The sequence below is a fragment of the Salmo salar genome, chromosome ssa02 (assembly GCF_905237065.1).
Source record: "Salmo salar chromosome ssa02, Ssal_v3.1, whole genome shotgun sequence".
Taxonomy (NCBI): domain Eukaryota; kingdom Metazoa; phylum Chordata; class Actinopteri; order Salmoniformes; family Salmonidae; genus Salmo; species Salmo salar.
In genome coordinates this window covers 71,975,763-72,117,895 of record NC_059443.1, presented here as the reverse complement: position 1 = coordinate 72,117,895, position 142,133 = coordinate 71,975,763, and the positions used below count along the sequence as shown (strand labels likewise).

Below are 142,133 nucleotides of genomic sequence, written 5' to 3'. Positions count from 1 at the left end.
CTGTTTCTCTCTCTCTCTCTCTCTCTGTTTCTCTCTCGCTCTCTCTGTTTCTCTCTCTCTCTCTCTCTGTTTCTCTCTCGCGCTCTCTGTTTCTCTCTCTCGCTCTCTCTGTTTCTCGCTCTCGCGCTCTCTGTTTCTCTCTCTCGCTCTCTCTGTTTCTCTCTCTCGCTCTCTCTGTTTCTCTCTCGCTCTCTCTGTTTCTCTCTCTCGCTCTCTCTGTTTCTCTCTCTCGCTCTCTCTGTTTCTCGCTCTCGCGCTCTCTGTTTCTCGCGCTCTCTGTTTCTCGCTCTCTGTTTCTCGCTCTCTGTTTCTCGCGCTCTCTGTTTCTCGCGCTCTCTGTTTCTCGCTCTCGCGCTCTCTGTTTCTCTCTCTCGTTCTCTCTGTTTCTCGCGCTCTCTGTTTCTCTCTCTCGTTCTCTCTGTTTCTCGCGCTCTCTGTTTCTCTCTCTCGTTCTCTCTGTTTCTCGCGCTCTCTGTTTCTCTCTCTCGTTCTCTCTGTTTCTCGCGCTCTCTGTTTCTCTCTCTCGTTCTCTCTGTTTCTCGCGCTCTCTGTTTCTCTCTCTCGTTCTCTCTGTTTCTCGCGCTCTCTGTTTCTCTCTCTCGCTCTCTGTTTCTCGCGCTCTCTGTTTCTCGCTCTCGCGCTCTCTGTTTCTCTCTCTCGTTCTCTCTGTTTCTCGCGCTCTCTGTTTCTCTCTCTCGCGCTCTCTGTTTCTCTCTCTCGCTCTCTCTGTTTCTCTCTCTCGCTCTCTCTGTTTCTCTCTCTCGCTCTCTCTGTTTCTCTCTCTCGCTCTCTCTGTTTCTCGCTCTCGCGCTCTCTGTTTCTCGCGCTCTCTGTTTCTCGCGCTCTCTGTTTCTCGCGCTCTCTGTTTCTCGCGCTCTCTGTTTCTCGCGCTCTCTGTTTCTCGCGCTCTCTGTTTCTCGCGCTCTCTGTTTCTCGCTCTCGCGCTCTCTGTTTCTCTCTCTCGTTCTCTCTGTTTCTCGCGCTCTCTGTTTCTCTCTCTCGTTCTCTCTGTTTCTCGCGCTCTCTGTTTCTCTCTCTCGTTCTCTCTGTTTCTCGCGCTCTCTGTTTCTCTCTCTCGCTCTCTGTTTCTCGCGCTCTCTGTTTCTCACTCTCGTTCTCTCTGTTTCTCGCGCTCTCTGTTTCTCTCTCTCGTTCTCTGTTTCTCGCGCTCTCTGTTTCTCTCTCTCGTTCTCTGTTTCTCGCGCTCTCTGTTTCTCTCTCTCGTTCTCTGTTTCTCGCGCTCTCTGTTTCTCTCTCTCGTTCTCTCTGTTTCTCGCGCTCTGTTTCTCTCTCTCGTTCTCTCTGTTTCTCGCGCGCTCTGTTTCTCTCTCTCTCGCTCTCTGTTTCTCGCGCTCTCTGTTTCTCGCTCTCGCGCTCTCTGTTTCTCTCTCTCGTTCTCTGTTTCTCGCGCTCTCTGTTTCTCTCTCTCGTTCTCTCTGTTTCTCGCGCTCTCTGTTTCTCTCTCTCGTTCTCTGTTTCTCGCGCTCTCTGTTTCTCTCTCTCTCTGTTTCTCTCTCTCGCGCTCTCTGTTTCTCTCTCTGTTTCTCTCTCTCTCTCTGTTTCTCTCTCTCTCTCTGTTTCTCTCTCTCGCGCTCTCTGTTTCTCTCTCTGTTTCTCTCTCTCTCTGTTTCTCTCTCTCGCGCTCTCTGTTTCTCTCTCTGTTTCTCTCTCTCTCTGTTTCTCTCTCTCGCGCTCTCTGTTTCTCTCTCTGTTTCTCTCTCTAACAGGGAAGTGTTCGGCGGCAGCATTAGACGTGTTAGCTAACGTGTTTCGTGATGAGCTGCTCCCCCACCTGCTGCCCCTGCTGAAGGGCCTGTTGTTCCACCCAGACTGGGTCGTCAAGGAGTCGGGAATACTGGTGCTGGGGGCTATCGCCGAGGGTAACTCCTGACCTCCGACCCCTGACCTCCAACCCCTGACCTCCAACCTGTTTTATTTTCTTAATGTAACTAAAAGCATGTGACCCCCCCTCCTCTCTCCTCAGGTTGTATGCAGGGCATGGTTCCCTACCTACCAGAGTTGATGCCTCACCTCATCCAGTGTCTCTGTGATAAGAAGGCCCTGGTGCGCTCCATCGCCTGCTGGACTCTGTCCCGCTACGCCCACTGGGTGGTCAGCCAGCCCCCTGACTCCCACCTCAAACCCCTCATGACCGAACTCCTCAAGAGGATCCTGGACGGGAACAAGAGGGTTCAGGAGGCCGCCTGCAGGTGAGGGGAGAGAGCGGTGTGTGTGGGGAGAGAGTGGTGGGGTTTTTCAGAGAATAAAGATGTTGAACTGGAATTCAAGGTCTTGATGAGATACGGCAAGGAATGAATGTTTCCTGCCCCCCCCTCACCCTCTGCCCACCTCCCCTTCTCCCTCCCTCCCTCTCCACCCTCCCTCTCAGTGCGTTTGCTACCCTAGAGGAGGAGGCCTGTACAGAGCTGGTTCCCTATCTGAGCTTCATCCTGGATACTCTGGTCTTCGCCTTTGGAAAATACCAACACAAGAACCTGCTTATACTGTACGACGCTATAGGAACACTGGCTGACTCAGTAGGACACCACCTCAACCAACCGGTTAGTAGGTAGTTAGGCTAGATAAACACCCCTTCTGCTTTCCCTCAGTTTCCCTTTCGGAGGACGGTCGTTTTCGGCTTATTTGTTTATTTTTTCTATGACTCTGTGCCTGTTTTTGTTATTTTTACAAGTTTTTACCATCTCTCTCTCTCTCTCTCTCTCTCTCTCTTCTTTTCCTCCCCATCTCTCTCTCTCTCTCTCTCTCTCTCTCTCTCTTCTTTTCCTCCCCTCTCTCTCTCTCTCTCTCTCTCTCTCTCTCTCTTCTTTTCCTCCCCATCTCTCTCTCTCTCTCTCTCTCTCTCTCTCTCTCCTCTTTTCCTCCACATCTCTCTCTCCTCTTTTCCTCCACATCTCTCTCTCCTCTTTTCCTCCCCATCTCTCTCACCTCTTTTCCTCCCCATCTCTCTCTCCTCTTTTCCTCCCCATCTCTCTCTCCTCTTTTCCTCCCCATCTCTCTCTCCTCTTTTCCTCCCCATCTCTCTCTCCTCTTTTCCTCCCCATCTCTCTCTCCTCTTTTCCTCCCCATCTCTCTCTCTCTCCTCTTTTCCTCCCCATCTCTCTCTCTCTCCTCTTTTCCTCCCCATCTCTCTCTCTCTCCTCTTTTCCTCCCCATCTCTCTCTCTCTCCTCTTTTCCTCCCCATCTCTCTCTCTCTCTCTCTCTCTCTCTCTCTCTTCTTTTCCTCCCCATCTCTCTCTCTCTCTCTCTCTCTCTCTCTCCTCTTTTCCTCCACATCTCTCTCTCCTCTTTTCCTCCACATCTCTCTCTCCTCTTTTCCTCCCCATCTCTCTCTCCTCTTTTCCTCCCCATCTCTCTCTCCTCTTTTCCTCCCCATCTCTCTCTCCTCTTTTCCTCCCCATCTCTCTCTCCTCTTTTCCTCCCCATCTCTCTCTCCTCTTTTCCTCCCCATCTCTCTCTCCTCTTTTCCTCCCCATCTCTCTCTCCTCTTTTCCTCCCCATCTCTCTCTCTCTCCTCTTTTCCTCCCCATCTCTCTCTCTCTCTCCTCTTTTCCTCCCCATCTCTCTCTCTCTCTCCTCTTTTCCTCCCCATCTCTCTCTCTCTCTCTCCTCTTTTCCTCCCCATCTCTCTCTCTCTCTCTCCTCTTTTCCTCCCCATCTCTCTCTCTCTCTCTCCTCTTTTCCTCCCCATCTCTCTCTCTCTCTCTCCTCTTTTCCTCCCCATCTCTCTCTCTCTCTCTCCTCTTTTCCTCCCCATCTCTCTCTCTCTCTCTCCTCTTTTCCTCCCCATCTCTCTCTCTCTCCTCTTTTCCTCCCCATCTCTCTCTCTCTCCTCTTTTCCTCCCCATCTCTCTCTCTCTCTCTCCTCTTTTCCTCCCCATCTCTCTCTCTCCTCTCAAGGAGTACATAGAGAAGCTGATGCCTCCTCTCATAGCCAAGTGGAATGAGCTGAAGGATGAAGATAAGGACCTGTTTCCTCTGTTAGAGTGTCTGTCCTCTGTCGCTACAGCCCTCCAGAGTGGCTTCCTGCCCTACTGTGAACCAGTCTACCAGCGCTGTGTTACACTGGTGCAGAAAACACTGGCTCAGGCTATGGTGAGACGCATGCTCACACAACACACACACACACACACACACACACACACACACACACACACACACGATCTGAAGTATGTGGACACCTACTCGTTGAACATCTCATTCCACAATCACGGGCATTAATATGGAGTTGGTCCCCCTTTGCTGCTATAACAGCCTCCACTCTTCTGGGAAGACTTTCCACTAGATGTTGGAACATTGCTGCAGGGACTTGCTTCCATTCAGCCATGAGCATTAGTGAGGTCGGACACTGATGTTGGGCGATTTAGGCCTGGCTCGCAGTCGGCGTTCTAATTCATCCCAAAGGCGTTCAATGGGGTTGAGGTCAGGGCTCTGTGCAGACCAGTCAAGTTCTTCTACGCTGATCTTGACAAACCATTTCTGTATGGACCTTGCTTTGTGCGCCGTTGCCACAGAATCGTCTAGAATGTCATTGTATGCTGTAGCGTTAAGATTTCCCTTCACTTGAACTAAGGGACCTAGCCTGATCCATGAAAAACAGCCCCAGACCATTATTCTTCCTCCACCAATCTTTACAGTTATCACTATACGGCATCCTATGATGGTGCCGTTTTGAAAATCTCTGAGCTCTTCAGTAAGGCCTGCACCTGTCAGCAATGGGTGTGGCTGAAATGTCCAAATCCACTCATTTGAAGGGGTGTCCACATACTTTTATATCTGTAGTGTCAAAGACACACACAGTTATCATCAGTGGTTTAAAGATTGAGTGGTTTTTGATCTTAACCCACCCCCCCCCCCCAAATGTATTAACTCAACTCTCTCTCTCTCCCCCTCTCCTCCTCCCAGATGTATTAACTCAACTCTCTCTCTCTCCCCCTCTCCTCCTCCCAGATGTATTAACTCAACTCTCGCTCTCTCCCCCTCTCCTCCTCCCAGATGTATTAACTCAACTCTCTCTCTCCCCCTCTCCTCCTCCCAGATGTATTAACTCAACTCTCTCTCTCCCCCTCTCCTCCTCCCAGATGTATTAACTCAACTCTCTCTCTCCCTCTCCTCCCCCCAAATGTATTAACTCGACTCTCTCTCTCCCCCTCTCCTCCCCCCCAAAAGATGTATTAACTCGTCTCTCTCTCTGCCCCTCTCCTCCCCCCCAAAAAATATTAACTCAACTCTCTCTCTCCTCCTCCCAGATGTACAGCCAACAGCCGGACCAGTACGAGGCTCCTGATAAGGACTTTATGATCGTGGCCCTGGACCTCCTCAGTGGTCTGGCTGAGGGCCTGGGGGGCCACGTTGATCAGCTGGTGTCCAGGAGCAACATCATGACACTACTGTTTCAGTGCATGCAGGTACGGAGTGTGTGTGTGTTTTCAGTGGTAACTCTACATATGTGTGAATGTCTAGGTCAGTGGTCACCAAGCGGCCAGTCTCCAAGGCATTCCTAGTCGATCTCTAAACATTTCTATAAAAACTCAAAGATAAAGCCTTTTATTCTGTCTCACGCTGTTGGCAGGAGGTGCACTTGTTTCAGCTGCCCTGCGCACCGGGTAGGCCAAGTGTTCCCATTTTCAACCATTTCATGTGTCTGAAGGCCTACTCAGCGTGGCCGAAGAGCAAATCAAGTGCACCTATACGCCTACTGCTGGCCAATCAGATGGCTCAGATCACCATGTCTCAGGAGTAACATGAATTTGTGCATGTGGCAGAAATAATGCAATGTGACTGGAGTTTCTCCATCAGCTGGAAGACGCTCTCCCTTTGGGGGCGGAGCCGTCTCCCTTTGGGGCCAGTCTTAGTGGGGGGGGCGGAGCCGTCTCCCTTTGGGGCCAGTCTTAGTGGGGGGGGCGGAGCCGTCTCCCTTTGGGGCCAGTCTTAGTGGGGGGGGCGGAGCCGTCTCCCTTTGGGGCCAGTCTTAGTGGGGGCGGAGCCGTCTCCCTTTGGGGCCAGTCTTAGTGGGGGGGCGGAGCCGTCTCCCTTTGGGGCCAGTCTTAGTGGGGGGGCGGAGCCGTCTCCCTTTGGGGCCAGTCTTAGTGGAGGGGGCGGAGCCGTCTCCCTTTGGGGCCAGTCTTAATGGAGGGGCGGAGCCGTCTCCCTTTGGGGCCAGTCTTAGGGGGGCGGAGCCGTCTCCCTTTGGGGCCAGTCTTAGTGGGGGGGGGCGGAGCCGTCTCCCTTTGGGGCCAGTCTTAGTGGGGGGGCGGAGCCGTCTCCCTTTGGGGCCAGTCTTAGTGGGGGGCGGAGCCGTCTCCCTTTGGGGCCAGTCTTAGTGGGGGGCGGAGCCGTCTCCCTTTGGGGCCAGTCTTAGTGGGGGGCGGAGCCGTCTCCCTTTGGGGCCAGTCTTAGTGGGGGGCGGAGCCGTCTCCCTTTGGGGCCAGTCTTAGTGGGGGGGCGGAGCCGTCTCCCTTTGGGGCCAGTCTTAGTGGGGGGCGGAGCCGTCTCCCTTTGGGGCCAGTCTTAGTGGAGGGGCGGAGCCGTCTCCCTTTGGGGCCAGTCTTAATGGAGGGGCGGAGCCGTCTCCCTTTGGGGCCAGTCTTAGTGGAGGGGGCGGAGCCGTCTCCCTTTGGGGCCAGTGTTAGTGGGGGGCGGAGCCGTCTCCCTTTGGGGCCAGTCTTAGTGGGGGGCGGAGCCGTCTCCCTTTGGGGCCAGTGTTAGTGGGGGGGCGGAGCCGTCTCCCTTTGGGGCCAGTCTTAGTGGGGGCGGAGCCGTCTCCCTTTGGGGCCAGTCTTAGTGGGGGGCGGAGCCGTCTCCCTTTGGGGCCAGTCTTAGTGGGGGGGCGGAGCCGTCTCCCTTTGGGGCCAGTGTTAGTGGGGGGGCGGAGCCGTCTCCCTTTGGGGCCAGTGTTAGTGGAGGGGGCGGAGCCGTCTCCCTTTGGGGCCAGTCTTAGTGGAGGGGGCGGGGCCGTCTCCCTTTTGGGGCCAGTCTTAGTGGAGGGGGCGGGGCCGTCTCCCTTTTGGGGCCAGTCTTAGTGGAGGGGGCGGGGCCGTCTCCCTTTTGGGGCCAGTCTTAGTGGAGGGGGCGGGGCCGTCTCCCTTTTGGGGCCAGTCTTAGTGGAGGGGCGGGGCCGTCTCCCTTTTGGGGCCAGTCTTAGTGGAGGGGCGGGGCCGTCTCCCTTTTGGGGCCAGTCTTAGTGGAGGGGCGGGGCCGTCTCCCTTTCGGGGCCAGTCTTAGTGGAGGGGCGGGGCCGTCTCCCTTCGGGGCCAGTCTTAGTGGAGGGGGCGGGGCCGTCTCCCTTTCGGGGCCAGTCTTAGTGGAGGGGCGGGGCCGTCTCCCTTTCGGGGCCAGTCTTAGTGGAGGGGCGGGGCCGTCTCCCTTTCGGGGCCAGTCTTAGTGGAGGGGGCGGGGCCGTCTCCCTTTCGGGGCCAGTCTTAGTGGAGGGGCGGGGCCGTCTCCCTTTCGGGGCCAGTCTTAGTGGAGGGGCGGGGCCGTCTCCTTTCGGGGCCAGTCTTAGTGGAGGGGGCGGGCGTCTCCCGTTTCGGGCCAGTCTTAGTGGAGGGGCGGGGCCGTCTCCCTTTCGGGGCCAGTCTTAGTGGAGGGGGCGGGGCCGTCTCCCTTTGGGGGCCAGTCTTAGTGGAGGGGCGGGGCCGTCTCCTTTCGGGGCCAGTCTTAGTGGAGGGGCGGGGCCGTCTCCTGGGGCCAGTCTTAGTGGAGGGGCGGGGCCGTCTCCCTTTGGGGCCAGTCTTAGTGGGGGGGGCGGAGCCGTCTCCCTTTGGGGCCAGTCTTAGTGGAGGGGGCGGAGCCGTCTCCCTTTGGGGCCAGTCTTAGTGGAGGGGGCGGAGCCGTCTCCCTTTGGGGCCAGTCTTAGTGGGGGGGGCGGAGCCGTCTCCCTTTGGGGCCAGTCTTAGTGGGGGGCGGAGCCGTCTCCCTTTGGGGCCAGTCTTAGTGGGGGGCGGAGCCGTCTCCCTTTGGGGCCAGTCTTAGTGGGGGCGGAGCCGTCTCCCTTTGGGGCCAGTCTTAGTGGGGGGGGCGGAGCCGTCTCCCTTTGGGGCCAGTCTTAGTGGGGGGCGGAGCCGTCTCCCTTTGGGGCCAGTCTTAGTGGGGGGCGGAGCCGTCTCCCTTTGGGGCCAGTCTTAGTGGGGGGCGGAGCCGTCTCCCTTTGGGGCCAGTCTTAGTGGGGGGCGGAGCCGTCTCCCTTTGGGGCCAGTGTTAGTGGGGGGCGGAGCCGTCTCCCTTTGGGGCCAGTCTTAGTGGGGGGCGGAGCCGTCTCCCTTTGGGGCCAGTCTTAGTGGGGGGCGGAGCCGTCTCCCTTTGGGGCCAGTCTTAGTGGGGGGCGGAGCCGTCTCCCTTTGGGGCCAGTCTTAGTGGGGGGCGGAGCCGTCTCCCTTTGGGGCCAGTCTTAGTGGGGGGCGGAGCCGTCTCCCTTTGGGGCCAGTCTTAGTGGGGGGCGGAGCCGTCTCCCTTTGGGGCCAGTCTTAGTGGGGGGCGGAGCCGTCTCCCTTTGGGGCCAGTGTTAGTGGGGGGCGGAGCCGTCTCCCTTTGGGGCCAGTGTTAGTGGGGGGCGGGGCCGTCTCCCTTTGGGGCCAGTCTTAGTGGAGGGGGCGGGGCCGTCTCCCTTTCGGGGCCAGTCTTAGTGGAGGGGGCGGCGCCGTCTCCCTTTCGGGGCCAGTCTTAGTGGAGGGGGCGGGCCGTCTCCCTTTCGGGGCCAGTCTTAGTGGAGGGGGCGGGGCCGTCTCCCTTTCGGGGCCAGTCATAGTGGAGGGGGCGGGGCCGTCTCCCTTTCGGGGCCAGTCTTAGTGGAGGGCGGGGCCGTCTCCCTTTCGGGGCCAGTCTTAGTGGAGGGGCGGGGCCGTCTCCCTTTCGGGGCCAGTCTTAGTGGAGGGGCGGGGCCGTCTCCCTTTCGGGGCCAGTCTTAGTGGAGGGGCGGGGGCCGTCTCCCTTTCGGGGCCAGTCTTAGTGGAGGGGCGGGGCCGTCTCCCTTTCGGGGCCAGTCTTAGTGGAGGGGGCGGGGCCGTCTCCCTTTCGGGGCCAGTCTTAGTGGAGGGGCGGGGCCGTCTCCCTTTCGGGGCCAGTCTTAGTGGAGGGGGCGGGGCCGTCTCCCTTTCGGGGCCAGTCTTAGTGGAGGGGCGGGGCCGTCTCCCTTTCGGGGCCAGTCTTAGTGGAGGGGGCGGGGCCGTCTCCCTTTCGGGGCCAGTCTTAGTGGAGGGGGCGGGGCCGTCTCCCTTTCGGGGCCAGTCTTAGTGGAGGGGGCGGGGCCGTCTCCCTTTCGGGGCCAGTCTTAGTGGAGGGGGCGGGGCCGTCAGTCTTAGTGGAGGGGGCGGGGCCGTCTCCCTTTCGGGGCCAGTCTTAGTGGAGGGGGCGGGGCCGTCAGTCTTAGTGGAGGGGGCGGAGCCGTCTCCCTTTGGGGCCAGTCTTAGTGGGGGGGGCGGAGCCGTCAGTCTTAGTGGAGGCCAGTCAGTCCAGTAGAATAAAGAACATCATTTCAGTGATGGTTCATTACCACAACTGATGGTTCATTACCAGTGGATCATATACTTCTGAAATGGTCTGAGTAGAACAACATTGGCAGGGTGACTCAACCACAGCCAATATGCAGTGATAATGTACTGGGCCTGTAGCCTACTGTACAACCCTCATTACTACACAACTGCTTTTAATTGGTTCATGTTGCATAGGCTTATGTTTAAGTCCTCTTTATAATGAGTAAAATAATCTGACTGGTAGATCTCATCTTGACTCAGTTTGGGATCCACTGGTCCGTCTAGTGTGGCGCTGTGTGTGTGTGGTAACAGACGCTGGCTGTATTTGATTGTATATAACCATCTTGTGTGATATATATAGACCGTGTGTGTTAACTACATGATCTATCTCCAGGACACTATGCCAGAGGTGAGACAGAGCTCCTTTGCCCTGCTGGGTGACCTGACCAAGGCCTGCTTCCCTCATGTTAAACCCTGCATCGGTAACGATCTATATGATCTCTCTTCATCTCTCTCTTCCTCCTCCTACTAACTGTGTAACTACCAGTCTATCATACTCCTTATGTTATGTACTGTCCTTCCTTTCTCTTCCCCTTGGCTTTCTCTCAACGTGTGTGTGTGTGTGTGTGTGTGTGTGTGTGTGTGTGTGTGTGTGTGTGTGTGTGTGTGTGTGAGTCCAGCTGAGTTCATGCCTATCCTAGGGACCAACCTGAACCCAGAGTTCATCTCTGTGTGTAACAACGCTACCTGGGCCATAGGAGAGATATGCATGCAGATGGGTGAGTCTTTCTGCCTGTAGGTTTGTACACCTAGCTAATATGTACATGTGAGAGATGATTTATAATTACTTAGAATAATCATCTCGTTTTTTTTAAACATTTTTGTTCTTTAATAAACAAAGCAATTGTCAGTTTTGATGCTGCTTGCATGAGTTACCTTAATGATATATTTCTCTGCTTTGTTTCTCTCTGTCTCCCCCATCTGTCTCCCCCCCATCTCTGTCTCCCCCCATCTCTGTCTCCCCCATCTCTGTCTCCCCCCATCTCTGTCTCCCCCCATCTCTGTCTCCCCCCCATCTCTGTCTCCCCCCCATCTCTGTCTCCCCCCCATCTCTGTCTCCCCCCATCTGTCTCCCCCCCATCTCTGTCCCCCCCCATCTCTGTCTCCCCCCATCTCTGTCTCCCCCCATCTCTGTCTCCCCCCATCTCTGTCTCCCCCCATCTCTGTCTCCCCCTCCCATCTCTGTCTCCCCTCCCATCTCTGTCTCCCCCTCCCATCTCTGTCTCCCCCTCCCATCTCTGTCTCCCCCTCCCATCTCTGTCTCCCCCTCCCATCTCTGTCTCCCCCTCCCATCTCTGTCTCCCCTCCCATCTGTGTCTCCCCCTCCCATCTGTGTCTCCCCCTCCCATCTGTGTCTCCCCCTCCCATCTGTGTCTCCCCCATCTCCATCTGTGTGTCTCCCCCATCTCCATCTGTCTGTCTCCCCCATCTCCATCTGTCTGTCTCCCCCATCTCCATCTGTCTATCTACCCCCATCTCCATCTGTCTGTCTCCCCCATCTCCATCTGTCTGTCTCCCCCCATCTCCATCTGTCTGTCTCCCCCCATCTCCATCTGTCTGTCTCCCCCCCCATCTCCATCTGTCTGTCTCCATCTGTCTGTCTCCATCTGTCTGTCTCCATCTGTCTGTCTCCATCTGTCTGTCTCCATCTGTCTGTCTCCATCTGTCTGTCTCCATCTGTCTGTCTCCATCTGTCTGTCTGTCTCCATCTGTCTGTAGGTGTAGAGATGCAGCCCTATGTGTCTCTGGTCCTAAACCAGCTGGTAGAGATCATCAACAGACCCAACACACCCAAGACCCTGCTGGAGAACACCGGTACACACAGATACTGAACACACACGCGCAGAGATACTGAACACACACACACACACGCACAGATACTGAACGCGCACAGATACTGAACACGCACGCAATCATTGGGTTTGTTTAACATTGTAGCTGATGCATTTTGGGTAAAGTGTGACTGACTCATCTACAAATAATAATGAGCAGTTATTTATGATACAGTGATTTGTACATCAGCGACGTCAAACCAGCGCTTGATTTTTAGTTGGGTGTTTGTACGCTCCTCCCATGTTCTTCTAGCCATTACGATTGGTCGCCTGGGCTACGTGTGTCCTCAGGAGGTGGCTCCGATGCTCCAGCAGTTCATCAGACCGTGGTGAGTCTGTCACACATCAGACATCTAGTCCTTCACGTCACTGATCATTATCAAGGTGTTAGATTGACTGGTATGTGACGTGGTGGTGTGTGTGACGCGGTGTGTGTGTGTGTGTGTGTGTGTGTGTGTGTGTGTGTGTGTGTGTGTGTGTGTGTGTGTGTGTGTGTGTGTGTGTGTGTGTGTGTGTGTGTGTGTGTGTGTGTGTGTGTGTGTGACAGGTGTACGTCCCTACGGAACATCCGTGACAACGAGGAGAAAGACTCCGCCTTCAGAGGGATCTGCATGATGATTGGTGTAAACCCTGGAGGAGTGGTCCAGGTAAGAGGGAGGGATCTACATGATGATTGGTGTAAACCCTGGGGGAGTGGTCCAGGTAAGCGGGAGGGAGATGGTGGACTTGCGGGTCCCGACAGAGATCATTACTGAGGGGTCAGCGGGTTTTTCATGCTGTGGGCGGTCAGACAGACGACTTTGGGATGAAAATATTTTTTTTGTGACAGATTATTATATACACTGCTCCAAAAAATAAAGGGAACACTAAAATAACACATCCTAGATCTGAATGAATGAAATAATCTTATTAAACACTTTTATCTTTACATAGTTGAATGTGCTGACAACAAAATCACACAAAAATAATCAATGGAAATCCAATTTATCAACCCATGGAGGTCTGGATTTGGAGTCACACTCAAAATTAAAGTGGAAAACCACACTACAGGCTGATCCAACTTTGATGTAATGTCCTTAAAACAAGTCAAAATGAGGCTCAGTAGTGTGTGTGGCCTCCACGTGCCTGTATGACCTCCCTACAACGCCTGGGCATGCTCCTGATGAGGTGGCAGATGGTCTCCTGAGGGATCTCCTCCCAGACCTGGACTAAAGCATCCGCCAACTCCTGGACAGTCTGTGGTGCAACGTGGCGTTGGTGGATGGAGCGAGACATGATGTCCCAGATGTGCTCAATTGGATTCAGATCTGGGGAACAGGCGGGCCAGTCCATAGCATCAATGCCTTCCTCTTGCAGGAACTGCTGACACACTCCAGCCACATGAGGTCTAGCATTGTCTTGCATTAGGAGGAACCCAGGGCCAACCGCACCAGCATATGGTCTCACAAGGGATCTGAGGATATCATCTCGGTACCTAATGGCAGTCAGGCTACCTCTGGCGAGCACATGGAGGGTCTGTCACACATGGAGGGTCTGTCACATGTGCTCAGTGTGAACCTGCTTTCATCTGTGAAGAGCACAGGGCGCCAGTGGCGAATTTGCCAATCTTGGTGTTCTCTGGCAAATGCTAAACGTCCTGCACGGTGTTGGGCTGTAACCACAACCCCCACCTGTGGACGTCGGGCCCTCATACCACCCTCATGGAGTCTGTTTCTGACCGTTTGAGCAGACACATGCACATTTGTGGCCTGCTGGAGGTCATTTTGCAGGGCTCTGGCAGTGCTCCTCCTTGCACAAAGGCGGAGGTAGCGGTCCTGCTGCTGGGTTGTTGCCCTCCTACGGCCTCCTCCACGTCTCCTGATGTACTGGACTGTCTCCTGGTAGCACCTCCATGCTCTGGACACTACGCTGACAGACACAGCAAACCTTCCTGCCACAGCTCGCATTGATGTGCCATCCTGGATTAGCTGCACTACCTGAGCCACTTGTGTGGGTTGTAGACTCCGGCTCATGCTACCACTAGAGTGAAAGCACCGCCAGCATTCAAAAGTGACCAAAACATCAGCCAGGAAGCATAGGAACTGAGAAGTGGTCTGTGGTTACCACCTGCAGAACCACTCCTTTATTGGGGGTGTCTTGCTAATTGCCTATAATTTCCACCTGTTGTCTATTCCATTTGCACAACAGCATGTGAAATTTATTGTCAATCAGTGTTGCTTCCTAAGTGGACAGTTTGATTTCACAGAAGTGTGATTGACCTGGAGTTACATTGTGTTGTTTAAGTGTTCCCTTTATTTTTTTGAGCAGTATATTTAGATTATTTGCTTCAACTTAAGTATCCTACCTGTCCCTCTCCTAGTTGGGCCTGTACCTGTCCCTCTCCTAGTTGGGCCTGTACCTGTCCCTCTCCTAGTTGGGCCTGTACCTGTCCCTCTCCTAGTTGGGCCTGTACCTGTCCCTCTCCTAGTTGGGCCTGTACCTGTCCCTCTCCTAGTTGGGCCTGTTCCTGTCCTTCTCCTAGTTGGACCTGGACCTCTCCTAGTTGGGCCTGGACCTCTCCTAGTTGGGCCTGGACCTCTCCTAGTTGGGCCTGGACCTCTCCTAGTTGGGCCTGGACCTCTCCTAGTTGGGCCTGGACCTCTCCTAGTTGGGCCTGGACCTCTCCTAGTTGGGCCTGGACCTCTCCTAGTTGGGCCTGGACCTCTCCTAGTTGGGCCTGTCCCTCTCCTAGTCGGGCCTGGACCTGTCCCTCTCCTAGTCGGGCCTGTACCTGTCCCACAACCGACGTTAGGTTACTATGGTGACTGTAGGTTAGGTTACTATGGTGAGCGAGCGTTGTTCCTTCACATTTCCAATAAGTACTGATGACCCATTTATTTGTCTCTGCCTGCAAATCGTCCTCCTAAATGCTAGGCTATATCCTATAGGACTATGCAGAACCAGGCTATATCCTACAGGACTATGCAGAACCAGGCTATATCCTACAGGACTATGCAGAACCAGGCTATATCCTATTGGACTATGCAGAACCAGGCTATATCCTATTGGACTATGCAGAACCAGGCTATATCCTACAGGACTATGCAGAACCAGGCTATATCCTACAGGACTATGCAGAACCAGGCTATATCCTACAGGACTATGCAGAACCAGGCTATATCCTACAGGACTATGCAGAACCAGGCTATATCCTACAGGACTATGCAGAACCAGGCTATATCCTACAGGACTATGCAGAACCAGGCTATATCCTACAGGACTATGCAGAACCAGGCTATATCCTACAGGACTATGCAGAACCAGGCTATATCCTACAGGACTATGCAGAACCAGGCTATATCCTACAGGACTATGCAGAACCAGGCTATATCCTACAGGACTATGCAGAACCAGGCTATATCCTACAGGACTATGCAGAACCAGGCTATATCCTACAGGACTATGCAGAACCAGGCTATATCCTACAGGACTATGCAGAACCAGGCTATATCCTACAGGACTATGCAGAACGTACCACGTGTTGCTGTCATCATTCTGTTTTGATTGAACCTTTATTTAACTCAGCAAGTCAGTTCAGAACAAATTGTCATTGACTATGACGGCCTCCCTGTTGTTGCTGCTTCCAGTCCAGTACCTGTGAGATCAGATGTGTGTGTGCTGTCAATGAGAGGAGGCCTGTGCATGGGAGGAGAAGCACGGGGCAGTTCTCTCTCTTAGGAAATGTACTTCCTACATATGATTTAGGCTGTAGTTTACTACATAGGTGATCAATATGTATTTCAAGGCTATGTATGTCCGTCTGAAAATCGTCCCACTCCTTAAAGGTAGGCTGTAAAAATAGATGAAGAGAAAGTATTTTCTCTTCAAACTGCATGTAACACATTGATATAGGCCAGTAATACAGGTAGGCTGATAGAATGGACCAGGGGACAGTCTCTGGTCATTTAACCTGTTCAAGTTATTTTGGTGCGTTTTGATATCGCCTGTCGGGTGCTAAATCGCTGCGACCATGTCTGGCAAGTGAGCTGCGTCACACACCTAAAATCACATTGTAGCACTGCGGTTGGGTTTGGGACCAGGTGTTGGGAGTCAGACAGAGGGAGTCAGACAGGAAGTCAGCAGCAGGGTTGTGGTATGAAGAGAGCAGACCTGTACATGGAGAGACAGTCCTTCTGTAGGGTGAAATAACATCACAGAATGTCTCTCTGCAGGACTTTATCTTCTTCTGTGATGCCGTGGCGTCCTGGGTCAGCCCTAAAGACGACCTGAGAGACATGTTCTACAAGGTGTGTGGAGGACCCAACTCTCTCTGTCCCAAATGGCACCTTGTTCCCTTGATCTGCACTACTGTAGTGTACTATGGAAGGGAGAGGCTGCCATTTAGGACGTATCCTGGGAAAAGCTTTGCTTGGCCCAGATCCGTGTGTGTGTGTGTGTGTGTGTGGACTGTATGATGTTAACCATAATAGCAGAGAATTATTTCAGACATATTGTTTCTGTCATTTCTTTGTTGAGGAATAAAGGTATTTTCTCCTCTGTCTTCCCCTTTCTCCCTCTCCTCTTTCTCCCCCCCTCCCCTCCAGATCCTCCATGGTTTTAAGGACCAGGTAGGAGAGGAGAACTGGCAGCAGTTCTCAGAACAGTTTCCTCCCCAGCTGAAGGAGAGACTGTCTGCCTGCTACGGCGTGTAGAAACCCCCCCCCTAACCTAACGTCAGGTACACGCTTACTTTAAATATGCCACTTCTTTTAGATGGCACTCCCTGGTTGTGATCCTGACCCAGAAATCTTCATCCATCCCCCTCTCTCCCCCTCTCTCTCCCCCTCTCTCTCTCCCTCCCTCTCCAGGTGAGCCAGTAGAAGAGGAGGAAGGTGAAAAGGAATCTCATCCATCTGTGTTAATGCCCTGAACTGATCTGGGGGGAGGGGGACCCATCACGCCATTGGCCGCTCCCCCTGACGGACGGCCCCCACGCCCTATGTATTTCTCCATAGTGGGAGGGTGGGCGGGACTTGGGGAGGGACAGGGGGACACCTCTAGATTAAAGATTAAGGGGACCCAACCAACACAGAGAAACCAACTAAGGTAGGGACAGATAGAGGGGTTACCTACATTCAGAAGGAAAAGGTTCCAACACAGAAACAGGTAGGGACAGATAGAGAGTGAGGGAAAGAGAAGGGTAGGTAGGGGCCAGCTAGACTGCAGTAGAGATGGGTAGGTAGGGGCCAGCTAGACTGCAGTAGAGATGGGTAGGTAGGGGCCAGCTAGACTGCAGTAGAGATGGGTAGGTAGGGGCCAGCTAGACTGCAGTAGAGATGGGTAGGTAGGGGCCAGCTAGACTGCAGTAGAGATGGGTAGGTAGGGGGCCAGCTAGACTGCAGTAGAGATGGGTAGGTAGGGGCCAGCTAGACTGCAGTAGAGATGGGTAGGTAGGGGCCAGCTAGACTGCAGTAGAGATGGGTAGGTAGGGGCCAGCTAGACTGCAGTAGAGATGGGTAGGTGGGGCCAGCTAGACTGCAGTAGAGATGGGTAGGTAGGGGCCAGCTAGACTGCAGTAGAGATGGGTAGGTAGGGGCCAGCTAGACTGCAGTAGAGATGGGTAGGTAGGGGCCAGCTAGACTGCAGTAGAGATGGGTAGGTAGGGGCCAGCTAGACTGCAGTAGAGATGGGTAGGTAGGGGCCAGCTAGACTGCAGTAGAGATGGGTAGGTAGGGGCCAGCTAGACTGCAGTAGAGGTAGGTAGGGGTCAGCTAGACTGCAGTAGAGGTAGGTTGGGGTCAGCTAGACTGCAGTAGAGGTAGGTAGGGGTCAGCTAGACTGCAGTAGAGGTAGGTAGGTAGGGGCCAGCTAGACTGCAGTAGAGGTAGGTAGGGGTCAGCTAGACTGCAGTAGAGGTAGGTAGGGGTCAGCTAGACTGCAGTAGAGGTAGGTAGGGGTCAGCTAGACTGCAGTAGAGGTAGGTAGGGGTCAGCTAGACTGCAGTAGAGGTAGGTAGGGGTCAGCTAGACTGCAGTAGAGGTAGGTAGGGGTCAGCTAGACTGCAGTAGAGGTAGGTAGGGGTCAGCTAGACTGCAGTAGAGGTAGGTAGGGGTCAGCTAGACTGCAGTAGAGGTAGGTAGGGGTCAGCTAGACTGCAGTAGAGGTAGGTAGGGGTCAGCTAGACTGCAGTAGAGGTAGGTAGGGGCCAGCTAGACTGCAGTAGAGGTAGGTAGGGGCCAGCTAGACTGCAGTAGAGGTAGGTAGGGGCCAGCTAGACTGCAGTAGAGAGAGATGGGTAGGTAGGGGCCAGCTAGACTGCAGTAGAGAGAGATGGGTAGGTAGGGGCCAGCTAGACTGCAGTAGAGAGAGATGGGTAGGTAGGGGCCAGCTAGACTGCAGTAGAGAGAGATGGGTAGGTAGGGGCCAGCTAGACTGCAGTAGAGAGAGATGGGTAGGTAGGGGCCAGCTAGACTGCAGTAGAGAGAGATGGGTAGGTAGGGGCCAGCTAGACTGCAGTAGGTAGGGGCCAGCTAGACTGCAGTAGGTAGGGGCCAGCTAGACTGCAGTAGGTAGGGGCCAGCTAGACTGCAGTAGGTAGGGGCCAGCTAGACTGCAGTAGGTAGGGGCCAGCTAGACTGCAGTAGGTAGGGGCCAGCTGGACTGCAGTAGAGAGGGGTAGGTAGGGGCCAGCTAGACTGCAGTAGAGAGGGGTAGGTAGAGAGGCCAGCTAGACTGCAGTGGAGGGAAAGAGCGACTTAACAGATTTTTAAATCAGACTGTATGAAAAAATCCACCACACTGAGAGAGCCATAGACGGAGAGACTGTCAGGCACTCCCACAGTAAGACACACACACTTGCAATACCTAGAGCTTTGTGTAGATGGCGCTGTTAAACTAGTCAGACTCCGACACTACCAGTAAGGGATTAACAGTCAGTGAGGGACAGACAGCGTGTTGGGGACAGACAGGTAGGTGTCTAGCCTGTTTATTTCTGGGAGATATCTCTTTTTATCCGGGGTAAAGGATATTCTATATAAATTAATATTCATCCTGTCATTACTAGATCACTGGTTCACTGCTGATCTATGCTCCACCAAGCATGTTTTGTTTCTGTGCTTTTTCCCTAAGGAATGCTTTCTTCATATAACTTTTATGAGATAATTCTCATGTTCTCTTCTAGATAGACAGGGGATAACTAACCTCTTGGTTCATACGAGTCATCATTATAAGAGGGAGAGAAATAGGGCTTAAATAATACCTGTTATTCTTACATAAGGTTAGGAAACTACAGATTACAGCCTCAAGATCACGTCTCTAGTTGTACCTGTGTGTGTGTCGTGTCTGAGTTTGTTTACCTATTGTTTACCGTACATGACATTGTTGATTGTTTTAATAAGGTAACGATTTAACACTTGACTCCTCCCACCCCATGTCCTCCACCTGTAAACTGTGACCAACTGTGTGTGTGTTGCCATAGTGATATCTTGAGTGAAGAGATTCAACCCAGAATTGTTTATCCTGATAACGTGTTACAAGAGGTCCATCTTTTGTTGCTTTTTGTTTATTTTTATTTGCTGCTACTATTTTTGAGTTTCCATGGTGAGCTTAAATGAACACAAACAAGACATTGTTTCTTTTTAGTTTTGTGGTTTTGCACTTTTTATTTTTTATTTTTGTATTAAGGATTTTTTGAAGCTTCCCTCATAAAGGACATCTGAATTGTAACATCCGTGTTCTATTGTTTTTCACTGTCTCTTACTTACTGGCAAAACAAAAGTAGGAAAACTAAAATGGCAAATAAACAGTTAGTGAAACTGCGAGTAATCCGCACTTTTACAATGACTGACTGTGTACGTGTGTGGGCGCATGTTTGTATTTTCTAGGGAAAGGAGGTTGTAGCTGGAACTAGCGTTGTGTGTGTGTGTGTGAGAGAGAGAATAGTGTTATCCTTTTACTTTTCATCACTTTGTTCCAAGATAAGAGCACAATATCCCTCCAATAGGAAAGCAGAGCTAGGACTCATACAAACAGATGGCAAAAACAGAATGCCAACAGCCTACGTCCCAAATGCCACTCTATTCCCTATATATATTCCTCATAGGGCTCTGGTCAAAAGTAATGCATTTTAAAGGGAATAGTGCCATTTTGGACACAGGCATAGAGTTGGATAGAGGGTGCACTTGAACAGAAACTGTTGTTGAAAATGTGCCTGCTAGCCAACTTTATGTACAGTGTAGACAGCTGTGAGGTTATCAGCAGTTTGAGGCCATGATTCAATCCGATCGCCCCTTTTCGGCTAAGCACCTTTTTAAAGGCAATGTTCCCACGTTCTCGGAGACCGCGTTCACGGTAAACGCTGTTTATGTCAGCTCAATTGGAAATTACCTTTAAATGTCATGAGGCAGATCTAATGAGGATTTGGATGAATCCCAGCCTTAGTGTCATTAAAGGGGACGTTCAGTATTTTGGCCTTTGACTTTTAAAGTTAGCTGACGTTTTTAGTGGCTATTTTAAAGAAAATCGAACCAGGGATTTCAGTTTCTCCTGAACCATTGAATACTTTCTGGGTGAGGGACAATCTAACATTAAGTTGTAAAATCCTGAACTTCCCCTTTAATATCCATATCTCAGCTTTAGTGAATTTGGACACATTTTGCACAGATAGATGTATAGATGACTGACTGACCAGGACTGTGATCATAGAAGCGATAAACTAATCAATGTATCATTCAACAAAGACAATCTACATCTCCCCCATTCTGCTATCTCTATTTCTATCAATATATCAGTTTAGGTTTTAGATTTTCATATTTTTGTATCCATTTTAATTTATTTAAAGTTTTTTTTTGTCAGGTTTCAATGTTCTGTAGTAGATCGTTTGGACTCGTTATGATATTGATGACTTAATTGGTTAATAAATGCAATCAAGTGTCTTTAGTAAATGAGGGCTCTAACTTAGGAACTTCTAGAACTTAAGGCTTATTGAGGAACGGAGGGAAGAAAGAGGGGGAGGAAGGGAAGGCTGTAGAAACAAGCATGATCTTACTTGTTCAAGTTTTGCAGAATGACTTTGATGTGCTCCAGTATTTCAATGGACTGCTGCCTATGTCAATCTCTACAAACATTCAACTCATTTCTTTGTGGAAATAAATACATCAAGTTTCTTCTTCCAATCTTTCCAACTGTCGCCTCCTTGTTAATGTAGTAACCTTTGAACTGTGGCTGCATAAAACCTGTAGTGCGTCCCAATCTGCACCCTATTCCCTATATAGCGCCCTACTGTTGACCAGGGTCCATAGGGCTCTGAAAGTAGTGCAGTAAAAAGGGAATAGGGTTTAATTTAGGCCGCCACCCTGTGTATTTTTCCACGCCGGGTGAATGTGGGCCATGACAGATCTGTCTGTTGTGTGTTGCTGTTTTACAGGAAAGGAGAGAGAAAAATTTGTGTCAGAGACAGAAAGACACTTGTCATGTTCCAGACCTCATTTGGTAATGATGTTCAATTTCAATTTAAGGGCTTTATCGGCATAGGAAACATATGTTTACATTGCCAAAGCAAGTGAAGTAGATAATAAACAGAAGTGAAAAACAATAAAAATGAAAGGTAAACATTACACTCACAAACGTTCCAAAATAATAGATACATAGTCATAGTATGTCTATGCACAGTGTTGTTATGATGTGCAAATAGTTAAAGTACAAAAGGGAAAATAAATAAACATAAATATAGGTTGCCCTTTTCTTGTGGCAACATGTCACAAATCTTGCTGCTGTGATGGCACACTGGTATTTCACCCAGTAGATATGGGAGTTTATTAAAATAAAATAAAATCCTATTTTCACAGTCCAAGCTCGGTTTTTTTCAGAGTTCCCAGTTGTCTTGAACGCACTAAAGTCTGAGATTTCCCAGTTCCAAGTTTCCAGTTGTTTTGAATGCAGCAGAAGTCAAGCTGGATTGACAGCATGGCCAATATATTCAACCTTCTCTGGCCCATGGTGTTGGGTGTGAATGTTTATCCTTTTAAGCTCGGAAAAGAGACCATTTCAGACAGATGTTTAAACCCTTAAACCCAGACTTGGACCACACAGCCTCTCCACCGAACAGCAGGCAGGGGAAACAAAATAGTGATTGCTTTGCAATGCTTGCAGTTAGCCATTGATTCCTTCCAAACCGCTCATTGTTGAATTTGCGATTTCAGACTTGTTGTATAATTTTTATGTCCAATGACCGATGAGCACCGATACATTTTATCTATAATTTCTCTTCATATGACAAGGATTGAAAAGGATTTGTCGGTAGATTGTCAACGTGATTCATGATGATGACTGCTTCTTTAGCTTGCTAGTTAAGACTGTGACAGTATGATGTTGTCAGGATCAGTCCAATCAAAGTTACAGTAGATATAATGTGAGTTGACATCATTTTATCTGTGACCAATGACCTTGAGCCTTCTTGGAAGGGCACTTCTAATGTAAATCTATGGCAGCACCCAAGGGGGCTTGAATTGCCTAGCTCTCCCTGTAGATTTGACAGTGACTTAGTGTCCCTGTGAGTGACAGAACACTGAGCCAATCACCGTGCAACTATAGAAAAGATAACTAACCCCTAGGCTCTGTATCTCCGCTGGCTGCCCCTCCACCACAGAAAGCACTGAGCTAGGCTGGAACACCTGCATGTTGGAGCTGCCCCTCCACCACAGAAAGCACTGAGCTAGGCTGGAACACCTGCATGTTGGAGCTGCCCCTCCACCACAGAAAGCACTGAGCTAGGCTGGAACACCTGCATGTTGGAGCTGCCCCTCCACCACAGAAAGCACTGAGCTAGGCTGGAACACCTGCATGTTGGAGCTGCCCCTCCACCACAGAAAGCACTGAGCTAGGCTGGAACACCTGCATGTTGGAGCTGCCCCTCCACCACAGAAAGCACTGAGCTAGGCTGGAACACCTGCATGTTGGAGCTGCCCCTCCACCACAGAAAGCACTGAGCTAGGCTGGAACACCTGCATGTTGGAGCTGCCCCTCCACCACAGAAAGCACTGAGCTAGGCTGGAACACCTGCATGTTGGAGCTGCCCCTCCACCACAGAAAGCCCTGAGCTAGGCTGGAACACCTGCATGTTGGAGCTGCCCCTCCACCACAGAAAGCCCTGAGCTAGGCTGGAACACCTGCATGTTGGAGCTGCCCCTCCACCACAGAAAGCACTGAGCTAGGCTGGAACACCTGCATGTTGGAGCTGCCCCTCCACCACAGAAAGCCCTGAGCTAGGCTGGAACACCTGCATGTTGGAGCTGCCCCTCCACCACAGAAAGCACTGAGCTAGGCTGGAACACCTGCATGTTGGAGCTGCCCCTCCACCACAGAAAGCCCTGAGCTAGGCTGGAACACCTGCATGTTGGAGCTGCCCCTCCACCACAGAAAGCCCTGAGCTAGGCTGGAACACCTGCATGTTGGAGCTGCCCCTCCACCACAGAAAGCACTGAGCTAGGCTGGAACACCTGCATGTTGGAGCTGCCCCTCCACCACAGAAAGCACTGAGCTAGGCTGGAACACCTGCATGTTGGAGCTGCCCCTCCACCACAGAAAGCACTGAGCTAGGCTGGAACACCTGCATGTTGGAGCTGCCCCTCCACCACAGAAAGCCCTGAGCTAGGCTGGAACACCTGCATGTTGGAGCTGCCCCTCCACCACAGAAAGCCCTGAGCTAGGCTGGAACACCTGCATGTTGGAGCTGCCCCTCCACCACAGAAAGCACTGAGCTAGGCTGGAACACCTGCATGTTGGAGCTGCCCCTCCACCACAGAAAGCACTGAGCTAGGCTGGAACACCTGCATGTTGGAGCTGCCTTACTCAGGAAAGAGACCGTGTTTGTACGTGGCTTTATTAACTCAAGGATTTTTTGTTTTGTTTTTACATTGTTTGCAAACTGATATGTGACACCAATTAATGCCAAAATAACATGCAAAACAGGCAAAACAAATACAATTATAATATGTATATTTGGCTAAACAGGTGGGGCTCAAAACAGGTGACCCACCTGCCATGAAAGATGGGTCGCCACTGTGTGTGTGTGTGTGTGTGTGTGTGTGTGTGTGTGTGTGTCCGTCCTCCGTCTCCTCGTCCGCTCCTTACTACCACTGCTGCTTCTAAAATAATAAAATAATTAGAGATGAAAGGGTGTGTGATATGTGAGAACTAGAGAGGGTGGTGTATTGTTTTATGGTGTGTGTGTGTCAGGGATTGTACTTTATTACAGCCCCAGAATAGGACAGAGACAGACTGAGACCATGAAGGAAAGAGGTAGAGAGAGAGACAGGTGGTCTCCATGTGTTCCTGTCTGACTTGTACAGTTTACATTACTGCTCATAAACACTCACTGATGAAAGAGAACACACACTATACTGTTGAAAGACTGGCTGCCAGTCTATATACATTGCCAGGCGTTAACATGATCCCTCTAGTCTAGAGGCTACAGATATATGGTAAATACGTGATGGTGTTTAGAGTGGAGTGTGTGTGGTGGTGGGGGGGGGGGCTGTGTGAAGAGCTGCTCTGAATAAACCAGCGCAAATGAAAGTCATGGGGGGAAATGAGGCTGAACGCCACACACACACACACACACACACACACGCTTAAACACACACACCCGCGTAAACACACCAGTGCACACACACACACACACACTCCCGCGTAAACGCACACCAGTGCACACACCTACAGGGAGAGAGAGGGAAAGAGTGTCTGTGTGTTTACACTTGTTTTCTGTGTGTGCCTTTTCATGTGTGTACATGTGTTAGACTTCCTGTTTGTCTGTACAGTGTTTGTCCTCGTTCAGTGCTGTTGTTTCCCCTTCTAGCAGATAGTGTGTGTCATTAAGCAGCTGTTGTTCAGGCTGCTCTGTCACTTCCTGCAGCACGGCCCCCCTGAGACACAGGTCTAGGATCAGGTACCACCACTCACAAACGATGAGCTCCGCAGGGACTGCTGCCGCGCAGAGAAGCACGAGATTGAACCTCCCTCAACTTTCTAGTTTCCCCCGTTAGTTAACACTATCAACGTTTCCCTCTACTGTGGGAATTGTGTTAGAATCAACGCAATATTAGCTACTTTCAATGTAACATACAGAAACAAAACCGACGATTCAAGAGACTTTGTTGTAGACAGAATGCATCAGAGTAGGATTCAATTGCATTGACATTTACACTTTAGTCATCTAGCAGACGCTCTTATCCAGAACAATTTACAGTATTGAATGCATACATTTCATACATTTTCTTTTCCGTACTGGTCCCCCGTGGGAATCGAACCCACAACTCTGGCGTTGCAAACACCACGCTCTACCAACTGAGCCACACGGAACCCGTGTTGCATTGAAGGTCATAACTCAGGCCTGTGCGCCATAACCAATCAGAGCTGCAGTAGGCCTATATGCAAATAAACCACTGCCATATATGTGCCATTCACTTTGAACGTGACTGTCTTTACAGAATCAGCGGTCGTGAGTAGATGAGCTTGTTTTGAGATCAAAGCGAGAGCTGCATGTAGCCACGTTTGTTCATATCCTTTGCTAGTTGGTGAGTTATTAGCCCAGTTATAGATATGTTTTAGTCAGCAATGAGGGAGTGGTTGCTTCCTACAAGACACAACACGTGCATTTCTAGACATCTTTAAAAAGGGAGTCAGGTTAAGAGCTTGTTTGTCTTAAAGGGGCAGTGTTGTATTTTGAGACAGGCTTGAATAAGCTAAGTAGCCAATAGGCAGAGGGTAGCATCATTTGTCTGATTCTCTGTAATAATGGTATGGGAATAATAAGGCATTTTATTTTGTAAAGTGGTTTCTTGCATCAAATGACTCAACAACATTTTCAGTCACATCCTTGTCTGAAGGACAAGTGGATAAACAGGTTCATGTCAAGCCCTGAATGTTTTTTTTCAAAGTCTCATGGAATATCGGCCTACATTGAACACCACACATTGGCTGCTACTGTAGGCTGAATGATAGAACAGCTATTTCCATGTTAAAATGTTATGGGATGCATTTTCTCCATTGTTTTTGATAGTAGGCTCCTCTGGTAGGTCTACAAATAGACACACTGGGCTACTTGGCCACTGTTCACAGTAAACGCGCACTGGAATTTGCTCAGCGCCAGAAAGAATATTAGAGGGAACATTGCTCACAACTCTGTTGTTAAGGCTCCTCTATCACTTCCTGCAGTACAGCCCCCCTTAGACACAGGTCTAGGATCAGGTTACACCACTCACAACTCAATCATTAATCATTAGGGGAGTCTAATACACAGCTGGTCTTAAATCAGTGTCTATGGGCAACTTCATCCTACTTCTGGGGTGTATTCAGGGACGTGAAACACTTTGAACGTTGCAGATAGAAATAGAATGAATAGAGTTCACACCATTCTCTGTTCTATCGGAAAGGCAATCATTTCTGTTCTGCATGATACATTTCTATCTGAATGTTCTGTCGGTTACATCCTCCTGAGAAGACCCCTGTTTAGCATGTCTCTGTTTAATCAATGAATCAAACGTTATTTATACAGCACATTATTTACAACACATGCTGTTCAATGTGCTTAACATAATGATAAAGGGTGCTCCTGTAATTCATTTGCTGGGGAGTTGTCTCCATCTGGTGACCACAGCATGTAACTGCACATCTCTGAGCTAGTGAGACCATACACTTGGTCCTGCTTTCACTTTTCACATGTCTACTGTTTGGGGTCACTGCCTTTGACAAGTGGGATCTATCTACCATATATCACTATAAAATATGTGAGAAAATGTCCCCTCAAAACACATTTAAGAATTATTCTTGATCATATTGATTGCGAAGAGATGGCGCAACAAAAGAGAAACCATACCATTGCTCATCTACAACAATACATTAAAACAATACATAACGACAATGTTATACATTTATTTTTTCATTTTATTTCATAATAATGTCCAGTCCGCTTTGTGTTCATATAATAGCCTTAGTTACAGTAGATTCATATTTACAACTGGAGAGATGATCAAATTAAAAGCCTTCCCTGTAGCTCAGTTGGTAGAGCATGGTGTTAGCAACGCCAGGGTTGTGGGTTCGATTCCCACGGGGGGCCAGCACAGGAAAAAAACAAATGTATGAAATGTATGCATTCACTACTGTAAGTCGCTCTGGATAAGAGCGTCTGCTAAATGACTAAAATGTAAAAAAAATAAATAAATGTAAATGTAAAAGTAACTTAGTTACATTAGATACAAATTTAAAACGGGAGAGATGATCAAATTAAAAGTAAGGCCGGGATTCAATCCGATCACTCTTTGTCAGCTATTCACCTTTTAAAGGCAATGTTCCCGCGATCACAGAAGACCGCATTCACGGCAAATTCTGCATATGTCGGCTCAATTGTTAATTACCTTTAAATGTCAAGCGTGCTACAACGCAGATCTAGCGCTGATCAGATTGAATCCTGGGACAAAGGTCTGCACTGAAACTAGCTTAGCTTCGTATCCAACTAGTCATTCAAACTAAAATGGATCCAGTTATTAATTCCTCTAAAAAGAGATGAATGTTTGAGGACAATGAAAGTGGTATACAACCACAAACAATAATAGGATTAAACAAATATAAACAAATCTAGAGCTTAACCTGGCTCCTCACATTTCTTCCTTCAACTCTGTTCTGGACAGCAGAGACAGACAAAGATAACTGAGTGTGTCTTACTTTCTAACAGAATAAAAACCAAATATTTTAATACTAGAACACAGTTTGTAAACAAATTGCTAGAAATATCATAGAATAATATAACTCAGTCATAATCACATAAATAGTGTTTTTATCATAATGGCCAACCGTTCTGGCATTTGTTGGCCTACACATTGACACAAGTCTCTCTCTGCATTTTAGGCAACATTTATGCAGTAAAGTTCAATCAACCCAATGCAATGCAACCCAATTCCCTATGTTCCTCCTCTTCACTCATTTACAAATTACTTTAGTAACTCGTATATCTTCATCTGGAAATCCATTGAGATTCTGGACTCTTTCTCTATCTCTCTCTATCTCTATGTAACAGAGTTATATTTGTAACCTCCCTGCCAGCCTCTCTACACGCGTGACGCCCATCACACTCCTCTGAGTGTTTGTCTGTGTTTCTCAGCGTCAGACTCTCTTCATCTCACGGTCAGATGACTGATTCATCCCCTCAGCCTGTCCATCATTCAGACGTCTGTGTATATGACGTGATGTGGTTCCTATGTACCTAATCTATACATCTGAGAAGCTCGCTTCCATACTCTCAAAAGTGCTACAGTGAGGGAAAAAAGTATTTGATCCCCTGCTGATTTTGTACTTTTGCCCACTGACAAAGAAAGGATCAGTCTATAATTTTAATGGTAGGTTTATTTGAACAGTGAGAGACAGAATAACAACAAAAATATCTAGAAAAACGCATGTCAAAAATGTTATAAATTGATTTGCATTTTAATGAGGGAAATAAGTATTTGACCCCCTCTCAATGAGAAAGATTTCTGGCTCCCAGGTGTCTTTTATACAGGTAACGAGCTGAAATTAGGAGCACACTGTTAAAGGGAGTGCTCCTAATCTCAGCTTGTTACCTGTAAAAAAGACACCTGTCCACAGAAGCAATCAATCAGATTCCAAACTCTCCACCATGGCCAAGACCAAAGAGCTCTCCAAGGATGTCAGGGACAAGATTGTAGACCTACACAAGGCTGGAATGGGCTACAAGACCATCGCCAAGCAGCTTGGTGAGAAGGTGACAACATTTGGTGCGATTATTTGCAAATGGAAGAAACACAAAAGAACTGTCAATTTCCCTCGGCCTGGGGCTCCATGCAAGATTTCACCTCGTGGAGTTGCAATGATCATGAGAACGGTGAGGAATCAGCCCAGAACTACACGGGAGGATCTTGTCAATGATCTCAAGGCAGCTGGGACCATAGTCACCAAGAAAACAATTGGTAACACACTACATCGTGAAGGACTGAAATCCTGCAGCGCCCGCAAGGTCCCGCTGCTCAAGAATACATATACATGCCCGTCTGAAGTTTGCCAATGAACATCTGAATGATTCAGAGGACAACTGGAGGAGGAATGCTGCCTATGACTCCAAGAACACCATCCCCACCGTCAAACATGGAGGTGGAAACATTATGCTTTGGGGTGTTTTTCTGCTAAGGGGACAGGACAACTTCACCGCATCAAAGGGACGATGGACGGGGCCATGTACCGTCAAATCTTGGGTGAGAACCTCCTTCCCTCAGCCAGGGCATTGAAAGTGGGTCGTGGATGGGTATTCCAGCATGACAATGATCCAAAACACACGGCCAAGGCAACAAAGGAGTGGCTCAAGAAGAAGCACATTAAGGTCCTGGAGTGGCCTAGCCAGTCTCCAGACCTTAATCCCATAGAAAATCTGTGGAGGGAGCTGAAGGTCCGAGTTGCCAAACGTCAGCCTCAAAACCTTAATGACTTGGAGAAGATCTGCAAAGAGGAGTGGGACAAAATCCCTCCTGAGATGTGTGCAAACCTGGTGGCCAACTACAAGAAACGTCTGACCTCTGTGATTGCCAACAAGGGTTTTGCCACCAAGTACTAAGTCATGTTTTGCAGAGGGGTCAAATACTTATTTCCCTCATTAGAATGCAAATCAATTTATAACATTTTTGACATGCGTTTTTATGGATTTTTTTGTTGTTATTCTGTCTCTCACTGTTCAAATAAACCTACTATTAAAATTATAGACTGATCATTTCTTTGTAAGTGGGCAAACGTACAAAATCAGCAGGGGATCAAATACTTTTTCACCCCACTGTATGTAGAACAATTTGTCCCTGTAGAACCCTCTGGAAAAGGTTCCAGATAGAACCAAGTCAGGTCAGACGAAACCCCTTTAGGTTCCAAATAGCAGCCTTTGAAGAGTTCTATTTGGAACAAGAGGTTCTATGTGGAACCAAAAAAGGGTTCAATATGATCTGAAAAGAGTTCAGTCTTGAACTCTGGACAATAGTGGTCGGCATCGCAGTCTCGTGAGACCGTAGATTTATTGTGTCTTCGAGTTAGGGCTTAGCGCAGCATCTGCTGTGACCGTGAAGTCCAATCTGTGAGAGGAAGACTCGTGAAGTCCAATCTGTGAGAGGAAGACTTGGCCACAGGGGTCACACATGTTGTGGTGCCCTGACGTTCTTACCTCAGTCAGTGATATCTAATAAAACTAGGATCAGATCCTTCCCTATACATTTCATTGTATTCATTATGACATAAAAAAGTCAAACTGATCCTAGATCAGAACTCCTACTTTGAGACACTTTGTGGATACGGGCCCATATCTCAGTCTTTTGGGAAACATTCAACCCTGTTTTCTGTGGAGGGTAAAGAGGTGGGGTTTGTGGTGGTTGGGCCAGTGAACGTTTCTTACAAGTTGCTGTAGGAGGAAAAAAAAACTTTCAGGAAAGTCACTGCTCCGAGAAATATTTAGGAGCCATGGAAACAAGTGCCAATTGTAACTGAGTCAATTATCCTGGCTAAATGAATCAACATGATTTATCCTCATCCTAAGGTACTGTGATAATCCATAGTAGGGGCATGTGGAGGTGTAGCAGACATGAGACGGTCATGGTTGCTCATGGTCACGTGATGCGGTAGCCCCGCTTGTGACTTCACAATAAGTGTTGGCCCTCAGCCCATAGGGAATTTCCTCTTTGTCTAATAGTTAAGATGTTGGTTTGTCCTGTGGGAGACCAGGGTTCAAATCCTGCTGGGGACAGAGGCTTTCTGTGTTTTTCTCAGAATTGTTTAGGAGCCACTGCAGCCTTTTATCTTGATTGGCTGGTGAAGCTCTGTCACATGACACACCATAACGAATGTCAGCCGTGCGCAGCGGGCGGTAGTCCTATCGCCTCTCACCACAGAACATTGGCAGCCATTTTCTATTCATTTCCCATGATGAAATAGTTTCCGGGCTGATGATCTACTGCGCACAGCCAACACTGGTTATGGTGTGTCCTTGTGACAGACCTTTACCAACCTTGAAGGACTTAAGAACATTGTTGTGAAGGTTCTGTGTGGTTCTCAGAAGTTGCTGAAGATCTCCTGTTTCTTGCTCCAGTCCATAGGGGGCGCTCTCTTCTTGCCGTGTTGGGCCCTCTCTTTGGCCTCGGCTGCCGTGGGGCTCAGATGCAGTCCGCTGTCCAGGAACGGGTCCGAAACACGGCGCTCATAATCCTCAGGGACCTAGAGAGATACACGTATGCAGGCACACACAGGTATTCAGACACACGTATTATTTGAGTATCTGAACTTTCAACTTTTTTCCCTGTATTTCACTATTTTGAAAATACACAGCCCAAAACAAGTAATTTTATTTGAGTATTCTAATGGTTATTTGTAAAAACCAAATAGTCTACCAAATTGTATTTGAGAGTATTTTCAAATACTTCTATCAAATACTATTTTCAAATACCTGAGTTAAATGTATGGGAGTGTATTTGAGTCAGTGTATTTTCAAAATACATAAAAAATATTCAACTACTTGTCTTTTCAAATAAAATATATCTGAATACTTACTTTGAATGTATGTAAAAGTAACTGAGATATTTGAACCCAGTTCTGCACATATTACATACGTTACATATTACATACAACAAACCATAAACTAGCTACAGGATATACACGCACACACACACACACACACACACACACACACACACACACACACACACACACACACCTGAATGCTCATATCTGAGCTGCTGAATTCTGATTGGGTAGTCGAGCCACGTGAGTACTGGGATGCTGAGCTCCCATTGGTCTGTGAATTGGGCGAGCCGTTTGTGATTGGCGAGCCCATCAGGGTGACGTTGATGATTGGTGGATCCATTGGAGGGAGGTCAGTGGTTGAAGAGGGGGTGGGTGGGGCGCTGTCTGTCATTGGCTCGTCCACATAGACCTCTGGAACGCAGGAACAAACCACATGAGCAACTTGACAAAATCCTTCGAGATGAAGAGATTAATCCTTCAAACTGAAATATGTTTGTGGTCATTAATGGTTTAGATGCAAATATGGATTTCTGTCGAGAGAGAGAGAGAGAAAAGACAGTCGTCCTTTGACCTTTGACATGTGTGCTGGTGGGCGTGACCCCGAGCCTCTTGAACAGCTCGTCTGTTTCCGCGTCGACCACCAGGAGGCATGTCTCGTCCCCCCCGCCACGTATAAACGACACCACCTCTGAGTGTCTCAACGCCTCGATGTTCACTCCATTCACCTGGTGGAGGAGAGGAGGATGAATGAATGGGTGAATGTTATTAGCCATATTTAATATGCTTATAGAGTTTATAGAGCTGATTCAACCATTTGCCTCCATTCACCTGAGGAGGAGTAGTTTTACAGACTGACATTGGAAATGGAAATTTGTTCTTAACTGACCTGCATGAATCTCTGTCAGGTATCCCTAATCTCTGATTTATACATCTAGGACTGATTTTAAACTGGATTTGAAAATACTTGCTTTATTGCACAATGTATATATTTTTTTTGTGTGTGTGTCAATTGTGACAAAAAATGTATGTATATGATTACTACCAAGTTGGTTTTTAGCAAATGACACAGAGCTGCAGTTACACAACCTGTCCAGCAGGTGGTACATGACACCAGCCCCTGTGACTGGGATGGAAGCGAGAGAGAAGGCAGTGATCTGTAATTTCATTCGTTAGGCTCCGTGGCAACTTTAATTTTGCATATCTCTCTCGCTCTCTCTCATCCTACACATTCCTACTGTGTCCTGAATCACACACACACAAATGCACCCCCACTCTCCCTCCCTCCCTCCCTCCCTCCCTCCCTCCATCCATCCATCCCTGCCTCCATCCCTCCCTCCATCCGTCCCTCCATCTCTCCCTCCCACACTAACCCTAAAGGGTAACCTAACCTGCCAAAGTCCATGTAATCAGCTCTTATCTAAGCTAATCTCATCTCTCTCTGTGTGTGTGTGTGTGTGTGTGTGTGTGTGTGTGTGTGTGTGTCTGAGGTAAACACACACACACACACACACACACACACACACACAGACAGTCTCTCTCGCTCTCTATCTGGCCCTACCTCCACCAGCCTGTCCTGGGGTCTGAGGTCTGCGTGTTGGGCGGGGGACCCGGGGTCCACGCTGCGTATGAACTGTCCTCGCCGTGTTCTGTCACTGTGCAGGTTGAACCCGTATCCCAGCTCCCCCTTCACCATGTGACACAGCCGGGGGAGGAGCTCCACCGTCGCCATGGGAAACTCTGTATCTAACGACTCTGTCTCCGATGGCAACTACAGAGAGAGAGACAGAGACAGAAAGAGAGAGAGAGGAAACACAATGAAAGAAAAAGTTTGACATTGTAATTTAAAATCTAAGTTCTAATTTGGGTCAGTAGAGGTGGAACGTAACTCAAGAGTATTCTGATGACAGCTTTGAGAGTGAAGACCATAACAGACAGACAGTGAGTGAAGACCATAACAGACAGACAGTGAGTGAAGACCATAACAGACAGACAGTGAGTGAAGACCATAACAGACAGACAGTGAGTGAAGACCATAACAGACAGACAGTGAGTGAAGACCATAAGACAGACAGTGAGTGAAGACCATAACAAACAGACAGTGAGTGAAGACCATAACAAACAGACAGTGAGTGAAGACCATAACAAACAGACAGTGAGTGAAGACCATAACAAACAGACAGTGAGTGAAGACCATAACAAACAGACAGTGAGTGAAGACCATAACAAACAGACAGTGAGTGAAGACCATAACAGACAGACAGTGAGTGAAGACCATAACAGACAGACAGCGAGTGAAGACCATAAGACAGACAGTGAGTGAAGACCATAAGACAGACAGTGAGTGAAGACCATAACAAACAGACAGTGAGTGAAGACCATAACAGACAGACAGTGAGTGAAGACCATAACAAACAGACAGTGAGTGAAGACCATAACAGACAGACAGTGAGTGAAGACCATAACAGACAGACAGTGAGTGAAGACCATAACAAACAGACAGTGAGTGAAGACCATAACAGACAGACAGTGAGTGAAGACCATAACAGACAGATAGTGAGTGAAGACCATAACAGGCAGACAGTGAGTGAAGACCATAACAGGCAGACAGTGAGTGAAGACCATAACAGGCAGACAGTGAGTGAAGACCATAACAGGCAGACAGTGAGTGAAGACCATAACAGACAGATAGTGAGTGAAGACCATAACAGACAGATAGTGAGTGAAGACCATAACAGACAGACAGTGAGTGAAGACCATAACAGACAGACAGTGAGTGAAGTTGTCAAAAGTTAAATCAGTAGCTATATAGATGTATATCTAAGTTATTAGTTCATCTGTTCAGATCTATTTCACTGAGACCCTACGTACCTACCTACCTACCTACCTACCTACCTCAGGCCCAGGGAAAGGGATGGATGGATCTGCCAGTGGTCTTTACAATGTGTTCCAAATGGCAACCTATTCCCTATATAGTACATTACTTTTGACCAGGGCCCTATTCCCTATATAGTGCACTACTTTAGACCAGTGCACTCTTCCCTATATAGTGCACTACTTTAGACCGGGGCCTATAGGGTGCCTTTTGGGACAGGTCTTCAGAGTAGGCAGGCTAAGTGGATATAGCTAAACCTCTCAGTCAGACCCAATGACTGGACCATAGTAAATATAGTACACATAGCACAGCTCTCTCCCACACACACACACACACACACACACACACACACACACACACACACACACACACACACACACACATAGAAGCAAACACACAGACGTACGCACGCACGGACAAACACACACCAAACGCACACACACACCCCACACACACCCTTCTCTGTCCCCATCCTCACGCTTTCTCTCTCGCTGCTCCAGAGTTGAAACAGGGATAATGTCATGGAAATGTGATCAGTCTTCTATAAGCGTGACCCAGTACTCTCTGTGTGACTCCACCAGAATACCTGGAAACACACACACACACCTACACACATACACAATGTGTATGTGTGTGTCGCTGTCTGTAACAGTTTCTGCCATGGTAACAAACCAGAACACCTTGACGACTGGTTGCCATGGCTGACAGGGTGTTTAAGGTAAGTTGGAGTGTTAATGCTTCAGGACATGGGGGGGAAGAGAGACTTCTGATGTCTTGGTTGGCCTCTTCATGTCCTCCCTACACCAGCTAAATACAGAACCATATATACACTCTATATCTGTCTCTGTCCTAATCAACCAACCAACACACACCAGTCGCAAAACATCTATCTGGTTCCAACATCAAACTGACCTCAAAAGCTCAAAGCCTGTCTATCTCCCTGGAGGGTATTTATTTGGGGGTCAACTGGGGAATATCTCTGAAGTCACAGTTTTCCATGGCAAGGAAGAGGAGGCTGAAGAGGAGGCTGAAGAGGAGGCTGAGTCAGGATTAGATGTGTGATGAGGGTCAGGGTTAAATTAGTTTCCTGCAGCAACGGAATTAGAAGTCTAGATAATGGCTGTTGGAGTTGGAGGTGAGAGATCAGCCCGTAATAGATACCAGTAACCAGACAGTCAGATTGATCAGCCCGTAATAGATACCAGTAACCAGACAGTCAGATTGATCAGCCCGTTATAGATACCAGTAACCAGACAGTCAGATTGATCAGCCCGTTATAGATACCAGTAACCAGACAGTCAGATTGATCAGCCGGTAATAGATACCAGTAACCAGACAGTCAGATTGATCAGCCCGTTATAGATACCAGTAACCAGACAGTCAGATTGATCAGCCCGTAATAGATACCAGTAACCAGACAGTCAGATTGATCAGCCCGTTATAGATACCAGTAACCAGACAGTCAGATTGATCAGCCCGTAATAGATACCAGTAACCAGACAGTCAGATTGATCAGCCCGTAATAGATACCAGTAACCAGACAGTCAGATTGATCAGCCCGTAATAGATACCAGTAACCAGACAGTCAGATTGATCAGCCCGTAATAGATACCAGTAACCAGACAGTCAGATTGATCAGCCCGTAATAGATACCAGTAACCAGACAGTCAGATTGATCAGCCCGTAATAGATACCAGTAACCAGACAGTCAGATTGATCAGCCCGTAATAGATACCAGTAACCAGACAGTCAGATTGATCAGCCCGTTATAGATACCAGTAACCAGACAGTCAGATTGATCAGCCCGTAATAGATACCAGTAACCAGACAGTCAGATTGATCAGCCCGTTATAGATACCAGTAACCAGACAGTCAGATTGATCAGCCCGTTATAGATACCAGTAACCAGACAGTCAGATTGATCAGCCCGTTATAGATACCAGTAACCAGACAGTCAGATTGATCAGCCCGTTATAGATACCAGTAACCAGACAGTCAGATTGATCAGCCCGTTATAGATACCAGTAACCAGACAGTCAGATTGATCAGCCCGTTATAGATACCAGTAACCAGACAGTCAGATTGATCAGCCCGTTATAGATACCAGTAACCAGACAGTCAGATTGATCAGCCCGTTATAGATACCAGTAACCAGACAGTCCGATTGATCAGCCCGTTATAGATACCAGTAACCAGACAGTCAGATTGATCAGCCAGTACTGGAGCAGAGTGTTCCTATGAAGATAACAGTCTGGTTATGTAATGCAATAAGGGCGTCTGCCAGGATAACACAATATGCTACGGAACAATGCACGCTGTGTGTGGGTGTGTGTTTGTGCCACAGAACAATGCACTTTGACTAGAGTATATCAGTCATCTGTGATAGACATTACATACGTAACATCACACAATGGAGTTTTATGGGACAACGTGTGTGTGTGTGTGTGTGTGTGTGTGTGTGTGTGTGTGTGTGTGTGTGTGTGTGTGTGTGTGTGTGTGTGTGTGTGTGTGCAGACAAATGAAAAGCATTAGGCATAGAGGTGTTGACCATCACATGGTGAACTATTTATAGTTCTACAAATTAATAGCAACAAATACACTCTCTGTAATCCCTCTAACTAAACCATACTGTCTCTGTAATCCCTCGAACTAAACCATACTGTCTCTGTAATCCCTCTAACTAAACCATACTGTCTCTGTAATCCCTCTAACTAAACCATACTGTCTCTGTAATCCCTCTAACTAAACCATACTGTCTCTGTAATCCCTCTAACTAAACCATACTGTCTCTGTAATCCCTCTAACTAAACCATACTGTCTCTGTAATCCCTGTAACTAAACCATACTGTATCTGTAATCCCTCTAACTAAACCATACTGTCTCTGTAATCCCTCTAACTGTCTCTGTAATCCCTGTAACTAAACCATACTGTCTCTGTAATCCCTGTAACTAAACCATACTGTCTCTGTAATCCCTCTAACTAAACCATACTGTCTCTGTAATCCCTGTAACTAAACCATACTGTCTCTGTAATCCCTCTAACTAAACCATACTGTCTCTGTAATCCCTCTAACTAAACCATACTGTCTCTGTAATCCCTCTAACTAAGCCATAATGTTGCTGTAATCCCCCTAACTAAACCATACTGTCTCTGTAATCCCTCTAACTAAACCATACTGTCTCTGTAATCCCTCTAACTAAGCCATACTGTCTCTGTAATCCCTCTAACTAAGCCATACTGTCTCTGTAATCCCTCTAACTAAAGCATACTGTCTCTGTAATCCCTCTAACTAAACCATACTGTCTCTGTAATCCCTCTAACTAAACCATACTGTCTCTGTAATCCCTCTAACTAAACCATACTGTCTCTGTAATCCCTCTAACTAAACCATACTGTCTCTGTAATCCCTCTAACTAAACCATACTGTCTCTGTAATCCCTCTAACTAAACCATACTGTCTCTGTAATCCCTGTAACTAAACCATACTGTCTCTGTAATCCCTCTAACTAAACCATACTGTCTCTGTAATCCCTCTAACTAAACCATACTGTCTCTGTAATCCCTCTAACTAAGCCATAATGTTGCTGTAATCCCCCTAATTAAACCATACTGTCTCTGTAATCCCTCTAACTAAACCATACTGTCTCTGTAATCCCTCTAACTAAACCATACTGTCTCTGTAATCCCTCTAACTAAGCCATACTGTCTCTGTAATCCCTCTAACTAAGCCATACTGTCTCTGTAATCCCTCTAACTAAACCATACTGTCTCTGTAATCCCTCTAACTAAACCATACGGTCTCTGTAATCCCTCTAACTAAACCATACTGTCTCTGTAATCCCTGTAACTAAACCATACTGTCTCTGTAATCCCTCTAACTAAACCATACTGTCTCTGTAATCCCTCTAACTAAACCATACTGTCTCTGTAATCCCTCTAACTAAGCCATAATGTTGCTGTAATCCCCCTAATTAAACCATACTGTCTCTGTAATCCCTCTAACTAAACCATACTGTCTCTGTAATCCCTCTAACTAAACCATACTGTCTCTGTAATCCCTCTAACTAAGCCATACTGTCTCTGTAATCCCTCTAACTAAGCCATACTGTCTCTGTAATCCCTCTAACTAAACCATACTGTCTCTGTAATCCCTCTAACTAAACCATACGGTCTCTGTAATCCCTCTAACTAAACCATACTGTCTCTGTAATCCCTGTAACTAAACCATACTGTCTCTGTAATCCCTCTAACTAAACCATACTGTCTCTGTAATCCCTCTAACTAAACCATACTGTCTCTGTAATCCCTCTAACTAAGCCATAATGTTGCTGTAATCCCCCTAATTAAACCATACTGTCTCTGTAATCCCTCTAACTAAACCATACTGTAACCCACCACTATATTCCCTATTTAGTGCAATACTTTTGACCAGGGTCCATAGGTTAAAAGTAGTGCACTATATAAGGATAAGTGATGTGTAGTTCGTGAACGATTCCTTCTTTTTGAACGACTCTTTTTACTGACTCGAGAGTCATGATTCGTTTTTCTGAGTGACTTGTTCATTTTAGTCGGTCGTTTGACCTGCTTGTGCTGGCTGCAATGAGTCCTACAGGCGCATGAAAAGCCCGTTTCTGCTTGATCTGGAGGCTCTGTATGGAGGGTGTGACGCAAAAGCGGAGCCTCCAGAGGCACGCAGAGGCCAAATTGAGCTCCATCCCACATCGATGTTGTAACAATGTGGAGGGCTCCATATAGCTTTGCATTGACTTGATTGGTTGAAGGTAGGTCGGGGTGGGAGCTCCTGTATAAACGCAAACTCACTTCCTTGACAACTTCCTTCGCAACAGCTCTGCTCAACAGCTGAAGAAGTATGAGTTCCCTGACTTTTACAGAGTCTGTATCACCGTAAGTGCTGCACGGACAATGCAGACACTGACCATGCAGCGGCTCTAACAGAGGTTCCTTTGACTCAGCGGCTGGAGTTTATATCTCAGTGCTCCAGAGACGTGCTCCAACCACCAACAGTCTGTCATATTTACGCGCAAGAAAATAGATCATGAGAAAAAACCTACATGTTTAGAACTGAAAAGGTGCAAGAATGAATGCAATTAATTGATTATTGAATGTTTTGATGGACACCGTTTTGTAGAACCAAAACATACACAGCCTCTGCTCAACAAACTCAATAACTAATCTTTCTGGGGGGGCTGCAGTTCGCGAACGACTTTACCACCTTGCCCGGCTACCCAGACTACTTGCTCCGGTCCAAACGCTATGCCACGCCTATGGACGTTACTTCTCCCCAATGAGAAAGTATGTAGCGAAAGACAGAGCAGCGGAAGAGTCGTCAGGCTACCAATCACCCGGCAGTCAAGCAATGCATTCCGCCAAGAGTCGTTCACAATCTAGTCCGGTTTCAAATGTATCAATAAATAATCGTACTTGTATGCCTAGCAATCAACAAATGAACGTTGTTTAAAGCACACGTTTACAACTCTCAGCCACAAATGACCGCTCCAATAAGCCCCCTATGGTGAACTAGAGGATTGTAGAATCATGACTCTTTCGAGTTTTCTATTCGCCGGTAACCGGGCCTGCGAACTCTGAGCATTACTGCCTCAAATGAATGAAATATTAGTTATTTTGATTAAAAGATCTTAGTTAGTGAAAAGAGCCAAACTTCCCCTCACTATAACAGGGATCTTTAGTTTTGGGGATTTGGGGTCCTAAAGGACAAGGGTTTGGACCGGAGCCTGACCAGATGATCAAAGGAACAACAAAGCACTGAGGTTCTAAAGGACATTATGACACCTGAGATCTTTGAAGAAAAAACCCCTGTATCCTTTTAAATATCTCTGTACATGGACACAAACCAGTTTTAAATGTAGCAGATTGGGTTTTATTGTCACCTTGGGAACAGAGAGGCTTGAAATAAGCAGAGCGACACAAAAGTATTGAGAGTATTTTTTGCTGACATGTCAAAAAGGGGTGGTGAGTGATGGGTGCTGTGAGAACAGGTACCATGGACAGACTGTGTGTATCTGACCTGCTCTAGTCCATGGACAGACTGTGTATCTGACCTGCTCTAGTCCATGGACAGACTGTGTGTATCTGACCTGCTCTAGTCCATGGACAGACTGAGTGTATCTGACCTGCTCTAGTCCATGGACAGACTGTGTATCTGACCTGCTCTAGTCCATGGACAGACTGTGTATCTGACCTGCTCTAGTCCATGGACAGACTGTGTGTATCTGACCTGCTCTAGTCCATGGACAGACTGTGTGTATCTGACCTGCTCTAGTCCATGGACAGACTGTGTGTATCTGACCTGCTCTAGTCCATGGACAGACTGTGTGTATCTGACCTGCTCTAGTCCATGGACAGACTGTGTGTATCTGACCTGCTCTAGTCCATGGACAGACTGTGTGTATCTGACCTGCTCTAGTCCATGGACAGACTGTGTGTATCTGACCTGCTCTAGTCCATGGACAGACTGTGTATCTGACCTGCTCTAGTCCATGGACAGACTGTGTATCTGACCTGCTCTAGTCCATGGACAGACTGTGTGTATCTGACCTGCTCTAGTCCATGGACAGACTGTGTGTATCTGACCTGCTCTAGTCCATGGACAGACTGAGTGTATCTGACCTGCTCTAGTCCATGGACAGACTGAGTGTATCTGACCTGCTCTAGTCCATGGACAGACTGAGTGTATCTGACCTGCTCTAGTCCATGGACAGACTGTGTATCTGACCTGCTCTAGTCCATGGACAGACTGTGTGTATCTGACCTGCTCTAGTCCATGGACAGACTGTGTGTATCTGACCTGCTCTAGTCCATGCCTGACGGCTGATTCCTTCTAACTCTGATCTCTCCTCAACAACACAGGTGTGTTTGACCGCAGAGTGGGAGGTAGAATAAGATAGAGAGAGTGTGTGTGTGTCTGTGTGTGTCTGTGTGTGTGTGTGTGTACCAACACAGATAACAGCTATATGCCGGAAGCTCGATTAATCACAAATAATATCTCATTGCTCTTACTCTCTCTCTCTTTCTCTCTCTCTCTCTCTCGCCTCGCTGCTCGTTCATTCACTAGCAGAAATAGACGCCTGTCTAATTGAAGCACTGGTTAGTAGAATGGATAGGATTTAAATAGATTCCAATTCAGGCACTGGTCACAGTATGTAGGATTTAAACCAATCACAGCCCACCAGGTGCCTGTCTGATCCTGATTACCTGACAGGTAAAACAACACTGTCCTCTTCTCTCCTTTTCCCTCCTCTCCTATTCCCTCCTCTCATGTCTGTCTGTCTGTCTGTCTGTCTGTCTGTCTGTCTGTCTGTCTGTCTGTCTGTCTGTCTGTCTGTCTGTCTGTCTGTCTGTCTGTCTGTCTGTCTGTCTGTCTGTCTGTCTGTCTGTCTGTCTGTCTGTCTGTCTGTCTGTCTGTCTGTCTATATTTATCTGAACTGGGTCAGAGCAGTTTACCATCTGTTTCTCCAGACCAATCCACTCTCCTCCTCTCAGAGTACACAGTGAATTCCCATATTCATAAAGTGTCTCAAAGTAGGAGTGCTGATCTAATATCAGTTTCACCTTGTTTTTTTGGTCTTTTTACCCATTTTCTCACCAATTGGTAGTTACAGTCTTGTCCCATCGCTGCAACTGCCCTATGAACTCGAGATAGGTGAAGGTCAAGAGCCATGCGACCTCCGAATCACGACTCCGCCAAGCTGCACTGCTTCTTGACACACTGCTCGTTTAACCCGGAAAGCAGCCTCACCAATGTGTTGGAGGAAACACCGTACAGCTGGTGACCTAGGTCAGCTTGCACGTGCCCTGCCCACCACAAGGAGTTTCTAGAGTGCGATGGGACAAGGAAATCCCGGCCAGCCAAACTCTCCCCTAACCCGGACGACACTGGGCCAATTGTGCGCCGTCTCATGGGTCTCCCGGTCACGGCCAGGTGTGACACAGCCTGGGATCGAACCCCGGGCTGTAGTGATACCTAAAAACCGCTGCGCCACTCGGGAGATAAGTTTCACCTTTTTAGATTATAATGAATAAGACTACATGGACAGTTGGGGACCTGATCTAGGATCAGTTTAGCCTTTTAGATTATAATGAATAAGACTACATGGACATGAGGAGACCTGATCCTTGATCAGCACTCCAACTCCTACACACTTTGTGGATACAGACCCTGCAATTCAAGTTAGGAGCTGAACAGCTTAACTGAAAAGGAAGGGTTAACTATTGTAACCCTGGTATAATAGTGAGCCAATTTTTTAAAAACATTTAGCAGACACTCTTATCCAAAGTGGTTACAGTAGTGTGTCTATAAATTTGCATACTGCCCCCCCCCCGTGGGAATCAAACCCACAGCCCTAGTGTTGCAAGCACCATGCTCTACCACCTGATCCACACAGGACCCACAGCCCTGGCGTTGCAAGCACCATGCTCTACCAACTGATCCACACAGGACCCACAGCCCTGGCGTTGCAAGCACCATGCTCTACCAACTGATCCACACAGGACCCACAGCCTTGGCGTTGCAAGCACCATGCTCTACCAACTGAGCCACACAGGACCTGTAGTGGAGACTCTTGCAGCCAGTCCCAAATCGTTCCCTATCCCTTCACCTTGGCCCTAACCCCTCGATGTTAGTGTGCCTAAAGGTGTTAGTAGGTTCAGCTTCCACCTTACAGATCTGAAAACATTGAAGGGTTAGGGCCAAGCGGAGGAAGGTAGCGAACTGGGACCACCTAGCAGCGCTAGGTTCACTAGAAATGAAATACAACTGTTTTTGTGCTTAAAGAGTGACCAAGTATCCCCACTGAACAGATACCATCTACCCTACCACATCACCTACCCTTTTCTTGGTGCCAATCATCAGGCTTGACGTCGGCGATCGTGTATCCATCCTTCTAGGTGAGGCAGAGGTGTGTCTGAGTGCTTTAGTGAGGATGTGTATGGGTGAGGGTGAGGGTGAGAGGACTTCCCCCTGGGCTACAGGGGAGGCTGAGGGGGAGGTGAAGGGGGAGGGCCGGGGAGAGAGATTGCCCATCTCAACGGCGAGGTCCTCTGTGCAGGCCAGCCCGTGACCACGCAGGTAATCATCTGTCTCTTTGTCGACGACCAGCAACCTGGTACGATGCTCCACTGCTCTGATACGATACACTACCTAGAGGGAAGAGGGTGATGGGGACAGCAACACAATTACACCCAACCAAATCATGACAAAACAAAAAGATCATTACTTGACACATTGGAAAGAATTAACAAAAAAACAGAGCAAACTAGAATGATATTTGGCCCTAAACAGAGAGTACACAGTGGCAGAATACCTGACCACTGTGACTGACCCAAATTTAAACTGTACTTCCTAACCTCCTGCCCAATGTATGACCATATTAGAGACACATATTTCCCTCAGATTACACAGATCCACAAAGAATTTGAAAACTAACCCGATTCTGATAAACTCTCATATCTACTGGGTGAAATACCACAGTGTGCCATCACAGCAGCAAGATTTGTGACCTGTTGCCACAAGAAAAGGTCAACCAGTGAAGAACAAACACCATAAATACAACCCATATTTATGCTTATTTATTTTCCCTTTTGTACATTAACCATTTGTACATCATTACAACACTGTATATATACATAATATGACATTTTGAAATGTCTTTATTCTTTTGAAACTTCTGTATGTTAAATGTTTACTGTTAATTTTTATAGTTAATTTCACTTTTGTAAATGATCTACTTCACTTGCTTTGGCAACGTTAACATATGTTTCCCATGCCGATAAATCCCCTTGAATTGAATTGAATTGAATTGAATTGAGAGAGAGGAGGGGAGCGAGGGAGGAGGGGAGAGAGGAGAGATATATGGAGAAAAAGAGAGGGAGGAGGGGAGAGAGGAGAGAGAGGGAGAAAAAGAGAGAGGGAGGAGGGGAGAGAGGAGAGATAGAGGGAGAAAAAGAGAGAGGGAGGAGGGGAGAGAGGAGAGATAGAGGGAGAAAAAGAGAGAGGGAGGAGGGGAGAGAGGGGAGAGAGGGAGAAAAAGAGAGAGGGAGGAGGGGAGAGAGGGGAGAGAGAGGGAGAAAAAGAGAGAGGGAGGAGGGGAGAGAGGAGAGAGAGGGAGAAAAAGAGAGAGGGAGGAGGGGAGAGAGGGGAGAGAGAGGGAGAAAAAGAGAGAGGGAGGAGGGGAGAGAGGGGAGAGAGAGGGAGGAGGGGAGAGAGGGGAGAGAGAGGGAGAAAAAGAGAGAGGGAGGAGGGGAGAGAGGAGAGAGAGGGAGAAAAAGAGAGAGGGAGGAGGGGAGAGAGGGGGATAAATGATTAACTGCTTTCACATTTTTGTTGAACCGTTCATAGTCATGTCAATAAAGCTCAAATTGTGAGAGGGAGTGACAGATGGATTAGAGAGAGAGGGAGGAGAAACAATGGAGAGGAAAGTAAGGAGGAGAGAGAGAGAGATGAAAAGGAGAATGAGAGAAGATATTTTAGATGAGTTGAGGAATAATGACAGAGCCAACAGAGGGATGGTGGCAGAGGACAAAGAAGAAGGGAGAGAGAGAGAGAGAAAGAGAGAGTAATGGGTTAACATGGAGAGTAGGGTTGTCAATTCCATTTCAATTAAGAAAGTAAACCAAATTCCAATTCCAAATTTTCCTCATTGAAAAGCATTGAAGAGAATTTGAATTTCAGTGTAGCCTACTTCCTGAATGGGCTGGAATTGAACTGGAATTGACCCCAACCCTGCTGGAGACAGGGATAGTTAAAGGGTTAAAAGGTGATCCGACCACATCTCGGGCAAATAGCTGTTGGTGTGACAACCTCAACCCAGTTTCAAAGACCTGAGTTTGTTTTTAACACGACTAACACACATAGTCCCAGCTCCACAATACCTTCCATTGATTCCCATAACAATAAGGACTCATTTGACCCAGTTCACTGTCCATCCCCTAAGGCTACGGGAAGTAGTCTGTGATGTCTTTTTCGTTTTGTGTCGGACCCCAGGAAAACTAGATGTTGACGTCGGCTAAATGGGATCTAATCACATCTAAATCTTAAGTGGGCAAACAGGTAGAAGGTAACCTGTTGTCTGTGGTTCACACGCATACTGTAACACACACACACACACTGGAGTTGCACTCACAGAATACCTAAAAGAGAATACCTAAAAACTGTGACTGACCAAAAACGAAGGAAAGCTTTGACTATGTACAGATTCAGTGAGCATAGCCTTGCTATTGAGAAAGGCCACTGTAGGCAGACCTGGCTCTCAAGAGAAAACAGGCTATGTGCACACTGCCCACAAAATGAGGTGGAAACTTAGCTGTACTTCCTGTACTTTCTGCCACAAGAAAAGAGCAACAAGTGAAGCACAAACACCATTGTAAATACAGCTCATATTTATGTTTATTTATTTTCCCTTTTGTACTTCAACTATTTGCACATCATTACAACACTGTACATACCCATAATGTAACATTTGAAATGTCTCTATTATTTTGAAACTTTCGTGAGTGTAATGATTACTGTTCATTTCTGATTATTTCACTTTTGTTTATCTACTTCACTTGCTTTGGCAATGTAAACATATGTTTCCCATGCCGATAAAACCCTTTGAATTGAAATTGAATTGAGAGAGAAAGCACTCACTTGATGGTGCGTCTCGTCCTCCACGTTTCCCCCGTTCACTTCCACGACCCGGTCCCCCGCGCGCAGCCCCGAAAGCTCCGCGGACGAACCGGGTTCCACTTTCCGTATGAACTGTCCGCCTTTATTCCGCTCACCGTGAAGGTGAAAGCCGTAGCCGCGCGGCCCTTTCGTTAGGAAACAAAGCCGTGGTCTCAGCTCCCACTCCATTCTATAGAATGTCCGTGTGAAAAATCTAGAGTCCGATGAAAATGTAAAGTTCCTCAAACCGGGAACCAGGTTAGGTTAAGCTACCTATCCCAGGTAGGACAGGCGTTTCAGTCCGAAGGAACGATCACAGACATCCGCGGCCCAAAACTCTCCTTTCACCATGATGATGCGCACTGGTGTGACTGTGCTGAACACAGACAAAAGTATCCAAACCACAAAGTAAAAAGAAAGAAATATACACGTTGGCTACTCAAAAGGAGGAGAGATGTCAATCAATCCGAAATAGCAGCATACAGTCTAACACTAACCCTACAGTCCCCGGGGCTGGAAAAACAATAACCGTAAAGTTGTTCAACTAGGACACTGTCGTTAGTTCAATTACCGTAGATTACCTCGAGCCTGCCCGAGGGTTTATCAAGAAGATCAGAGATTAAGGAATAGCTGCTACACACACACACACAGTAGCCTAAATCCCCGTGTGTGTGTGTGTGTGTGTGTGTGTGTGTGTGAAGGCGATCCTGCCCCACTCCGCGCTACAGTGGCAATGACGAATTGCAACAGGTGCCTCTGCGTTCCGTTCTGTTCGCACCTGCACAGCGCGACACACACACTCCGCTGTAAAAACACTCGTGGGAGAAATATGATGACACTTTGCCCATATAGGCTAAAAGAGATCCAGGAAGCGCTTATATACCTGCTGCCCGAACCCCACGCCTGATAATACATCTATTTCCCGTTATATAGTCTGGATACACTGATCTAAAGTCAGTTTTGCACACCCCAGTCTAATGGTTAAGGTCGGGGTTGAGGGAGGGTGATCTGATCCTAGATCTGTGCCTATGAGCAACTTCTACTTGGGGCCGCAACAGGCAGGTAGTTTCATGATTGCGACCTGGATAAGAGGGAAGTCTTCCTCATCTGCTGGCTGTGAAAGAAAGAGACAGAGGAAGAGAGAGATAGAGGGAGAGGAAGAGAGATAGAGGCTGTGAGAGGGAGGAAGAGAGGCTGAGAGAGGGAGGAAGAGAGAGATATAGAGAGACAGAGAGGCTGACAGAGGGAGGAAGAGAGAGATAGAGAGAGACAGAGTACACTCTAAAAAATTAGGGGTTCAACAAGGGTTCTTCTAAGATCCTCAACGTTCTTTGAAGAACCTTAGGGTTCTTGGCACTGAAAATTGCTCCCAAAAGGTTCTTCCATGAAGCCCATAGGAGGTGGGGTTCATTGAGGAACCTCCTTAGTTGTTGGGGGTTCTTGCAGGAGCCTAACTGTCCTGAAACATTTGGATTTGAATTGGAAAGGACAGCAGGTGCAGGAACTTAACTGAAGAATGTAAAGAGCTCCTCAATTTAAGGTCCCTTATACGATCTAAATGGATATTGTTTTATGATGATACCATCTATCTTTTCATATTTGTGCAAATCTTTCTAAAACAGAAAATGGACACAATTCAATGGATATCAATCAATAAAGAGGTAAAACTATGTAGGCTATATGAATATGTTGAAGGCTATAAGAATATGTACTGTAGGCTATAAGAATATGTACTGTAGGCTATATGAATATGTTGAAGGCTATAAGAATATGTACTGTAGGCTATAAGAATATGTACTGTAGGCTATAAGAATATGTACTGTAGGCTATAAGAATATGTACTGTAGGCTATAAGAATATGTTGAAGGCTATAAGAATATGTACTGTAGGCTATAAGAATATGTTGAAAGCTATAAGAATATGTACTGTAGGCTATAAGAATATGTTGAAAGCTATAAGAATATCTACTGTAGGCTATAAGAATATGTACTGTAGGCTATAAGAATATGTACTGTAGGCTATAAGAATATGTTGAAAGCTGTAAGAATATGTTGAAAGCTATAAGAATATGTACTGTAGGCTATAAGAATATGTTGAAAGCAATAAGACTATGTACTGTAGGCTATAAGAATATATACTGTAGGCTATAAGAATATGTTGAAAGCTATAAGACTATGTACTGGAGGCTATAAGAATATGTTGAAAGCTATAAGACTATGTACTGTAGGCTATAAGAATATGTACTGTAGGCTATAAGAATATGTACTGTAGGCTATAAGAATATGTTGAAGGCTATAAGAATATGTACTGTAGGCTATAAAAATATGTTGAAGGCTATAAGAATATGTACTGTAGGCTATAAGAATATGTTGAAAGCTATAAGAATATGTACTGTAGTCTATAAGAATATGTACTGTAGGCTATAAGAATATGTTGAAGGCTATAAGAATATGTACTGTAGGCTATAAGAATATGTTGAAGACTATAAGAATATGTACTGTAGGCTATAAGAATATGTTGAAGACTATAAGAATATGTACTGTAGGCTATAAGAATATGTACTGTAGGCTATAAGAATATCTACTGTAGGCTATAAGAATATGTTGAAGGCTATAAGAATATGTACTGTAGGCTATAAGAATATGTTGAAAGCTATAAGAATATGTACTGTAGGCTATAAGAATATGTACTGTAGGCTATAAGAATATGTTGAAAGCTATAAGAATATGTACTGTAGGCTATAAGAATATGTTAAAAGCTATAAGACTATGTACTGTAGGCTATAAGAATATGTTGAAAGCTATAAGAATATCTACTGTAGGCTATAAGAATATGTACTGTAGGCGATAAGAATATGTTGAAGGCTATAAGAATATGTACTGTAGGCTATAAGAATATGTTGAAAGCTATAAGAATATCTACTGTAGGCTATAAGAATATGTACTGTAGGCTGTAAGAATATGTTGAAAGCTATAAGACTATGTACTGTAGGCTATAAGAATATGTTGAAAGCTATAAGAATATCTACTGTAGGCTATAAGAATATGTACTGTAGGCTATAAGAATATGTACTGTAGGCTATAAGAATATGTTGAAGGCTATAAGAATATGTACTGTAGGCTATAAGAATATGTTGAAAGCTGTAAGAATATGTACTGTAGGCTATAAGAATATGTACTGTAGGCTATAAGAATATGTACTGTAGGCTATAAGAATATGTTGAAAGCTATAAGAATATGTACTGTAGGCTATAAGAATATGTTGAAAGCTATCAGAATATGTTGAAGGCTATAAGAATATGTTGAAGGCTATAAGAATATGTACTGTAGGCTATACGAATATGTTGAAGGCTATATGGATATGTTGAAGGCTATAAGAATATGTTGAAAGCTATAAGAATATGTACTGTAGGCTATACGAATATGTTGAAAGCTATAAGAATATGTACTGTAGGCTATAAGAATATGTACTGTAGGCTATACGAATATGTTGAAAGCTATAAGAATATGTACTGTAGGCTATAAGAATATGTACTGTAGGCTATAAGAATATGTACTGTAGGCTATAAGAATATGTTGAAAGCTGTAAGAATATGTACTGTAGGCTATAAGAATATGTACTGTAGGCTATAAGAATATGTACTGTAGGCTATAAGAATATGTACTGTAGGCTATAAGAATATGTACTGTAGGCTATAAGAATATGTTGAAGGCTATAAGAATATGTACTGTAGGCTATAAGAATATGTTGAAGACTATAAGAATATGTACTGTAGGCTATAAGAATATGTTGAAGACTATAAGAATATGTACTGTAGGCTATAAGAATATGTACTGTAGGCTATAAGAATATGTTGAAAGCTGTAAGAATATGTACTGTAGGCTATAAGAATATGTTGAAAGCTATAAGAATATGTACTGTAGGCTATAAGAATATGTTGAAAGCTATAAGAATATGTACTGTAGGCTATAAGAATATGTTGAAAGCTATAAGACTATGTACTGTAGGCTATAAGAATATGTTGAAAGCTATAAGAATATCTACTGTAGGCTATAAGAACATGTACTGTAGGCTATAAGAATATGTTGAAGGCTATAAGAATATGTACTGTAGGCTATAAGAATATGTTGAAAGCTATAAGAATATCTACTGTAGGCTATAAGAATATGTACTGTAGGCTGTAAGAATATGTTGAAAGCTATAAGACTATGTACTGTAGGCTATAAGAATATGTTGAAAGCTATAAGAATATCTACTGTAGGCTATAAGAATATGTACTGTAGGCTATAAGAATATGTACTGTAGGCTATAAGAATATGTTGAAGGCTATAAGAATATGTACTGTAGGCTATAAGAATATGTTGAAAGCTGTAAGAAAAGGTACTGTAGGCTATAAGAATATGTACTGTAGGCTATAAGAATATGTACTGTAGGCTATAAGAATATGTTGAAAGCTTAAAGAATATGTACTGTAGGCTATAAGAATATGTTGAAAGCTATAAGAATATGTTGAAGGCTATAAGAATATGTACTGTAGGCTATAAGAATATGTTGAAAGCTATAAGAATATGTTGAAGGCTATAAGAATATGTACTGTAGGCTATAAGAATATGTTGAAGGCTATAAGAATATCTACTGTAGGCTATAAGAATATGTACTGTAGGCTATAAGAATATGTACTGTAGGCTATAAGAATATGTTGAAAGCTGTAAGAATATGTACTGTAGGCTATAAGAATATGTACTGTAGGCTATAAGAATATGTACTGTAGGCTATAAGAATATGTTGAAGGCTATAAGAATATGTACTGTAGGCTATAAGAATATGTTGAAGACTATAAGAATATGTACTGTAGGCTATAAGAATATGTTGAAGACTATACGAATATGTACTGTAGGCTATAAGAATATGTTGAAGACTATAAGAATATGTACTGTAGGCTATAAGAATATGTACTGTAGGCTGTAAGAATATGTTGAAGACTATAAGAATATGTACTGTAGGCTATAAGAATATGTTGAAGACTATAAGAATATGTACTGTAGGCTATAAGAATATGTTGAAGGCTATAAGAATATGTACTGTAGGCTATAAGAATATGTTGAAGACTATAAGAATATGTACTGTAGGCTATAAGAATATGTTGAAAGCTATAAGAATATGTACTGTAGGCTATAAGAATATGTACTGTAGGCTATAAGAATATGTTGAAGACTATAAGAATATGTACTGTAGGCTATAAGAATATGTTGAAGACTATAAGAATATGTACTGTAGGCTATAAGAATATGTTGAAGGCTATAAGAATATGTACTGTAGGCTATAAGAATATGTTGAAGACTATAAGAATATGTACTGTAGGCTATAAGAATATGTTGAAGACTATAAGAATATGTACTGTAGGCTATAAGAATATGTACTGTAGGCTATAAGAATATGTTGAAAGCTGTAAGAATATGTACTGTAGGCTATAAGAATATGTTGAAAGCTATAAGAATATGTACTGTAGGCTATAAGAATATGTTGAAAGCTATAAGAATATGTACTGTAGGCTATAAGAATATGTTGAAAGCTATAAGACTATGTACTGTAGGCTATAAGAATATGTTGAAAGCTATAAGAATATCTACTGTAGGCTATAAGAATATGTACTGTAGGCTATAAGAATATGTACTGTAGGCTATAAGAATATGTTGAAGGCTATAAGAATATGTACTGTAGGCTATAAGAATATGTTGAAAGCTGTAAGAATATGTACTGTAGGCTATAAGAATATGTACTGTAGGCTATAAGAATATGTACTGTAGGCTATAAGAATATGTTGAAAGCTTAAAGAATATGTACTGTAGGCTATAAGAATATGTTGAAAGCTATAAGAATATGTTGAAGGCTATAAGAATATGTACTGTAGGCTATAAGAATATGTTGAAAGCTATAAGAATATGTTGAAGGCTATAAGAATATGTACTGTAGGCTATAAGAATATGTTGAAGGCTATAAGAATATCTACTGTAGGCTATAAGAATATGTACTGTAGGTTATAAGAATATGTACTGTAGGCTATAAGAATATGTTGAAAGCTGTAAGAATATGTACTGTAGGCTATAAGAATATGTACTGTAGGCTATAAGAATATGTACTGTAGGCTATAAGAATATGTACTGTAGGCTATAAGAATATGTTGAAGGCTATAAGAATATGTACTGTAGGCTATAAGAATATGTTGAAGACTATAAGAATATGTACTGTAGGCTATAAGAATATGTTGAAGACTATACGAATATGTACTGTAGGCTATAAGAATATGTTGAAGACTATAAGAATATGTACTGTAGGCTATAAGAATATGTACTGTAGGCTGTAAGAATATGTTGAAGACTATAAGAATATGTACTGTAGGCTATAAGAATATGTTGAAGACTATAAGAATATGTACTGTAGGCTATAAGAATATGTTGAAGGCTATAAGAATATGTACTGTAGGCTATAAGAATATGTACTGTAGGCTATAAGAATATGTTGAAGACTATAAGAATATGTACTGTAGGCTATAAGAATATGTTGAAGACTATAAGAATATGTACTGTAGGCTATAAGAATATGTTGAAGACTATAAGAATATGTACTGTAGGCTATAAGAATATGTACTGTAGGCTGTAAGAATATGTTGAAGACTATAAGAATATGTACTGTAGGCTATAAGAATATGTTGAAGACTATAAGAATATGTACTGTAGGCTATAAGAATATGTTGAAGGCTATAAGAATATGTACTGTAGGCTATAAGAATATGTTGAAGACTATAAGAATATGTACTGTAGGCTATAAGAATATGTACTGTAGGCTGTAAGAATATGTTGAAGACTATAAGAATATGTACTGTAGGCTATAAGAATATGTTGAAAGCTATAAGAATATGTACTGTAGGCTATAAGAATATGTTAAAAGCTATAAGACTATGTACTGTAGGCTATAAGAATATGTTGAAAGCTATAAGAATATCTACTGTAGGCTATAAGAATATGTACTGTAGGCGATAAGAATATGTTGAAGGCTATAAGAATATGTACTGTAGGCTATAAGAATATGTTGAAAGCTATAAGAATATCTACTGTAGGCTATAAGAATATGTACTGTAGGCTGTAAGAATATGTTGAAAGCTATAAGACTATGTACTGTAGGCTATAAGAATATGTTGAAAGCTATAAGAATATCTACTGTAGGCTATAAGAATATGTACTGTAGGCTATAAGAATATGTACTGTAGGCTATAAGAATATGTTGAAGGCTATAAGAATATGTACTGTAGGCTATAAGAATATGTTGAAAGCTGTAAGAATATGTACTGTAGGCTATAAGAATATGTACTGTAGGCTATAAGAATATGTACTGTAGGCTATAAGAATATGTTGAAAGCTATAAGAATATGTACTGTAGGCTATAAGAATATGTTGAAAGCTATCAGAATATGTTGAAGGCTATAAGAATATGTTGAAGGCTATAAGAATATGTACTGTAGGCTATACGAATATGTTGAAGGCTATATGGATATGTTGAAGGCTATAAGAATATGTTGAAAGCTATAAGAATATGTACTGTAGGCTATACGAATATGTTGAAAGCTATAAGAATATGTACTGTAGGCTATAAGAATATGTACTGTAGGCTATACGAATATGTTGAAAGCTATAAGAATATGTACTGTAGGCTATAAGAATATGTACTGTAGGCTATAAGAATATGTACTGTAGGCTATAAGAATATGTTGAAAGCTGTAAGAATATGTACTGTAGGCTATAAGAATATGTACTGTAGGCTATAAGAATATGTACTGTAGGCTATAAGAATATGTACTGTAGGCTATAAGAATATGTTGAAGGCTATAAGAATATGTACTGTAGGCTATAAGAATATGTTGAAGACTATAAGAATATGTACTGTAGGCTATAAGAATATGTTGAAGACTATAAGAATATGTACTGTAGGCTATAAGAATATGTACTGTAGGCTATAAGAATATGTTGAAAGCTGTAAGAATATGTACTGTAGGCTATAAGAATATGTTGAAAGCTATAAGAATATCTACTGTAGGCTATAAGAACATGTACTGTAGGCTATAAGAATATGTTGAAGGCTATAAGAATATGTACTGTAGGCTATAAGAATATGTTGAAAGCTATAAGAATATCTACTGTAGGCTATAAGAATATGTACTGTAGGCTGTAAGAATATGTTGAAAGCTATAAGACTATGTACTGTAGGCTATAAGAATATGTTGAAAGCTATAAGAATATCTACTGTAGGCTATAAGAATATGTACTGTAGGCTATAAGAATATGTACTGTAGGCTATAAGAATATGTTGAAGGCTATAAGAATATGTACTGTAGGCTATAAGAATATGTTGAAAGCTGTAAGAAAAGGTACTGTAGGCTATAAGAATATGTACTGTAGGCTATAAGAATATGTACTGTAGGCTATAAGAATATGTTGAAAGCTTAAAGAATATGTACTGTAGGCTATAAGAATATGTTGAAAGCTATAAGAATATGTTGAAGGCTATAAGAATATGTACTGTAGGCTATAAGAATATGTTGAAAGCTATAAGAATATGTTGAAGGCTATAAGAATATGTACTGTAGGCTATAAGAATATGTTGAAGGCTATAAGAATATCTACTGTAGGCTATAAGAATATGTACTGTAGGCTATAAGAATATGTACTGTAGGCTATAAGAATATGTTGAAAGCTGTAAGAATATGTACTGTAGGCTATAAGAATATGTACTGTAGGCTATAAGAATATGTACTGTAGGCTATAAGAATATGTTGAAGGCTATAAGAATATGTACTGTAGGCTATAAGAATATGTTGAAGACTATAAGAATATGTACTGTAGGCTATAAGAATATGTTGAAGACTATACGAATATGTACTGTAGGCTATAAGAATATGTTGAAGACTATAAGAATATGTACTGTAGACTATAAGAATATGTACTGTAGGCTGTAAGAATATGTTGAAGACTATAAGAATATGTACTGTAGGCTATAAGAATATGTTGAAGACTATAAGAATATGTACTGTAGGCTATAAGAATATGTTGAAGGCTATAAGAATATGTACTGTAGGCTATAAGAATATGTTGAAGACTATAAGAATATGTACTGTAGGCTATAAGAATATTTTGAAAGCTATAAGAATATGTACTGTAGGCTATAAGAATATGTACTGTAGGCTATAAGAATATGTTGAAGACTATAAGAATATGTACTGTAGGCTATAAGAATATGTTGAAGACTATAAGAATATGTACTGTAGGCTATAAGAATATGTTGAAGGCTATAAGAATATGTACTGTAGGCTATAAGAATATGTTGAAGACTATAAGAATATGTACTGTAGGCTATAAGAATATGTTGAAGACTATAAGAATATGTACTGTAGGCTATAAGAATATGTACTGTAGGCTATAAGAATATGTTGAAAGCTGTAAGAATATGTACTGTAGGCTATAAGAATATGTTGAAAGCTATAAGAATATGTACTGTAGGCTATAAGAATATGTTGAAAGCTATAAGAATATGTACTGTAGGCTATAAGAATATGTTGAAAGCTATAAGACTATGTACTGTAGGCTATAAGAATATGTTGAAAGCTATAAGAATATCTACTGTAGGCTATAAGAATATGTACTGTAGGCTATAAGAATATGTACTGTAGGCTATAAGAATATGTTGAAGGCTATAAGAATATGTACTGTAGGCTATAAGAATATGTTGAAAGCTGTAAGAATATGTACTGTAGGCTATAAGAATATGTACTGTAGGCTATAAGAATATGTACTGTAGGCTATAAGAATATGTTGAAAGCTTAAAGAATATGTACTGTAGGCTATAAGAATATGTTGAAAGCTATAAGAATATGTTGAAGGCTATAAGAATATGTACTGTAGGCTATAAGAATATGTTGAAAGCTATAAGAATATGTTGAAGGCTATAAGAATATGTACTGTAGGCTATAAGAATATGTTGAAGGCTATAAGAATATCTACTGTAGGCTATAAGAATATGTACTGTAGGCTATAAGAATATGTACTGTAGGCTATAAGAATATGTTGAAAGCTGTAAGAATATGTACTGTAGGCTATAAGAATATGTACTGTAGGCTATAAGAATATGTACTGTAGGCTATAAGAATATGTACTGTAGGCTATAAGAATATGTTGAAGGCTATAAGAATATGTACTGTAGGCTATAAGAATATGTTGAAGACTATAAGAATATGTACTGTAGGCTATAAGAATATGTTGAAGACTATACGAATATGTACTGTAGGCTATAAGAATATGTTGAAGACTATAAGAATATGTACTGTAGGCTATAAGAATATGTACTGTAGGCTGTAAGAATATGTTGAAGACTATAAGAATATGTACTGTAGGCTATAAGAATATGTTGAAGACTATAAGAATATGTACTGTAGGCTATAAGAATATGTTGAAGGCTATAAGAATATGTACTGTAGGCTATAAGAATATGTTGAAAGCTATAAGAATATGTACTGTAGGCTATAAGAATATGTACTGTAGGCTATAAGAATATGTTGAAGACTATAAGAATATGTACTGTAGGCTATAAGAATATGTTGAAGACTATAAGAATATGTACTGTAGGCTATAAGAATATGTTGAAGACTATAAGAATATGTACTGTAGGCTATAAGAATATGTACTGTAGGCTGTAAGAATATGTTGAAGACTATAAGAATATGTACTGTAGGCTATAAGAATATGTTGAAGACTATAAGAATATGTACTGTAGGCTATAAGAATATGTTGAAGGCTATAAGAATATGTACTGTAGGCTATAAGAATATGTTGAAGACTATAAGAATATGTACTGTAGGCTATAAGAATATGTACTGTAGGCTGTAAGAATATGTTGAAGACTATAAGAATATGTACTGTAGGCTATAAGAATATGTTGAAGACTATAAGAATATGTACTGTAGGCTATAAGAATATGTTGAAGGCTATAAGAATATGTACTGTAGGCTATAAGAATATGTTGAAGACTATAAGAATATGTACTGTAGGCTATAAGAATATGTTGAAAGCTATAAGAATATGTACTGTAGGCTATAAGAATATGTTGAAGGCTATAAGAATATGTTGAAGGCTATAAGAATATGTTGAAGGCTATAAGAATATGTTGAAGGCTATAAGAATATGTACTGTAGGCTATAAGAATATGTACTGTAGGCTATAAGAATATGTACTGTAGGCTATAAGAATATGTTGAAGACTATAAGAATATGTACTGTAGGCTATAAGAATATGTTGAAGACTATAAGAATATGTACTGTAGGCTATAAGAATATGTTGAAAGCTAGCTGTACTGGGTGCAGATGACTGAACTGCTCACTGTTCTGTCTGTGTCTGCAGGTATAAAGACGAGGACGCATAAAAATGTATGTCAATTGGTATTGGTATGTTATGCAGATCACATGTACCATCCTCCTCCCGTACCTCTTCAATGAATATCCCATAGGCCTCTACATTATGGACAAGGCATGTGTATGAAAACCACTATCAAAACAGGTTGTTTCATTCACATTCACCACAAAAACCAAGGTATGAATACTGTCGTGTGCATGTTTTGTTAATCATCTTTATAATGACTATTTTTTGGATTCACAGACTTCACCCTTCCTACAGGAAACCTGTTCGATCACCATTCACAGCAAAACCATTCTGTCTATGGATACGGAGAACATCAACACATTAACATCAACAGGACAGAGGATACAGAGTACATCAACACATTAACATCAACACATTAACATCAACACATTAACATCAACACATTAACATCAACACATTAACATCAACAGGACAGAGGATACAGAGAACATCAACACATTAACATCAACACATTAACATCAACACATTAACATCAACACATTAACATCAACACATTAACATCAACAGGACAGAGGATACAGAGATCATCAACACATTAACATCAACACATTAACATCAACACATTAACATCAACACATTAACATCAACACATTAACATCAACACATTAACATCAACACATTAACATCAACAGGACAGAGGATACAGAGAACATCAACACATTAACATCAACACATTAACATCAACACATTAACATCAACACATTAACATCAACACATTAACATCAACACATTAACATCAACACATTAACATCAACAGGACAGAGGATACAGAGAACATCAACACATTAACATCAACACATTAACATCAACACATTAACATCAACACATTAACATCAACACATTAACATCAACACATTAACATCAACACATTAACATCAACACATTAACATCAACAGGACAGAGGATACAGAGAACATCAACACATTAACATCAACACATTAACATCAACACATTAACATCAACACATTAACATCAACACATTAACATCAACACATTAACATCAACACATTAACATCAACACATTAACATCAACACATTAACATCAACAGGACAGAGGATACAGAGAACATCAACACATTAACATCAACACATTAACATCAACACATTAACATCAACACATTAACATCAACACATTAACATCAACACATTAACATCAACACATTAACATCAACACATTAACATCAACAGGACAGAGGATACAGAGATCATCAACACATTAACATCAACACATTAACATCAACACATTAACATCAACACATTAACATCAACACATTAACATCAACAGGACAGAGGATACAGAGAACATCAACACATTAACATCAACACATTAACATCAACACATTAACATCAACAGGACAGAGGATACAGAGAACATCAACACATTAACATCAACACATTAACATCAACACATTAACATCAACACATTAACATCAACACATTAACATCAACACATTAACATCAACAGGACAGAGGATACAGAGATCATCAACACATTCACATCAACAGGACAGAGGATACAGAGAACATCAACACATTAACATCAACACATTAACATCAACAGGACAGAGGATACAGAGATCATCAACACATTAACATCAACACATTAACATCAACACATTAACATCAACACATTAACATCAACAGGACAGAGGATACAGAGAACATCAACACATTAACATCAACACATTAACATCAACAGGACAGAGGATACAGAGAACATCAACACATTAACATCAACACATTAACATCAACAGGACAGAGGATACAGAGAACATCAACACATTAACATCAACACATTAACATCAACAGGACAGAGGATACAGAGAACATCAACACATTAACATCAACACATTAACATCAACAGGACAGAGGATAAACCCTCTGGACTTGGGGCTCTACTGGGACTTTACCTCATATTTTATTTTTATTTTTTTTGCTTTGCCATTAAAATAATAATAAACACTGAGAACTAAAATATTGTGTTATTGTTGTTATTGTTATGCATATTAATAATAATAATGATATATTTTTTAAATAGGGTAGGTTAAAACAATATTCTGGTTGTTTGAGGATCCATTAAAAGGGGTTCTTTGAAGACCTTATAGGGGTTCCCCCACAGTTTCAACTTGAAGAACCCCTCCAGGATACTCCAGGAACCTTTACCTTTTAGAGTGAAGTCTGTAGATAAGAAATAGCATTAAATGAACAGGCTATTGTTGTATAAATGTGTTTAATAGTCTACACAGGGTTGAGTTGGCTATTAAAATGCTACCTATAGTGTTTCTTAAAGTCTACACAGGGTTGAGTTGGCTATTAAAATGCTACCTATAGTGTTTCTTAAAGTCTACACAGGGTTGAGTTGGCTATTAAAATGGCTACCTAGTGTTTCATAAAGTCTACACAGGGTTGAGTTGGCTATTAAAATGCTACCTATAGTGTTTCATAAAGTCTACACAGGGTTGAGTTGGCTATTAAAATGCTACCTATAGTGTTTCTTAAAGTCTACACAGGGTTGAGTTGGCTATTAAAATGGCTACCTATAGTGTTTCTTAAAGTCTACACAGGGTTGAGTTGGCTATTAAAATGGCTACCTATAGTGTTTCATAAAGTCTACACAGGGTTGAGTTGGCTATTAAAATGCTACCTATAGTGTTTCTTAAAGTCTACACAGGGTTGAGTTGGCTATTAAAATGCTACCTATAGTGTTTCTTAAAGTCTACACAGGGTTGAGTTGGCTATTAAAATGGCTACCTAGTGTTTCATAAAGTCTACACAGGGTTGAGTTGGCTATTAAAATGCTACCTATAGTGTTTCTTAAAGTCTACACAGGGGTACAATTAGGTTAGGTTAGGTTCAAAAGTTGGGTTAGGGTTAAAAGTTGGGTTAGGTTTAAAAGTTGCGTTATCTTTAAAAGTTGGGTTAGGGTTAAAAGTTGGGTTAGGGTTAAAAGTTGGGTTAGGTTTAAAAGTTGGGTTAGGTTTAAGGTAAGGGGCAGTTTTCGATTTTGATTCATTGTTTTGCAGGTCATCAGTGTCCTTATTGTGTCTCCTGGGTTGCAGTGTCCTTATTGTGTCTCCTGGGTTGCAGTGTCCTTATTGTGTCTCCCGGGTTGCAGTGTCCTTATTGTGTCTCCTGGGCTGCAGTGTCCTTATTGTGTCTCCCGGGCTGCAGTGTCCTTATTGTGTCTCCCGGGTTGCAGTGTCCTTATTGTGTCTCCCGGGCTGCAGTGTCCTTATTGTGTCTCCCGGGTTGCAGTGTCCTTATTGTGTCTCCCGGGTTGCAGTGTCCTTATTGTGTCTCCCGGGCTGCAGTGGCTATACAGTCCTATCAGTGAGATTCAGTGGAAAACTAAGTCAATATAGATGAAGTAAATAGTTGATGTAGGACTAGGGTAAATATCCATCCAGGATGTTTGCTTCCTGGATACTCATCAGAGCTCATCAGAGCTCTTACTGCCTAACCACACATGTTTAGGTTATTAGAATTAGGTTATAATAATCTCTCGTGGATGGACTATGTAAACATAAATGCTGCTTCTGATCAAATTACGCAAGATTTTAGTTGTGGGTTACCCAAGATGAAGTATAACTGTGTATAGGGTACTCATCCATCAGTAAATGATGGATTAGACCAATAGGCCTACAGTTGTTGGATGCTATAGAATCAAATAGTAGGGGAAAATACACATCCAACCCACTTTAGAACACAGGAATACTCATCCAAACCTATTTAGAACACAGGAATACTCATCCAACCCTCTTTAGAACACAGGAATACTCATCCAACCCTCTTTAGAACACAGGAATACTCATCCAACCCTCTTTCGAACACAAGAATACTCATCCAACCCTCTTTAGAACACAGGAATACTTATCCAACCCTCTTTAGAACACAGGAATACTCATCCAACCCTCTTTAGAACACAGGAATACTCATCCAACCCTCTTTAGAACACAGGAATACTCATCCAACCCTCTTTAGAACACAGGAATACTCATCCAACCCTCTTTAGAACACAGGAATACTCATCCAACCCTCTTTAGAACACAGGAATACTCATCCAACCCTCTTTAGAACACAGGAATACTCATCCAACCCTCTTTCGAACACAAGAATACTCATCCAACCCTCTTTAGAACACAGGAATACTTATCCAACCCTCTTTAGAACACAGGAATACTCATCCAACCCTCTTTAGAACACAGGAATACTCATCCAACCCTCTTTAGAACACAGGAATACTCATCCAACCCTCTTTAGAACACAGGAATACTCATCCAACCCTCTTTAGAACACAGGAATACTCATCCAACCCTCTTTAGAACACAGGAATACTCATCCAACCCTCTTTAGAACACAGGAATACTCATCCAACCCTCTTTAGAACACAGGAATACTCATCCAACCCTCTTTAGAACACAGGAATACTCATCCAACCCTCTTTAGAACACAGGAATACTCATCCAACCCTCTTTAGAACACAGGAATACTCATCCAACCCTCTTTAGAACACAGGAATACTCATCCAACCCTCTTTAGAACACAGGAATACTCATCCAACCCTCTTTAGAACACAGGAATACTCATCCAACCCTCTTTAGAACACAGGAATACTCATCCAACCCTCTTTAGAACACAGGAATACTCATCCAACCCTCTTTAGAACACAGGAATACTCATCCAACCCTCTTTAGAACACAGGAATACTCATCCAACCCTCTTTAGAACACAGGAATAGCATAACATTGACTCTAAGTTTTATCTAGTAAAAAACAGAACCAAGACCAAGTAATAGGAATAATAGGCAATAGTCTCCTAAGTGTCTCATTCTGACCCACTGTACAGCAGCACCACCTGGGGGACAGTTATATAAATGCATTTCAGAAAATAAAGAGCACATTTCTAATATATGTTTGTTGTTGTAAAAAGTAATATGATATTTACAGAAAAAAAAAATGTAATTTTCCTTAAAGTATATGTATATTTTATTACTAATGTTACGGCCCTGACTACAACAACAAAATACTTAAATACATGTAATTTTGTCCTTGAAACCTTTAATCAAAATATTGTAGAATTCCGTTCATTCCTATGGAGGAATGCTCCTACTGGGGAGTGCCAATATGGTAGACCAGCGGTTTCAAAGCATAGAGAATGATAGAGGCCTCTAGTGGCCAAAAGGCTGTATAGCATGGGCAGCACCATTTAGAGCTTCCACCATTTTTATGTACTCAACTGGGTGGGACTTCCAACTTCATTGGCTGATCACTCCTGGTGACCATGTTGGAGAGATGTCCTACTGGGACAGCCAATCGTGAGAAAGAAAACTGACTACTTCAAAATGGATATTGCCTCATGCTGTCACAGACGCTATAGAGTACCACAGTATTAGTCATAATACCCATAAAACCTAGTGGTCAAACAAGGAAATGGTTATCATAAAGAACTACAGGTGATGATCTGGACCAGACCGCTGAATCGAGGCAAATTTAAGAATCTCTGGATTAACTATCTAATGTTAGGTAAATTTAGTAATGAATACATTTATTTAAATTGACAATTCTATGAACTTTTTTATTTTATGAGGCAAGTCAGTTAAGAACAAATTCTTATTTTTAATGACAGCCTAGGAAAAGTGGGTTAACTGCCTGTTCAGGGGCAGAACGACAGATTTATACCTTGTCAACTCAAGGGATTTGAACTTGCAATCTTTCGGTTACTAGTCCAACGCTCTAACCACTAGGCTACACTGCCACCCCCTGTTTTGCACAAGTTTTAAATTGACACAATACCTGTTAGCAAAGGTGTCAACTAGAGATGATGTGCAGGAGCTTGCAGGGATTTGTAGTTTTGCATGATGTCTACTTTGATGCTAATTAGCATTTTCAAATCTGAGTGTAAATGGAGCAGAATATATTGATAAAAGTCACCTTGTCTGAGAGAAATTTACATGGTTATCAAAACATCACGCCAGGGTAAGCCTAAATGAAACACAGCCCTTATTTGAAGTATTTCTGCTGATGTAAAAACATTTGATTTTGATTGAGAAAAAAAAAATTGACTACAGCAAATTGGAGATTGCCTCAATGGCGCTGCCCGTGCGCTCACAGACGCTATAATGGGAATGAAATGGGGATTTCTCTATTATTCTCTATGATCTCAATGGCGTCATAGGGAAGAGCTCAATTGCATACTCCTCGCACCCTCTTTCCTCGTCTCCTTCTCAAAACCCATTGAAGGAAAAGGTCAGAGGGGCGGGACCTTTGACTTTCTCATCCAATGGGTTTTGAGGAGGAGAGAGGACGTAAGGAATATGCAATTGAGATCTTCCAATGTGTAGTGTGTCTGAAAGTAGGCGTTATGAAAGATGTGGGTGGATCAACAGAAGTGGGTGTATGGAAAGCGAATCAGCTAATTGGGTAGATTTGTTGCCACTCAAATTTTGAGTGGCTGATTGGGCTACACAACTTGATAAACCAGTGTAGCATATTAGCTATTCTCCTAACCTACCAAGTTAATTCTCCTATCCTGCCACGTTAATTCTCCTAACCTGCCATATTAATTATCCTATTCTGCCGCGTTAATTCTCCTAACCTGCCATATTAATTATCCTAACCTGCTACGTTAGTTCTCCTAACCTGCCATGTTATAGATAAAAGGATAAATAGTGTACTGCTTTTAAACATGTAACATTTTTTCTCCTCTGACAAAACAAAAGCTGATTCAAACTGGGTTTGGCAGATTTCAAAACTCTTCTGCAGTAGGATACACTATCCTCAATGAAAGGTGGCTATCGAGGAGGGGAGCCTCTCAGGCCCACCCATAGCTGCGCCCCTGCCCAGTTATGTGAAATCCATAGATCAGGGCCCAATGAATTTATTTCAGATGACTGATTTCCTTATATGATCTGTTACTCTGCAAAATCTTTGAAATTGTTGCATGTTGTGTTTATATTTTTGTTTAGTATAGATAGCTTTTTATAAACAATGGTTTGTTGTTGCGTTTAACTCCTGAAAGTTCTCGAGGTAATTTCAGTAGTAGATGACAGAGGTCAGCGTGTGGAGAAATGGGAGCTCAGGATGATAGAGGAGTTTCCCACTAGTAATAACCAGTTGGAGGGCCGATCAAGTGGATTTTTCCCAGTCCTATGTGGTAATTTCCCATTTCCCACTTGGATACGAACGCATCAATAGTGTAAGCAATTCAGGGTTTATATAGGCCTACATCTGATCTGGACCGGGAGGAGTTTGCACACGGTGATACGGGATTACATTCGTTTTGTAACCGGGCTGCCTTCCGGCATGAGCCAGGTGCTGCCAAAGACGAAATCGGTTCAAAACAACGTGATGTAGGTTAAGCACGTGGAGTAATGATTTAGGATAATGAGTTTAATATGCATGTCATAGGCCTAAGCGTTCTGTCTTGATAAAATCCCCATTATGTGCTTTAGCTACCTTTCCAATATTGGAAAATAAGAGCATTTTATCGAAAAGACATGTATGATCCTGAACGATGCACCATGCTGCCTTGTTGACTATTATGACCGGGCAACGCAGATTACTGTTCCATTTGAGCAGGCGCTCCTCCCTACCGGGTTTGCCCTGTGACGTGCACCCCGGTTCAGCCTAATCGAACGCCTTTAATATCCAGCAGGTGTGCGCGCTTAGTAATTATAAAACAAATCCGGAACAAGCCGCGCACCTGCAGGATATTTAAAAGGACGTGACCGAGTCGACTCATTTCTAAATCGATAAATAAATCGCGGTGGTGAGTGTACCTAGACCACAGGTGTTACGGCAACTTGTGGTGCAATCATTCCCATAACAACAGGTCGGCGGTTAACTTCTAAGAACTTAACGCTTAACATTTTTTTCATTCATCTGATCTTTTACAGGCTATACCAAATGCACTGTAAAAGGGTTTAGTAACATAGTAGACTATGCACACTAGACTAACATTGATGTTAGCCACTCTCACTCAGATATCATTAAAATGGCATAGTCATGGGGGAATGTGTAGAATTGCAGGAAATAAGAGTGCATTTGACAACTTTCTGCTCATTGGCAAAATTAGTATAATTGCATGAAATTGATCATACAACTGTTAAATACCTTGCCCAATGGTAGAATGACAGGAAATTAATTTTCAGTAGGCAGGTCTTCCCAGTAGGAATACTAAGTTGTAACTGGTTTGGTTTATTTTTCTCCTTTAGTCATGGTTCTTCCTGGGCTTGAGGTTTGGAGATGGATACTCTTTGCCTGCATTCACTGGCTTTGTGTCTGTCAAGAGACTCCAAGACCGTAAGTAAATCTGCAGTCACAAGTTAGACTTGCTTGTCTCGGTTTAATGTTCTGTCAGCAGATTTAGAGCCATTTTTCATCTACCCTTTCTGCAGATCTTTATCCCCCCTGTATATTTCACCTGGCTTTGTGTTTAGAGGTGTACTGATTTTCCCGTTGCCGGGTGTGTTCTCTGTAGGGTTTACATGGTAGCCATTCCTGCAGTGATCCAGGCAGGCTCAGAGGCCAAGCTTTGTGCCAGCCTTCTGCAGCCCAACGAGACCCTGGTCATGACCATATCTCTGATGGCCGACGGGCAGAACAAAACACTTCTCCACGAGACTTCTGACCAAGAGTTTCACCGCTGCTTCCAGTTTCAGGTCAGCCCAGCACTGGTGGACATCTAGAGCCATTCCAATAAGAGTGTACTGTACTTCTCAGCTTTGATGCATCGCTTAGGTTGTTTGTGCAATGCCAGCTTGTGGCCTACCAGAACTTTTCTTCCGATTCAGGTTTTGATTGCATGCTAGTGTATATACTATGGAAACAATTTATATATGTAACTTAAAGTACGCTGAGTGCATAATGTGATCCCTGCAGGAGTTACACGCTCTACCTTGAAGTTGCTAGTGGCACGCTCTTACCAGCTGGGCCACACGGCACCACATTTTAATGTCCTATGTTATCGGTCCGTTAGTTCACCGGTGTTGCTCTGTCTCGGTGTCTGACAGGCCCCTCATGTGAAGAGCGACGAAGTGCACAACTTTAAGGTGGAGGTTCGAGGGGTAACATTTCTATCAACAGAGGAGAGAAGGGTCATGATCAAACCCTACGGCCCCATGACGTTCATCCAAACGGACAAACCAATCTACAACCCAGGACAAACGGGTAATGTTAGAGCCACTGGTCTGGTCCTGTCCACTCTGCGTGGCTTATGAGGATTGTAGAGGGAAACGGTAGACATCTGAAGAGCCTCGTTGTTCAGGAATGTGGTGCAGATGCAGTAAACCCACTGGGTTCACTCAGGATGGAAATCCTCAACCAGTATTTCTGGGAATCCTTGGAATTTTCTAATATTCTTATTGTGTTTGTCTACAGTGCATTTTAGAGTCGTCACCTTGGATACCAATTTTAGCCCTGTCAATCAGTTGGTGAGTTGGAAATATAATATTGAAAATAGTCTTTTAGGTCAGTCTCTACTATTTCAAAGCCAAATACAGAAGTGTGGCAATACTGTGATGGCCATAGCAATCTGGTATTATGTGACACTATGTGCAGCCAGCCAGGACATGGGGTTTCCATTCATGTTGGTCAGAATAGAATCATCTCTTCCTGAGATTGAATTGCCATTCCCAGTGCAAATGCTACATGTGATGTTTACGTTAAGCCACCAAGCCAATAGTTCCTGTGGTTGTAGACAGTTATGCTCCCCTGCTGTTTTGGAATTGGTGTTATTAATGAAACATGAACCCATCTCTTGTCTTTGCCCTTCACAGTACAACATTGTGGAACTTGAGGTAAGATCCTTGTTAGTCTAACTTTATGTTGACTGTCAGTGTAAATACTGCAACATTATGACTCCCCCAGCTAGCTAGCTAGGTCCTCATTTCCACCTACTGTAGAACGTAGCCAAATACTTCCAGTCAGCTTTGTGTGATCTGGGCCCCCTTCAGTAAATGCATGTTGCAGATAGAAATGTCATGAATAGAGCTGACTCCTTGTCCTGCTGAAGGTTCCCCTTCCTATGAACCAACAGGATGTTAATCACAACCGGATTGGACAGTGGGTCAACACTACATCCAGTGGCAACATTCTGCAGCTTTCTCACCCCCTGAACTCTGAAGCACCTGTAGGATCCTATACCATTGTAGTGTGGATTGGTGAAGAGAAAATCTACCACAACTTCAAAGTAGAAAAGTATGGTAGGTTGAGTTTCTCTTTCATGCTAGGTAATGTTGAATGGATGCATCACAATCCTGGAACGTTCTAGAGTTGACTGCTGTTCTTTTTCTCTGTAGTTTTGCCCAAGTTTGAGATCCAGATGAACCTCACTGACAAGATCAGCGTTGTTCAAGAAGAGTATGAAGTGAAAGTGTGTGCAGAGTGAGTAAACACTATTGGTGATTTGCAATGTATTGTAGTTAGTCCACTAAATGTCATTCTAGTCTCATTACGCTAATGCAGACCTGGGTTGAAATACTATTAGAAGTATTTAATTTACTTTCACATTTGAAAGTAAGGATTTGGATCTTTGAAAATACAAGTAAATCACATTTTATTGGTCACAACGCGGGTGCAGCAATATGTAACAATTTCACAAATATCTAAGGAATGATCAATGTCAGAGGTATAGAATACAGTATATACATATGAGATGGTGTGACTAGTATTCCAATGATTTCAAGTCTGTAGGCAGCAGCCTCTGCTAGTACTGTAGCTTCATGTGGAAATTGTTTAAAATCTAAATATGCATTAATGAGCCATGCTAATTGAAGACCTATAGTGCTGCTGAGATTTGTTAGTGGCATTTACATGAACAGCGGGTTCTTAGGTCATAAAGCGTCTGGGATTAGGATCAGGTCCCACCCTGACATGTGACCTTGTTCATTATGATCTATAGTTAAAACTGATCCCATTCTGAGGCTCTATGAAGACAGGTCCAGATTCATTGACCATGTTAAATACGTGACTTAAAGCCTTTAGGTGTTCTGTTTTTAATATGGTAACTGGATGTAGGAAATTGACACTTGTCTTGTTGTGAATTGAAATCAGATACACGTATGGGCAGCCTGTACCTGGTAAAGCAGGGGTGAAGTTGTGCCGACCCTTGGTGGACAATGCAGTGATACCAATAACAATTGATGAGAGAAATCCACAAGGAGTTCCTGATTACACACCTCCATGCCACAAAGAGTCAATAGAGGTTTGTATGCTTTCCTATAACTAGTAGTGCTGTATTTACCAACGGATTACATTTAAATCTGTTTTTGTGTGGTTCTGCTTGCTTTTCCTAGATGGACCATACTGGCTGTGCTTCTTATGCCTTCAACTTGGCAATTTTCACAAAGAATGCAGGAGAGAAATTGCTGGGAGACGTGTTTAGTTTCCGTGCAGAAGTTCAGGAGGAGGGGACAGGCAAGTCCTCTATCACAATCATTATGAGATGCATCATGTAATTTACTCAATACAAACCCTTCATTTCACTTCAGCTGATGGCAATGTAACTATTGCCTGTTTCATTAGATCAGGGTTTCCCTAACTGTCCTGGGGCCCCCCCTGGGTTCACGTTTTGGTTTTTGCCCGAGCGCTACACGGCTGACTCAAATAACCATCTGGTAATGTAGTTTTGATGCTTTGAATCAGCTGTTGTGCTAGGGCAAGAAACTACAAGGTGCACCCGGGGGAGGGGGGGGGTCCAGGACTGAGTTTGGGTTACTCTGCGTTGGCTCAAGGTTGGTAAAGCAATTGAGTTTCTGCATGGTGTTGGTACTGGTAATTGTGAAATATAGCATCCTATTATTTGTCTTCATTTGACAGGTATTACACTGTCAGAGGAAAAAAATGTAGAGCTCTCCTATGTGATTGGAGAATTCACATTTGTTGACACACCCCAAATCTATGAGCATGGATCAATTATCGAAGGCAAGGTAAGTCCAAATGGTGTTCTTGTGGATGCTTTTTGTTTGTCCTGCTTCCTGAAGTACCAGTATGTGGTGTCACTTCATTCATACCTTTTCCTCAGATAAATGCTGTTCGCTTTAACAACACACCCATCTCTGACATGTTAGTCTACCTGTTTGAGGAGAAAGGCTGGTCCTCATATCTACGACTACAGAACCTAACCACGGACAGTCGTGGTATTGCCAGGTTCTCGGTCAACACAACCAGTATGCCCAAAGAGAATATTAACCTCGTAGTAAGTATGATTCCTTGTCGGTTTGAGAGACTTTATACTCCATGCCTGGAGACCGTAAGGGGTGCGTGTTTAGTTTGTTGCCCTACGCAGCTGACTTCAAATAATGAACTCTTCATCCAGATTTGAATCAGCTGTGCAGTGTTGTGGGGGGGGGGTAAACGCTGCCCTAAGGCCATGACCCTAACGTGCTGTGACCAAGATGGGCTAGGTGGAAGTAAGGTGGATCTGTTATTGTATTGTTTCCCGTCATCCTCTCAGATCCCCACTGTATATAGGACGGGGTCTAGGGGTTGATTTAGGATTGGGCCTTTAGTTAGACTCTTCCTTTTGTTCCTTTCCAGGTGAGTGACACCCCACAAGTGGAGTACCCAGGATACAGGGTCCCCTATTTCAACAGAGGGCAACACGTCCTCTCACTGATCCAGCCCGCTGCCCCAGACAGTAAACCGTCCAGCTCCCTGGCTATTCAGAAGATGGAGAAACCACTGGCATGTGGGCAGGCAGTGTCAATCACCATCCGCTATGCCATCGTAGGGGAGACTGTCCCAAAGGGCTCTGTGGATGTCCTCTACCTGGTGAGTAGAACCAGGAACAACCTGCAAACCCATGGTGCCTCTGAAATGGCACCATATTTCCTAGTTGCACTCCTTTTGACCAGGATCATTTCAGACGTTGCCCCAGCCACACTTTCAAAGGAAGGATGTTCCTATACTGCACCAATACTCCTAATCAACCACGGTAACCCAAGCTAGCTCATGTTACAAATTGGAATTCGTAGCCTATATGAAATGGATGATGGACATCCACAACATAACGTATCATACTAATTGGAGTCCTGGATTTGTTTACCAGGTTGCAGTGGCTCCTCTGAGTTGCTGAGAACTGTTCCCTTTCCCTCCAGGCCTTATCCAGAGGGGTCATAGTTCAGCATGGACACATCAATGTTACTGTGCAGCAGGACAGTCCTGGTGAGTGAGTTTCATTAAGTGATTCTGACCGTTCTGGAAGGTGCTTGATGACAGTGACCTGCTCTTGCGTTGCAGTAGCTGAGGGTGACGTCACCTTGAAGTTGGCAGTGGTTCCAGAGATGGCACCGGTGGTTCAGCTCCTGGTGTACAGTATGCTACCCAGTGAGACTGTCATTGCCCACAGCATGAACTTCCCCACTGAGAAATGCTTCAGGAACCAGGTGTGTGCAGGAGTCTGTCATTGTTGCCACTTTATGAAAGGTGTCCAGTATTTCCATACCTGGAGTAATGGTATCTGATGTGTATGCCAGGTGTTGGTGGCGTTCTCGCCCTCCAACGCTGTCCCAGGGGAGGAGAACACCCTGCGTCTCTCGGCCCAGCCCGGTTCCCTCTGTGGCCTCAGTGCTGTGGACCAGAGTGTTGGCATCATGGAGCCAGGGAAGAGGCTGGATGCTGACAAGGTAACGGAGCTCCTGAAGTGAACAACAGTGGTACCACCATACCTACAGTTTTGGTGGTGCTGGGAATACAACCAGTGACTACAGCAGACATGGAGTGGATCTGTTCACTGGTTATTTGGGGAGCTTTTATCAAATGTAATGAGACTCGTTCTCTGGCTTGACGCCCACTTTCTATTGACTCTGGGTAACTGGAAAGCACCTCCTTATTGACGTTTAGCAATGGAAAACCAAAATTGAGTGTCCTTTTATTCAAGGGCAAGTAGTCCTCCCACTTTCAGTCCCCAATGAACAAGAGAATTTCAAGCCTCCCTCTTGTCCCATTCCAGATATTTGATTTGTTACCAGTCAAGGAGACGACCTATATTCCCTACGAGCTTGAAGATCCAGTAGCATGTTTACGTGTTAGACCAAGGAGATTCATAATGCCATACCCATATGGACCGTCTGAGGAGACAAATGATCCTTATGCAGTTTTTCAGGTAAATATTTCTGCCCTGTTTTCTCAACTGTTACAATGTGTTCATCTTCCACTGTTAAACTTAATAGAATGACAAACGGACATTTATTAATAATTAGTTGTTTCTGACATTTCTAGACACTGGGACTGAAGCTAGCGACTAACCTGGATATAAGAGTACCTTCCTGCCTCAGTTACCAGGGGAACCAGTACCGTCGCTCCTATGGTGAGATGTCCTTATTCTCATCATTGCCACAAGTCTTTAATGAACCTTGGGAAATGGATTACCTTTTGCTAGAATAACAAAGCCTGGTTAAACTGGTCTGAGCACAGCATTCAGTCCATTTTTAACTTGACAATAATGGGCATGTTTTGTGTTAGTAGTAGCTTACAGCCAAATGGCTAGGCCTGGATCAGCGGGTCCTAGACGTGAAATGGCTGTGGCACTTGCCGCTCCACCTCCGCCACCCATACAGACGGTCCGTACATTCTTCCCTGAGACGTGGATTTGGGATCTTGTGGAAGTTGGGTAAGTGCTCTGCGCAGTGAGGCTGACCTCTGGTGAAAGCCCTCTTAGCTCTTGCCTCATATCAAAACAGTGGTGTAGATTAGGAACAACTGTAGGCCAGCTTTCTCTTAGGAAAGACCCTTTGACCTCAATGGGTGTCCCTGGTTAGATAAAGCTTAAATGCATTTGGAACAACAAATGGTGTTGAAATTAGTCCTACTCCATTGTACACTTGGTGGCTTTCTGTTTGAACTCTGACCTCTGTATTCCAGGGAGTCTGGATCAGCAGATGTCCCCCTGACAGTCCCAGACACCATCACCACCTGGGAGACTGAGGTCTTCTGCCTGGCCCCCAGTGGCTTCGGTCTGGCTCCTCTGGTGGAGCTCACGGTCTTCCAGCCCTTCTTCCTGGAGCTCACCCTGCCCTACTCAGTCATCCGGGGAGAGCGCTTTGAGCTGAAGGCCACCGTGTTTAATTACCTCTCCAAGTGCATCATGGTACGACAGTGCACCAGGATGGTTTCTTGAGTTGTATTGTTTTTGTCGTACCATGTTATCTTACGACGTGTTCCTCTTTGGCAGGTTTCTGTGACTCCAGCTCTTTCCTCCGACTACACTCTCACACCTGTGCGTGATGTCCAGGACTCCTCGTGCTTGTGTGCCAATGGACGAAAGACCTTCAGTTGGACAATGGCCCCCTCTGTCCTGGGTTAGTCTTCATTCAACTGTTGAAATGGCAGAATGGATGTCAACCTGAGTTGTGTAACCTGTGTGTAGGGGTTTTGAACGTGTCCGTTAGTGCAGCGGCTGTCCAGTCCCACGCTGCGTGTGGCAACGGGGTTGTGAACGTACCGGAGAGAGGACGCGTTGACACAGTCACACGGGGCCTGCTGGTGAAGGTATGTAGTCTACTGCTGTTAGGTTGCACAGATAGTGTCTGGTGTAACTGCCTCTGAAAAGAATCCCTCTCCTCTCCTCTCCTCCAGGCTGAGGGAACAGAGAAGAGCCACACCTACAACTGGTTGCTGTGTCCTACTGGTCAGTAATGAATCAGCGTTCACGGTGGTTGATGTGATCATCTTCATTCAGTGCATCTTTGTGTCCACAGGAGAAGCTCTGACAGAGGAGGTGGAAGTACAACTCCCCCAGAATGTGGTGGATGGCTCTGCTAGGATTTCCCTCTCTGTTCTGGGTAAAATAAACCATTGTGTAGTGGTGGGAAGACAACCCTTCTCCAGTGCTGCTGTTTGCTAAAGAGGACAGTGTAACAGAAGTCCCTTGTTTCTCTGTAGGGGACATCCTGGGTCGGGCCCTCAACAACCTGGATGGACTGTTGCAGATGCCGTATGGGTGTGGGGAGCAGAATATGGCCCTGCTCTCCCCCAATATCTACATCCTGGAGTACCTGCGGAATACAAATCAGCTCACGCCAGCCATCCTAGACAAGGCCACCAAGTTCCTCACTAGTGGTAGGAGAGTCCCTTAAAATCTGTCTTGATTAGACACCAAATCCACAAACCGGGCTGGATTTGTCCAACTAGAGGATTTAGGTTTCTATTTTAAAGTGTACCCTGCTGTCATGGTAACGATGGAGCTACATAACAGATGGATTCCTACTGAAGTCATTTGATGGTAGAATATTGACACTGTCTCATAGTGCAGGACTCTCCAACCCTGGTCTAGCTCCCCTTCTAATAATTAGCTGGCTGAATGGGGTTAATTACAGCTTGGTTGGAGGGTAGCTCTCCATGAACGGGGTTAGGGAGCAGAACAACCACTTGGTCACTGTTCATGCTAAAAACCCACCGGCAGGTTACCAAAGGCAGCTGAACTACAAGAATGCTGATGGTGCGTACAGCACGTTTGGACAAGGCTTGGGGAACACCTGGTGAGTACTTGGCTTGTTTTTCACCTACTGGTAGTTTCAATGACGGATAGGACAGTTGACATGTGATGTCATGACTTGGAGCTTGACGATATTATGTCAGGGCTTTTAAATGAATCCGCTTCTTTCTTCAGGCTGACTGCTTTTGTCTTGAGATCCTTTGGCAAAGCCCAGTCTTTCATCTATGTTGACCCGGCGACAATGGAGCAGTCCAAGACTTGGTTGGAACGTCAACAAGGCAAACATGGCTGTTTCAGAGCTTTAGGGAAGCTCTTGAACAACAGAATGAAGGTATTTATATTGCTAACAAACTGAAGGATGTTAAATGTGGCTAGATGCAGTTAGTATTTTAACATTGTTTTCTAGGGTGGAGTGACGGATGAAGTCACACTGACGGCTTACATCACTGCTTCAATGCTGGAGCTCAACATGTCCGTGTCGGTAAGTAGCTTCACTCCACGTAACCGTTTCTCGCAAGTAATTTAGCCTCCTGTATGAAATCAACTGTCATGTAAAGATTCTACAATGACGTAGCCTATGAAATAACAAAGAATGGGCGTTACATAAGCAGATCTGAATCTGTTACTACTGATATGTGCTCCAGCTTGAATCTCTCTAGCCTGGTCCCAGATCTGTTTGTATTGTCTGCTTTCACCTTTATTTTAAGAATCCCATTGAGACCAAGGCGCCCTGCATATACACAATTTATAATATTTACAAGGAAAAAATGATCCCTTTCCTCAGCAAAAAGCTGTCACTAATCAACAATTTGAACGGAACCCAGTCCAGGCTGGCTTGTGTCTTAATGTGCTGCTGTTATTCTGTGCTCCAGGATCCTGTTGTGGACCACAGCTTGTCTTGCCTGAAGAACTCCACCAGTGATATGTCCAACACCTACGCTACTGCTCTGCTGGCCTACACCTTCACCCTGGCAGGTGACATGGAGACACGGGCCCGGCTTCTGCAGCACCTCGACACCATCTCATTTCAAGAGGGTGAGCTATATCTGTTAGTGCTGTCTTCCTAAAAGTGCAAACCTTTGTCCAATCAAACAGCCAAAGTTGATTTGGGGAGGTCAGAACTTTGTTTGGTCTAGTCTGTATTAGGTTTAAGACTAAGCTAGTCCTTATCCTGACGTGGGTGTGTGTGTGCTCCTCAGGGGGTCTCCTGCACTGGTCCCAGTCCTCCTCGGAGACCTCACCCTCCCTGGAGGTGGAGATCAGCTCCTACGTTCTGCTGGCGTCCCTCAGTGCCTCTTCTCGGTCTACCTCTGACCTGGGCTACGCCTCCCGCATCGTCAGGTGGCTGGTGAGGCAGCAGAACGCCTACGGAGGCTTCTCCTCCACACAGGTATACTTCCCAAACACCAGTGGTCTGAAATGGCACCCTGTGCACTAGTACAGGCAGAACTCTGTGTTCTTCATGTCTAACCTGGTGAGGCTCACTTCCACTGGTACAGGGAATTGGGATATAGTCACTTTAGCAACTGTTCAATTTGGAAAAATCTACCCTTTAAAAACAGTGTTTGTCATTGAAGGTATTGTCCTGTGGTCTGTATGTCTAGGACACCGTGGTGGCCCTCCAGGCCCTGGCTCTCTACTCCACCAGGGTGTTCAGTAGAGGAGGAGCCAGCACAGTGACGCTACGGTCTCCCAGTGGGGAACGGTGCCTCTTCCATGTGAACCAAAACAACAAGCTTCTGTACCAGGAGAGGGCGCTGCAGGACACAGAAGGGAAGTACAGCGTTGAAGTGAAGGGCAGTGCTTGTGCCTCAGTGCAGGTCAGTGAATACACATCTCTGCTCCCAGTCCTGTGGCGCAAGATGCGCTTTAATATACATTACAGGGAAGATGGTTTCCCTGACTTCCTCTTCTCTATCCCAGGTGGTGCTCCACTACAACGTCCCTACTCCTACCAGAAGCACAACGCTCAGTATCCAGGTGACTCCAGAGGTGGACTGCAACATCAAGTCTTTGAGACCCAGAGTCACGCTGAAGCTCCAGTCTCGGTAAGAATGAAGGACCCATTTGTATTAATTCTTTAAAATGTGTAATCTTGGAGCATGACTTGCAGAATGGGTTTGACCCAAATGAATCAGTGTTATTGACCTTCAGTCAGAATGCTTATTTGGCAGCCTGGTCTTTATGGCTAAAATAATCCAAGCATTTGATTATTAAAAGCGGTTGTCAATCATGTCTTTCTCAGATATCATGGAAAGGAGCTCACCACCAATATGATTCTAGTGGATTTGAAAATGCTCTCTGGGTTTTCCCCAGATCCAGACTCTTTGGGGAGGGTGAGTTGTTGTGGTGTGACCTTTATCCATGGTGGTCTTTTTTTGTTGTCCATGCAATATCAATGACTTGTCTTCACAGCTGAGGGGTTCAAGTCAAGTGGATCGTGTTGATATCAAAGATGACCATGTGTTAATGTACCTGACGGAGGTGAGGTGGAAACCATTCACATGGCACTCCATATAATGGGCTTCATTTAAAAAGAATAGGTTTTGCTGTATAATGAGCAATATGTTTGTTTTTCTCCCAACAGCTGACATCGCTATTGCCTTTCCACATCACCCTGGACATCATACAGGAGCTCCCAGTACAGAATCTAAAGCCAGCGGTGGTCAAAATCTATGACTACTACCAGCCAAGTAAGTTGCTCTACTAACCCTCCCAAAATGTCATTTTTCTTCTCCCTCTTCTGAGGAACATTTGGGCAACTTGTTTTCATTTACTCAGACTAACCTGTCTTACGGTTACAGGTGACCAGGCTGAGACAGAATACGTCTTCCCTTGCAAGTAGGGGTTCCAAGCTGGTGAGCTATTTTAAATCTCGAATTATTATTGACTCATACTATACATGTAGTATAAATGATTTAGGGAGCCAGTCTTCCTTTAATCGAAATGTTGGTAATGGATTTGCTCCTCGACAGATGGAAGAAGATGACATTGATGTCACACCTGCAACCCTTGAGACGTCTTTCAAGTGCTGAACTGGAAATAAAGTTTTTCATTAGAACCCTTTTCTGGAGCATTTTGTCACACTGATGAGCCTGGGGTACATTAAGCAATGTAATTGGGGGTACAGTTAACAGAGCAGCTCTCTGGAGGTCTAGTTTCCATCTGTGCTGTTAATCAGTGTAACTGTTTTACACAGCTTTGGGTTTTTGTTCCTCAGTCTGTCATGGACCCCTGTAGTTCTCATCAGGGAATGGGCTCAGGACACATTACCACTAAATGATATTAACATCTTCCAAGGGATTGAGTCCTGGCTATGATCTCCTGATGAATGGTGTGGCCAAGGCATGGCAAGATGTGGTGGTAAACACCTCCCAAATCAATGAGATTAACAGAACTGATGACCCAACAGCTACTATAGAGCCCTACTGACAACACGACTCACTAAAATGTATGCAAACATACTGGGATTAAGAGTGTGCTGTGACGCTCATGACCTGACAATGTGTTACGTGAATTAAGTTAACAATGTTCTTAACCTCCCTGGGCAAGGTGGGACATTTGCGTCCCACCTAGTCACTGACCTGCACTGAGGCACAAGCACTGCCCTTCAGTGGAATCGCGTGGCGTGAAATACAAATACCTCAAATGCTATAACTTCAATTTCTCAAACATATGACTGTTTTACACCATTTGAAAGACAAGACTCTCGTTAATCAAACCACATTGTCCGATTTCAAAAAGGCTTTACAGCGAAAGCAAAACATTAGATTATGTCAGGGTACTCTCCTGCCAAAAATAATCACACAGCCATTTTCAAAGCAAGCATATATGTCACAAAAACCACAGCTAAATGCAGCACTAACCTTTGAGCTTCATCACATGACACTCCTAGGACATTATGTTATACAATACATGCATGTTTTGTTCAATCAAGTTCATATATCAAAAACCAGCATTTTACATTAGCATGTGATGTTCAGAACTAGTGAATTTACTAAATTACTCAAGATAAACATAATTATTTTAAGAATTATAGATACAGAACTCCTCCTTTATGCAATCGCTGTGTCCGATTTTTAAAATAGCTTTTCGGTGAAAGCACATTTTGCAATATTCTGAGTAGATAGCCCGGCTAGCTATTTTGACACGCACCAAACTCAGATTTACTATAAGAAAAATTGGATTACCTTTGCTGTTCTTCGTCAGAATGCACTCCCAGGACTTCTACTTCAACACCCAATGTTGTTTTGGTTCCAAATAATCCATAGTTATATCCAAATGGCTGCGTTTTTGTTCTTGCGTTCAAGACCCTATCCGACAAAATATTCCATTACCGTACTTCGAAGCATGTCAAACGCTGTTTAAAATCAATTTTTGTGATTTTTCTGGTAAAATAGCGATAATATTCCAACCGGGAGACGTTGTATCCGTTCAAACACTGAAATAAGAAAATGGAGTCTTCACATGCACGCGCGCGCCAGTGTCATTGTTCTCAGAAGGAGCACTCTCCCAAACCCCTACTGTTTTTCGCTCAGAGACTGCAGAGTTATCATTCCACGTTCTGGCGCCCTCTGAGAGCCAATGGGAGCCTTAAATGTCACGTTACAGCAGAGATCCTGTATTTTTGAAAAAGAGGCTACAGAAGGCCAAGAAATGGTCAGACAGGGCTCTTCTCAGGTTTTGGCCTGCCATATGAGTTCTGTTATACTCAGACACCATTCAAACAGTTTTAGAAACTTTAGGGTGTCTACTAATTATATGCATATTCTAGTTTCTGGGCAGGAGTAATAACCAGATTAAATCGGGTACGTTTTTTTATCTGGCCGTGAAAATACTGCCCCCATATCCTAAACAGGTTAATTGACCATTTGAGTTATCTTGTTCGCATAGGACGGTAATTCTCTCACAAAACCTATTTTATAGCCTCTCCTGGTTAATTTACCACTTGTTAATTAACCATTTAAGTTATCCTATTTGCACAAAATCACCGTCCTATTTTTTTTTTATATCCCTTAATAACCTCTCGGCCACTTCACAAAGTAAAACACTGACCTCAATTATTAAGCTAGTTTTATTTATGGTAGTGCACATGTACCTCAGGTCTTCGCGGACCTGCTCCCTTATCGATTTTGTTAATACACAAAGTAAAAACACCTTAGTGAATCTGTGTAGAATAACTAAGCTCCTATTATTGATAAATTCCAAGTATTTAGAACATCAAATCCAAGATATCTTAAATCATTCCCCCAAATTCGTAAATAAAGATTTACTGACCTTCGTCTTGTAGGCTGGGAAAAGCAATGTTGGTTGGATTCCGTCACCGTCTCTGCCGACCTTAGGTATATGCCGGCCTGTTATGGAACCCCAATGTCAGGGGACAGGTCTTTAATTTACGGGTCAAAGACCCGCCCGTGCACGGTTTTCGGCGTGTCACCTTTGGACGACAGGGATTGGACGACAGGGACAGGCCCCTTTTCCTGTTACTTTCACAAGGTCGTCTTATCAACTATGCCCTGCTCATTTTGAAATAGTAACAGTGTCCTAGTCTTAAAAAGTCTACCTACTCACACACAGTATTGGATTATAGTCTTTAACACATCATTATAGAATTATTCATTCGAATACATTTCACAAAGTTATATGGTTTCAGAGTGGAATACTTTAGTCAAAACCTTAAACAGATCAATTATCTTATCACAATGGGAAAGAAAATACATTCTGGGTTGACTAATGTACAGTCGTGGCCAAAAGTTGAGAATGACAAATATACATTTTCAGTTTGTATGATGGCAATTTTCATATACTCCAGAATGTTATGAAGAGTGATCAGATGAATTGTGAAGTCCCTCTTTGCCATGCAAATGAACTGAATCCCCCCAAAAACATTTTCCACTGCATTTCAGCCCTGCCACAAAAGGACCAGCTTACATGTCAGTGATTTTCTGTCCTTAACACAGGTGTGAGTGATGAGGAGATCACTCTGTCATGCTGATTGAGTTCAAATAAGACTGGAAGCTTCAAAAGGAAGGTGGTGCTTGGAATCATTGTTCTTCCTCTGTCAACTATGGTTTCCTGCAAGGAAACACGTGCCGTCACCATTGCTTTGCACAAAAAGGGCTTCGCGGGCAAGGATATTGCTGCCAGTAAGATTGCACCTAAATCAACCGTTTTATCGGATCATCAAGAACTTCAAGGAGAGCGATTCAATTGTTGTGAAGAAGGCTTCAGGGCGCCCAAGAAAGTCCAGCAAGCGCCAGGACCATCTCCTGAAGTTGATTCAGCTGCGGGATCGGGGCACCACCAGTACAGAGCTTGCTCAGGAATGGCAGGTGTGAGTGCATCTGCACGCACAGTGAGGCGAAGACTTTTGGATAGCCTGGTGTCAAGAAGGGCAGCAAAGAAGCCACTTCTCTCCAGGAAAATCATCAGGGACAGACTGATATTGTGCAACAGTACAGGGATTGGACTGCTGAGGACTGGGGTAAAGTCATTTTCTCTGATGAATCCCCTTTCCGATTGTTTGGGGCATCTGGGGAAAAAAGCTTGTCCGGACAAGACAAGGTGAGCGCTACCGTCAGTCCTGTGTCATGCCAACAGTAAAGCATCCAGAGACCATTCATGTGTGGGGTTGCTTCTCAGCCAAGGTAGTGGGCTCACTCACAATTTTGCCTAAGAACACAGCCATGAATAAAGAATGGTACCAAAACATCCTCCGAGAGCAACTTCTCCCAACCATCCAGGAACAGTTTGGTGACGAACAATGCCTTTTCCAGCATGATGGAGCACCTTGCCATAAGGCAAAAGTGATAACTAAGTGGCTCGGAACACAACATCGATATTTTGGGTCCATGGCCAGGAAACTCCCCTGACCTTAATCCCATTGAACTTGTGGACAAACACAAACCCACAAATTCTGACAAACTCCAAGCATTGATTATGCAAGAATGGGCTGCCATCAGTCATGTGGCCCAGAAGTTAATTGACAGCATGCCAAGGCGGATTGCGCAGATCTTGAAAAAGAAGGGTCAACGCTGCAAATATTGACTCTTTGCATCAACTTCATGTAATTATCAATAAAAGCCTTTGACACTTATGAAATGCTTGTAATTATGCTTCAGTATTCCATACTAACATCTGACAAAAATATCTAAAGACACTGAAGCGGCAAACTTTGTGAAAAGGAATGTGTCATTAAAACTTTTGGCCACGACTGTACATGCTGAGCTGGCAAACTAAGCAATCACTGTACTTTCGACAGCAGTACAATACCAGATGTTTCGGTTCAGAGAAGATTGAACAAGCCCTCTTGATTGGACAGTACTCAGGAATTCTTAAACAATAGTGAACAAAAATATATCACCATGTGAAGTGTTCCCATGTTTCATGAGCTGAAATAAAAGTTCCAGAAATGTTCCAGAAGCACAAAAAAGCTCTGAAATTGCGCACAAATTTGTTTACATCCCTGCTGGTGAGCATTTTGACTTTGCCAAGATAATCCATCCACTTGACAGGTGGGACATTTTCAAGAACCTGATGACACATGTACGCCTTGTGCTGGGGACAATGAGGCCACTCTAAAATGTGCAGTTTTGTCGCAATCCCACAGCTGTCAAGTTGAAGGCGCGTGCAATTGGCATGCTGACTGCAGAAATGTCTGCCAGAGCTGTTGCCAGATAATTGAATCATTTCTCTACCATTACCCGCATCCAACGTCATTTTTAAAATAATTTGCCGGTACTTCCAACCGGCCTCACGACCACGTGTAACCCTGCCAGCCCAGGAACTCCACATCCGGCTTCTTCACCTGCGGGATCGTCTGCGGACAGCTGATGAAACGGGAGTATTTCTGTCTGTAGTAAAGCCTTTTCGTGGGGGGAAACCTCATTCTGATGGTCTGACTCAGTGGGTGGGCCCCTGCCCAGTCACATGACTGCCCAGTCACATGAAATCCATAGATCAGGGCCTAATTTATTTCAATTGACTACTTTCCTTATATGAACTGTAACTCTGTAAAATCATTGAAGATGTTGCGTTAATATTTTATCAGCATATTAAAGATGGCGAAATATCAACCCAATTCAGTGGTCACTTAAGGGTGTAATGATATCAAGTGCATTCTATCCGTGAACTCAAACTCCGATTAGGATTCTGACAGTCAGTTTCCAGGGGGAACGCAATCACATGTGGCACTGAGTGTCTTATACTCACATTGTTAATTCCAAATGGACCTCTGACCCCTACACGTCTTAGACACTCTGGTATATCTGCGAGGATTATGTCAGTGGTATTGTCAGGTCGCTATTTGTTTTGGGAACAAAACATGAAAGTGACGATTATTGTATGGGACAATATACAAACGTGTTTGAGATCATTTGAAAAATACAATTTTATTGAGTACTTTTATTTATTGGTTTTCAGTTTGATAAATATGAAAATATAATGAATTGGTCATTAGTTGATCTGAATGTAACGATTTGAAGGTTTTTTTTGGGGTGGGGTTGTGAAATTCTAGCAAAATAAATGGGGTCCACAGAAATTCGGTCTGAAAATGGTCTCCCCGCTAAAGAAGTTAATACCACTGGGCTAGTAGGAGTTACCACCATATTTCTAGTACCGCTCATTTCAAATCAGTCAGGGAAGTGACAAGTGCACACTTTGGGAGGAAGGACCCTATATCTCTATAGGGATTCTAGTCCCTTCTGTCGTATCATGTAGAGAAGGTTTTGGCTTTGGACTTCCTTTTTCTGGGCAGCAGAGGAGGGGAGAGGGCGGTAGCCAGAGGTTCCTCTTTGACAGGTGTGGCTGAGGAGGAGGAGGAAGGGGGTGGTAACCCCAAACCAAGAGAACCAGGTTCCAGCTTGACCCTGGAGGTCTTGGGGGAGTGTGGTGAGCGAGGTGACCCAGCTTTAGGCCTCTTGGCTGGGGAGGCTTGGTGGGCGGAGGGGCAGCTGTGCTTGTTCAGACACACGGAGCAGAGAGGATTGACAGGTAGACACACCTGTTGACCAAACCCCACCAGCGACCAGTTGATCTCACTCCATAGATCCCTGTGTCGGGGAAGAGAGAGGAAGATCATCAATCACCATCCCCGTCTTCATCAAAATCATGTCAGACAGAAATCACAAGGCCAAATGTTTCCCTTTCCTGCTGTAAGGGATCTGATTGGTGGTGTGGTCCAGTGGTGTGGGGGCTGTGCTTTGGCAAAGTGGGTGGGGTTATATCCTACCTGTTTGGCCCTGTCCGGGGGTTTCATCGGATGGGGCCACAGTGTCTCCTGACCCCTCCTGTCTCAGCCTCCAGTATTTATGCTGTGTCGGGGGGGCTAGGGTCAGTCTGTCACATCTGGAATATTTCTCTTGTCTTTTCCGGTCGGTGTCCTGTGTGAATTTAAATATGCTCTCTCTAATTCTCTCTTTCTCTTTTTCTTTCTTTCTCTCTCTCGGAGGACCTGAGCCCTAGGATCATGCCTCAGGACTACCTGGCTTGATGACTCCTTGCCGTCCCCAGTTCACCTGGCCGTGCTGCTGCTCCAGTTCCAACTGTTCTGCCTGCAGCTATGGAACCCTGACCTGTTCACCGGACGTGCTACCTGTCCCAGACCTGCTGTCCCAGACCTTCTGGAAACATGACCTGTTCACCGGACGTGCTACCTGTCCCAGACCTGCTGTTTTCAACTCTCTAGAGACAGCAGGAGCGGTAGAGATACTCTCAAAGATCGGCTATGAAAAAGCCAACTGACACTTACTCTTGTGTTACTGACTTGTTGCACCCTTGACAACTACTATGATTATTATTATTTGACCATGCTGGTCATTTATGAACATTTGAACATCTTGGCCATGTGCTGTTCTAATCTCCACCCGGCACAGCCAGAAGAGGACTGGCCACCCCTCATAGCCTGGTTCCTCTCTAGGTTTCTTCCTAGGTTTTGGCCTTTCTAGGGAGTTTTTCCTAGCCACCGTGCTTCTACACCTGCATTGCTTGCTGTTGGTTTTAGGCTGGGTTTCTGTACAGCACTTTGAGATATCAGCTGATGTAAGAAGCGCTATATAAATACATTTGATTTGATTTGATTGATCAGTGACTGGTTAACGTGTGACCTGATGGGTCAGAGGTACAGGAAGTGGTGTTGTCTGGTTACCTTGGTAACCAGTCTTCCAGGGCCTTGCTTCTCTCCTCTGGGTTCTTGGTCCCACCTCTCGTCCATCCGAGCCGGTTGGAGATACGGTGAACGTGTGTACATACACACACACACACACACACACACAATAAAAACAACAAAGTAGAAAAACTATCCCATTATAAAGACGCCCACTATATAATCCCAATAGAACTACCACTCTGCACAACATGCAGACTAAAGTATGGGATTTGTAGACCTACAGTTGAAGTCGGAAGTTTACATACATTTAGATTGGAGTCATTAAAACTTGTTTTTCAACCACGCCACAAATTTCTTGTTAACTAACTATAGTTTTGGCAAGTCGGTTGTACATGACACAAGTCATTTTTCCAACAATTGTTTACAGACAGATTATTTCACTTATAATTCACTGTATCACAATTCCAGTGGGTAAGAAGTTTACATACACTAAGTTGACTGTGCCTTTAAACAGCTTGGAAAATTCCAGAAAATGATGTCATGGCTTTAGAAGCTTCTGATAGGCTAATTGACATCATTTGAGTCAATTGGAGGTGTACCTGTGGATGTATTTCAAGCCCTACCTTCAAACTCAGTGCCTCTTTGCTTGACATCATGGGAAAATCAGCCAAGAGCTCAGAAACAAAAATTGTAGAACTACACAAGTCTGGTTCATCCTTGGGGGCAATTTCCAAACGCCTGAAGGTACCACGTTCATCTGTACAAACAATAGTACGCAAGTATAAACACCATGGGACCACGCAGCCGTCATACCGCTCAGGAAGGAGACACGTGCTGTCTCCAAGAGATGAAGTACTTTGGTTCGAAAACTGCAAATCAATCCCAGAACAGCAGAGGACCTTGTGAAGATGCGGGAGGAAACAGGTACAAAAGTATCTATATCCACAGTAAATTGAGTCCTATATCGACATAACCTGAAAGGCCGCTCAGCGAGGAAGAAGCCACTGCTCCAAAACCGCTATAAAAAAAGCCAGACTACGGTTTGCAACTGCACATGAGGACAAAGATCGTACTTTTTGGAGAAATGTCCTCTGGTCTGATGAAACAAAAATAGAACTGTTTGGCCATAATGACCATTGTCATGTTTGGAGGAAAATGGGGGAGGCTTGCAAGCTGAAGAACACCATCCCAACCTTGAAGCACGGGGGTGGCAGCATCATGTTGTGGGGGTGCTTTGCTGCAGGAGGGACAGGTGCACTTCGCAAAATAGATGGCATCATGAGGGAGAAAATGATGTGGATATATTGAAGCCACGTCTCAAGACATCAGTCAGGAAGTTAAAGCTTGGTCGCAAATGCGTCTTCCAAATGGACAATGACCCCAAGCATACTTCCAAAGTTGTGGCAAAATGGCTTAAGGAAAACAAAGTCAAGGTACTGGAGTGGCCATCACAAAGCCCTGACCTCAATCCTATAGAAAATGTGTGGGCAGAACTGAAAAAGCGTGTGCGAGTAAGGAGGCCTACAAACCTGACTCAGTTACTCCAGCTCTGTCAGCAGGAATGGGCCAAAATTCACTCAACTTATTGTGGGAAGCTTGTGGAAGGCTATCTGAAATGTTTGACCCAAGTTAAACAATTTAAAGGCAATGCTAGCAAATACTAATTGAGTGTATGTAAACTTCTGACCCAATGGGAATGTGATGAAAGAAATTAAAGCTGAAAAAAATAATTCTCTACTATTATTCTGACATTTCACATTCTTCAAATAAAGTGCTGATCCTCACTGACCTAAGACAGGGAATTTTGACTAGGATTAAATGTCACAAATTGTGAAAAACTGAGTGTTTAAATGTATTTGGCTAAGGTGTATGTCAAGTTCTGACTTCAACTGTATATTATTTTATTTTATTTTTTATTTCACCTTTATTTAACCAGGTAGGCTGATTGAGAACAAGTTCTCATTTACAACTGCGGCATGGCAAAGATAAAGCAAAGCGGTGTGACACAGACAACAACACAGAGTTACACATGAAGTAAACGATAAAGAAGCCAATAACACAATAAACAAGTCAATGACACAGTAGAAAAAAAATAAAGTCTATATACAGTGTGTGCAAAAGGCATGAGGAGGTAGGAAATAAATAGGCCATAGGAGCGAATAATTACAATTTAGCAGATTAACACTGGAGTGATAAATGAGCATATGATGATGTGCAAGTAGAGATACTGGTGTGCAAAAGAGCAGAAAAGTAAATAAAATAAAAACAGTATGGGGATGAGGTAGGTAGATCGGGTGGGCAATTTACAGATGGACTATGTACAGCTGCAGCGATCGGTTAGCTGCTCAGATAGCTGATGTTTAAAGTTGGTGAGGGAAATAAAAGTCTCCAATTTCAGCGATTTTTGCAATTCGTTCCAGTCACTGGCAGCAGAGAACTGGAAGGAAAGGCGGCCAAATGAGGTGTTGGCTTTGGGGATGACCAGTGAGATATACCTGCTGGAACGTGTGCTACGTTTGGTGGGTGTTGTTATCGTGACCAGTGAACTGAGATAAGGCGGAGCTTTACCTAGCATAGACTTATAGATGACCTGGAGCCAGTGGGTCTGACGACTTGAGCATACAGGTCGCAGAGGTGGGTGGTATAAGGTGATTTGGTAACAAAACGGATGGCACTGTGATAGACTGCATCCAGTTTGCTGAGTAGAGTATTGGAAGCTATTTTGTAGATGACATCGCCAAAGTCGAGGATCGGTAGGATAGTCCGTTTTACTAGGGTAAGTTTGGCGGCGTGAGTGAAGGAGGCTTTGTTGTGAAATAGAAAGCCGATTCTAGATTTGATTTTGGATTGGAGATGTTTAATATGAGTCTGGAAGGAGAGTTTACAGTCTAGTAGCCATACCTACCTATGCCAGAGACCTGGTGCCAGGTGAGCCATCTTGGGTCCAACTCCAGGTAGTCGTACCAGGCCCTCCACTGTGTTAGAGATGTCCCCTCTAAACTCTCTCTGGAGTATCACTGATGTCTGCTTCAGGTACTTCACCTTGGTCTGGAGGAGGGGGGGTAGGAGAGAAGACATGTCAAGGTTTTATTCATACTCATGTTCAAAGGAAGACATGGTGCAGTAAGGGTGTGTCTTCAGAAAGTATTCTCACCGCTTTACTTTTTCCACATGGTACAGCCTGAATTTAAAATGGATTACACTGAGATTTGTTTGGTCACTGGCCTACCCACAATACCCCATAATGTCAATGTGGAATTGTTTTTTATTGATGTATTATTTACAAATGAATTACAAATAAAAAGCTGAAATGTCTTGTCAATAAGTATTCAACCTCTTTGTTATGGCAAGCCTAAATAAGTTCAGGAGTAAAAATGTGCTTAACAAGTCACATAGGTTGGACTCACTGTGTGCAGTAATGACTACCTCATCTTTGTACCGCACACATAGAATTATCTGTAAGGTCCCTCAGTGGAGCAGTGAATTTCAAACACAGATACAACCACAAAAACTTGGGAGGTTTTCCAATGGCTCATAAAGTAGAGCAGATGGGTTGGTAGATGGGGGAAAATAAAAAGCAGATATTGAATATCCCTTTGAACATGGTGAAGTTATTAATTACACTTTGGATGGTGTGTCGATACACCCAGTCACTACAAAGATGCAGGCGTCCTTCCCAACTCAGTTGCCAGTGAGGAAGGAAGCTGCTCAGGGATTTTACCATCAGGCCAATGGTGACTTTAAAACAGTTACAGAGTTGAATGGCTGTGATAGGAGGGGATTGATTCAATTATCTGTCCTGCGTCAAAACAAAGTGATGTAGGTCAAATCAAATCAAACTTTATTTGTCACATGCGCCGAATACAACAAGTGTAGACTTTACCGTGAAATGCTTACTTACAAGCCCGTAATTAACCAACAGTGCAGTTCAAGAAGAAGAAGAACATATTTACCAAGTAGACTATAATAAAAAGTAACACAATAAGAATAACAATAACGAGGCTATATACAGGGGGCACCGGTACCGAGCCCACAGGCTAGTTGAGGTCATCAACATGTAGGTGGGGGCGAAGTGACTAAGCATAGGTAACAAACAAACAGCGAGTTGCAGCAGTGTACAAAAGCACGTGGAGTAATGATTTGGGAGTGTTCATATACATAGGCCTAAAAGGGTTTGGTCTTGATAAAAACCCCATATGTGCTTCAGCATTTGATGGATAGAATACATGTTGTAGACCTATGTTCCTGAATTACTGTACGCGCCATGCTGCCTTGTTGACAACATGATCGAGCATTTGAAATGGCCGTTCAGTCTAATCGAACTCCCTGAATATCCAGCAGGTGCGAGCGCTTAGTAATTAGAAAAAAGTCCGGAACTAAGGATATTTATAGGGACATGACCGACGGGGGATATTTACTTTCGACTGAGTCCACAAACAATCCGCTGTGGTGAGTATGCCTTGGTCACAGGTGCTATAGCAACTTGTGGCGCAATCTTATACCCCAAACAACAGGTCCGCGATCAATTAACAAAACAAGTTACTGCCTTGCATTTTTACTTACATCTGGTCTTTTACAGGCTATACCAAATGCAATGCGAAAGACATACTTTTGCAATCTGTGTTTGGCGCCCAGTTTCTAGACCGAGATACTGTAACTCGGTCTAGAAGTAAAACGCTAACCTACGTGCAATTGAGCCTTTTTACCGACCTGTGTCTGCAGCCTGGTGTCATTGACTATATGTAACATAATAAATGTAAATCCGCGAGACTGAAATCCATATGGGAATGTTACGTTTAGTATTTTTACAGAAGACGGCTACTTAAAGCAAAAAGAGTGGCGGGGTGGGTGTAATAAAACTGAAGTATAACATTTGGGGTAAAAAGCAACTTCATCTACTTAGGTAAAAGGGTTAAGGTTAGCAAACATGCTAATTAACTTTACTCCTAATGTTTAGCCTAGATAATGTTAGCTACCTAGCTCATGTTGGCCACAACAAATTGTAATTTGTAAAATGTCCATTTTGCATGGTTTTTAACACATCATACGAAATGGATGACGGGCATCCACAGATGTAAACCATATAAAATGTAATATATCATACTTGAGTGTTTTGCGTATGAAATGGTCTGAGACCATGTCAGTGGGTGGCTGCTTCTGATAATGAATGGAATGCAAGGTTTGCAGTGCCCAGGAAAGAATTTGAAATGGTATTGTTAGGTCTCTCTCTCCATGTAGGAATACTGGGTCATAACGGACTTGGTGGTTTATTTTTCTCCTTTAGTCATGGTTCTTCCTGGGCTTGAGGTTTGGAGATGGATACTCTTTGCCTGCATTCACTGGCTTTGTGTCTGTCAAGAGACTCCAAGACCGTAAGTAAATCTGCAGTCACAAGTTAGACTTGCTTGTCTCGGTTTAATGTTCTGTCAGCAGATTTAGAGCCATTTTTCATCTACCCTTTCTGCAGATCTTTATCCCCCCTGTATATTTCACCTGGCTTTGTGTTTAGAGGTGTACTGATTTTCCCGTTGCCGGGTGTGTTCTCTGTAGGGTTTACATGGTAGCCATTCCTGCAGTGATCCAGGCAGGCTCAGAGGCCAAGCTTTGTGCCAGCCTTCTGCAGCCCAACGAGACCCTGGTCATGACCATATCTCTGATGGCCGACGGGCAGAACAAAACACTTCTCCACGAGACTTCTGACCAAGAGTTTCACCGCTGCTTCCAGTTTCAGGTCAGCCCAGCACTGGTGGACATCTAGAGCCATTCCAATAAGAGTGTACTGTACTTCTCAGCTTTGATGCATCGCTTAGGTTGTTTGTGCAATGCCAGCTTGTGGCCTACCAGAACTTTTCTTCCGATTCAGGTTTTGATTGCATGCTAGTGTATATACTATGGAAACAATTTATATATGTAACTTAAAGTACGCTGAGTGCATAATGTGATCCCTGCAGGAGTTACACGCTCTACCTTGAAGTTGCTAGTGGCACGCTCTTACCAGCTGGGCCACACGGCACCACATTTTAATGTCCTATGTTATCGGTCCGTTAGTTCACCGGTGTTGCTCTGTCTCGGTCTCTGACAGGCCCCTCATGTGAAGAGCGACGAAGTGCACAACTTTAAGGTGGAGGTTCGAGGGGTAACATTTCTATCAACAGAGGAGAGAAGGGTCATGATCAAACCCTACGGCCCCATGACGTTCATCCAAACGGACAAACCAATCTACAACCCAGGACAAACGGGTAATGTTAGAGCCACTGGTCTGGTCCTGTCCACTCTGCGTGGCTTATGAGGATTGTAGAGGGAAACGGTAGACATCTGAAGAGCCTCGTTGTTCAGGAATGTGGTGCAGATGCAGTAAACCCACTGGGTTCACTCAGGATGGAAATCCTCAACCAGTATTTCTGGGAATCCTTGGAATTTTCTAATATTCTTATTGTGTTTGTCTACAGTGCATTTTAGAGTCGTCACCTTGGATACCAATTTTAGCCCTGTCAATCAGTTGGTGAGTTGGAAATATAATATTGAAAATAGTCTTTTAGGTCAGTCTCTACTATTTCAAAGCCAAATACAGAAGTGTGGCAATACTGTGATGGCCATAGCAATCTGGTATTATGTGACACTATGTACAGCAAGCAGCCAGCCAGGACATGGGGTTTCCATTCATGTTGGTCAGAATAGAATCATCTCTTCCTGAGATTGAATTGCCATTCCCAGTGCAAATGCTACATGTGATGTTTACGTTAAGCCACCAAGCCAATAGTTCCTGTGGTTGTAGACAGTTATGCTCCCCTGCTGTTTTGGAATTGGTGTTATTAATGAAACATGAACCCATCTCTTGTCTTTGCCCTTCACAGTACAACATTGTGGAACTTGAGGTAAGATCCTTGTTAGTCTAACTTTATGTTGACTGTCAGTGTAAATACTGCAACATTATGACTCCCCCAGCTAGCTAGCTAGGTCCTCATTTCCACCTACTGTAGAACGTAGCCAAAGACTTCCAGTCAGCTTTGTGTGATCTGGGCCCCCTTCAGTAAATGCATGTTGCAGATAGAAATGTCATGAATAGAGCTGACTCCTTGTCCTGCTGAAGGTTCCCCTTCCTATGAACCAACAGGATGTTAATCGCAACCGGATTGGACAGTGGGTCAACACTACATCCAGTGGCAACATTCTGCAGCTTTCTCACCCCCTGAACTCTGAAGCACCTGTAGGATCCTATACCATTGTAGTGTGGATTGGTGAAGAGAAAATCTACCACAACTTCAAAGTAGAAAAGTATGGTAGGTTGAGTTTCTCTTTCATGCTAGGTAATGTTGAAAGGATGCATCACAATCCTGGAACGTTCTAGAGTTGACTGCTGTTCTTTTTCTCTGTAGTTTTGCCCAAGTTTGAGATCCAGATGAACCTCACTGACAAGATCAGCGTTGTTCAAGAAGAGTATGAAGTGAAAGTGTGTGCAGAGTGAGTAAACACTATTGGTGATTTGCAATGTATTGTAGTTAGTCCACTAAATGTCATTCTAGTCTCATTACGCTAATGCAGACCTGGGTTGAAATACTATTAGAAGTATTTAATTTACTTTCACATTTGAAAGTAAGGATTTGGATCTTTGAAAATACAAGTAAATCACATTTTATTGGTCACAACGCGGGTGCAGCAATATGTAACAATTTCACAAATATCTAAGGAATGATCAATGTCAGAGGTATAGAATACAGTATATACATATGAGATGGTGTGACTAGTATTCCAATGATTTCAAGTCTGTAGGCAGCAGCCTCTGCTAGTACTGTAGCTTCATGTGGAAATTGTTTAAAATCTAAATATGCATTAATGAGCCATGCTAATTGAAGACCTATAGTGCTGCTGAGATTTGTTAGTGGCATTTACATGAACAGCGGGTTCTTAGGTCATAAAGCGTCTGGGATTAGGATCAGGTCCCACCCTGACATGTGACCTTGTTCATTATGATCTATAGTTAAAACTGATCCCATTCTGAGGCTCTATGAAGACAGGTCCAGATTCATTGACCATGTTAAATACGTGACTTAAAGCCTTTAGGTGTTCTGTTTTTAATATGGTAACTGGATGTAGGAAATTGACACTTGTCTTGTTGTGAATTGAAATCAGATACACGTATGGGCAGCCTGTACCTGGTAAAGCAGGGGTGAAGTTGTGCCGACCCTTGGTGGACAATGCAGTGATACCAATAACAATTGATGAGAGAAATCCACAAGGAGTTCCTGATTACACACCTCCATGCCACAAAGAGTCAATAGAGGTTTGTATGCTTTCCTATAACTAGTAGTGCTGTATTTACCAACGGATTACATTTAAATCTGTTTTTGTGTGGTTCTGCTTGCTTTTCCTAGATGGACCATACTGGCTGTGCTTCTTATGCCTTCAACTTGGCAATTTTCACAAAGAATGCAGGAGAGAAATTGCTGGGAGACGTGTTTAGTTTCCGTGCAGAAGTTCAGGAGGAGGGGACAGGCAAGTCCTCTATCACAATCATTATGAGATGCATCATGTAATTTACTCAATACAAACCCTTCATTTCACTTCAGCTGATGGCAATGTAACTATTGCCTGTTTCATTAGATCAGGGTTTCCCTAACTGTCCTGGGGCCCCCCCTGGGTTCACGTTTTGGTTTTTGCCCGAGCGCTACACGGCTGACTCAAATAACCATCTGGTAATGTAGTTTTGATGCTTTGAATCAGCTGTTGTGCTAGGGCAAGAAACTACAAGGTGCACCCGGGGGAGGGGGGGGGTCCAGGACTGAGTTTGGGTTACTCTGCGTTGGCTCAAGGCTGTGAAATATAGCATCCTATTATTTGTCTTCATTTGACAGGTATTACACTGTCAGAGGAAAAAAATGTAGAGCTCTCCTATGTGATTGGAGAATTCACATTTGTTGACACACCCCAAATCTATGAGCATGGATCAATTATCGAAGGCAAGGTAAGTCCAAATGGTGTTCTTGTGGATGCTTTTTGTTTGTCCTGCTTCCTGAAGTACCAGTATGTGGTGTCACTTCATTCATACCTTTTCCTCAGATAAATGCTGTTCGCTTTAACAACACACCCATCTCTGACATGTTAGTCTACCTGTTTGAGGAGAAAGGCTGGTCCTCATATCTACGACTACAGAACCTAACCACGGACAGTCGTGGTATTGCCAGGTTCTCGGTCAACACAACCAGTATGCCCAAAGAGAATATTAACCTCGTAGTAAGTATGATTCCTTGTCGGTTTGAGAGACTTTATACTCCATGCCTGGAGACCGTAAGGGGTGCGTGTTTAGTTTGTTGCCCTACGCAGCTGACTTCAAATAATGAACTCTTCATCCAGATTTGAATCAGCTGTGCAGTGTTGTGGGGGGGTAAACGCTGCCCTAAGGCCATGACCCTAACGTGCTGTGACCAAGATGGGCTAGGTGGAAGTAAGGTGGATCTGTTATTGTATTGTTTCCCGTCATCCTCTCAGATCCCCACTGTATATAGGACGGGGTCTAGGGGTTGATTTAGGATTGGGCCTTTAGTTAGACTCTTCCTTTTGTTCCTTTCCAGGTGAGTGACACCCCACAAGTGGAGTACCCAGGATACAGGGTCCCCTATTTCAACAGAGGGCAACACGTCCTCTCACTGATCCAGCCCGCTGCCCCAGACAGTAAACCGTCCAGCTCCCTGGCTATTCAGAAGATGGAGAAACCACTGGCATGTGGGCAGGCAGTGTCAATCACCATCCGCTATGCCATCGTAGGGGAGACTGTCCCAAAGGGCTCTGTGGATGTCCTCTACCTGGTGAGTAGAACCAGGAACAACCTGCAAACCCATGGTGCCTCTGAAATGGCACCATATTTCCTAGTTGCACTCCTTTTGACCAGGATCATTTCAGACGTTGCCCCAGCCACACTTTCAAAGGAAGGATGTTCCTATACTGCACCAATACTCCTAATCAACCACGGTAACCCAAGCTAGCTCATGTTACAAATTGGAATTCGTAGCCTATATGAAATGGATGATGGACATCCACAACATAACGTATCATACTAATTGGAGTCCTGGATTTGTTTACCAGGTTGCAGTGGCTCCTCTGAGTTGCTGAGAACTGTTCCCTTTCCCTCCAGGCCTTATCCAGAGGGGTCATAGTTCAGCATGGACACATCAATGTTACTGTGCAGCAGGACAGTCCTGGTGAGTGGGTTTCATTAAGTGATTCTGACCGTTCTGGAAGGTGCTTGATGACAGTGACCTGCTCTTGCGTTGCAGTAGCTGAGGGTGACGTCACCTTGAAGTTGGCAGTGGTTCCAGAGATGGCACCGGTGGTTCAGCTCCTGGTGTACAGTATGCTACCCAGTGAGACTGTCATTGCCCACAGCATGAACTTCCCCACTGAGAAATGCTTCAGGAACCAGGTGTGTGCAGGAGTCTGTCATTGTTGCCACTTTATGAAAGGTGTCCAGTATTTCCATGCAGACTGTATCATACCTGGAGTAATGGTATCTGATGTGTATGCCAGGTGTTGGTGGCGTTCTCGCCCTCCAACGCTGTCCCAGGGGAGGAGAACACCCTGCGTCTCTCGGCCCAGCCCGGTTCCCTCTGTGGCCTCAGTGCTGTGGACCAGAGTGTTGGCATCATGGAGCCAGGGAAGAGGCTGGATGCTGACAAGGTAACGGAGCTCCTGAAGTGAACAACAGTGGTACCACCATACCTACAGTTTTGGTGGTGCTGGGAATACAACCAGTGACTACAGCAGACATGGAGTGGATCTGTTCACTGGTTATTTGGGGAGCTTTTATCAAATGTAATGAGACTCGTTCTCTGGCTTGACGCCCACTTTCTATTGACTCTGGGTAACTGGAAAGCACCTCCTTATTGACGTTTAGCAATGGAAAACCAAAATTGAGTGTCCTTTTATTCAAGGGCAAGTAGTCCTCCCACTTTCAGTCCCCAATGAACAAGAGAATTTCAAGCCTCCCTCTTGTCCCATTCCAGATATTTGATTTGTTACCAGTCAAGGAGACGACCTATATTCCCTACGAGCTTGAAGATCCAGTAGCATGTTTACGTGTTAGACCAAGGAGATTCATAATGCCATACCCATATGGACCGTCTGAGGAGACAAATGATCCTTATGCAGTTTTTCAGGTAAATATTTCTGCCCTGTTTTCTCAACTGTTACAATGTGTTCATCTTCCACTGTTAAACTTAATAGAATGACAAACGGACATTTATTAATAATTAGTTGTTTCTGACATTTCTAGACACTGGGACTGAAGCTAGCGACTAACCTGGATATAAGAGTACCTTCCTGCCTCAGTTACCAGGGGAACCAGTACCGTCGCTCCTATGGTGAGATGTCCTTATTCTCATCATTGCCACAAGTCTTTAATGAACCTTGGGAAATGGATTACCTTTTGCTAGAATAACAAAGCCTGGTTAAACTGGTCTGAGCACAGCATTCAGTCCATTTTTAACTTGACAATAATGGGCATGTTTTGTGTTAGTAGTAGCTTACAGCCAAATGGCTAGGCCTGGATCAGCGGGTCCTAGACGTGAAATGGCTGTGGCACTTGCCGCTCCACCTCCGCCACCCATACAGACGGTCCGTACATTCTTCCCTGAGACGTGGATTTGGGATCTTGTGGAAGTTGGGTAAGTGCTCTGCGCAGTGAGGCTGACCTCTGGTGAAAGCCCTCTTAGCTCTTGCCTCATATCAAAACAGTGGTGTAGATTAGGAACAACTGTAGGCCAGCTTTCTCTTAGGAAAGACCCTTTGACCTCAATGGGTGTCCCTGGTTAGATAAAGCTTAAATGCATTTGGAACAACAAATGGTGTTGAAATTAGTCCTACTCCATTGTACACTTGGTGGCTTTCTGTTTGAACTCTGACCTCTGTATTCCAGGGAGTCTGGATCAGCAGATGTCCCCCTGACAGTCCCAGACACCATCACCACCTGGGAGACTGAGGTCTTCTGCCTGGCCCCCAGTGGCTTCGGTCTGGCTCCTCTGGTGGAGCTCACGGTCTTCCAGCCCTTCTTCCTGGAGCTCACCCTGCCCTACTCAGTCATCCGGGGAGAGCGCTTTGAGCTGAAGGCCACCGTGTTTAATTACCTCTCCAAGTGCATCATGGTACGACAGTGCACCAGGATGGTTTCTTGAGTTGTATTGTTTTTGTCGTACCATGTTATCTTACGACGTGTTCCTCTTTGGCAGGTTTCTGTGACTCCAGCTCTTTCCTCCGACTACACTCTCACACCTGTGCGTGATGTCCAGGACTCCTCGTGCTTGTGTGCCAATGGACGAAAGACCTTCAGTTGGACAATGGCCCCCTCTGTCCTGGGTTAGTCTTCATTCAACTGTTGAAATGGCAGAATGGATGTCAACCTGAGTTGTGTAACCTGTGTGTAGGGGTTTTGAACGTGTCCGTTAGTGCAGCGGCTGTCCAGTCCCACGCTGCGTGTGGCAACGGGGTTGTGAACGTACCGGAGAGAGGACGCGTTGACACAGTCACACGGGGCCTGCTGGTGAAGGTATGTAGTCTACTGCTGTTAGGTTGCACAGATAGTGTCTGGTGTAACTGCCTCTGAAAAGAATCCCTCTCCTCTCCTCTCCTGTCCTCCAGGCTGAGGGAACAGAGAAGAGCCACACCTACAACTGGTTGCTGTGTCCTACCGGTCAGTAATGAATCAGCGTTCACGGTGGTTGATGTGATCATCTTCATTCAGTGCATCTTTGTGTCCACAGGAGAAGCTCTGACAGAGGAGGTGGAAGTACAACTCCCCCAGAATGTGGTGGATGGCTCTGCTAGGATTTCCCTCTCTGTTCTGGGTAAAATAAACCATTGTGTAGTGGTGGGAAGACAACCCTTCTCCAGTGCTGCTGTTTGCTAAAGAGGACAGTGTAACAGAAGTCCCTTGTTTCTCTGTAGGGGACATCCTGGGTCGGGCCCTCAACAACCTGGATGGACTGTTGCAGATGCCGTATGGGTGTGGGGAGCAGAATATGGCCCTGCTCTCCCCCAATATCTACATCCTGGAGTACCTGCGGAATACAAATCAGCTCACGCCAGCCATCCTAGACAAGGCCACCAAGTTCCTCACTAGTGGTAGGAGAGTCCCTTAAAATCTGTCTTGATTAGACACCAAATCCACAAACCGGGCTGGATTTGTCCAACTAGAGGATTTAGGTTTCTATTTTAAAGTGTACCCTGCTGTCATGGTAACGATGGAGCTACATAACAGATGGATTCCTACTGAAGTCATTTGATGGTAGAATATTGACACTGTCTCATAGTGCAGGACTCTCCAACCCTGGTCTAGCTCCCCTTCTAATAATTAGCTGGCTGAATGGGGTTAATTACAGCTTGGTTGGAGGGTAGCTCTCCATGAACGGGGTTAGGGAGCAGAACAACCACTTGGTCACTGTTCATGCTAAAAACCCACCGGCAGGTTACCAAAGGCAGCTGAACTACAAGAATGCTGATGGTGCGTACAGCACGTTTGGACAAGGCTTGGGGAACACCTGGTGAGTACTTGGCTTGTTTTTCACCTACTGGTAGTTTCAATGACGGATAGGACAGTTGACATGTGATGTCATGACTTGGAGCTTGACGATATTATGTCAGGGCTTTTAAATGAATCCGCTTCTTTCTTCAGGCTGACTGCTTTTGTCTTGAGATCCTTTGGCAAAGCCCAGTCTTTCATCTATGTTGACCCGGCGACAATGGAGCAGTCCAAGACTTGGTTGGAACGTCAACAAGGCAAACATGGCTGTTTCAGAGCTTTAGGGAAGCTCTTGAACAACAGAATGAAGGTATTTATATTGCTAACAAACTGAAGGATGTTAAATGTGGCTAGATGCAGTTAGTATTTTAACATTGTTTTCTAGGGTGGAGTGACGGATGAAGTCACACTGACGGCTTACATCACTGCTTCAATGCTGGAGCTCAACATGTCCGTGTCGGTAAGTAGCTTCACTCCACGTAACCGTTTCTCGCAAGTAATTTAGCCTCCTGTATGAAATCAACTGTCATGTAAAGATTCTACAATGACGTAGCCTATGAAATAACAAAGAATGGGCGTTACATAAGCAGATCTGAATCTGTTACTACTGATATGTGCTCCAGCTTGAATCTCTCTAGCCTGGTCCCAGATCTGTTTGTATTGTCTGCTTTCACCTTTATTTTAAGAATCCCATTGAGACCAAGGCGCCCTGCATATACACAATTTATAATATTTACAAGGAAAAAATGATCCCTTTCCTCAGCAAAAAGCTGTCACTAATCAACAATTTGAACGGAACCCAGTCCAGGCTGGCTTGTGTCTTAATGTGCTGCTGTTATTCTGTGCTCCAGGATCCTGTTGTGGACCACAGCTTGTCTTGCCTGAAGAACTCCACCAGTGATATGTCCAACACCTACGCTACTGCTCTGCTGGCCTACACCTTCACCCTGGCAGGTGACATGGAGACACGGGCCCGGCTTCTGCAGCACCTCGACACCATGTCATTTCAAGAGGGTGAGCTATATCTGTTAGTGTTGTCTTCCTAAAAGTGCAAACCTTTGTCCAATCAAACAGCCAAAGTTGATTTGGGGAGGTCAGAACTTTGTTTGGTCTAGTCTGTATTAGGATGACTAAGCTAGTCCTTATCCTGATGTGGGTGTGTGTGCTCCTCAGGGGGTCTCCTGCACTGGTCCCAGTCCTCCTCGGAGACCTCACCCTCCCTGGAGGTGGAGATCAGCTCCTACGTTCTGCTGGCGTCCCTCAGTGCCTCTTCTCGGTCTACCTCTGACCTGGGCTACGCCTCCCGCATCGTCAGGTGGCTGGTGAGGCAGCAGAACGCCTACGGAGGCTTCTCCTCCACACAGGTATACTTCCCAAACACCAGTGGTCTGAAATGGCACCCTGTGCACTAGTACAGGCAGAACTCTGTGTTCTTCATGTCTAACCTGGTGAGGCTCACTTCCACTGGTACAGGGAATTGGGATATAGTCACTTTAGCAACTGTTCAATTTGGAAAAATCAACCCTTTAAAAACAGTGTTTGTCATTGAAGGTATTGTCCTGTGGTCTGTATGTCTAGGACACCGTGGTGGCCCTCCAGGCCCTGGCTCTCTACTCCACCAGGGTGTTCAGTAGAGGAGGAGCCAGCACAGTGACGCTACGGTCTCCCAGTGGGGAACGGTGCCTCTTCCATGTGAACCAAAACAACAAGCTTCTGTACCAGGAGAGGGCGCTGCAGGACACAGAAGGGAAGTACAGCGTTGAAGTGAAGGGCAGTGCTTGTGCCTCAGTGCAGGTCAGTGAATACACATCTCTGCTCCCAGTCCTGTGGCGCAAGATGCGCTTTAATATACATTACAGGGAAGATGGTTTCCCTGACTTCCTCTTCTCTATCCCAGGTGGTGCTCCACTACAACATCCCTACTCCTACCAGAAGCACAACGCTCAGTATCCAGGTGACTCCAGAGGTGGACTGCAACATCAAGTCTTTGAGACCCAGAGTCACGCTGAAGCTCCAGTCTCGGTAAGAATGAAGGACCCATTTGTATTAATTCTTTAAAATGTGTAATCTTGGAGCATGACTTGCAGAATGGGTTTGACCCAAATGAATCAGTGTCATTATACCTGTGTATAGGTTCAGTCAGAATGCTTATTTGGCAGCCTGGTCTTTATGGCTAAAATAATCCAAGCATTTGATTATTAAAAGCGGTTGTCAATCCTGTCTTTCTCAGATATCATGGAAAGGAGCTCACCACCAATATGATTCTAGTGGATTTGAAAATGCTCTCTGGGTTTTCCCCAGATCCAGACTCTTTGGGGAGGGTGAGTTGTTGTGGTGTGACCTTTATCCATGGTGGTCTTTTTTTTGTTGTCCATGCAATATCAATGACTTGTCTTCACAGCTGAGGGGTTCAAGTCAAGTGGATCGTGTTGATATCAAAGATGACCATGTGTTAATGTACCTGACGGAGGTGAGGTGGAAACCATTCACATGGCACTCCATATAATGGGCTTCATTTAAAAAGAATAGATTTTGCTGTATAATGAGCAATATGTTTGTTTTTCTCCCAACAGCTGACATCGCTATTGCCTTTCCACATCACCCTGGACATCATACAGGAGCTCCCAGTACAGAATCTAAAGCCAGCGGTGGTCAAAATCTATGACTACTACCAGCCAAGTAAGTTGCTCTACTAACCCTCCCAAAATGTCATTTTTTTTTCTCCCTCTTCTGAGGAACATTTGGGCAACTTGTTTTCATTTACTCAGACTAACCTGTCTTACGGTTACAGGTGACCAGGCTGAGACAGAATACGTCTTCCCTTGCAAGTAGGGGTTCCAAGCTGGTGAGCTATTTTAAATCTGGAATTATTATTGACTCATACTATACATGTAGTATAAATGATTTAGGGAGCCAGTCTTCCTTTAATCGAAATGTTGGTAATGGATTTGCTCCTCGACAGATGGAAGAAGATGACATTGATGTCACACCTGCAACCCTTGAGACGTCTTTCAAGTGCTGAACTGGAAATAAAGTTTTTCATTAGAACCCTTTTCTGGAGCATTTTGTCACACTGATGAGCCTGGGGTACATTAAGCAATGTAATTGGGGGTACAGTTAACAGAGCAGCTCTCTGGAGGTCTAGTTTCCATCTGTGCTGTTAATCAGTGTAACTGTTTTACACAGCTTTGGGTTTTTGTTCCTCAGTCTGTCATGGACCCCTGTAGTTCTCATCAGGGAATGGGCTCAGGACACATTACCACTAAATGATATTAACATCTTCCAAGGGATTGAGTCCTGGCTATGATCTCCTGATGAATGGTGTGGCCAAGGCATGGCAAGATGTGGTGGTAAACACCTCCCAAATCAATGAGATTAACAGAACTGATGACCCAACAGCTACTATAGAGCCCTACTGACAACACGACTCACTAAAATGTATGCAAACATACTGGGATTAAGAGTGTGCTGTGACGCTCATGACCTGACAATGTGTTACGTGAATTAAGTTAACAATGTTCTTAACCTCCCTGGGCAAGGTGGGACATTTGCGTCCCACCTAGTCACTGACCTGCACTGAGGCACAAGCACTGCCCTTCAGTGGAATCGCGTGGCGTGAAATACAAATACCTCAAATGCTATAACTTCAATTTCTCAAACATATGACTGTTTTACACCATTTGAAAGACAAGACTCTCGTTAATCAAACCACATTGTCCGATTTCAAAAAGGCTTTACAGCGAAAGCAAAACATTAGATTATGTCAGGGTACTCTCCTGCCAAAAATAATCACACAGCCATTTTCAAAGCAAGCATATATGTCACAAAAACCACAGCTAAATGCAGCACTAACCTTTGAGCTTCATCACATGACACTCCTAGGACATTATGTTATACAATACATGCATGTTTTGTTCAATCAAGTTCATATATCAAAAACCAGCATTTTACATTAGCATGTGATGTTCAGAACTAGTGAATTTACTAAATTACTCAAGATACATAATTATTTTAAGAATTATAGATACAGAACTCCTCCTTTATGCAATCGCTGTGTCCGATTTTTAAAATAGCTTTTCGGTGAAAGCACATTTTGCAATATTCTGAGTAGATAGCCCGGCTAGCTATTTTGACACGCACCAAACTCAGATTTACTATAAGAAAAATTGGATTACCTTTGCTGTTCTTCGTCAGAATGCACTCCCAGGACTTCTACTTCAACACCCAATGTTTTGGTTCCAAATAATCCATAGTTATATCCAAATGGCTGCGTTTTTGTTCTTGCGTTCAAGACCCTATCCGACAAAATATTCCATTACCGTACTTCGAAGCATGTCAAACGCTGTTTAAAATCAATTTTTATGTGATTTTTCTGGTAAAATAGCGATAATATTCCAACCGGGAGACGTTGTATCCGTTCAAACACTGAAATAAGAAAATGGAGTCTTCACATGCACGCGCGCGCCAGTGTCATTGTTCTCAGAAGGAGCACTCTCCCAAACCCCTACTGTTTTTCGCTCAGAGACTGCAGAGTTATCATTCCACGTTCTGGCGCCCTCTGAGAGCCAATGGGAGCCTTAAATGTCACGTTACAGCAGAGATCCTGTATTTTTGAAAAAGAGGCTACAGAAGGCCAAGAAATGGTCAGACAGGGCTCTTCTCAGGTTTTGGCCTGCCATATGAGTTCTGTTATACTCAGACACCATTCAAACAGTTTTAGAAACTTTAGGGTGTCTACTAATTATATGCATATTCTAGTTTCTGGGCAGGAGTAATAACCAGATTAAATCGGGTACGTTTTTTTATCTGGCTGTGAAAATACTGCCCCCATATCCTAAACAGGTTAATTGACCATTTGAGTTATCTTGTTCGCATAGGACGGTAATTCTCTCACAAAACCTATTTTATAGCCTCTCCTGGTTAATTTACCACTTGTTAATTAACCATTTAAGTTATCCTATTTGCACAAAATCACCGTCCTATTTTTTATATCCCTTAATAACCTCTCGGCCACTTCACAAAGTATAACACTGACCTCAATTATTAAGCTAGTTTTATGGTAGTGCACATGTACCTCAGGTCTTCGCGGACCTGCTCCCTTATCGATTTTGTTAATACACAAAGTAAAAACACCTTAGTGAATCTGTGTAGAATAACTAAGCTCCTATTATTGATAAATTCCAAGTATTTAGAACATCAAATCCAAGATATCTTAAATCATTCCCCCAAATTCGTAAATAAAGATTTACTGACCTTCGTCTTGTAGGCTGGGAAAAGCAATGTTGGTTGGATTCCGTCACCGTCTCTGCCGACCTTAGGTATATGCCGGCCTGTTATGGAACCCCAATGTCAGGGGACAGGTCTTTAATTTACGGGTCAAAGACCCGCCCGTGCACGGTTTTCGGCGTGTCACCTTTGGACGACAGGGATTGGACGACAGGGACAGGCCCCTTTTCCTGTTACTTTCACAAGGTCGTCTTATCAACTATGCCCTGCTCATTTTGAAATAGTAACAGTGTCCTAGTCTTAAAAAGTCTACCTACTCACACACAGTATTGGATTATAGTCTTTAACACATCATTATAGAATTATTCATTCGAATACATTTCACAAAGTTATATGGTTTCAGAGTGGAATACTTTAGTCAAAGCCTTAAACAGATCAATTATCTTATCACAATGGGAAAGAAAATACATTCTGGGTTGACTAATGTACAGTCGTGGCCAAAAGTTGAGAATGACAAATATACATTTTCAGTTTGTATGATGGCAATTTTCATATACTCCAGAATGTTATGAAGAGTGATCAGATGAATTGTGAAGTCCCTCTTTGCCATGCAAATGAACTGAATCCCCCCAAAAATATTTTCCACTGCATTTCAGCCCTGCCACAAAAGGACCAGCTTACATGTCAGTGATTTTCTGTCCTTAACACAGGTGTGAGTGATGAGGAGATCACTCTGTCATGCTGATTGAGTTCAAATAAGACTGGAAGCTTCAAAAGGAAGGTGGTGCTTGGAATCATTGTTCTTCCTCTGTCAACTATGGTTTCCTGCAAGGAAACACGTGCCGTCACCATTGCTTTGCACAAAAAGGGCTTCGCGGGCAAGGATATTGCTGCCAGTAAGATTGCACCTAAATCAACCGTTTTATCGGATCATCAAGAACTTCAAGGAGAGCGATTCAATTGTTGTGAAGAAGGCTTCAGGGCGCCCAAGAAAGTCCAGCAAGCGCCAGGACCATCTCCTGAAGTTGATTCAGCTGCGGGATCGGGGCACCACCAGTACAGAGCTTGCTCAGGAATGGCAGGTGTGAGTGCATCTGCACGCACAGTGAGGCGAAGACTTTTGGATAGCCTGGTGTCAAGAAGGGCAGCAAAGAAGCCACTTCTCTCCAGGAAAATCATCAGGGACAGACTGATATTGTGCAACAGTACAGGGATTGGACTGCTGAGGACTGGGGTAAAGTCATTTTCTCTGATGAATCCCCTTTCCGATTGTTTGGGGCATCTGGGGAAAAAAGCTTGTCCGGACAAGACAAGGTGAGCGCTACCGTCAGTCCTGTGTCATGCCAACAGTAAAGCATCCAGAGACCATTCATGTGTGGGGTTGCTTCTCAGCCAAGGTAGTGGGCTCACTCACAATTTTGCCTAAGAACACAGCCATGAATAAAGAATGGTACCAAAACATCCTCCGAGAGCAACTTCTCCCAACCATCCAGGAACAGTTTGGTGACGAACAATGCCTTTTCCAGCATGATGGAGCACCTTGCCATAAGGCAAAAGTGATAACTAAGTGGCTCGGAACACAACATCGATATTTTGGGTCCATGGCCAGGAAACTCCCCTGACCTTAATCCCATTGAACTTGTGGACAAACACAAACCCACAAATTCTGACAAACTCCAAGCATTGATTATGCAAGAATGGGCTGCCATCAGTCTTGTGGCCCAGAAGTTAATTGACAGCATGCCAGGGCGGATTGCGCAGATCTTGAAAAAGAAGGGTCAACGCTGCAAATATTGACTCTTTGCATCAACTTCATGTAATTATCAATAAAAGCCTTTGACACTTATGAAATGCTTGTAATTATGCTTCAGTATTCCATACTAACATCTGACAAAAATATCTAAAGACACTGAAGCGGCAAACTTTGTGAAAAGGAATGTGTCATTAAAACTTTTGGCCACGACTGTACATGCTGAGCTGGCAAACTAAGCAATCACTGTACTTTCGACAGCAGTACAATACCAGATGTTTCGGTTCAGAGAAGATTGAACAAGCCCTCTTGATTGGACAGTACTCAGGAATTCTTAAACAATAGTGAACAAAAATATATCACCATGTGAAGTGTTCCCATGTTTCATGAGCTGAAATAAAAGTTCCAGAAATGTTCCAGAAGCACAAAAAAGCTCTGAAATTGCGCACAAATTTGTTTACATCCCTGCTGGTGAGCATTTTGACTTTGCCAAGATAATCCATCCACTTGACAGGTGGGACATTTTCAAGAACCTGATGACACATGTACGCCTTGTGCTGGGTACAATGAGGCCACTCTAAAATGTGCAGTTTTGTCGCAATCCCACAGCTGTCAAGTTGAAGGCGCGTGCAATTGGCATGCTGACTGCAGAAATGTCTGCCAGAGCTGTTGCCAGATAATTGAATCATTTCTCTACCATTACCCGCATCCAACGTCATTTTTAAAATAATTTGCCGGTACTTCCAACCGGCCTCACGACCACGTGTAACCCTGCCAGCCCAGGAACTCCACATCCGGCTTCTTCACCTGCGGGATCGTCTGCGGACAGCTGATGAAACGGGAGTATTTCTGTCTGTAGTAAAGCCTTTTCGTGGGGGGAAACCTCATTCTGATGGTCTGACTCAGTGGGTGGGCCCCTGCCCAGTCACATGACTGCCCAGTCACATGAAATCCATAGATCAGGGCCTAATTTATTTCAATTGACTACTTTCCTTATATGAACTGTAACTCTGTAAAATCATTGAAGATGTAGCGTTAATATTTTATCAGCATATTAAAGATGGCGAAATATCAACCCAATTCAGTGGTCACTTAAGGGTGTAATGATATCAAGTGCATTCTATCCGTGAACTCAAACTCCGATTAGGATTCTGACAGTCAGTTTCCAGGGGGAACGCAATCACATGTGGCACTGAGTGTCTTATACTCACATTGTTAATTCCAAATGGACCTCTGACCCCTACACGTCTTAGACACTCTGGTATATCTGCGAGGATTATGTCAGTGGTATTGTCAGGTCGCTATTTGTTTTGGGAACAAAACATGAAAGTGACGATTATTGTATGGGACAATATACAAACGTGTTTGAGATCATTTGAAAAATACAATTTTATTGAGTACTTTTATTTATTGGTTTTCAGTTTGATAAATATGAAAATATAATGAATTGGTCATTAGTTGATCTGAATGTAACGATTTGAAGGTTTTTTTTGGGGTGGGGTTGTGAAATTCTAGCAAAATAAATGGGGTCCACAGAAATTTGGTCTGAAAATGGTCTCCCCGCTAAAGAAGTTAATACCACTGGGCTAGTAGGAGTTACCACCATATTTCTAGTACCGCTCATTTCAAATCAGTCAGGGAAGTGACAAGTGCACACTTTGGGAGGAAGGACCCTATATCTCTATAGGGATTCTAGTCCCTTCTGTCGTATCATGTAGAGAAGGTTTTGGCTTTGGACTTCCTTTTTCTGGGCAGCAGAGGAGGGGAGAGGGCGGTAGCCAGAGGTTCCTCTTTGACAGGTGTGGCTGAGGAGGAGGAGGAAGGGGGTGGTAACCCCAAACAAAGAGAACCAGGTTCCAGCTTGACCCTGGAGGTCTTGGGGGAGTGTGGTGAGCGAGGTGACCCAGCTTTAGGCCTCTTGGCTGGGGAGGCTTGGTGGGCGGAGGGGCAGCTGTGCTTGTTCAGACACACGGAGCAGAGAGGATTGACAGGTAGACACACATGTTGACCAAACCCCACCAGCGACCAGTTGATCTCACTCCATAGATCCCTGTGTCGGGGAAGAGAGAGGAAGATCATCAATCACCATCCCCGTCTTCATCAAAATCATGTCAGACAGAAATCACAAGGCCAAATGTTTCCCTTTCCTGCTGTAAGGGATCTGATTGGTGGTGTGGTCCAGTGGTGTGGGGGCTGTGCTTTGGCAAAGTGGGTGGGGTTATATCCTACCTGTTTGGCCCTGTCCGGGGGTTTCATCGGATGGGGCCACAGTGTCTCCTGACCCCTCCTGTCTCAGCCTCCAGTATTTATGCTGTGTCGGGGGGCTAGGGTCAGTCTGTCACATCTGGAATATTTCTCTTGTCTTTTCCGGTCGGTGTCCTGTGTGAATTTAAATATGCTCTCTCTAATTCTCTCTTTCTCTTTTTCTTTCTTTCTCTCTCTCGGAGGACCTGAGCCCTAGGATCATGCCTCAGGACTACCTGGCTTGATGACTCCTTGCCGTCCCCAGTTCACCTGGCCGTGCTGCTGCTCCAGTTCCAACTGTTCTGCCTGCAGCTATGGAACCCTGACCTGTTCACCGGACGTGCTACCTGTCCCAGACCTGCTGTCCCAGACCTTCTGGAACCCTGACCTGTTCACCGGACGTGCTACCTGTCCCAGACCTGCTGTTTTCAACTCTCTAGAGACAGCAGGAGCGGTAGAGATACTCTCAAAGATCGGCTATGAAAAAGCCAACTGACACTTACTCTTGTGTTACTGACTTGTTGCACCCTTGACAACTACTATGATTATTATTATTTGACCATGCTGGTCATTTATGAACATTTGAACATCTTGGCCATGTGCTGTTCTAATCTCCACCCGGCACAGCCAGAAGAGGACTGGCCACCCCTCATAGCCTGGTTCCTCTCTAGGTTTCTTCCTAGGTTTTGGCCTTTCTAGGGAGTTTTTCCTAGCCACCGTGCTTCTACACCTGCATTGCTTGCTGTTGGTTTTAGGCTGGGTTTCTGTACAGCACTTTGAGATATCAGCTGATGTAAGAAGGGCTATATAAATACATTTGATTTGATTTGATTGATCAGTGACTGGTTAACGTGTGACCTGATGGGTCAGAGGTACAGGAAGTGGTGTTGTCTGGTTACCTTGGTAACCAGTCTTCCAGGGCCTTGCTTCTCTCCTCTGGGTTCTTGGTCCCACCTCTCGTCCATCCGAGCCGGTTGGAGATACGGTGAACGTGTGTACATACACACACACACACACACACACACACACACACACACAATAAAAACAACAAAGTAGAAAAACTATCCCATTATAAAGACGCCCACTATATAATCCCAATAGAACTACCACTCTGCACAACATGCAGACTAAAGTATGGGATTTGTAGACCTACAGTTGAAGTCGGAAGTTTACATACATTTAGATTGGAGTCATTAAAACTTGTTTTTCAACCACTCCACAAATTTCTTGTTAACTAACTATAGTTTTGGCAAGTCGGTTGTACATGACACAAGTCATTTTTCCAACAATTGTTTACAGACAGATTATTTCACTTATAATTCACTGTATCACAATTCCAGTGGGTAAGAAGTTTACATACACTAAGTTGACTGTGCCTTTAAACAGCTTGGAAAATTCCAGAAAATGATGTCATGGCTTTAGAAGCTTCTGATAGGCTAATTGACATCATTTGAGTCAATTGGAGGTGTACCTGTGGATGTATTTCAAGCCCTACCTTCAAACTCAGTGCCTCTTTGCTTGACATCATGGGAAAATCAGCCAAGAGCTCAGAAACAAAAATTGTAGAACTACACAAGTCTGGTTCATCCTTGGGGGCAATTTCCAAACGCCTGAAGGTACCACGTTCATCTGTACAAACAATAGTACGCAAGTATAAACACCATGGGACCACGCAGCCGTCATACCGCTCAGGAAGGAGACACGTGCTGTCTCCAAGAGATGAAGTACTTTGGTTCGAAAACTGCAAATCAATCCCAGAACAGCAGAGGACCTTGTGAAGATGCGGGAGGAAACAGGTACAAAAGTATCTATATCCACAGTAAATTGAGTCCTATATCGACATAACCTGAAAGGCCGCTCAGCGAGGAAGAAGCCACTGCTCCAAAACCGCTATAAAAAAAGCCAGACTACGGTTTGCAACTGCACATGAGGACAAAGATCGTACTTTTTGGAGAAATGTCCTCTGGTCTGATGAAACAAAAATAGAACTGTTTGGCCATAATGACCATTGTCATGTTTGGAGGAAAATGGGGGAGGCTTGCAAGCTGAAGAACACCATCCCAACCTTGAAGCACGGGGGTGGCAGCATCATGTTGTGGGGGTGCTTTGCTGCAGGAGGGACAGGTGCACTTCGCAAAATAGATGGCATCATGAGGGAGAAAATGATGTGGATATATTGAAGCCACGTCTCAAGACATCAGTCAGGAAGTTAAAGCTTGGTCGCAAATGCGTCTTCCAAATGGACAATGACCCCAAGCATACTTCCAAAGTTGTGGCAAAATGGCTTAAGGAAAACAAAGTCAAGGTACTGGAGTGGCCATCACAAAGCCCTGACCTCAATCCTATAGAAAATGTGTGGGCAGAACTGAAAAAAGCGTGTGCGAGTAAGGAGGCCTACAAACCTGACTCAGTTACTCCAGCTCTGTCAGCAGGAATGGGCCAAAATTCACTCAACTTATTGTGGGAAGCTTGTGGAAGGCTATCTGAAATGTTTGACCCAAGTTAAACAATTTAAAGGCAATGCTAGCAAATACTAATTGAGTGTATGTAAACTTCTGACCCAATGGGAATGTGATGAAAGAAATTAAAGCTGAAAAAAATAATTCTCTACTATTATTCTGACATTTCACATTCTTCAAATAAAGTGCTGATCCTCACTGACCTAAGACAGGGAATTTTGACTAGGATTAAATGTCACAAATTGTGAAAAACTGAGTGTTTAAATGTATTTGGCTAAGGTGTATGTCAAGTTCTGACTTCAACTGTATATTATTTTATTTTATTTTTTATTTCACCTTTATTTAACCAGGTAGGCTGATTGAGAACAAGTTCTCATTTACAACTGCGGCATGGCAAAGATAAAGCAAAGCGGTGTGACACAGACAACAACACAGAGTTACACATGAAGTAAACGATAAAGAAGCCAATAACACAATAAACAAGTCAATGACACAGTAGAAAAAAAATAAAGTCTATATACAGTGTGTGCAAAAGGCATGAGGAGGTAGGAAATAAATAGGCCATAGGAGCGAATAATTACAATTTAGCAGATTAACACTGGAGTGATAAATGAGCATATGATGATGTGCAAGTAGAGATACTGGTGTGCAAAAGAGCAGAAAAGTAAATAAAATAAAAACAGTATGGGGATGAGGTAGGTAGATCGGGTGGGCAATTTACAGATGGACTATGTACAGCTGCAGCGATCGGTTAGCTGCTCAGATAGCTGATGTTTAAAGTTGGTGAGGGAAATAAAAGTCTCCAATTTCAGCGATTTTTGCAATTCGTTCCAGTCACTGGCAGCAGAGAACTGGAAGGAAAGGCGGCCAAATGAGGTGTTGGCTTTGGGGATGACCAGTGAGATATACCTGCTGGAACGTGTGCTACGTTTGGTGGGTGTTGTTATCGTGACCAGTGAACTGAGATAAGGCGGAGCTTTACCTAGCATAGACTTATAGATGACCTGGAGCCAGTGGGTCTGACGACTTGAGCATACAGGTCGCAGAGGTGGGTGGTATAAGGTGATTTGGTAACAAAACGGATGGCACTGTGATAGACTGCATCCAGTTTGCTGAGTAGAGTATTGGAAGCTATTTTGTAGATGACATCGCCAAAGTCGAGGATCGGTAGGATAGTCCGTTTTACTAGGGTAAGTTTGGCGGCGTGAGTGAAGGAGGCTTTGTTGTGAAATAGAAAGCCGATTCTAGATTTGATTTTGGATTGGAGATGTTTAATATGAGTCTGGAAGGAGAGTTTACAGTCTAGTAGCCATACCTACCTATGCCAGAGACCTGGTGCCAGGTGAGCCATCTTGGGTCCAACTCCAGGTAGTCGTACCAGGCCCTCCACTGTGTTAGAGATGTCCCCTCTAAACTCTCTCTGGAGTATCACTGATGTCTGCTTCAGGTACTTCACCTTGGTCTGGAGGAGGGGGGGTAGGAGAGAAGACATGTCAAGGTTTTATTCATACTCATGTTCAAAGGAAGACATGGTGCAGTAAGGGTGTGTCTTCAGAAAGTATTCTCACCGCTTTACTTTTTCCACATGGTACAGCCTGAATTTAAAATGGATTACACTGAGATTTGTTTGGTCACTGGCCTACCCACAATACCCCATAATGTCAATGTGGAATTGTTTTTTATTGATGTATTATTTACAAATGAATTACAAATAAAAAGCTGAAATGTCTTGTCAATAAGTATTCAACCTCTTTGTTATGGCAAGCCTAAATAAGTTCAGGAGTAAAAATGTGCTTAACAAGTCACATAGGTTGGACTCACTGTGTGCAGTAATGACTACCTCATCTTTGTACCGCACACATAGAATTATCTGTAAGGTCCCTCAGTGGAGCAGTGAATTTCAAACACAGATACAACCACAAAAACTTGGGAGGTTTTCCAATGGCTCATAAAGTAGAGCAGATGGGTTGGTAGATGGGGGAAAATAAAAAGCAGATATTGAATATCCCTTTGAACATGGTGAAGTTATTAATTACACTTTGGATGGTGTGTCGATACACCCAGTCACTACAAAGATGCAGGCGTCCTTCCCAACTCAGTTGCCAGTGAGGAAGGAAGCTGCTCAGGGATTTTACCATCAGGCCAATGGTGACTTTAAAACAGTTACAGAGTTGAATGGCTGTGATAGGAGGGGATTGATTCAATTATCTGTCCTGCGTCAAAACAAAGTGATGTAGGTCAAATCAAATCAAACTTTATTTGTCACATGCGCCGAATACAACAAGTGTAGACTTTACCGTGAAATGCTTACTTACAAGCCCGTAATTAACCAACAGTGCAGTTCAAGAAGAAGAAGAACATATTTACCAAGTAGACTATAATAAAAAGTAACACAATAAGAATAACAATAACGAGGCTATATACAGGGGGCACCGGTACCGAGCCCACAGGCTAGTTGAGGTCATCAACATGTAGGTGGGGGCGAAGTGACTAAGCATAGGTAACAAACAAACAGCGAGTTGCAGCAGTGTACAAAAGCACGTGGAGTAATGATTTGGGAGTGTTCATATACATAGGCCTAAAAGGGTTTGGTCTTGATAAAAACCCCATATGTGCTTCAGCATTTGATGGATAGAATACATGTTGTAGACCTATGTTCCTGAATTACTGTACGCGCCATGCTGCCTTGTTGACAACATGATCGAGCATTTGAAATGGCCGTTCAGTCTAATCGAACTCCCTGAATATCCAGCAGGTGCGAGCGCTTAGTAATTAGAAAAAAGTCCGGAACTAAGGATATTTATAGGGACATGACCGACGGGGGATATTTACTTTCGACTGAGTCCACAAACAATCCGCTGTGGTGAGTATGCCTTGGTCACAGGTGCTATAGCAACTTGTGGCGCAATCTTATACCCCAAACAACAGGTCCGCGATCAATTAACAAAACAAGTTACTGCCTTGCATTTTTACTTACATCTGGTCTTTTACAGGCTATACCAAATGCAATGCGAAAGACATACTTTTGCAATCTGTGTTTGGCGCCCAGTTTCTAGACCGAGATACTGTAACTCGGTCTAGAAGTAAAACGCTAACCTACGTGCAATTGAGCCTTTTTACCGACCTGTGTCTGCAGCCTGGTGTCATTGACTATATGTAACATAATAAATGTAAATCCGCGAGACTGAAATCCATATGGGAATGTTACGTTTAGTATTTTTACAGAAGACGGCTACTTAAAGCAAAAAGAGTGGCGGGGTGGGTGTAATAAAACTGAAGTATAACATTTGGGGTAAAAAGCAACTTCATCTACTTAGGTAAAAGGGTTAAGGTTAGCAAACATGCTAATTAACTTTACTCCTAATGTTTAGCCTAGATAATGTTAGCTACCTAGCTCATGTTGGCCACAACAAATTGTAATTTGTAAAATGTCCATTTTGCATGGTTTTTAACACATCATACGAAATGGATGACGGGCATCCACAGATGTAAACCATATAAAATGTAATATATCATACTTGAGTGTTTTGCGTATGAAATGGTCTGAGACCATGTCAGTGGGTGGCTGCTTCTGATAATGAATGGAATGCAAGGTTTGCAGTGCCCAGGAAAGAATTTGAAATGGTATTGTTAGGTCTCTCTCTCCATGTAGGAATACTGGGTCATAACGGACTTGGTGGTTTATTTTTCTCCTTTAGTCATGGTTCTTCCTGGGCTTGAGGTTTGGAGATGGATACTCTTTGCCTGCATTCACTGGCTTTGTGTCTGTCAAGAGACTCCAAGACCGTAAGTAAATCTGCAGTCACAAGTTAGACTTGCTTGTCTCGGTTTAATGTTCTGTCAGCAGATTTAGAGCCATTTTTCATCTACCCTTTCTGCAGATCTTTATCCCCCCTGTATATTTCACCTGGCTTTGTGTTTAGAGGTGTACTGATTTTCCCGTTGCCGGGTGTGTTCTCTGTAGGGTTTACATGGTAGCCATTCCTGCAGTGATCCAGGCAGGCTCAGAGGCCAAGCTTTGTGCCAGCCTTCTGCAGCCCAACGAGACCCTGGTCATGACCATATCTCTGATGGCCGACGGGCAGAACAAAACACTTCTCCACGAGACTTCTGACCAAGAGTTTCACCGCTGCTTCCAGTTTCAGGTCAGCCCAGCACTGGTGGACATCTAGAGCCATTCCAATAAGAGTGTACTGTACTTCTCAGCTTTGATGCATCGCTTAGGTTGTTTGTGCAATGCCAGCTTGTGGCCTACCAGAACTTTTCTTCCGATTCAGGTTTTGATTGCATGCTAGTGTATATACTATGGAAACAATTTATATATGTAACTTAAAGTACGCTGAGTGCATAATGTGATCCCTGCAGGAGTTACACGCTCTACCTTGAAGTTGCTAGTGGCACGCTCTTACCAGCTGGGCCACACGGCACCACATTTTAATGTCCTATGTTATCGGTCCGTTAGTTCACCGGTGTTGCTCTGTCTCGGTCTCTGACAGGCCCCTCATGTGAAGAGCGACGAAGTGCACAACTTTAAGGTGGAGGTTCGAGGGGTAACATTTCTATCAACAGAGGAGAGAAGGGTCATGATCAAACCCTACGGCCCCATGACGTTCATCCAAACGGACAAACCAATCTACAACCCAGGACAAACGGGTAATGTTAGAGCCACTGGTCTGGTCCTGTCCACTCTGCGTGGCTTATGAGGATTGTAGAGGGAAACGGTAGACATCTGAAGAGCCTCGTTGTTCAGGAATGTGGTGCAGATGCAGTAAACCCACTGGGTTCACTCAGGATGGAAATCCTCAACCAGTATTTCTGGGAATCCTTGGAATTTTCTAATATTCTTATTGTGTTTGTCTACAGTGCATTTTAGAGTCGTCACCTTGGATACCAATTTTAGCCCTGTCAATCAGTTGGTGAGTTGGAAATATAATATTGAAAATAGTCTTTTAGGTCAGTCTCTACTATTTCAAAGCCAAATACAGAAGTGTGGCAATACTGTGATGGCCATAGCAATCTGGTATTATGTGACACTATGTACAGCAAGCAGCCAGCCAGGACATGGGGTTTCCATTCATGTTGGTCAGAATAGAATCATCTCTTCCTGAGATTGAATTGCCATTCCCAGTGCAAATGCTACATGTGATGTTTACGTTAAGCCACCAAGCCAATAGTTCCTGTGGTTGTAGACAGTTATGCTCCCCTGCTGTTTTGGAATTGGTGTTATTAATGAAACATGAACCCATCTCTTGTCTTTGCCCTTCACAGTACAACATTGTGGAACTTGAGGTAAGATCCTTGTTAGTCTAACTTTATGTTGACTGTCAGTGTAAATACTGCAACATTATGACTCCCCCAGCTAGCTAGCTAGGTCCTCATTTCCACCTACTGTAGAACGTAGCCAAAGACTTCCAGTCAGCTTTGTGTGATCTGGGCCCCCTTCAGTAAATGCATGTTGCAGATAGAAATGTCATGAATAGAGCTGACTCCTTGTCCTGCTGAAGGTTCCCCTTCCTATGAACCAACAGGATGTTAATCGCAACCGGATTGGACAGTGGGTCAACACTACATCCAGTGGCAACATTCTGCAGCTTTCTCACCCCCTGAACTCTGAAGCACCTGTAGGATCCTATACCATTGTAGTGTGGATTGGTGAAGAGAAAATCTACCACAACTTCAAAGTAGAAAAGTATGGTAGGTTGAGTTTCTCTTTCATGCTAGGTAATGTTGAAGGATGCATCACAATCCTGGAACGTTCTAGAGTTGACTGCTGTTCTTTTTCTCTGTAGTTTTGCCCAAGTTTGAGATCCAGATGAACCTCACTGACAAGATCAGCGTTGTTCAAGAAGAGTATGAAGTGAAAGTGTGTGCAGAGTGAGTAAACACTATTGGTGATTTGCAATGTATTGTAGTTAGTCCACTAAATGTCATTCTAGTCTCATTACGCTAATGCAGACCTGGGTTGAAATACTATTAGAAGTATTTAATTTACTTTCACATTTGAAAGTAAGGATTTGGATCTTTGAAAATACAAGTAAATCACATTTTATTGGTCACAACGCGGGTGCAGCAATATGTAACAATTTCACAAATATCTAAGGAATGATCAATGTCAGAGGTATAGAATACAGTATATACATATGAGATGGTGTGACTAGTATTCCAATGATTTCAAGTCTGTAGGCAGCAGCCTCTGCTAGTACTGTAGCTTCATGTGGAAATTGTTTAAAATCTAAATATGCATTAATGAGCCATGCTAATTGAAGACCTATAGTGCTGCTGAGATTTGTTAGTGGCATTTACATGAACAGCGGGTTCTTAGGTCATAAAGCGTCTGGGATTAGGATCAGGTCCCACCCTGACATGTGACCTTGTTCATTATGATCTATAGTTAAAACTGATCCCATTCTGAGGCTCTATGAAGACAGGTCCAGATTCATTGACCATGTTAAATACGTGACTTAAAGCCTTTAGGTGTTCTGTTTTTAATATGGTAACTGGATGTAGGAAATTGACACTTGTCTTGTTGTGAATTGAAATCAGATACACGTATGGGCAGCCTGTACCTGGTAAAGCAGGGGTGAAGTTGTGCCGACCCTTGGTGGACAATGCAGTGATACCAATAACAATTGATGAGAGAAATCCACAAGGAGTTCCTGATTACACACCTCCATGCCACAAAGAGTCAATAGAGGTTTGTATGCTTTCCTATAACTAGTAGTGCTGTATTTACCAACGGATTACATTTAAATCTGTTTTTGTGTGGTTCTGCTTGCTTTTCCTAGATGGACCATACTGGCTGTGCTTCTTATGCCTTCAACTTGGCAATTTTCACAAAGAATGCAGGAGAGAAATTGCTGGGAGACGTGTTTAGTTTCCGTGCAGAAGTTCAGGAGGAGGGGACAGGCAAGTCCTCTATCACAATCATTATGAGATGCATCATGTAATTTACTCAATACAAACCCTTCATTTCACTTCAGCTGATGGCAATGTAACTATTGCCTGTTTCATTAGATCAGGGTTTCCCCTAACTGTCCTGGGGCCCCCCCTGGGTTCACGTTTTGGTTTTTGCCCGAGCGCTACACGGCTGACTCAAATAACCATCTGGTAATGTAGTTTTGATGCTTTGAATCAGCTGTTGTGCTAGGGCAAGAAACTACAAGGTGCACCCGGGGGAGGGGGGGGGTCCAGGACTGAGTTTGGGTTACTCTGCGTTGGCTCAAGGCTGTGAAATATAGCATCCTATTATTTGTCTTCATTTGACAGGTATTACACTGTCAGAGGAAAAAAATGTAGAGCTCTCCTATGTGATTGGAGAATTCACATTTGTTGACACACCCCAAATCTATGAGCATGGATCAATTATCGAAGGCAAGGTAAGTCCAAATGGTGTTCTTGTGGATGCTTTTTGTTTGTCCTGCTTCCTGAAGTACCAGTATGTGGTGTCACTTCATTCATACCTTTTCCTCAGATAAATGCTGTTCGCTTTAACAACACACCCATCTCTGACATGTTAGTCTACCTGTTTGAGGAGAAAGGCTGGTCCTCATATCTACGACTACAGAACCTAACCACGGACAGTCGTGGTATTGCCAGGTTCTCGGTCAACACAACCAGTATGCCCAAAGAGAATATTAACCTCGTAGTAAGTATGATTCCTTGTCGGTTTGAGAGACTTTATACTCCATGCCTGGAGACCGTAAGGGGTGCGTGTTTAGTTTGTTGCCCTACGCAGCTGACTTCAAATAATGAACTCTTCATCCAGATTTGAATCAGCTGTGCAGTGTTGTGGGGGGGGTAAACGCTGCCCTAAGGCCATGACCCTAACGTGCTGTGACCAAGATGGGCTAGGTGGAAGTAAGGTGGATCTGTTATTGTATTGTTTCCCGTCATCCTCTCAGATCCCCACTGTATATAGGACGGGGTCTAGGGGTTGATTTAGGATTGGGCCTTTAGTTAGACTCTTCCTTTTGTTCCTTTCCAGGTGAGTGACACCCCACAAGTGGAGTACCCAGGATACAGGGTCCCCTATTTCAACAGAGGGCAACACGTCCTCTCACTGATCCAGCCCGCTGCCCCAGACAGTAAACCGTCCAGCTCCCTGGCTATTCAGAAGATGGAGAAACCACTGGCATGTGGGCAGGCAGTGTCAATCACCATCCGCTATGCCATCGTAGGGGAGACTGTCCCAAAGGGCTCTGTGGATGTCCTCTACCTGGTGAGTAGAACCAGGAACAACCTGCAAACCCATGGTGCCTCTGAAATGGCACCATATTTCCTAGTTGCACTCCTTTTGACCAGGATCATTTCAGACGTTGCCCCAGCCACACTTTCAAAGGAAGGATGTTCCTATACTGCACCAATACTCCTAATCAACCACGGTAACCCAAGCTAGCTCATGTTACAAATTGGAATTCGTAGCCTATATGAAATGGATGATGGACATCCACAACATAACGTATCATACTAATTGGAGTCCTGGATTTGTTTACCAGGTTGCAGTGGCTCCTCTGAGTTGCTGAGAACTGTTCCCTTTCCCTCCAGGCCTTATCCAGAGGGGTCATAGTTCAGCATGGACACATCAATGTTACTGTGCAGCAGGACAGTCCTGGTGAGTGGGTTTCATTAAGTGATTCTGACCGTTCTGGAAGGTGCTTGATGACAGTGACCTGCTCTTGCGTTGCAGTAGCTGAGGGTGACGTCACCTTGAAGTTGGCAGTGGTTCCAGAGATGGCACCGGTGGTTCAGCTCCTGGTGTACAGTATGCTACCCAGTGAGACTGTCATTGCCCACAGCATGAACTTCCCCACTGAGAAATGCTTCAGGAACCAGGTGTGTGCAGGAGTCTGTCATTGTTGCCACTTTATGAAAGGTGTCCAGTATTTCCATGCAGACTGTATCATACCTGGAGTAATGGTATCTGATGTGTATGCCAGGTGTTGGTGGCGTTCTCGCCCTCCAACGCTGTCCCAGGGGAGGAGAACACCCTGCGTCTCTCGGCCCAGCCCGGTTCCCTCTGTGGCCTCAGTGCTGTGGACCAGAGTGTTGGCATCATGGAGCCAGGGAAGAGGCTGGATGCTGACAAGGTAACGGAGCTCCTGAAGTGAACAACAGTGGTACCACCATACCTACAGTTTTGGTGGTGCTGGGAATACAACCAGTGACTACAGCAGACATGGAGTGGATCTGTTCACTGGTTATTTGGGGAGCTTTTATCAAATGTAATGAGACTCGTTCTCTGGCTTGACGCCCACTTTCTATTGACTCTGGGTAACTGGAAAGCACCTCCTTATTGACGTTTAGCAATGGAAAACCAAAATTGAGTGTCCTTTTATTCAAGGGCAAGTAGTCCTCCCACTTTCAGTCCCCAATGAACAAGAGAATTTCAAGCCTCCCTCTTGTCCCATTCCAGATATTTGATTTGTTACCAGTCAAGGAGACGACCTATATTCCCTACGAGCTTGAAGATCCAGTAGCATGTTTACGTGTTAGACCAAGGAGATTCATAATGCCATACCCATATGGACCGTCTGAGGAGACAAATGATCCTTATGCAGTTTTTCAGGTAAATATTTCTGCCCTGTTTTCTCAACTGTTACAATGTGTTCATCTTCCACTGTTAAACTTAATAGAATGACAAACGGACATTTATTAATAATTAGTTGTTTCTGACATTTCTAGACACTGGGACTGAAGCTAGCGACTAACCTGGATATAAGAGTACCTTCCTGCCTCAGTTACCAGGGGAACCAGTACCGTCGCTCCTATGGTGAGATGTCCTTATTCTCATCATTGCCACAAGTCTTTAATGAACCTTGGGAAATGGATTACCTTTTGCTAGAATAACAAAGCCTGGTTAAACTGGTCTGAGCACAGCATTCAGTCCATTTTTAACTTGACAATAATGGGCATGTTTTGTGTTAGTAGTAGCTTACAGCCAAATGGCTAGGCCTGGATCAGCGGGTCCTAGACGTGAAATGGCTGTGGCACTTGCCGCTCCACCTCCGCCACCCATACAGACGGTCCGTACATTCTTCCCTGAGACGTGGATTTGGGATCTTGTGGAAGTTGGGTAAGTGCTCTGCGCAGTGAGGCTGACCTCTGGTGAAAGCCCTCTTAGCTCTTGCCTCATATCAAAACAGTGGTGTAGATTAGGAACAACTGTAGGCCAGCTTTCTCTTAGGAAAGACCCTTTGACCTCAATGGGTGTCCCTGGTTAGATAAAGCTTAAATGCATTTGGAACAACAAATGGTGTTGAAATTAGTCCTACTCCATTGTACACTTGGTGGCTTTCTGTTTGAACTCTGACCTCTGTATTCCAGGGAGTCTGGATCAGCAGATGTCCCCCTGACAGTCCCAGACACCATCACCACCTGGGAGACTGAGGTCTTCTGCCTGGCCCCCAGTGGCTTCGGTCTGGCTCCTCTGGTGGAGCTCACGGTCTTCCAGCCCTTCTTCCTGGAGCTCACCCTGCCCTACTCAGTCATCCGGGGAGAGCGCTTTGAGCTGAAGGCCACCGTGTTTAATTACCTCTCCAAGTGCATCATGGTACGACAGTGCACCAGGATGGTTTCTTGAGTTGTATTGTTTTTGTCGTACCATGTTATCTTACGACGTGTTCCTCTTTGGCAGGTTTCTGTGACTCCAGCTCTTTCCTCCGACTACACTCTCACACCTGTGCGTGATGTCCAGGACTCCTCGTGCTTGTGTGCCAATGGACGAAAGACCTTCAGTTGGACAATGGCCCCCTCTGTCCTGGGTTAGTCTTCATTCAACTGTTGAAATGGCAGAATGGATGTCAACCTGAGTTGTGTAACCTGTGTGTAGGGGTTTTGAACGTGTCCGTTAGTGCAGCGGCTGTCCAGTCCCACGCTGCGTGTGGCAACGGGGTTGTGAACGTACCGGAGAGAGGACGCGTTGACACAGTCACACGGGGCCTGCTGGTGAAGGTATGTAGTCTACTGCTGTTAGGTTGCACAGATAGTGTCTGGTGTAACTGCCTCTGAAAAGAATCCCTCTCCTCTCCTCTCCTGTCCTCCAGGCTGAGGGAACAGAGAAGAGCCACACCTACAACTGGTTGCTGTGTCCTACCGGTCAGTAATGAATCAGCGTTCACGGTGGTTGATGTGATCATCTTCATTCAGTGCATCTTTGTGTCCACAGGAGAAGCTCTGACAGAGGAGGTGGAAGTACAACTCCCCCAGAATGTGGTGGATGGCTCTGCTAGGATTTCCCTCTCTGTTCTGGGTAAAATAAACCATTGTGTAGTGGTGGGAAGACAACCCTTCTCCAGTGCTGCTGTTTGCTAAAGAGGACAGTGTAACAGAAGTCCCTTGTTTCTCTGTAGGGGACATCCTGGGTCGGGCCCTCAACAACCTGGATGGACTGTTGCAGATGCCGTATGGGTGTGGGGAGCAGAATATGGCCCTGCTCTCCCCCAATATCTACATCCTGGAGTACCTGCGGAATACAAATCAGCTCACGCCAGCCATCCTAGACAAGGCCACCAAGTTCCTCACTAGTGGTAGGAGAGTCCCTTAAAATCTGTCTTGATTAGACACCAAATCCACAAACCGGGCTGGATTTGTCCAACTAGAGGATTTAGGTTTCTATTTTAAAGTGTACCCTGCTGTCATGGTAACGATGGAGCTACATAACAGATGGATTCCTACTGAAGTCATTTGATGGTAGAATATTGACACTGTCTCATAGTGCAGGACTCTCCAACCCTGGTCTAGCTCCCCTTCTAATAATTAGCTGGCTGAATGGGGTTAATTACAGCTTGGTTGGAGGGTAGCTCTCCATGAACGGGGTTAGGGAGCAGAACAACCACTTGGTCACTGTTCATGCTAAAAACCCACCGGCAGGTTACCAAAGGCAGCTGAACTACAAGAATGCTGATGGTGCGTACAGCACGTTTGGACAAGGCTTGGGGAACACCTGGTGAGTACTTGGCTTGTTTTTCACCTACTGGTAGTTTCAATGACGGATAGGACAGTTGACATGTGATGTCATGACTTGGAGCTTGACGATATTATGTCAGGGCTTTTAAATGAATCCGCTTCTTTCTTCAGGCTGACTGCTTTTGTCTTGAGATCCTTTGGCAAAGCCCAGTCTTTCATCTATGTTGACCCGGCGACAATGGAGCAGTCCAAGACTTGGTTGGAACGTCAACAAGGCAAACATGGCTGTTTCAGAGCTTTAGGGAAGCTCTTGAACAACAGAATGAAGGTATTTATATTGCTAACAAACTGAAGGATGTTAAATGTGGCTAGATGCAGTTAGTATTTTAACATTGTTTTCTAGGGTGGAGTGACGGATGAAGTCACACTGACGGCTTACATCACTGCTTCAATGCTGGAGCTCAACATGTCCGTGTCGGTAAGTAGCTTCACTCCACGTAACCGTTTCTCGCAAGTAATTTAGCCTCCTGTATGAAATCAACTGTCATGTAAAGATTCTACAATGACGTAGCCTATGAAATAACAAAGAATGGGCGTTACATAAGCAGATCTGAATCTGTTACTACTGATATGTGCTCCAGCTTGAATCTCTCTAGCCTGGTCCCAGATCTGTTTGTATTGTCTGCTTTCACCTTTATTTTAAGAATCCCATTGAGACCAAGGCGCCCTGCATATACACAATTTATAATATTTACAAGGAAAAAATGATCCCTTTCCTCAGCAAAAAGCTGTCACTAATCAACAATTTGAACGGAACCCAGTCCAGGCTGGCTTGTGTCTTAATGTGCTGCTGTTATTCTGTGCTCCAGGATCCTGTTGTGGACCACAGCTTGTCTTGCCTGAAGAACTCCACCAGTGATATGTCCAACACCTACGCTACTGCTCTGCTGGCCTACACCTTCACCCTGGCAGGTGACATGGAGACACGGGCCCGGCTTCTGCAGCACCTCGACACCATGTCATTTCAAGAGGGTGAGCTATATCTGTTAGTGCTGTCTTCCTAAAAGTGCAAACCTTTGTCCAATCAAACAGCCAAAGTTGATTTGGGGAGGTCAGAACTTTGTTTGGTCTAGTCTGTATTAGGTTATGACTAAGCTAGTCCTTATCCTGACGTGGGTGTGTGTGTGCTCCTCAGGGGGTCTCCTGCACTGGTCCCAGTCCTCCTCGGAGACCTCACCCTCCCTGGAGGTGGAGATCAGCTCCTACGTTCTGCTGGCGTCCCTCAGTGCCTCTTCTCGGTCTACCTCTGACCTGGGCTACGCCTCCCGCATCGTCAGGTGGCTGGTGAGGCAGCAGAACGCCCACGGAGGCTTCTCCTCCACACAGGTATACTTCCCAAACACCAGTGGTCTGAAATGGCACCCTGTGCACTAGTACAGGCAGAACTCTGTGTTCTTCATGTCTAACCTGGTGAGGCTCACTTCCACTGGTACAGGGAATTGGGATATAGTCACTTTAGCAACTGTTCAATTTGGAAAAATCTACCCTTTAAAAACAGTGTTTGTCATTGAAGGTATTGTCCTGTGGTCTGTATGTCTAGGACACCGTGGTGGCCCTCCAGGCCCTGGCTCTCTACTCCACCAGGGTGTTCAGTAGAGGAGGAGCCAGCACAGTGACGCTACGGTCTCCCAGTGGGGAACGGTGCCTCTTCCATGTGAACCAAAACAACAAGCTTCTGTACCAGGAGAGGGCGCTGCAGGACACAGAAGGGAAGTACAGCGTTGAAGTGAAGGGCAGTGCTTGTGCCTCAGTGCAGGTCAGTGAATACACATCTCTGCTCCCAGTCCTGTGGCGCAAGATGCGCTTTAATATACATTACAGGGAAGATGGTTTCCCTGACTTCCTCTTCTCTATCCCAGGTGGTGCTCCACTACAACATCCCTACTCCTACCAGAAGCACAACGCTCAGTATCCAGGTGACTCCAGAGGTGGACTGCAACATCAAGTCTTTGAGACCCAGAGTCACGCTGAAGCTCCAGTCTCGGTAAGAATGAAGGACCCATTTGTATTAATTCTTTAAAATGTGTAATCTTGGAGCATGACTTGCAGAATGGGTTTGACCCAAATGAATCAGTGTTATTAGACCTTAGGTTCAGTCAGAATGCTTATTTGGCAGCCTGGTCTTTATGGCTAAAATAATCCAAGCATTTGATTATTAAAAGCGGTTGTCAATCATGTCTTTCTCAGATATCATGGAAAGGAGCTCACCACCAATATGATTCTAGTGGATTTGAAAATGCTCTCTGGGTTTTCCCCAGATCCAGACTCTTTGGGGAGGGTGAGTTGTTGTGGTGTGACCTTTATCCATGGTGGTCTTTTTTGTTGTCCATGCAATATCAATGACTTGTCTTCACAGCTGAGGGGTTCAAGTCAAGTGGATCGTGTTGATATCAAAGATGACCATGTGTTAATGTACCTGACGGAGGTGAGGTGGAAACCATTCACATGGCACTCCATATAATGGGCTTCATTTAAAAAGAATAGGTTTTGCTGTATAATGAGCAATATGTTTGTTTTTCTCCCAACAGCTGACATCGCTATTGCCTTTCCACATCACCCTGGACATCATACAGGAGCTCCCAGTACAGAATCTAAAGCCAGCGGTGGTCAAAATCTATGACTACTACCAGCCAAGTAAGTTGCTCTACTAACCCTCCCAAAATGTCATTTTTTTTTCTCCCTCTTCTGAGGAACATTTGGGCAACTTGTTTTCATTTACTCAGACTAACCTGTCTTACGGTTACAGGTGACCAGGCTGAGACAGAATACGTCTTCCCTTGCAAGTAGGGGTTCCAAGCTGGTGAGCTATTTTAAATCTCGAATTATTATTGACTCATACTATACATGTAGTATAAATGATTTAGGGAGCCAGTCTTCCTTTAATCGAAATGCTGGTAATGGATTTGCTCCTCGACAGATGGAAGAAGATGACATTGATGTCACACCTGCAACCCTTGAGACGTCTTTCAAGTGCTGAACTGGAAATAAAGTTTTTCATTAGAACCCTTTTCTGGAGCATTTTGTCACACTGATGAGCCTGGGGTACATTAAGCAATGTAATTGGGGGTACAGTTAACAGAGCAGCTCTCTGGAGGTCTAGTTTCCATCTGTGCTGTTAATCAGTGTAACTGTTTTACACAGCTTTGGGTTTTTGTTCCTCAGTCTGTCATGGACCCCTGTAGTTCTCATCAGGGAATGGGCTCAGGACACATTACCACTAAATGATATTAACATCTTCCAAGGGATTGAGTCCTGGCTATGATCTCCTGATGAATGGTGTGGCCAAGGCATGGCAAGATGTGGTGGTAAACACCTCCCAAATCAATGAGATTAACAGAACTGATGACCCAACAGCTACTATAGAGCCCTACTGACAACACGACTCACTAAAATGTATGCAAACATACTGGGATTAAGAGTGTGCTGTGACGCTCATGACCTGACAATGTGTTACGTGAATTAAGTTAACAATGTTCTTAACCTCCCTGGGCAAGGTGGGACATTTGCGTCCCACCTAGTCACTGACCTGCACTGAGGCACAAGCACTGCCCTTCAGTGGAATCGCGTGGCGTGAAATACAAATACCTCAAATGCTATAACTTCAATTTCTCAAACATATGACTGTTTTACACCATTTGAAAGACAAGACTCTCGTTAATCAAACCACATTGTCCGATTTCAAAAAGGCTTTACAGCGAAAGCAAAACATTAGATTATGTCAGGGTACTCTCCTGCCAAAAATAATCACACAGCCATTTTCAAAGCAAGCATATATGTCACAAAAACCACAGCTAAATGCAGCACTAACCTTTGAGCTTCATCACATGACACTCCTAGGACATTATGTTATACAATACATGCATGTTTTGTTCAATCAAGTTCATATATCAAAAACCAGCATTTTACATTAGCATGTGATGTTCAGAACTAGTGAATTTACTAAATTACTCAAGATAACATAATTATTTTAAGAATTATAGATACAGAACTCCTCCTTTATGCAATCGCTGTGTCCGATTTTTAAAATAGCTTTTCGGTGAAAGCACATTTTGCAATATTCTGAGTAGATAGCCCGGCTAGCTATTTTGACACGCACCAAACTCAGATTTACTATAAGAAAAATTGGATTACCTTTGCTGTTCTTCGTCAGAATGCACTCCCAGGACTTCTACTTCAACACCCAATGTTGTTTTGGTTCCAAATAATCCATAGTTATATCCAAATGGCTGCGTTTTTGTTCTTGCGTTCAAGACCCTATCCGACAAAATATTCCATTACCGTACTTCGAAGCATGTCAAACGCTGTTTAAAATCAATTTTTGTGATTTTTCTGGTAAAATAGCGATAATATTCCAACCGGGAGACGTTGTATCCGTTCAAACACTGAAATAAGAAAATGGAGTCTTCACATGCACGCGCGCGCCAGTGTCATTGTTCTCAGAAGGAGCACTCTCCCAAACCCCTACTGTTTTTCGCTCAGAGACTGCAGAGTTATCATTCCACGTTCTGGCGCCCTCTGAGAGCCAATGGGAGCCTTAAATGTCACGTTACAGCAGAGATCCTGTATTTTTGAAAAAGAGGCTACAGAAGGCCAAGAAATGGTCAGACAGGGCTCTTCTCAGGTTTTGGCCTGCCATATGAGTTCTGTTATACTCAGACACCATTCAAACAGTTTTAGAAACTTTAGGGTGTCTACTAATTATATGCATATTCTAGTTTCTGGGCAGGAGTAATAACCAGATTAAATCGGGTACGTTTTTTTATCTGGCCGTGAAAATACTGCCCCCATATCCTAAATGGGTTAATTGACCATTTGAGTTATCTTGTTCGCATAGGACGGTAATTCTCTCACAAAACCTATTTTATAGCCTCTCCTGGTTAATTTACCACTTGTTAATTAACCATTTAAGTTATCCTATTTGCACAAAATCACCGTCCTATTTTTTTATATCCCTTAATAACCTCTCGGCCACTTCAAAGTAAAACACTGACCTCAATTATTAAGCTAGTTTTATTTATGGTAGTGCACATGTACCTCAGGTCTTCGCGGACCTGCTCCCTTATCGATTTTGTTAATACACAAAGTAAAAACACCTTAGTGAATCTGTGTAGAATAACTAAGCTCCTATTATTGATAAATTCCAAGTATTTAGAACATCAAATCCAAGATATCTTAAATCATTCCCCCAAATTCGTAAATAAAGATTTACTGACCTTCGTCTTGTAGGCTGGGAAAAGCAATGTTGGTTGGATTCCGTCACCGTCTCTGCCGACCTTAGGTATATGCCGGCCTGTTATGGAACCCCAATGTCAGGGGACAGGTCTTTAATTTACGGGTCAAAGACCCGCCCGTGCACGGTTTTCGGCGTGTCACCTTTGGACGACAGGGATTGGACGACAGGGACAGGCCCCTTTTCCTGTTACTTTCACAAGGTCGTCTTATCAACTATGCCCTGCTCATTTTGAAATAGTAACAGTGTCCTAGTCTTAAAAAGTCTACCTACTCACACACAGTATTGGATTATAGTCTTTAACACATCATTATAGAATTATTCATTCGAATACATTTCACAAAGTTATATGGTTTCAGAGTGGAATACTTTAGTCAAAAGCCTTAAACAGATCAATTATCTTATCACAATGGGAAAGAAAATACATTCTGGGTTGACTAATGTACAGTCGTGGCCAAAAAGTTGAGAATGACAAATATACATTTTCAGTTTGTATGATGGCAATTTTCATATACTCCAGAATGTTATGAAGAGTGATCAGATGAATTGTGAAGTCCCTCTTTGCCATGCAAATGAACTGAATCCCCCAAAAATATTTTCCACTGCATTTCAGCCCTGCCACAAAAGGACCAGCTTACATGTCAGTGATTTTCTGTCCTTAACACAGGTGTGAGTGATGAGGAGATCACTCTGTCATGCTGATTGAGTTCAAATAAGACTGGAAGCTTCAAAAGGAAGGTGGTGCTTGGAATCATTGTTCTTCCTCTGTCAACTATGGTTTCCTGCAAGGAAACACGTGCCGTCACCATTGCTTTGCACAAAAAGGGCTTCGCGGGCAAGGATATTGCTGCCAGTAAGATTGCACCTAAATCAACCGTTTTATCGGATCATCAAGAACTTCAAGGAGAGCGATTCAATTGTTGTGAAGAAGGCTTCAGGGCGCCCAAGAAAGTCCAGCAAGCGCCAGGACCATCTCCTGAAGTTGATTCAGCTGCGGGATCGGGGCACCACCAGTACAGAGCTTGCTCAGGAATGGCAGGTGTGAGTGCATCTGCACGCACAGTGAGGCGAAGACTTTTGGATAGCCTGGTGTCAAGAAGGGCAGCAAAGAAGCCACTTCTCTCCAGGAAAATCATCAGGGACAGACTGATATTGTGCAACAGTACAGGGATTGGACTGCTGAGGACTGGGGTAAAGTCATTTTCTCTGATGAATCCCCTTTCCGATTGTTTGGGGCATCTGGGGAAAAAAGCTTGTCCGGACAAGACAAGGTGAGCGCTACCGTCAGTCCTGTGTCATGCCAACAGTAAAGCATCCAGAGACCATTCATGTGTGGGGTTGCTTCTCAGCCAAGGTAGTGGGCTCACTCACAATTTTGCCTAAGAACACAGCCATGAATAAAGAATGGTACCAAAACATCCTCCGAGAGCAACTTCTCCCAACCATCCAGGAACAGTTTGGTGACGAACAATGCCTTTTCCAGCATGATGGAGCACCTTGCCATAAGGCAAAAGTGATAACTAAGTGGCTCGGAACACAACATCGATATTTTGGGTCCATGGCCAGGAAACTCCCCTGACCTTAATCCCATTGAACTTGTGGACAAACACAAACCCACAAATTCTGACAAACTCCAAGCATTGATTATGCAAGAATGGGCTGCCATCAGTCATGTGGCCCAGAAGTTAATTGACAGCATGCCAGGGCGGATTGCGCAGATCTTGAAAAAGAAGGGTCAACGCTGCAAATATTGACTCTTTGCATCAACTTCATGTAATTATCAATAAAAGCCTTTGACACTTATGAAATGCTTGTAATTATGCTTCAGTATTCCATACTAACATCTGACAAAAATATCTAAAGACACTGAAGCGGCAAACTTTGTGAAAAGGAATGTGTCATTAAAACTTTTGGCCACGACTGTACATGCTGAGCTGGCAAACTAAGCAATCACTGTACTTTCGACAGCAGTACAATACCAGATGTTTCGGTTCAGAGAAGATTGAACAAGCCCTCTTGATTGGACAGTACTCAGGAATTCTTAAACAATAGTGAACAAAAATATATCACCATGTGAAGTGTTCCCATGTTTCATGAGCTGAAATAAAAGTTCCAGAAATGTTCCAGAAGCACAAAAAAGCTCTGAAATTGCGCACAAATTTGTTTACATCCCTGCTGGTGAGCATTTTGACTTTGCCAAGATAATCCATCCACTTGACAGGTGGGACATTTTCAAGAACCTGATGACACATGTACGCCTTGTGCTGGGGACAATGAGGCCACTCTAAAATGTGCAGTTTTGTCGCAATCCCACAGCTGTCAAGTTGAAGGCGCGTGCAATTGGCATGCTGACTGCAGAAATGTCTGCCAGAGCTGTTGCCAGATAATTGAATCATTTCTCTACCATTACCCGCATCCAACGTCATTTTTAAAATAATTTGCCGGTACTTCCAACCGGCCTCACGACCACGTGTAACCCTGCCAGCCCAGGAACTCCACATCCGGCTTCTTCACCTGCGGGATCGTCTGCGGACAGCTGATGAAACGGGAGTATTTCTGTCTGTAGTAAAGCCTTTTCGTGGGGGGAAACCTCATTCTGATGGTCTGACTCAGTGGGTGGGCCCCTGCCCAGTCACATGACTGCCCAGTCACATGAAATCCATAGATCAGGGCCTAATTTATTTCAATTGACTACTTTCCTTATATGAACTGTAACTCTGTAAAATCATTGAAGATGTTGCGTTAATATTTTATCAGCATATTAAAGATGGCGAAATATCAACCCAATTCAGTGGTCACTTAAGGGTGTAATGATATCAAGTGCATTCTATCCGTGAACTCAAACTCCGATTAGGATTCTGACAGTCAGTTTCCAGGGGGAACGCAATCACATGTGGCACTGAGTGTCTTATACTCACATTGTTAATTCCAAATGGACCTCTGACCCCTACACGTCTTAGACACTCTGGTATATCTGCGAGGATTATGTCAGTGGTATTGTCAGGTCGCTATTTGTTTTGGGAACAAAACATGAAAGTGACGATTATTGTATGGGACAATATACAAACGTGTTTGAGATCATTTGAAAAATACAATTTTATTGAGTACTTTTATTTATTGGTTTTCAGTTTGATAAATATGAAAATATAATGAATTGGTCATTAGTTGATCTGAATGTAACGATTTGAAGGTTTTTTTGGGGTGGGGTTGTGAAATTCTAGCAAAATAAATGGGGTCCACAGAAATTCGGTCTGAAAATGGTCTCCCCGCTAAAGAAGTTAATACCACTGGGCTAGTAGGAGTTACCACCATATTTCTAGTACCGCTCATTTCAAATCAGTCAGGGAAGTGACAAGTGCACACTTTGGGAGGAAGGACCCTATATCTCTATAGGGATTCTAGTCCCTTCTGTCGTATCATGTAGAGAAGGTTTTGGCTTTGGACTTCCTTTTTCTGGGCAGCAGAGGAGGGGAGAGGGCGGTAGCCAGAGGTTCCTCTTTGACAGGTGTGGCTGAGGAGGAGGAGGAAGGGGGTGGTAACCCCAAACCAAGAGAACCAGGTTCCAGCTTGACCCTGGAGGTCTTGGGGGAGTGTGGTGAGCGAGGTGACCCAGCTTTAGGCCTCTTGGCTGGGGAGGCTTGGTGGGCGGAGGGGCAGCTGTGCTTGTTCAGACACACGGAGCAGAGAGGATTGACAGGTAGACACACCTGTTGACCAAACCCCACCAGCGACCAGTTGATCTCACTCCATAGATCCCTGTGTCGGGGAAGAGAGAGGAAGATCATCAATCACCATCCCCGTCTTCATCAAAATCATGTCAGACAGAAATCACAAGGCCAAATGTTTCCCTTTCCTGCTGTAAGGGATCTGATTGGTGGTGTGGTCCAGTGGTGTGGGGGCTGTGCTTTGGCAAAGTGGGTGGGGTTATATCCTACCTGTTTGGCCCTGTCCGGGGGTTTCATCGGATGGGGCCACAGTGTCTCCTGACCCCTCCTGTCTCAGCCTCCAGTATTTATGCTGTGTCGGGGGGGCTAGGGTCAGTCTGTCACATCTGGAATATTTCTCTTGTCTTTTCCGGTCGGTGTCCTGTGTGAATTTAAATATGCTCTCTCTAATTCTCTCTTTCTCTTTTTCTTTCTTTCTCTCTCTCGGAGGACCTGAGCCCTAGGATCATGCCTCAGGACTACCTGGCTTGATGACTCCTTGCCGTCCCCAGTTCACCTGGCCGTGCTGCTGCTCCAGTTCCAACTGTTCTGCCTGCAGCTATGGAACCCTGACCTGTTCACCGGACGTGCTACCTGTCCCAGACCTGCTGTCCCAGACCTTCTGGAAACATGACCTGTTCACCGGACGTGCTACCTGTCCCAGACCTGCTGTTTTCAACTCTCTAGAGACAGCAGGAGCGGTAGAGATACTCTCAAAGATCGGCTATGAAAAAGCCAACTGACACTTACTCTTGTGTTACTGACTTGTTGCACCCTTGACAACTACTATGATTATTATTATTTGACCATGCTGGTCATTTATGAACATTTGAACATCTTGGCCATGTGCTGTTATAATCTCCACCCGGCACAGCCAGAAGAGGACTGGCCACCCCTCATAGCCTGGTTCCTCTCTAGGTTTCTTCCTAGGTTTTGGCCTTTCTAGGGAGTTTTTCCTAGCCACCGTGCTTCTACACCTGCATTGCTTGCTGTTGGTTTTAGGCTGGGTTTCTGTACAGCACTTTGAGATATCAGCTGATGTAAGAAGGGCTATATAAATACATTTGATTTGATTTGATTGATCAGTGACTGGTTAACGTGTGACCTGATGGGTCAGAGGTACAGGAAGTGGTGTTGTCTGGTTACCTTGGTAACCAGTCTTCCAGGGCCTTGCTTCTCTCCTCTGGGTTCTTGGTCCCACCTCTCGTCCATCCGAGCCGGTTGGAGATACGGTGAACGTGTGTACATACACACACACACACACAATAAAAACAACAAAGTAGAAAAACTATCCCATTATAAAGACGCCCACTATATAATCCCAATAGAACTACCACTCTGCACAACATGCAGACTAAAGTATGGGATTTGTAGACCTACAGTTGAAGTCGGAAGTTTACATACATTTAGATTGGAGTCATTAAAACTTGTTTTTCAACCACGCCACAAATTTCTTGTTAACTAACTATAGTTTTGGCAAGTCGGTTGTACATGACACAAGTCATTTTTCCAACAATTGTTTACAGACAGATTATTTCACTTATAATTCACTGTATCACAATTCCAGTGGGTAAGAAGTTTACATACACTAAGTTGACTGTGCCTTTAAACAGCTTGGAAAATTCCAGAAAATGATGTCATGGCTTTAGAAGCTTCTGATAGGCTAATTGACATCATTTGAGTCAATTGGAGGTGTACCTGTGGATGTATTTCAAGCCCTACCTTCAAACTCAGTGCCTCTTTGCTTGACATCATGGGAAAATCAGCCAAGAGCTCAGAAACAAAAATTGTAGAACTACACAAGTCTGGTTCATCCTTGGGGGCAATTTCCAAACGCCTGAAGGTACCACGTTCATCTGTACAAACAATAGTACGCAAGTATAAACACCATGGGACCACGCAGCCGTCATACCGCTCAGGAAGGAGACACGTGCTGTCTCCAAGAGATGAAGTACTTTGGTTCGAAAACTGCAAATCAATCCCAGAACAGCAGAGGACCTTGTGAAGATGCGGGAGGAAACAGGTACAAAAGTATCTATATCCACAGTAAATTGAGTCCTATATCGACATAACCTGAAAGGCCGCTCAGCGAGGAAGAAGCCACTGCTCCAAAACCGCTATAAAAAAAGCCAGACTACGGTTTGCAACTGCACATGAGGACAAAGATCGTACTTTTTGGAGAAATGTCCTCTGGTCTGATGAAACAAAAATAGAACTGTTTGGCCATAATGACCATTGTCATGTTTGGAGGAAAATGGGGGAGGCTTGCAAGCTGAAGAACACCATCCCAACCTTGAAGCACGGGGGTGGCAGCATCATGTTGTGGGGGTGCTTTGCTGCAGGAGGGACAGGTGCACTTCGCAAAATAGATGGCATCATGAGGGAGAAAATGATGTGGATATATTGAAGCCACGTCTCAAGACATCAGTCAGGAAGTTAAAGCTTGGTCGCAAATGCGTCTTCCAAATGGACAATGACCCCAAGCATACTTCCAAAGTTGTGGCAAAATGGCTTAAGGAAAACAAAGTCAAGGTACTGGAGTGGCCATCACAAAGCCCTGACCTCAATCCTATAGAAAATGTGTGGGCAGAACTGAAAAAGCGTGTGCGAGTAAGGAGGCCTACAAACCTGACTCAGTTACTCCAGCTCTGTCAGCAGGAATGGGCCAAAATTCACTCAACTTATTGTGGGAAGCTTGTGGAAGGCTATCTGAAATGTTTGACCCAAGTTAAACAATTTAAAGGCAATGCTAGCAAATACTAATTGAGTGTATGTAAACTTCTGACCCAATGGGAATGTGATGAAAGAAATTAAAGCTGAAAAAAATAATTCTCTACTATTATTCTGACATTTCACATTCTTCAAATAAAGTGCTGATCCTCACTGACCTAAGACAGGGAATTTTGACTAGGATTAAATGTCACAAATTGTGAAAAACTGAGTGTTTAAATGTATTTGGCTAAGGTGTATGTCAAGTTCTGACTTCAACTGTATATTATTTTATTTTATTTTTTATTTCACCTTTATTTAACCAGGTAGGCTGATTGAGAACAAGTTCTCATTTACAACTGCGGCATGGCAAAGATAAAGCAAAGCGGTGTGACACAGACAACAACACAGAGTTACACATGAAGTAAACGATAAAGAAGCCAATAACACAATAAACAAGTCAATGACACAGTAGAAAAAAAATAAAGTCTATATACAGTGTGTGCAAAAGGCATGAGGAGGTAGGAAATAAATAGGCCATAGGAGCGAATAATTACAATTTAGCAGATTAACACTGGAGTGATAAATGAGCATATGATGATGTGCAAGTAGAGATACTGGTGTGCAAAAGAGCAGAAAAGTAAATAAAATAAAAACAGTATGGGGATGAGGTAGGTAGATCGGGTGGGCAATTTACAGATGGACTATGTACAGCTGCAGCGATCGGTTAGCTGCTCAGATAGCTGATGTTTAAAGTTGGTGAGGGAAATAAAAGTCTCCAATTTCAGTGATTTTTGCAATTCGTTCCAGTCACTGGCAGCAGAGAACTGGAAGGAAAGGCGGCCAAATGAGGTGTTGGCTTTGGGGATGACCAGTGAGATATACCTGCTGGAACGTGTGCTACGTTTGGTGGGTGTTGTTATCGTGACCAGTGAACTGAGATAAGGCGGAGCTTTACCTAGCATAGACTTATAGATGACCTGGAGCCAGTGGGTCTGACGACTTGAGCATACAGGTCGCAGAGGTGGGTGGTATAAGGTGATTTGGTAACAAAACGGATGGCACTGTGATAGACTGCATCCAGTTTGCTGAGTAGAGTATTGGAAGCTATTTTGTAGATGACATCGCCAAAGTCGAGGATCGGTAGGATAGTCCGTTTTACTAGGGTAAGTTTGGCGGCGTGAGTGAAGGAGGCTTTGTTGTGAAATAGAAAGCCGATTCTAGATTTGATTTTGGATTGGAGATGTTTAATATGAGTCTGGAAGGAGAGTTTACAGTCTAGTAGCCATACCTACCTATGCCAGAGACCTGGTGCCAGGTGAGCCATCTTGGGTCCAACTCCAGGTAGTCGTACCAGGCCCTCCACTGTGTTAGAGATGTCCCCTCTAAACTCGATACACCCAGTCACTACAAAGATGCAGGCGTCCTTCCCAACTCAGTTGCCAGTGAGGAAGGAAGCTGCTCAGGGATTTTACCATCAGGCCAATGGTGACTTTAAAACAGTTACAGAGTTGAATGGCTGTGATAGGAGGGGATTGATTCAATTATCTGTCCTGCGTCAAAACAAAGTGATGTAGGTCAAATCAAATCAAACTTTATTTGTCACATGCGCCGAATACAACAAGTGTAGACTTTACCGTGAAATGCTTACTTACAAGCCCGTAATTAACCAACAGTGCAGTTCAAGAAGAAGAAGAACATATTTACCAAGTAGACTATAATAAAAAGTAACACAATAAGAATAACAATAACGAGGCTATATACAGGGGGCACCGGTACCGAGCCCACAGGCTAGTTGAGGTCATCAACATGTAGGTGGGGGCGAAGTGACTAAGCATAGGTAACAAACAAACAGCGAGTTGCAGCAGTGTACAAAAGCACGTGGAGTAATGATTTGGGAGTGTTCATATACATAGGCCTAAAAGGGTTTGGTCTTGATAAAAACCCCATATGTGCTTCAGCATTTGATGGATAGAATACATGTTGTAGACCTATGTTCCTGAATTACTGTACGCGCCATGCTGCCTTGTTGACAACATGATCGAGCATTTGAAATGGCCGTTCAGTCTAATCGAACTCCCTGAATATCCAGCAGGTGCGAGCGCTTAGTAATTAGAAAAAAGTCCGGAACTAAGGATATTTATAGGGACATGACCGACGGGGGATATTTACTTTCGACTGAGTCCACAAACAATCCGCTGTGGTGAGTATGCCTTGGTCACAGGTGCTATAGCAACTTGTGGCGCAATCTTATACCCCAAACAACAAGTCCGCGATCAATTAACAAAACAAGTTACTGCCTTGCATTTTTACTTACATCTGGTCTTTTACAGGCTATACCAAATGCAATGCGAAAGACATACTTTTGCAATCTGTGTTTGGCGCCCAGTTTCTAGACCGAGATACTGTAACTCGGTCTAGAAGTAAAACGCTAACCTACGTGCAATTGAGCCTTTTTACCGACCTGCGTCTGCAGCCTGGTGTCATTGACTATATGTAACATAATAAATGTAAATCCGCGAGACTGAAATCCATATGGGAATGTTACGTTTAGTATTTTTACAGAAGACGGCTACTTAAAGCAAAAAGAGTGGCGGGGTGGGTGTAATAAAACTGAAGTATAACATTTGGGGTAAAAAGCAACTTCATCTACTTAGGTAAAAGGGTTAAGGTTAGCAAACATGCTAATTAACTTTACTCCTAATGTTTAGCCTAGATAATGTTAGCTACCTAGCTCATGTTGGCCACAACAAATTGTAATTTGTAAAATGTCCATTTTGCATGGTTTTTAACACATCATACGAAATGGATGACGGGCATCCACAGATGTAAACCATATAAAATGTAATATATCATACTTGAGTGTTTTGCGTATGAAATGGTCTGAGACCATGTCAGTGGGTGGCTGCTTCTGATAATGAATGGAATGCAAGGTTTGCAGTGCCCAGGAAAGAATTTGAAATGGTATTGTTAGGTCTCTCTCTCCATGTAGGAATACTGGGTCATAACGGACTTGGTGGTTTATTTTTCTCCTTTAGTCATGGTTCTTCCTGGGCTTGAGGTTTGGAGATGGATACTCTTTGCCTGCATTCACTGGCTTTGTGTCTGTCAAGAGACTCCAAGACCGTAAGTAAATCTGCAGTCACAAGTTAGACTTGCTTGTCTCGGTTTAATGTTCTGTCAGCAGATTTAGAGCCATTTTTCATCTACCCTTTCTGCAGATCTTTATCCCCCCTGTATATTTCACCTGGCTTTGTGTTTAGAGGTGTACTGATTTTCCCGTTGCCGGGTGTGTTCTCTGTAGGGTTTACATGGTAGCCATTCCTGCAGTGATCCAGGCAGGCTCAGAGGCCAAGCTTTGTGCCAGCCTTCTGCAGCCCAACGAGACCCTGGTCATGACCATATCTCTGATGGCCGACGGGCAGAACAAAACACTTCTCCACGAGACTTCTGACCAAGAGTTTCACCGCTGCTTCCAGTTTCAGGTCAGCCCAGCACTGGTGGACATCTAGAGCCATTCCAATAAGAGTGTACTGTACTTCTCAGCTTTGATGCATCGCTTAGGTTGTTTGTGCAATGCCAGCTTGTGGCCTACCAGAACTTTTCTTCCGATTCAGGTTTTGATTGCATGCTAGTGTATATACTATGGAAACAATTTATATATGTAACTTAAAGTACGCTGAGTGCATAATGTGATCCCTGCAGGAGTTACACGCTCTACCTTGAAGTTGCTAGTGGCACGCTCTTACCAGCTGGGCCACACGGCACCACATTTTAATGTCCTATGTTATCGGTCCGTTAGTTCACCGGTGTTGCTCTGTCTCGGTGTCTGACAGGCCCCTCATGTGAAGAGCGACGAAGTGCACAACTTTAAGGTGGAGGTTCGAGGGGTAACATTTCTATCAACAGAGGAGAGAAGGGTCATGATCAAACCCTACGGCCCCATGACGTTCATCCAAACGGACAAACCAATCTACAACCCAGGACAAACGGGTAATGTTAGAGCCACTGGTCTGGTCCTGTCCACTCTGCGTGGCTTATGAGGATTGTAGAGGGAAACGGTAGACATCTGAAGAGCCTCGTTGTTCAGGAATGTGGTGCAGATGCAGTAAACCCACTGGGTTCACTCAGGATGGAAATCCTCAACCAGTATTTCTGGGAATCCTTGGAATTTTCTAATATTCTTATTGTGTTTGTCTACAGTGCATTTTAGAGTCGTCACCTTGGATACCAATTTTAGCCCTGTCAATCAGTTGGTGAGTTGGAAATATAATATTGAAAATAGTCTTTTAGGTCAGTCTCTACTATTTCAAAGCCAAATACAGAAGTGTGGCAATACTGTGATGGCCATAGCAATCTGGTATTATGTGACACTATGTACAGCAAGCAGCCAGCCAGGACATGGGGTTTCCATTCATGTTGGTCAGAATAGAATCATCTCTTCCTGAGATTGAATTGCCATTCCCAGTGCAAATGCTACATGTGATGTTTACGTTAAGCGACCAAGCCAATAGTTCCTGTGGTTGTAGACAGTTATGCTCCCCTGCTGTTTTGGAATTGGTGTTATTAATGAAACATGAACCCATCTCTTGTCTTTGCCCTTCACAGTACAACATTGTGGAACTTGAGGTAAGATCCTTGTTAGTCTAACTTTATGTTGACTGTCAGTGTAAATACTGCAACATTATGACTCCCCCAGCTAGCTAGCTAGGTCCTCATTTCCACCTACTGTAGAACGTAGCCAAATACTTCCAGTCAGCTTTGTGTGATCTGGGCCCCCTTCAGTAAATGCATGTTGCAGATAGAAATGTCATGAATAGAGCTGACTCCTTGTCCTGCTGAAGGTTCCCCTTCCTATGAACCAACAGGATGTTAATCACAACCGGATTGGACAGTGGGTCAACACTACATCCAGTGGCAACATTCTGCAGCTTTCTCACCCCCTGAACTCTGAAGCACCTGTAGGATCCTATACCATTGTAGTGTGGATTGGTGAAGAGAAAATCTACCACAACTTCAAAGTAGAAAAGTATGGTAGGTTGAGTTTCTCTTTCATGCTAGGTAATGTTGAATGGATGCATCACAATCCTGGAACGTTCTAGAGTTGACTGCTGTTCTTTTTCTCTGTAGTTTTGCCCAAGTTTGAGATCCAGATGAACCTCACTGACAAGATCAGCGTTGTTCAAGAAGAGTATGAAGTGAAAGTGTGTGCAGAGTGAGTAAACACTATTGGTGATTTGCAATGTATTGTAGTTAGTCCACTAAATGTCATTCTAGTCTCATTACGCTAATGCAGACCTGGGTTGAAATACTATTAGAAGTATTTAATTTACTTTCACATTTGAAAGTAAGGATTTGGATCTTTGAAAATACAAGTAAATCACATTTTATTGGTCACAACGCGGGTGCAGCAATATGTAACAATTTCACAAATATCTAAGGAATGATCAATGTCAGAGGTATAGAATACAGTATATACATATGAGATGGTGTGACTAGTATTCCAATGATTTCAAGTCTGTAGGCAGCAGCCTCTGCTAGTACTGTAGCTTCATGTGGAAATTGTTTAAAATCTAAATATGCATTAATGAGCCATGCTAATTGAAGACCTATAGTGCTGCTGAGATTTGTTAGTGGCATTTACATGAACAGCGGGTTCTTAGGTCATAAAGCGTCTGGGATTAGGATCAGGTCCCACCCTGACATGTGACCTTGTTCATTATGATCTATAGTTAAAACTGATCCCATTCTGAGGCTCTATGAAGACAGGTCCAGATTCATTGACCATGTTAAATACGTGACTTAAAGCCTTTAGGTGTTCTGTTTTTAATATGGTAACTGGATGTAGGAAATTGACACTTGTCTTGTTGTGAATTGAAATCAGATACACGTATGGGCAGCCTGTACCTGGTAAAGCAGGGGTGAAGTTGTGCCGACCCTTGGTGGACAATGCAGTGATACCAATAACAATTGATGAGAGAAATCCACAAGGAGTTCCTGATTACACACCTCCATGCCACAAAGAGTCAATAGAGGTTTGTATGCTTTCCTATAACTAGTAGTGCTGTATTTACCAACGGATTACATTTAAATCTGTTTTTGTGTGGTTCTGCTTGCTTTTCCTAGATGGACCATACTGGCTGTGCTTCTTATGCCTTCAACTTGGCAATTTTCACAAAGAATGCAGGAGAGAAATTGCTGGGAGACGTGTTTAGTTTCCGTGCAGAAGTTCAGGAGGAGGGGACAGGCAAGTCCTCTATCACAATCATTATGAGATGCATCATGTAATTTACTCAATACAAACCCTTCATTTCACTTCAGCTGATGGCAATGTAACTATTGCCTGTTTCATTAGATCAGGGTTTCCCTAACTGTCCTGGGGCCCCCCCTGGGTTCACGTTTTGGTTTTTGCCCGAGCGCTACACGGCTGACTCAAATAACCATCTGGTAATGTAGTTTTGATGCTTTGAATCAGCTGTTGTGCTAGGGCAAGAAACTACAAGGTGCACCCGGGGGAGGGGGGGGGGTCCAGGACTGAGTTTGGGTTACTCTGCGTTGGCTCAAGGTTGGTAAAGCAATTGAGTTTCTGCATGGTGTTGGTACTGGTAATTGTGAAATATAGCATCCTATTATTTGTCTTCATTTGACAGGTATTACACTGTCAGAGGAAAAAAATGTAGAGCTCTCCTATGTGACTGGAGAATTCACATTTGTTGACACACCCCAAATCTATGAGCATGGATCAATTATCGAAGGCAAGGTAAGTCCAAATGGTGTTCTTGTGGATGCTTTTTGTTTGTCCTGCTTCCTGAAGTACCAGTATGTGGTGTCACTTCATTCATACCTTTTCCTCAGATAAATGCTGTTCGCTTTAACAACACACCCATCTCTGACATGTTAGTCTACCTGTTTGAGGAGAAAGGCTGGTCCTCATATCTACGACTACAGAACCTAACCACGGACAGTCGTGGTATTGCCAGGTTCTCGGTCAACACAACCAGTATGCCCAAAGAGAATATTAACCTCGTAGTAAGTATGATTCCTTGTCGGTTTGAGAGACTTTATACTCCATGCCTGGAGACCGTAAGGGGTGCGTGTTTAGTTTGTTGCCCTACGCAGCTGACTTCAAATAATGAACTCTTCATCCAGATTTGAATCAGCTGTGCAGTGTTGTGGGGGGGGGTAAACGCTGCCCTAAGGCCATGACCCTAACGTGCTGTGACCAAGATGGGCTAGGTGGAAGTAAGGTGGATCTGTTATTGTATTGTTTCCCGTCATCCTCTCAGATCCCCACTGTATATAGGACGGGGTCTAGGGGTTGATTTAGGATTGGGCCTTTAGTTAGACTCTTCCTTTTGTTCCTTTCCAGGTGAGTGACACCCCACAAGTGGAGTACCCAGGATACAGGGTCCCCTATTTCAACAGAGGGCAACACGTCCTCTCACTGATCCAGCCCGCTGCCCCAGACAGTAAACCGTCCAGCTCCCTGGCTATTCAGAAGATGGAGAAACCACTGGCATGTGGGCAGGCAGTGTCAATCACCATCCGCTATGCCATCGTAGGGGAGACTGTCCCAAAGGGCTCTGTGGATGTCCTCTACCTGGTGAGTAGAACCAGGAACAACCTGCAAACCCATGGTGCCTCTGAAATGGCACCATATTTCCTAGTTGCACTCCTTTTGACCAGGATCATTTCAGACGTTGCCCCAGCCACACTTTCAAAGGAAGGATGTTCCTATACTGCACCAATACTCCTAATCAACCACGGTAACCCAAGCTAGCTCATGTTACAAATTGGAATTCGTAGCCTATATGAAATGGATGATGGACATCCACAACATAACGTATCATACTAATTGGAGTCCTGGATTTGTTTACCAGGTTGCAGTGGCTCCTCTGAGTTGCTGAGAACTGTTCCCTTTCCCTCCAGGCCTTATCCAGAGGGGTCATAGTTCAGCATGGACACATCAATGTTACTGTGCAGCAGGACAGTCCTGGTGAGTGAGTTTCATTAAGTGATTCTGACCGTTCTGGAAGGTGCTTGATGACAGTGACCTGCTCTTGCGTTGCAGTAGCTGAGGGTGACGTCACCTTGAAGTTGGCAGTGGTTCCAGAGATGGCACCGGTGGTTCAGCTCCTGGTGTACAGTATGCTACCCAGTGAGACTGTCATTGCCCACAGCATGAACTTCCCCACTGAGAAATGCTTCAGGAACCAGGTGTGTGCAGGAGTCTGTCATTGTTGCCACTTTATGAAAGGTGTCCAGTATTTCCATACCTGGAGTAATGGTATCTGATGTGTATGCCAGGTGTTGGTGGCGTTCTCGCCCTCCAACGCTGTCCCAGGGGAGGAGAACACCCTGCGTCTCTCGGCCCAGCCCGGTTCCCTCTGTGGCCTCAGTGCTGTGGACCAGAGTGTTGGCATCATGGAGCCAGGGAAGAGGCTGGATGCTGACAAGGTAACGGAGCTCCTGAAGTGAACAACAGTGGTACCACCATACCTACAGTTTTGGTGGTGCTGGGAATACAACCAGTGACTACAGCGGACATGGAGTGGATCTGTTCACTGGTTATTTGGGGAGCTTTTATCAAATGTAATGAGACTCGTTCTCTGGCTTGACGCCCACTTTCTATTGACTCTGGGTAACTGGAAAGCACCTCCTTATTGACGTTTAGCAATGGAAAACCAAAATTGAGTGTCCTTTTATTCAAGGGCAAGTAGTCCTCCCACTTTCAGTCCCCAATGAACAAGAGAATTTCAAGCCTCCCTCTTGTCCCATTCCAGATATTTGATTTGTTACCAGTCAAGGAGACGACCTATATTCCCTACGAGCTTGAAGATCCAGTAGCATGTTTACGTGTTAGACCAAGGAGATTCATAATGCCATACCCATATGGACCGTCTGAGGAGACAAATGATCCTTATGCAGTTTTTCAGGTAAATATTTCTGCCCTGTTTTCTCAACTGTTACAATGTGTTCATCTTCCACTGTTAAACTTAATAGAATGACAAACGGACATTTATTAATAATTAGTTGTTTCTGACATTTCTAGACACTGGGACTGAAGCTAGCGACTAACCTGGATATAAGAGTACCTTCCTGCCTCAGTTACCAGGGGAACCAGTACCGTCGCTCCTATGGTGAGATGTCCTTATTCTCATCATTGCCACAAGTCTTTAATGAACCTTGGGAAATGGATTACCTTTTGCTAGAATAACAAAGCCTGGTTAAACTGGTCTGAGCACAGCATTCAGTCCATTTTTAACTTGACAATAATGGGCATGTTTTGTGTTAGTAGTAGCTTACAGCCAAATGGCTAGGCCTGGATCAGCGGGTCCTAGACGTGAAATGGCTGTGGCACTTGCCGCTCCACCTCCGCCACCCATACAGACGGTCCGTACATTCTTCCCTGAGACGTGGATTTGGGATCTTGTGGAAGTTGGGTAAGTGCTCTGCGCAGTGAGGCTGACCTCTGGTGAAAGCCCTCTTAGCTCTTGCCTCATATCAAAACAGTGGTGTAGATTAGGAACAACTGTAGGCCAGCTTTCTCTTAGGAAAGACCCTTTGACCTCAATGGGTGTCCCTGGTTAGATAAAGCTTAAATGCATTTGGAACAACAAATGGTGTTGAAATTAGTCCTACTCCATTGTACACTTGGTGGCTTTCTGTTTGAACTCTGACCTCTGTATTCCAGGGAGTCTGGATCAGCAGATGTCCCCCTGACAGTCCCAGACACCATCACCACCTGGGAGACTGAGGTCTTCTGCCTGGCCCCCAGTGGCTTCGGTCTGGCTCCTCTGGTGGAGCTCACGGTCTTCCAGCCCTTCTTCCTGGAGCTCACCCTGCCC

At 44.4% G+C, this 142,133-nt stretch overlaps 5 protein-coding genes, 2 long non-coding RNA genes, 1 other non-coding gene and 1 pseudogene across 19 annotated transcripts in view; 6 read left to right on the top strand and 3 right to left on the bottom strand.

The window, feature by feature from the left end:
• The window catches only part of LOC106592134 (transportin-2), a 44,339-nt gene extending 23,806 nt beyond the window's left edge, over positions 1-20,533 (top strand). The window contains exons 12-26 of one of the 5 annotated variants that reach the window (XR_006762365.1): positions 1,728-1,880; positions 1,985-2,210; positions 2,390-2,561; positions 3,920-4,114; positions 5,269-5,427; positions 9,884-9,971; positions 10,170-10,268; positions 11,269-11,364; positions 11,635-11,710; positions 11,929-12,028; positions 15,593-15,667; positions 15,965-16,098; positions 16,229-17,147; positions 17,617-17,659; positions 17,880-20,533. Coding sequence is in view for 1 of the 5 variants with exons in the window: in XM_045709528.1 (XP_045565484.1) it covers positions 1,728-1,880; positions 1,985-2,210; positions 2,390-2,561; positions 3,920-4,114; positions 5,269-5,427; positions 9,884-9,971; positions 10,170-10,268; positions 11,269-11,364; positions 11,635-11,710; positions 11,929-12,028; positions 15,593-15,667; positions 15,965-16,072 (1,547 nt within the window). In the remaining 4 variants the exon portion in view is untranslated. The other 4 variants (XR_006762367.1, XR_006762366.1, XR_006762368.1 and 1 more) reach the window with 4 other exon arrangements.
• A 5,863-nt stretch (positions 20,534-26,396) lies between these two features.
• Positions 26,397-26,472, top strand: trnaa-agc (transfer RNA alanine (anticodon AGC)). The gene has a single exon. It is a non-coding gene; the product is annotated as a tRNA-Ala (tRNA).
• Positions 26,473-29,142: 2,670 nt separating this feature from the next.
• Positions 29,143-46,129, bottom strand: LOC106592281 (Na(+)/H(+) exchange regulatory cofactor NHE-RF2). The gene is made up of 6 exons (XM_014183603.2): positions 45,453-46,129; positions 42,654-42,965; positions 32,473-32,682; positions 31,486-31,639; positions 31,105-31,325; positions 29,143-30,608 (listed from the first exon to the last, which is right to left on the bottom strand). Exons 1-6 carry the CDS (start codon positions 45,657-45,659, stop codon positions 30,447-30,449), a joined length of 1,266 nt encoding a protein of 421 aa, XP_014039078.2. The 5' UTR covers positions 45,660-46,129; the 3' UTR covers positions 29,143-30,446.
• An 18,577-nt stretch (positions 46,130-64,706) lies between these two features.
• On the top strand, positions 64,707-76,453 carry LOC106592096 (alpha-2-macroglobulin). 3 transcript variants are annotated; one of them, XM_045709520.1, is made up of 37 exons: positions 64,707-64,783; positions 65,166-65,253; positions 65,432-65,612; positions 65,964-66,120; positions 66,331-66,383; positions 66,729-66,749; positions 66,989-67,154; positions 67,251-67,335; positions 68,005-68,155; positions 68,247-68,367; positions 68,770-68,879; positions 68,975-69,148; positions 69,490-69,723; positions 70,050-70,116; positions 70,195-70,337; positions 70,428-70,577; positions 70,904-71,056; positions 71,173-71,260; positions 71,416-71,563; positions 71,815-72,040; positions 72,125-72,251; positions 72,320-72,441; positions 72,529-72,580; positions 72,651-72,734; positions 72,835-73,011; positions 73,355-73,430; positions 73,562-73,718; positions 73,794-73,868; positions 74,260-74,422; positions 74,587-74,777; positions 74,992-75,207; positions 75,311-75,435; positions 75,633-75,723; positions 75,803-75,871; positions 75,975-76,080; positions 76,192-76,245; positions 76,363-76,453. In XM_045709520.1, the coding sequence occupies exons 2-36, from the start codon at positions 65,168-65,170 to the stop codon at positions 76,230-76,232; spliced, it is 4,386 nt and encodes a 1,461-aa protein (XP_045565476.1). In that variant the 5' UTR covers positions 64,707-64,783; positions 65,166-65,167; the 3' UTR covers positions 76,233-76,245; positions 76,363-76,453. The 3 variants fall into 3 exon arrangements, with proteins under 3 accessions (XP_045565476.1, XP_045565472.1, XP_045565474.1); XM_045709516.1 differs by having other exon boundaries at positions 70,192-70,337; XM_045709518.1 differs by having other exon boundaries at positions 64,709-64,783; positions 70,192-70,337; positions 71,419-71,563.
• A 5,304-nt stretch (positions 76,454-81,757) lies between these two features.
• Positions 81,758-102,974, bottom strand: LOC123730914 (uncharacterized). The gene is made up of 4 exons (XR_006762363.1): positions 102,253-102,974; positions 86,398-86,540; positions 83,532-83,586; positions 81,758-82,437 (listed from the first exon to the last, which is right to left on the bottom strand). It is a non-coding gene; the product is annotated as an uncharacterized lncRNA (long non-coding RNA).
• LOC106599898 (alpha-2-macroglobulin-like) lies at positions 87,854-100,052 on the top strand. Of its 3 annotated transcripts, none has more exons than XM_045709508.1 (37): positions 87,854-87,941; positions 88,777-88,864; positions 89,043-89,223; positions 89,575-89,731; positions 89,942-89,994; positions 90,347-90,367; positions 90,607-90,772; positions 90,869-90,953; positions 91,623-91,773; positions 91,865-91,985; positions 92,345-92,454; positions 92,550-92,723; positions 93,062-93,295; positions 93,622-93,688; positions 93,767-93,909; positions 94,014-94,163; positions 94,490-94,642; positions 94,759-94,846; positions 95,002-95,149; positions 95,401-95,626; positions 95,711-95,837; positions 95,906-96,027; positions 96,120-96,171; positions 96,242-96,325; positions 96,426-96,602; positions 96,946-97,021; positions 97,153-97,309; positions 97,385-97,459; positions 97,851-98,013; positions 98,173-98,363; positions 98,578-98,793; positions 98,897-99,021; positions 99,230-99,320; positions 99,401-99,469; positions 99,573-99,678; positions 99,791-99,844; positions 99,962-100,052. In XM_045709508.1, the coding sequence occupies exons 2-36, from the start codon at positions 88,779-88,781 to the stop codon at positions 99,829-99,831; spliced, it is 4,386 nt and encodes a 1,461-aa protein (XP_045565464.1). In that variant the 5' UTR covers positions 87,854-87,941; positions 88,777-88,778; the 3' UTR covers positions 99,832-99,844; positions 99,962-100,052. The 3 variants fall into 3 exon arrangements, with proteins under 3 accessions (XP_045565464.1, XP_045565463.1, XP_045565456.1); XM_045709507.1 differs by having other exon boundaries at positions 93,764-93,909; positions 95,005-95,149; XM_045709500.1 differs by having other exon boundaries at positions 93,764-93,909.
• Positions 102,975-105,345: 2,371 nt separating the features above from the next.
• LOC106596075 (uncharacterized) lies at positions 105,346-126,212 on the bottom strand. Of its 2 annotated transcripts, XR_006762359.1 has the most exons (4): positions 125,856-126,212; positions 109,998-110,140; positions 107,119-107,173; positions 105,346-106,025 (listed from the first exon to the last, which is right to left on the bottom strand). It is a non-coding gene; the product is annotated as an uncharacterized lncRNA (long non-coding RNA). The 2 variants fall into 2 exon arrangements; XR_006762358.1 differs by lacking the exon at positions 105,346-106,025 and having other exon boundaries at positions 106,917-107,173.
• Positions 111,454-123,650, top strand: LOC106595944 (alpha-2-macroglobulin-like). Of its 3 annotated transcripts, none has more exons than XM_045709493.1 (37): positions 111,454-111,541; positions 112,377-112,464; positions 112,643-112,823; positions 113,175-113,331; positions 113,542-113,594; positions 113,947-113,967; positions 114,207-114,372; positions 114,468-114,552; positions 115,222-115,372; positions 115,464-115,584; positions 115,945-116,054; positions 116,150-116,323; positions 116,663-116,896; positions 117,223-117,289; positions 117,368-117,510; positions 117,615-117,764; positions 118,091-118,243; positions 118,360-118,447; positions 118,603-118,750; positions 119,002-119,227; positions 119,312-119,438; positions 119,507-119,628; positions 119,721-119,772; positions 119,843-119,926; positions 120,027-120,203; positions 120,547-120,622; positions 120,754-120,910; positions 120,986-121,060; positions 121,452-121,614; positions 121,778-121,968; positions 122,183-122,398; positions 122,502-122,626; positions 122,830-122,920; positions 122,999-123,067; positions 123,171-123,276; positions 123,389-123,442; positions 123,560-123,650. In XM_045709493.1, the coding sequence occupies exons 2-36, from the start codon at positions 112,379-112,381 to the stop codon at positions 123,427-123,429; spliced, it is 4,386 nt and encodes a 1,461-aa protein (XP_045565449.1). In that variant the 5' UTR covers positions 111,454-111,541; positions 112,377-112,378; the 3' UTR covers positions 123,430-123,442; positions 123,560-123,650. The 3 variants fall into 3 exon arrangements, with proteins under 3 accessions (XP_045565449.1, XP_045565442.1, XP_045565433.1); XM_045709486.1 differs by having other exon boundaries at positions 117,365-117,510; positions 118,606-118,750; XM_045709477.1 differs by having other exon boundaries at positions 117,365-117,510.
• An 8,188-nt stretch (positions 126,213-134,400) lies between the features above and the next one.
• Positions 134,401-142,133, top strand: part of LOC106598925 (alpha-2-macroglobulin-like) — a 12,242-nt pseudogene continuing 4,509 nt past the window's right edge.

What these genes read in the sequence shown, in the direction of transcription:
- LOC106592096 (XM_045709516.1), top strand. Translation starts at nt 65,168, where the DNA reads ATGGTTCTTCCTGGGCTTGAGGTTTGGAGATGGATACTCTTTGCCTGC. An exon ending in GATCAATTATCGAAGGCAAG is followed by an intron (nt 68,880 to 68,974) that starts GTAAGTCCAAAT and finishes CCTTTTCCTCAG; the next exon opens with ATAAATGCTGTTCGCTTTAA. An exon ending in CCAGTACCGTCGCTCCTATG is followed by an intron (nt 71,261 to 71,415) that starts GTGAGATGTCCT and finishes GTTTTGTGTTAG; the next exon opens with TAGTAGCTTACAGCCAAATG.
- LOC106592281 (XM_014183603.2), bottom strand. Translation starts at nt 45,659, where the DNA reads ATGGAGTGGGAGCTGAGACCACGGCTTTGTTTCCTAACGAAAGGGCCG. An exon ending in CCCAGGACAGGCTGGTGGAG is followed by an intron (nt 31,640 to 32,472) that starts GTAGGGCCAGAT and finishes CTCCTCCACCAG; the next exon opens with GTGAATGGAGTGAACATCGA. An exon ending in CACCAGCACACATGTCAAAG is followed by an intron (nt 31,326 to 31,485) that starts GTCAAAGGACGA and finishes CCTGCGTTCCAG; the next exon opens with AGGTCTATGTGGACGAGCCA.
- LOC106595944 (XM_045709477.1), top strand. Translation starts at nt 112,379, where the DNA reads ATGGTTCTTCCTGGGCTTGAGGTTTGGAGATGGATACTCTTTGCCTGC. An exon ending in GTGCTTGTGCCTCAGTGCAG is followed by an intron (nt 122,399 to 122,501) that starts GTCAGTGAATAC and finishes TCTCTATCCCAG; the next exon opens with GTGGTGCTCCACTACAACAT. An exon ending in ACGCTGAAGCTCCAGTCTCG is followed by an intron (nt 122,627 to 122,829) that starts GTAAGAATGAAG and finishes TGTCTTTCTCAG; the next exon opens with ATATCATGGAAAGGAGCTCA.
- LOC106599898 (XM_045709500.1), top strand. Translation starts at nt 88,779, where the DNA reads ATGGTTCTTCCTGGGCTTGAGGTTTGGAGATGGATACTCTTTGCCTGC. An exon ending in TTAGCCCTGTCAATCAGTTG is followed by an intron (nt 89,995 to 90,346) that starts GTGAGTTGGAAA and finishes TGCCCTTCACAG; the next exon opens with TACAACATTGTGGAACTTGA. An exon ending in TGTGCAGCAGGACAGTCCTG is followed by an intron (nt 93,689 to 93,763) that starts GTGAGTGGGTTT and finishes CTTGCGTTGCAG; the next exon opens with TAGCTGAGGGTGACGTCACC.